The sequence below is a fragment of the Phyllobates terribilis genome, unplaced genomic scaffold (assembly GCF_046119375.1).
Source record: "Phyllobates terribilis strain yellow unplaced genomic scaffold, ASM4611937v1 Scaffold_12__6_contigs__length_324123572, whole genome shotgun sequence".
Taxonomy (NCBI): domain Eukaryota; kingdom Metazoa; phylum Chordata; class Amphibia; order Anura; family Dendrobatidae; genus Phyllobates; species Phyllobates terribilis.
Genome location: NW_027362772.1, coordinates 130035312 through 130160437, shown reverse-complemented (window position 1 = coordinate 130160437; position 125126 = coordinate 130035312). Strand labels below are relative to the sequence as shown.

General features: G+C 47.4%; 1 protein-coding gene across 4 annotated transcripts; it reads right to left on the bottom strand.

Moving 5' to 3' along the window:
* Positions 1-16393: 16393 nt before the first annotated feature.
* LOC141172268 (uncharacterized) lies at positions 16394-70443 on the bottom strand. Of its 4 annotated transcripts, none has more exons than XM_073656282.1 (6): positions 70307-70443; positions 55877-56047; positions 30002-30347; positions 28611-28747; positions 21112-22102; positions 16394-17729 (listed from the first exon to the last, which is right to left on the bottom strand). In XM_073656282.1, the coding sequence occupies exons 1-6, from the start codon at positions 70403-70405 to the stop codon at positions 16633-16635; spliced, it is 2841 nt and encodes a 946-aa protein (XP_073512383.1). In that variant the 5' UTR covers positions 70406-70443; the 3' UTR covers positions 16394-16632. The 4 variants fall into 4 exon arrangements, with proteins under 4 accessions (XP_073512383.1, XP_073512386.1, XP_073512384.1 ...); XM_073656285.1 differs by lacking the exon at positions 55877-56047 and adding an exon at positions 67813-67967 and having other exon boundaries at positions 70307-70438; XM_073656283.1 differs by lacking the exon at positions 55877-56047.
* Between the last annotated feature and the right edge of the window lie 54683 nt (positions 70444-125126).

Sequence of the window (125126 nt, the reverse complement as noted above, 5' to 3'; positions counted from 1 at the left end):
ATATGGTTTGAATTTCCCGTGCTGAGACGTGTCCAGAAGTTCGGTCCACGCGTGGTGATGATGTAGCCGCATCTCCCGGTTGTGACATAATCATCTCCGGTGGGGATGCAGCTGAGTGAGCACGGAGGGGTTTGGGCGCCCCCCTGCATCGACTCACATGCAGATGGGAATTTCTTCTGGTGCGATGGGAAGCTGGCCGGCGTGGATGGACTTGACTCGCTGGTGGGTCACTTGTGGGGCTCCTCTGTTGCCGCACCATCTGGGTTGCCTCTTGACATTTTCTCTCAGGAGGCAGAGTCCTGGAGCGCTTTGAAGGCACTGGTATTTGGGCCACTCCTGCAATCCCCTCCCTCACTCAAAGTCTGAAGCTGCCCCTGCAGCCAGCTCGGACCCTTTTCCTGGGCCAAAGTCCTGACGTTTCCAAAGAGGGAATCCATTAAACATGCACAAACCAGCGCTGACCCCAGCCCCTGGTGCTCTATATACCAAGGGGGTCAGCTACCAATTAGGTATGTACCTGACTCCCCATCCCACTGACCTGGAATCCCCCATTTACAGGTCCAGCTCCCTCACCACATGCCAAACTCCATCTTGTATAATGTCCCCTTTTACCTGAAATGTCCCCCACCTAGTAGAGTGCTATTTGCTATATGGTTCAGTATTTATTTGTATTACTCACTTATATAGTGCCATTAATTCGACAGCGCTTTACAGACATTATCTTTAGAAGTAATAGTGCTGGATAGTGGGCAGTATCCCCCAACCTTTTATAAGAAAAAAACCAAACTGTTGGCCAGAAGAGGAGGCTTCATCCTTTGAGGCAGCAGTCTGCTGTGCAGGAGGATTCAGGCTGGGGGTGGAATCTATAGTGTCCAATGAAACGGCAGCCAGAGCAAGACCCAGACTACAGCAGTGCGGCGCTCATGGCTCTGTCCTGGCTCCTCTCCTGTGTGGAGTACAATCACATGCAGGAGCAATAACATCTATGTGACTGTGCTCCCAGACACAGGAGAGCAGCTAGGAAAGGCAGCACTGCTGTCAGGATTCTCTAGAGGAAGGTACCCTCAGGAGGTTCGGGGCATCATGCTTTTGATCTTGGGCTCAGGTCGCCAATCTAACTGCCTAGCAAAGCCCCTGGCATAAGGTAACAGGACTATTTTAAAGGGAACCTGACAGCTTATGCATGCCATCCAATCCATGAAAAGCATGTATCAGGCACTGGATGTATTATCTCAGCCAGGTATGTTAACAAGCCGCCAGAGACTGAGATCACGCTGTAAACATGTTGGATGAGCAGCCACCTACTGACAGTGACTGACAGGTCTCAGCCTAAGCACATATATGGGCAGTAACAAAGTACAGCACAAGTAACCTCATAGATGAATGAATACTTCATCAGAACAGTCATTGGTACTTGACTACAAGAACCAAGCTTAGTACAGCAATCAATTATAATGTCAGGTCAGCCTCATACATTTCATGAACCTATGACTCCCAGTATGTCCTTAACCCCTTCATGACTTTTGATGTACATGTATGTCAAGTCATGCCCCTACCTTTGATGTGGGCTCTCTCATCTTTTCCCACACATGATTGGTTATTTAATCAACCATCATGTGCCTTTAACCTGTTAAATGCCACTGTCAATCTGACTGCAGCATTTAAAACAAGCTGGCACTGAGAGCATTGTTCCACTCTCTAATAGGCACGCCCATGACACGATCGCGGGGAGACAATGAAATGTCATGACAGCCAGGGTAATGGTGACTCAAAAGCGTTCATCATTGAAATTCCTGTTGACATACATGGACTGCCTGTTCCATGGCAATGCTCTAATCCTGCTGGCAATCATGGACCTATAGTTATCAAACTCCTCCTCTAAATGAGATTTTCCGATCAGATTAAGGGCGTGAGCGGTTACATTTTCGACAGCACTCACTCCTTTGGTTGTTGCCCTTTTTTGCTTTTGATTTTGTGGGTGGCCATCTTTCCACCCGACAGGCAGTGGCAGTGCTTCCAGTCACAATCCCTGACACGATGGCAGCCAGAGAGGCAGATAATTCGGGCTCGAATTCAGTGAATGTCGCCATGAAAGTCTCCGCCATTGGCTCTGTTGGGATGTTTCCTTCCATGCTGTGAAAGCAATAGAAAAAAATGCATCATTAACCAAATATATATTGCAATAATAACTAAAAACCTAAAAATAAAAAATTTGCCTCCAATGTACGACTCGTCACAATAAATTGAAGCTGATCGTAATAGGGGCATTTAGTTTTCGGGGGTGAGGCGCCGCTTTTGCCATACTGCTGGTTGAATTTTATGAAGCTGTCTCTCACTGACTGCCATCTTTTGCAGAGATCACTATCTAAAATACAATACACTGTTCATTCTTTTTATAAATTTATTTACAAAAAATTTCAATAACTTACAGACTAGAGACTGTGTATGTTAGTCTTGGCAGAGTCCCACTGGACACAAGTCCTGACATTGAGTTCCAGCAGTGGTCCTGCAGCAGTATTATTAATTATTATTATTTACATACAAAATAAATATCACTTACAGTAACAAACAATGATAGACTGGTACAGAAGGAAGAGGTCCCTGCCCTCGCGGGCTTACATTTTATAGGATGGAGGGGAAGGAGACAGTAGGTGGAGGGGGGGGGGGGTTGCAGCAGCTTCGGTGTTGATAAGGCAGCAGATCCAGTGGTGTTGAGGTAGCGTGGTCATGGCAGGTTGTAAGCTTTCTTGAAGAGATGGGTTTTCATGTTCTTTCTGAAGGATCAGAGTGTGTTGGATAGTCGGACGTGTCGGGGCACAGAATTCCAGAGGATGGGGGATATTCGGGAGAAGTCTTGGAGGCGATTGGGTAAGGCACGAATAAGTGTGGAGGAGAGAAGGAGGTCTTGGGAGGACCACAGATTACGTGATGGAAAATATCGGGAGATTAGTTCAGAGATGAGACAGGTTATGGATGGCTTTGTAGGTCAGTGTTAGTAGTTTGAATTGGACACGCTGAGGAAATGGGAACCAGTGAAGGGATTTGCAGAGGGGGGAAATGGAGGAGTAATGAGGAGAGATGAATTAGTCGGGTGGCAGAATTAAGAACGGACTGGAGAGGTGAAAGAGTGTTAGCAGGGAGGCCACAGAGGAGGATGTTGCAGTAGTCCAGGCGGGAGATGATGAGGGCATGCACGAGCATTTTAGTACTTTGAGGGTTGAGGAAAGGATGGATACTGGAAGTATTTTTGAGCTGGAAGTGACAGGAGGTGGAAAGAGCTTGGATGTGCGGTTTGAAGGACAGGGCAGAGTCAAAGGTTTCTCCGAGGCAGAGGATGTCCGGTACAGGGAAAAGCATGACGTCGTTTATTGTGATAGATCAGGTAGAGAAGATACGTGAGATAGAGGAAAGATGATGAGTTCAGTTTTGTCCACATTGAGCTTGAGGAAGCGAGAGGAGGAGGATATGGCTGATAGACACTAGGGGACTCTGGACAGCAGAGAGGTGATGTCTGGGCCAGAGAGGTAGATCTGGTTGTCGTCAGCGTATAGGTCATACTGGAAGCCATGTGAATTTGAGTTGTCCCAGACACAGGGTATAGATGGAGAAGAGTAGGGGGTCCCAGAACAGAGCCTTGAGGGACTCCAACAGAGAGGACGGGGATGAGGAGGTAGTGTGGGAGTGGGAGACGCTAAATGTGAGGTTAGAAAGGTATGAGGAGATCCAGGATAGGGCAAAGTCTTTGACTCTAAAGGAAGAGAGGATCTGTAGTAGGAGGAGGCAGTGGTCAACTGTGTCAAAGGCAGAGGACAGGTCTAGAAGGAGGCGTATAGAGAAATGTCAGTTAGCTTTGGCTGTATGTAGGGCGTTAGTAATTTTGGCCAGGGCAGTTTCAGTGGAATGATGGGGACCGAAAACCTGATTGTAGGTTGTCTAAGAGCAACTTAGATGCGAGATGGTAAGCAAGTTTAGCATGAACATGTTGCTCAAAAAGTTTGGAAGCAAATGGGAGCAGCGATATGGGGTGATAGCTTGACATAGCAGTGGGTCGAGGGATAGCTTTTTGAGGATGGGTGTGATTGTGGCATGTCTGAAAGCAGAAGGGAAGGTACCAGAGGTTAATGATAGGTTGAACAGATGGTTTAGGGCCGGGATAAGTGGGGTAGTGAGGTTGGAGAGGAGGTGGGATGGAGTCGAGTGCACAAGTGGTGAGGTGTGATTTGGAGAGGAGGCGAGTAAGATCTTCAGTGATGCTGGAGAGGGAGATTATAGGGGAGGGGCATTGGTCGGATACAAAGACTTGCCTTGATTGGTCGATCTTATTTTTGAAGTGTTTTAAAAAGACTTCAGCAGAGATGAGGGGGCAACGGAATGCAGAGGAGAGAAGTGTTGAATAACTGTTTGGGGTTGGAGGATAAGGAAGATTCGAGGGTTGTGAAGTAGGCCTATTTGGCAGAGGTGAGGGCTGATTTGAAAGTGAGTGTTGCTTGTTTGAATGCAGTGAAGTCCTCTTGCGAATGTGTTTTCTTCCTATGCTACTCCGCAACCCTGGATACTTGCACAAGCTGTTTAGTGAGATTATTGTGCCAGGGTTGTCTATTGATTTGTCGCACTCTGCAATGCCCGAGTGGGGCAACAGCATCAATGGCGGATGCGAGAGTGGCATTGTAAAAGGAAGTGGCACTGTCTGTGTCATGGAGTGAGGATATGCATGCCAGTGGTAGAATAGTCAGAATGTGTGGGTGTCTACATTTGTGAGGTTTCTGCGGGGGTGTGCTAGTTGCTGGACACGAGTGACAGGAGAGGAGGACAGGGATGGGAAAGTGAGTAGATGGTGGTCAGATAGGGGGAGAGAGGAGGCTGTGAAGTTAGATAGGCAGAAGAGACGGGTGAAGATGAGGTCTAGTGTGTGTCTGTCTGTGTGGGTGGCTAACTAGGACCACTAAGTAAGTCCAAAAGATGAAGTGAGTGACAGGAGTTTGGAGGCTGGTGACTGGTGGGAGTCAATGGGGATGTTGAAGTCGCCCATGATGGTGGAAATGTCAGCAGTGAGAAAGTGAAGAAGCCAGGTGGAGAATTTGTCAATAAAGGCAGTGACAGGGCCCGGAGGTCGATATGATGGCCACTTTGAGGTTGGAGGGAGAGTAGATGTGGACAGAGTGGAGAATAAGGGAGGGTAGAGGTGGTATTGGGTTAAAGGTGCTGTTGTTAGAGAGAAGACCCACTCCTCCACCATGTCTGTTGCCAGAGCAAGGAGTGTGGGTGAAGTGGAGGCTGCCGTAGCACAGCGCAGCAGGGGAGGCAATGTCAAAGGGTGTCAGCCATGTTTCGGTGAGGCCCAGGAAGGAGAAATTGCGGGAGGTAAAGAGGTCATGAATCGCATGGAGCTTATTGCAGACAGAGCATGCATTCCAGAGTGCTCCAGAGAAAGGAAGCAGGGGGGAGGGCATCAGGGGGATGGGTTTTGGGTGGCAGAGGTAGCGGTAGTTAATTTTTGGTTTGGAGCAATAGGATGGGGGATAAGTGGGAAGCGGTAGCTGTGGGGGTCCGGGATTGGGAGCAGAGAGGGAGAGGTGAGATAAGGCGAGTGGCCAGCTTGTTTTATGTTTTAGTAGGATAGATCTGAGGTTGAGGAGCAGGTCAGCAGATGAGGTCAGGTGGAGAGGTAAGAGGGAAGGAGAGATGATTATTTGGTTAGAGGGTGCTGGGGTTTGGGGATAGCGAAGGAGAATGAGGATTAGTGGATCAAAAACTGTAAGCATAATGAAAGTATAGTAGGTTCAAAGAAAAGCTGGTAAAATGTGATAAGCAGTGCATACTGTTCCCTTCTGGTCTATTCCTGGTATATTCCTAAAATACACTTATTGCCGATACACTTGCTGCAGATAGGTCTGATGACCGAGGTATGCATATCTGTGCACATATATACATCTATGATTAGACCAGGTGTGAGCAGAGGGGAAGAGCCAGAGAGCAGGGGTTGAGACAGAGGAGCTAATGTGGGCGTATTACTTGCTATAGCACAAGGACTGCAGACAGGCTAAAATGGATTGATAGTGAGGTGTGAACGAGGTTCAAAGGAATACAGGAAATTACAACTAGGAAAATATACTGGGGGAGACAGATACACAGGTGTGAATTCAGTGCTATTATGAAGAATGTTACAAGAATTAACAGACAGAAGCCTGTATCCTTCACATGCTGCGTCCCAAAAGGGAGGGAGATGCTCCACCTACAATGTATAATGTAATGTCATTACATACATTTTTAAACAAAAAATATATATATATTATTTACACAGATGTATAGGCATGTGTGTAGGTGCGTACACAGTTACTAGCCTATGTAGCTTTCACCGAATGAACCTACATATGCTGTAACCAAATCGCAACTAACAGGAATCAACGTGCGCCGTAATACCTGTTTATTACAATAAATGTTAAAAAAAAATAAAAAATTGCATGGGCTCCCACATAAATTTTATACTCAGCAGAGGGAAAGCAGACTGTTGAGGGCTGATGTTAATCCTCTGGGAAGTAGCCAATATCCATGGCCCCTTCCCTGGCTATTAATAACAGTCCATAGCTATTTGTTTAGCCTTTACTAGCTAATTTACAGGGGGACCCCAGAAAAAAATTGACATGGGGGTCCCCCTATAAATTAGAACCAGCAAAGGCTAGGCAGACAGTTGCAAGCTGATATTAATGACCTAGAAAGGGGCCATGGATATTTGCCCCCTCCCAGACTATAAATATCAGCTCTCAGCCTCCCCAGAAATTGCGCATCAATTAGGTGCGCCAAATCTGGCACTTGGCCTCCGCTCTTCCCACTGCCATGTAGTGGTGGTGAGTTGGGTAATAGTTTTGGGGTTCATGTCAGCCATGTATTGTCGGCTGACATAAAGCCCAGGTTATTAATGGAGCGGCATCTATAAGACTCTCCCATTACTAACCAAATAATTAAACACCCAGAACAAAAACCTTTTGACTCTTTTTTCTGATTCTAACGCTCAATCCCCGATGCCCTTGTCACCTAAAAGAAAACTAAACAACAAAAATACTCACCTGTCCAATGTGAAAAAATAATCTAGTGTCTCACGCACATCTCACATGTACAACAGTCACATTGGGAGATGTGACTGCTGTGCATGACAGCAGGCTACACACTGACAGGAACGTGATTGCTCCCAGCAATGTATAGTGCTGAACTTCCGGGAGTGAGGTCACCGGAGTTCACTCAAATGCATCGGTGCTGTAAATTAGGTCACTGGAGCTGATCAGTTGAATGAACTTCAATGACTTCAGCGCTACTATGGGAGCGAGTTACATTCCATCAGTGTATTGCCAGTGGCCGTTTAGAGCGGTCACATGTAATGTGGCCACTCTAAACATTGAGATATGCGTGGGACACTCGATATTGAACTACGGTGGATAGGTGAGGGATATGGTGGTTTTATTTTTAATTTATTACAGTTGACAACTGCTTAAGGGATTAGGTGTTAGGTGAGTATATGGCGATTTTTAATATATATTTTCTTTTTTTCAGGGGCCGAGGTATGTGTGTTTGTGTGTGTATATATGTCTATCTATCACAGTACAGACCAAAAGTTTGGACACACCTTCTCATTTAAAGATTTTTCTGTATTTTCATGACTATGAAAATTGTACATTCACACTGAAGGCATCAAAACTATGAATTAACACATGTGGAATAATATACTTAACAAAAAAGTGTGATACAACTGAAAATGTCTTATATTCTAGGTTCTTCAAAGTAGCTACCTTTAGCTTTGATGACTGCTTTGCACACTCTTGGCATTCTCTTGATGAGCTTCAAGAGGTAGTCACCGGAAATGGTCTTCCAACAATCTTGAAGGAGTTCCCAGAGATGCTTAGCACTTGTTGGCCCTTTTGCCTTCACTCTGCGGTCCAGCTCACCCCAACCATCTTGATTGGGTTCAGGTCTGGTGACTGTGGAGGCCAGGTCATCTGGCGTAGCACCCCATCACTCTCCTTCTTGGTCAAATAGCCCTTACACAGCCTGGAGGTGTGTTTGGGGTCATTGTCCTGTTGAAAAATAAATGATGTTCGAACTAAACGCAAACCGGATGGAATAGCATGCCGCTGCAAGATGCTGTGGTAGCCATGCTGGTTCAGTATGCCTTCAATTTTGAATAAATCCCCAACAGTGTCACCAGCAAAGCACCCCCACACCATCACACCTCCTCCTCCATGCTTCACGGTGGGAACCAGGCATGTAGAGTCCATCCGTTCACCTTTTCTGCGTCGCACAAAGACACGGTGGTTGGAACCAAAGATCTCAAATTTGGACTCATCAGACCAAAGCACAGATTTCCACTTGTCTAATGTCCATTCCTTGTGTTCTTTAGCCCAAACAAGTCTCTTCTGCTTGTTGCCTGTCCTTAGCAGTAGTTTCCTAGAAGCTATTTTACCATAAAGGCCTGCTGCAGAAAGTCTCCTCTTAACAGTTGTTGTAGAGATGTGTCTGCTGCTAGAACTCTGTGTGGCATTGACCTGGTCTCTAATCTGAGCTGCTGTTAACCCGTGATTTTTGAGGCTGGTGACTCGGATAAACTTATGCTCAGAAGCAGAGGTGACTCTTGGTCTTCCTTTCCTAGGGCGGTCCTCATGTGAGCCAGTTTCTTTGTAGCGCTTGATGGTTTTTGCAACTGCACTTGGGGATACTTTTAAAGTTTTCCCAATTTTTCGGACTGACTAACCTTCATTTCTTAAAGTAATGATGGCCACTCGTTTTTCTTTACTTAGCTGCTTTTTTCTTGCCATAATGCAAATTCTAACAGTCTATTCAGTAGGACTATCAGCTGTGTATCCACCAGACTTCTGCACAACACAACTGATCATCCCAACCCCATTTATAAGGCAAGAAATCCCACTTATTAAACCTGACAGGGAACACCTGTGAAGTGAAAACTATTTCTGGTGACTACCTCTTGAAGCTCATCAAGAAAATGCCAAGAGTGTGCAAAGCAGTCATCAAAGCAAAAGGTAGCTACTTTGAAGAACCTAGAATATAAGACATATTTTCAGTTGTTTCACACTTTTTTGTTAAGTATATAATTCCACGTGTGTTAATTCATAGTTTTGATGCCTTCAGTGTGAATGTACAATTTTCATAGTCATGAAAATACAGAAAAATCTTTAAATGAGGTGTGTCCAAGCTTTTGGTCTGTAGTGTGTGTGTGTGTGTGTGTGTATATATATATATAATATATATATATATATTTCATTCTACACCCCATTGTTATATGGTCTCCAATCCTTTTATGTGCTGCCCTCATCCCTATCCTGGTATGCATGGCACCCCTCATCCCTTTCACGCTGCACACATACAAAAAAACCAAAACCTTCTACTCCCTTCTTCTTCCCTGTGCTCCAGCGCTGCTGTGTCCTGTTCTGCCGAAGGCCGGGGGAGGAGTGCGGCGCCGGAGTACGCGCGTGCCCATACCGCGCTGTCTGGCGCCATTTTGCTTTAGACACACTGCAAATGTGTCTTCAGTAAAATGGCGCCAGATAGCGCTATGCGCCGATTCCAACGCTTTCACTCTGCCCCCGTTCTCCGGTCACGAGAGGCGCCGCGGCAACGCTCCTCCCGGTCAGGTAAGGATGGTGCCAGAGATCGCGGTATGCATTCTGTTATGGTTAATTTTTAATATCTAGATATCATTATTAATTTAGAAAAATCAATTTATATTTTTCTACGTCTGAAGTCTGCTTGAGTGTTTAAGACATACATTGTGAAATGTCTGACTAAGATACTGGTTTCCTGTAAACTCATTGGCAAGGTTTACTTTGGGCCAAGGGAAATGTGTTTGTTACTGATAAAATCTATTTCGGTTTTCTGTTCAGTTGTATGTAACAATGAAGTTCTGTTCTGTCTAGCTAATAAATATGGTGAGTCTTTGTTGCCACACCAGAAGACTACCTGCTGACAATGCATGTCACATGTATTCTGTCTCTCTTCCTTCATCGATGAAGTATCTTAATTTGAATCTCACTGGCAATGTGAAGACCCTTTGCTGTCTATTCCAAAGTTCTCCTTAAACCAAAGAGGGTCTCCATAACAGTTCATTGTCTTCACATACCGCGATCTCTGGCACCATACACTCCTCTTACCTCTATCGACTCCATGCGGTCTTCTGTTTGGAGCCAGGCTGCGCAGGAGTGTCGTGTTTGTGCAGTCTATAGAGACTTCAGACAGAGGGACGCCTGTAGCATTATATTATAGATAGATCGAAAGATATTTTAGACATTTTATTTACTGAACTTTAGAACAGGAGCCGGCTGGTAACTACTGCTTCCATCCATCTGCTACTGCTCATGGTAGCAGCAGCAACAGATGTAGGCTGATGGGAGTCGTAGTCTCATTAGCCCATGTCTGGCTGCAAGCACTATGGCCTAGTTGTCGCATGGGGATACATATACGCGCACACACTTACCAGGTCAATTAGTCTGGGGACGTTGATCCCCATGTGACGATACCAGTTGGGAGGGGTCGCCATACTGACAGTAGTATGAGGATACTCCATGGATGCTACAAAACAAAATGGTGACATTTCCTTTTCCATCTGCTGACATCACTTCCCATTTGCTGCATTTTTTTGTAAAAAATGCAGCAAATCCGCAATCCTTTTTATACCTGCGTTTTTGCTGTGGATTTCACTGACTCAATTGAAGTTAATGGGTGGAAAACGCTGCAGAAACACAAAAAGAATAGAGATGCTGCAAATTTTACCGCAATGATAATCCTGACAAGAAAATTCATGATCATGTCCACAGCACTTCAGGATTGTCATTGCCTCAGCTGGCACAAGAATTACCTAGCATTTTTGGCCCATTTCCAGGCGGAAAAATGCACCAAAAATGCACAGTGTGCACATAGCCGAAAATAGACATACTAACTGATTAGAAGTTTGAAGACACGTCTTAGTTTAACATGTCCTTGGAGTCAAATTATTTTCAATCTTTTCTACTGGTACAATCGTTTTGTTTGTTTTTTGACCAGGCCATTTTCATTTGTTCAAAAATGTTCTGTTGCAAGACCATTCAAAAGCCATGTCTGATTTCATTAGTTGATATTCAGTATTTTTAAATTGAAAATTACTTTTGTCAGTAAGGCTGTGTGCCCACTATGCGTTTTCTTAAGCGTTTCTGCAGCGGAAATTCAGCCGCGGAAACGCTTGGTAGAAGGTCGGCAATGGTCCCCAATGATGATCCGCATGTGCTGTGCACATGCTGCGGAAATATAATTTCTGAAAAATCCGCAGCATGTCCATTAATTTTGCGGAAACGCGGCATAATTGCCACCATTGACTTGCATTGAATCGCTTAATATCCGCATGACTACATGTACACATGTGGATATTAAGCGATTCAATGTGCGGATGTACCAGGGTCTCGGAGAAGAGGAGACTCTCATCCATAGTACCTGTAGTTAAAAAAAGAACTAAAATAAAAAAAAAATTATATTCACCTTCTGATGGCCCCCGGTGTCTTCGGCAGTGTAAAAGTACCTTCCATGACGTCATTTAATCATGTGACAGGTCTCGCAAAGGAGAAGGAGACTGGGGGCCATCGGAAGGTGAGTATAATGTTGGTTTTTTTTCACCATTTTATTCTTTTCTTTACTATTGATGATGCAGTTGCAGCATCGTAACTTGGTCACACTATATAAATCCATGCCGGTTACATGGATTTATATAGCGTGACCAAGTTGTCAAGCACTTTCCAAGTGATGCTAAAATCGCTTGGAAAAGTGCTTGATAACCCGCATGCAGAAATGCATATGAAGAACGCTTCACAAACGCTTCTACCTGGCAGAGAAACAGATGTAAAATCCGCATGCGTTTTTCCTGCCAGGGAGATGCAGAAAAAATCCGGAGCATTTCTGCATCGTGAGCACTTAGCCTAAAGTTATTTCAGCAACCAGTGGGGCTTTTTGTTAATTTATCAGAACAATATTATGACAATTGTTAACCATTGTTTTTTGGGGTTTTATTTCAATTTCTTCCCACCTGGATTTTGTTTTGCATTTGTCAGTAGGATAAAGTGATGGGTGTCATTCAAAATTACAACTCGTCCTGCAAAACACAAAATGCTAATGTGGCTATGTTGTGGAAGGTCAGAGTTTAAAAACAACCCTGCCTGTAAAGGGGAAAACAACGGTCTTAAATCTTTATCTAATGCTGTCATATAGAAAACAATGGTTCCATCCTTTCACACTTATCCTCTTCCAATAATGAGATGTAAAAAGTAATTTTTGCTTGAATGTATGAATTACAAATATCATTAGATCTTTGCAGGATTGGAAATGCCGTGGTGTTATATTGTCAAACTACACAAATTTGGATTGTTAATGAGGTATTGGAGAACTATAGTATGTGCATTGTTAGTAGAGATGAGCGGTGTTCGACTAGAACTGTTCGCCAATCTCAAATTCGAGCTGTTTTGGGCGGTGTTCGAGTTGTTCGACGAACCCGAACGATTTGCAAAAAATTCGGCTGTTCGAGGTTATGTTCGATAACTGTTCGTGCACCAAAAGCTTGTCCTGCATGTCTGGCGCTATTTAGAGCACCAATCATGCAGGGATTGTCTGCCACTCACTGTAATGCCACAGCCATGGTGGTTGTGGCATTACAGTGATTGCCCAAATCGATGGGAACAGTGCTCACAGTGAAACATGAAAAGCCGGCAATTCAGCAGCGGCATATACCGGTACCCGACAATTTAGAAAAGAAAGAATAGAGCATCACACATAGATTAGATAGATAGAAACATGTCAGTCACACATATAAGAAGCACAGTGACAGTGTTGCTTACTGTACTTGTCATTTAGTGTAAAGGATTTATCAAAAAAAATAATAGTGTTTTCATGCACCGTCTCTTTAAAAAAGCCGGCTGGCAATTCAGCATCTGTACCCGACAATTTAGAATAGAAGGAATAGAGAATCACACATAGATTAGATAGATAGAAACATGTCAGCCACATATATACGAAGCACAGTGACAGTGTTGCTTACTGTACTTGTCATTTACTGCAAAGGATTTATTAAAAAAAATAATAGTGTTTTCATGCACTGTCTCTTTAAAAAAGCCGGCCGGCAATTCAGCATCTGTACCCGACAATTTATAACAGACAGAATAGAGCTTCACACATAGATTAGATAGATAGAAACATGTCAGTCACATATATATGAAGTACAGTGACAGTGTTGGTTACTGTACTTGTCATTTAGTATTAAAATAAAGGATTTATTATTAAAAAAAATTGGCGTGGGGTTCCCCGTAATTTTAGTCTCTAGCGGAGGTTAAGCAGACAGCTGGGGCAGATGTTTGAAGCCTGGGAAGGGGGTAATACCCACGGAGCTTCCCAGGCTACTAATATCAGCCCCCAGCTAAATACCTAGCCTTTACTAGCTATTAAAATGGAGGACCCCCCCCCAAAAAATGACGTGGGGTCCCCCCTAATTTAATAGCTAGCAAAGGCTAGGCAGACAGCTGGGGGCTGATATTAATAGCCCAGGAAGGGAGCCATGAATATTGGCCCCCTCCCAGGTTAGAAACACCAGCCGTCAGCCGCCCCAGAAATGGCGCATCCATAGGATGCGCCAATTCTGGCACTTAGCCTCGCTCTTCCACGCTGCCCTGGTGCGGTGGCAGGGGGTAATAGGGTTGGGGTTGATGTCAGCTTATAATGCCAGCTGACATCAAGCCCAGGTTAGTAATGGAGAGGCGTCTATAAGACACCCCCATTACTAACCCCATAGTCAAAGTTAAAAGAAAACACAAACACCCAGAATAAAGTCCTTTAATTGAAATAAAGACACAATTCTTTATTGTTCTAAATTAAACCATACTTACCATCACGCCCATTCCAGCTGAAGCCAACGATCTCCTGCAATAAAAGAAAAATAATAAAGCAACCTCATCCTTACCTTTCCATGGTTCCCACGACAGCTTCAGCTCTGCTACATCGAGATAACAGGCTGGACCGCAGCAGAACGCTGCCATCCAGCCTGTCATCCCGCAGACACTGAGAAGCGCAGGCTTGCTTGCGCTACTCAGTGTCTGGCTGTGACGGCATCCAGATGAGCCGAGGTCATGTCCAATGAACTCGGCTCACCTCATGCACGTCACTGACAGCGTGGGAAAATTCTCACGCTGAAGCGCTGAGTGCAGGAGAATTTTCCCACGCTGTCAGTGACGTACATGAGGTGAGCCGAGTTCATTGTCGGCTCATCTGGATGCCGTCAGTCAGACACTGAGGAGCGCAAGCATGCCTGCGCTTCTCAGTGTCTGCGGGATGACAGGCTGGATGGCAGCGTTCTGCAGGTCCAGCCTGTCATCTCGATGTAGCAGAGCTGAAGCTGTCCTGGGAACCATGGAAAGGTAAGGATGAGGTTGCTTTATTATTTTTCTTTTATTGCAGGAGATCGTTGGCTTCAGCTGGAATGGGCGTGATGGTAAGTATGGTTTAATTTAGAACAATAAAGAATTGTGTCTTTATTTCAATTAAAGGACTTTATTCTGGGTGTTTGTGTTTTTTTTTTAACTTTGACTATGGGGTTAGCAATGGGGGTGTCTTATAGACGCCTCTCCATTACTAACCTGGGCTTGATGTCAGCTGGCATTATAAGCAGACATCAACCCCAACCCTATTACCCCCTGCCACCGCACCAGGGCAGCGTGGAAGAGCGAGGCTAAGTGCCAGAATTGGCGCATCCTATGGATGCGCCATTTCTGGGGCGGCTGACGGCTGGTGTTTCTAGCCTGGGAGGGGGCCAATATTCATGGCTCCCTTCCTGGGCTATTAATATCAGCCCCCAGCTGGGGTCCTCCATTTTAATAGCTAGTAAAGGCTAGGTATTCAGCTGGGGGCTGATATTAGTAGCCTGGGAAGCTCCGTGGGTATTACCCCCTTCCCAGGCTTCAAACATCTGCCCCAGCTGTCTGCTTAACCTCCGCTAGAGACTAAAATTACGGGGAACCCCACGCCAATTTTTTTTAATAATAAATCCTTTATTTTAATACTAAATGACAAGTACAGTAACCAACACTGTCACTGTACTTATTATATATGTGACTGACATGTTTCTATCTAACTAATCTATGTGTGAAGCTCTATTCTGTCTGTTATAAATTGTCGGGTACAGATGCTGAATTGCCGGCCGGCTTTTTTAAAGAGACGGTGCACGAAAACACTTATATTTTTTAATAAATCCTTTACACTAAATGACAAGTACAGTAAGCAACACTGTCACTGTACTTCATATATATGTGACTGACATGTTTCTATCTATCTAATCTATGTGTGATGCTCTATTTCTTCATGTCTAAATTGTCGGGTACCGGTGTATGCCGCTGCTGAATTGCCGGCCGGCTTTTTTAAAGAAAGCGTCTTCTGAGCAGTTTGTCAGCTTTTGGACACCTTTGAAGGTGTTTTCTATGTGTTCCTATGTGTTTTTGTTTGCCTGCCATTGGTTTTAACGGTGTTCGACGGTGTTCTAAGGTGTTCGACGAACAGTTCCTCGAACATCCCGGTGTTCGACGAACCGAACCGAACCCGAACACTACGGGGGTGGCTCAACACTAATTGTTAGTCAATATTATCTGAGCACTAAATACTGATATATTGTAAAGAGGTCAGACCAAGGCAATGGAAGATTCACCCATGGGGAATGCACCCAGTTAATTTATCAATTGTATACTATATTAGGATGTGTGCACATGACGTCTTTTAAAGTCAGGCGAAAAACAAAGGTTTTTTTTTGTTTTTTTTTCCCAAGCAGATGACAATCTAGCAATGTTTTTTTTGAGGATATTCAAATGTTTTTTTTAAGAAACCATAAAAATGTTTTTAAAGTAAAATTGATTAGAGCATTTTTCAAAGGTCATCTGAGCATCTTCCAGACATCTTTTGAGCTTTTCCCATTGTAGTTTAGAATATTAAATGCATGTGTGGCAAACGCAAGAAGATAGACACCGCTTGTCATTCTTAGAAGACTGAAGCCGTTGAAAGATGTTATGTCTGAACATATGATCAGCAAGTGGTTTCCGCATATAAATGCTTACGTTCATCCTTGAGTGTTTGCAGGCAGCATCTGCCTGAAAAGCTTGTCGTGTGGACGTACCCAAACACAATTTTTCATGAGGTTTTTCCTGAAAAGAGATGAGCTACAGTACTATGCAGCCATGCAAATAAGTTTGCCTGGATACAATTTGAAAAGGATATTATGCTCAATAAAGAACCACTGGCCCTTTCGTACATTGACTGGTGGTGGGGACCTGGGAAACCTTCAACGAGGAGATAACGTCAGAGCAGCTTTCATTTTAGTTATCCAAATCAGACAAGGTGATAAATGTGACATTGCATTTTACTTAAATTATACATTTGCTAAGAATTCCTCAGTAATAATGACACTGTGGCAGATGTTTCTTTACTTTTAAAATGAAATATACTGTACATAACACCTGAGGTCGCAAACATTCTTATTTATATTACTTTTTAATCATCGTAGCTGTGTGAAAGTACCATGTAGTGTTTTGTAACTATTGTAAGATGTTTAATATTTGATCCAGTTTTTAACCTTGGGTTTTATAGTATGCAGCAGACCTGCTTTTCACTTGTTTGCCATGTAGACATGTCTTCTTGTTCTGATGTCCTTTCAAAATTGTTTTGAGGTGTGCTTAGTTCTACAGAAACCTCCTGCTGCATGGGTGGGTTTAGCAGGGAATATACAATTCTTTCGGGATTAGAAAAGTCTTCAACCTGTGTTTTTTGCAGAATGGGCTCGTCTTGCTTGCTTTGGCTGGAATGTATATTACCAGTTTTTTGTCCATCTGATGACATTGGCACGGATTGCTCAGTGCCAGGCACATATGGATAATCTGTTTTTGTGGAGTCACTTGTAGGTGGAGAAATGGTTTCTTCATCTTTGGAGGTTTTCTCAATGGTATTTTCGGTTTGAACATTTCTTCCATTGGATGGTTCCTCTTGCTCATATCTTTTTCTGTTTGGAGAGATGCTTTTCTGTTTTGAAGCTGGCTCTTCTATTGGAACAAGGACAGGTTTGGTTTTGAATTTGCCTCTAATAGGTAATGCCGGATATTCTGACATGTAGCAATCATTTTCAGTATGGAAGGTTGCGTTCGGTTGTGAAGAGGGATCTGCTTCTTGCCCATGTGTTCCCACTACTTTCATGCAGTTGTGTGGCTGCAAACCTACATGCTCCGTGTTCTCTACCTGGAGAACCAATGATCTATGTGGTTTTGTGTCCGATGGTAATGTACTTGCATTAGCGCTAGGTACTACTTGCAGCAAATGTTCTGAACTATTTAACTTGTTGTTGTGAGATGGTGAGTTTTGCTCATTACAAGAACCAGGATTATTAGACAACTCCATTTCACTCACTTTTTGAGGGTCAGGTAACTGTTGTTCCATCACAAATGAAAAACCGGATGAGTGTAAAATGATTTGAGGTAAACTGGATTCCCGAGATGCATTTTGTGATGGGCTATTTTTGGTGGTTAGCCCAGAGACCACAATGTCATCATCACTGAGGGACGGCTGTGCAGCCTCTTGCAGTTTATCATTCTGTGTTTTTATGGAATCTGCAGAATGTTGGTTTGATGTAACTTCCTTTGGTAAGTCTCTTTTAGTAAGCAAAGAAATAGTACGTTGCGGTGCAGTATCTAAAAAAAAACTAAAAAATGTAAATTAGCGCTTCTAATTCATACTTATTAATTAATATACAGGACAAGTTCTCGAGATTCAGTGCTTTCATGAACCCATCCAATGTCTAGGTAGATATTATTGCAAATATAAACACTACATTTAAAGTCTTTTTTGATAAACTTAATGTAGAGAATAATTTCAGCACTTCCTCATACTAAGACATGGGGGAAAAAATGTTGGAGACAAATATAACACTTATCAGACCTCTAACAGGAAGTACAAAAGCAACAAAGGCGAAAAGCTGAGTTTAAGTCTCAATGGAGCCCAGAATAAAATGATCAATTTCCATACTGTCCACCTTAGAGGAGCATACTTTTTTTTTTTTTCTCTTTTAAACAATGAATCAAATGGAGTCTGTTGCCCCCAAAACTCTTAATTAAAAAACTTATTTTATGGGGTTAAGTTCCCTGTAAGAATGTTAACTGCAGTACAGATTTACCTAATTTAATTTAAAAAAATTATAGAAAATAAATTACATATGTAAATGAGGTGACTTCAGAGCACCCTGGGCATCTGGTGTGCAGCACGCGGCAGCCGAGAGGGAACCCGGCACGCATTTACTAACACTGGTTTGAATCCCAGGGCCAGCACACAGGGAGCGCTCAATTGAGTGCTACCAAATCAACATAAGGAATGGTGTATGGATTTAATTTGAGGGCCAAATGGTGCATTAAACCTCTGACCATATTATGGATGCACTGATGTCCCCCCTCATTTACAGATGGTACTGTAGAAAACATTTTAGGCAGGCATAGATCCATTGAGAATTAGAAGTGATTATTTAGATTAACAAATGAGAATCTAAATCCTATCGATATTTGTGTCAACAGAACTGGGTCAAAGCATTGATTCTTCAGGGTACACCTGAACATAGTTTTGAACTAAATCAGTAGGAAGGCTGTTCCAAACATCTTGAAGAACTCTAGTGGATGCAGACTTGTGAAAATCCTTGTTTCTTCATATGACAGACGAACTCTATGATGTCAAAATCAGGGCTGTGTGTGGCCCTATAACTTCAATGGATTAATCACACTGACTGAATGTTTGGGGTAGTTACTGGCTCCAAATTTTGCAGTATGACAAGACACCTTTGACTTTGTATGATGGAGAAGGATCGGTCTGTATTTCTCAGCATTCAGGAGATCATTAAATGGGCAACGTTGAAGACCGTAGATGCAGTCGTTGTACTGGACAAGGAAACTTAATGCAGCAAATGAAAAACACATCTTCTGACTTTGAAGGGAAATAAGCATGATGTCCAGCAGTGTCATCAGCTCAGAGCTGGCAGCAGCCAGTGCAACCCAGCTACACCAATCTACAGTTTGGAAAAGTATGGCCAGAAGTGGTCTTTATGGAAGATATATGACCAAAAACCATACTTTTTAGACATTGAAACAAGCCAAAGCGACTGAACTGTGCACAAAAAACATAGAAACTGAGCTGTAAAAAATGGAAGCGGGTGCTCTTGACTGGAGTCAAAATTATTAAAAAATTGGCTGTAAGAGAAGGCAGTTTTTTCACTGGGGGCTGGAGATCAGTACAATAATTAGAGTCTACAGGCAACAGTGAGGCATGGTGGAGGGTCTTTGCAAGTTTAGGGCTGCAATGGAGTTGTGGATTTGGTCAAAATTAATGGTGTTCTCTAATGCTGAGAAATACAGGCCAATAATTATCCATCATTCAGAATCATCAGGGAGGCATCTGGGTTGTTGTCCTGCTGTAGAATAAATTTGAAGCCAATGTCAGTCAGAACTATCTTCAAGATAAAGGAGAACAAGGAGTCCTCAAAATGATGGCATGGCTCCAAAGATCCCTGATCTCCTTATCCAGTCTGTCTGGGATTACATAAAGAGACAGAAGAATTTACACAAACAACATCTATCGAAGATATGTGGTTAGATTTCCAAAATGTTTGGAACAACCTCCCTACTTAGTGCCTTCAAAAACGGTTTACAAGCGCAAGTGTACCTAAGAGAACTGGTGATGTTTTTAAGACAAAAGGTGGTCACCCCAAATAGTGATGTGACTTTAGATTTCTCTATTGTCAATTCAGTTTGCATTCTATTATTGATTTTTTTTTTAAACACTTCTATTTTTTAAAGCATTCTTACTGTGCAGAATTTTTGCACAGTTGTGTAATAATAAAACAGTTTTTATGTCAAACTAAGTGAATTCTCTTACAGGGATAATTTTTATAGGGCCCAAGTCCCACATATGAATGAAAAAGTGGTTGAACTTGAGTTTTGGGAATAACAAGACTCCTACTATATTGTAAATGTTGTGTTTCACCCCCCCCCCCCATGAATAAATAGTACAGTTGAGGTTAATATACCTTGTCTATATCTTATAGGATAAATAAATCTAGTAACAGACGTTCACCTGAAATGGCAGTTACTTTCAAGGGAATCAGTCAGTACGATTAACACACTTAAGCCTTTATATGGGCATGTAGGCCATAGAAAGTTGAATACAATGATACCTTGATATCTGTGACTCAATTTTAATATGTAAATGAGCTGTTAAGATCTGTGGACCAGACACAGATCTCCCTGAGAATCTGCCTAGACACAGATCTCCCTGAGAATCTGCCTCCAGAAATTATTTTAAAGTAAAGGGGGCATACCAATGTGAGACATGTAGATCAGGAGAGCAGACTGTCAGTTGTTACATGTCATACACTGGTAGCGCCCCACCTTTCATTTAAAAATAGGCTCTGGAGGCAGATTCTCAGGGAGATCTATGTCCGGCCTAAAGATCTTAACAGCTCATTTAGAAAAATGTGGATTTATTTGGAATAAGACATCGGATCTGATATAATCAAGGTATCATTTTATTTCGCTTCCTGTGACCCACGTGCCAATATAAACAACTTAACAGGGTTGATCCTAGTGACCAGTTCCCTTTTAAGCTTTTATATAACTAAAAATAATTACATAAGTAGTAATGTATTATTTTAAATACTATTCTGCAACTTTGTCACTTTCCAAATTATGAACTTTTAACAATTCCAACAAAAAATATTTGTAAGCAGTTTTATCTCTGTTCATGCTCATTGGTGCATTTAAAATAGAGGTGAGCTCAATGCAGTTATCAACATTGACCTCTCATTATGGAGCCTGGTGGATCTCCTTTCCTGTTTCATCCACTTTTTTTAAACCAGTTCCTCACGCCCTGATAGCAATTTGTTTCCCTGGGAGAGGGAAATCCTTCACAGGTTCTCACCACCTTATAGCAAAGTACATTCAATAAACTCCCCTCCTAACAAGGGCTACATAGCGGATATATGGGCTGTCTCTGGGATATATAAACTTTTATAGGCTTTGAACTCAAGAGAATTACCTTGATCTCCATTGCCAGGCATGCTTGGATTCTTTTTTCCAGGAACTGGATACACAAGCATTTGTACCCCTATTCCTTCTGTTTTCACTACATCCTTCAGTTCCACCAAGAGATGTTTCAATGTAGCTGAACCCCTGAATTTGAGGGGCTGTCGAAACGTTATTAGATACAGTTTTTGTAGTTGGAAAATTGAAAGGCCGTTGTCGTGCTGATTCAGTAGCTGCTCGATGTTTTCTTTGATGACAGATCCTGGCTGTTTTGAGGGTCTAAACTCTGCTCTGGAAGGCTGGGGAACATTGGAAGGCTGGGGAACATTGGAAGGCTGGGGAACATTGGAAGGCTGAGGAACATTGGAAGGCTGAGGAACATTGGAAGGCTGAGGAACATTGGAAGGCTGAGGAACATTGGAAGGCTGAGGAACATTGGTTGAATTAACCCTGGGGTCTACTAGAAATCTTAAATTATTTGAAGGAAATTGTTGTCCACCATGATTAACCTGGTTCATTTTGAGATTACTTTTGCAGGCAGATGCATATGACACATTTGGTTTGATGCCAGGTTGGGCAACCATTGGTACACAGTTGATATAAGATGGGCTGTGCTTTAATGAAGCACCAGGAGTTGGAAGCAAACCTGTTTTTTTATTTTGCTTAGTTGAACTGACATTTTGGAAATGTGGTATATTGGTTCTTGATTTTGGAGTAAAAAATGTGGCTTTTTTTTGTTTTGCGCTAGAAACCTTTTTGGGCATTGCAGCCCCTGTTGCAGGAGCAGCATTTACTGCTGGGGCTGCAGGTACAGGCTTAGCACTCAGAGGCTTATGGTTTGCAGGAAATCCATTGCTTTTGGCAGTCTTTCCATGTGATGACCATCCAGGTTGGGGGCTGTTTGTATGCTTTACTGTAGGGCTGTGGGGTTTAGCATATTGACAGTGTTGAGATTTTAAAGTTTCTTTAGACTTTTTGCTTGCTGCAGGGTTAGTGCTCTTCACCTGTTGAGAAAAAAAAATGTTTGTTTGCACACACATGATACGAAAGACCCAACAAAGGCATAAGAAATGGTGAGAAGGTGGTCTCTTACTGTGCACCTATTGACTCTTCTGACTGAGCTGCAGGCCACAGAGCCCATACGTTTCACATAAAGTAAAATTGTAGAATTACTTTACTCCAACCTATCGTTATAAGTAAAAGAAATCAGTGCTGCAGTACTGGCACTGCATGACCCAATGGCTCCTTTCCCCCACTGTACCAATAAAAATTCACATGGGAGGAAAGGTTTTTTGAAGGCACCAAAGAAATATTTAAAACCTAACTTTCTCAGATTAAAAAAAAAAATATATATTTTAAGTAGCGTTTCTATCCCATTGGCTTGACTAAGGTCTTTTGTGACAAAACTGTTACCTTTTTTTATTCCGGCATAGCAGAAAATAAATTTTTTTTATCAGGTAGCTTAAACACTTGGACAGACTTTTTGCAATGGTCACCAAAACTAGTTTCCAGAGTGAGTTTTTTGCAAGATCATACAGGATTGTAATTATATGTCTAAGGCCACGGCCCCACTATCAGTATTTGTCTTTTCTCTCAGGAGTGGGTGATAAATGTAGAATTGGTGACTTGTTTCTATTATACCTTTTTTCTGATTGTTCCTCACCTGGTTTTGTCTCCACTCCTGAGAAAAGAGGGATTTTTGGTACTTACAGTAAAATCTTCCTTGGAGCCTTCATTGGGGGAAAAGGGTAACTATGGGTATGTACTGCTGTCGCTAGGAGGCTGACACTATGCTAGAAAAAAAGTTAGCTCCTCCTCGACTGGCACTAAGCTTGTCAGTTAGTGGAAAAGCAGTAGGAGAAGCATACAAGTAGGATATGGTAAAAAGAAACCAAGAATGTGCCTATAGACTGGCACTATCAAGGCACTTAAAAACAGACATGGGCACATAGGGAGAGTGTTGTGTCCCCCAATGAGGCTCCAAGAAAGATTAAGTTAAGTACCAAAAATCACTCTTTATCGCTTCATTGGGGGACACAGGTAACTATGGGACGTCCAAAAACGGTCCCAAAAAGGGTGGGGGAAAAATGAACTCTGCGCCTATGAGGTCAGACAATCAGCAATCGCCGCCTGCAGCACTTTTCTACCTAGTCCGGCGTCTGCTGAGGGGTAGGTATGAACTTTATAGAATTTTGTAAAGGTATGAAGAGATGACCAGGTAGCTGCTTTGCAGACCTGCGTGGTCAAAGCTTGATGTCGAACAGCCCAGGATGCTCCCACCGCCTGGGTAGAGTGGACCCTTACGTCCGGAGGGGGTAATTTGTTCTTTATCCGATAAGCTTCCAAGATCGTTGAGCGAATCCAGTGAGAGATCGTGGCGTTAGGCAGGGAGCTTTTTCGACGGCCTTCGGGGACGACGAATAGGGAGTCAGAGAGCCTGAAGGGAGCTGTCCTTGAGAGATAGCAATGCAAAGCACTGACCAAGTCCAGGCTATGCACAGCCTTTTCATTCAAGAGGATGTTTGGAAGAAGGGCAGAAGGACAGCAGGACGATGTCCTCGTTCAGGTGAAAGGTGGAGACCACCTTGGGTAAGTAGGAAGGAATTGGTCTGAGAACCACCTTGTCCTGATGGATGATGAAGAACGGGGCTTGGCAGGAAAGAGCTGCCAGCTCGGAGAATCTTCTAATTGATGTGATGGCTACTAGGAATGCGACCTTCTAGTAAAGGAAGGATTTAGTAATTTGTTGGATAGGTTCGAAGGGGGGTGCCTGAAGGGCCTCTAACAGCAGAATGAGATCTTGTAAGAACGTCTTAACTTGAGGTTTAGATGCTAGATTACATTGGAACAATATTGAGAATGCGGAAGCCTGACCTTTGAGTGTGCTGAGGGATACGCCGACACGAAGGCCTGATTGGAGAGGCCAAGATGATAGGTAGAGAAAAGGATATGGGAGCTGCTTGGCTGTCTTCACACCATCGAAAAAAGGCCTTCCAGGTATGATGATGAATACGGGATGAAGCAGGTTTTTTTTGCACTGATCATGGTCTGTATGACCTGAGGGGAGAAACCTGCTTCTTTCAACACCGCGGCTTCAACGGCAATACCATTTAAATTGAGTTACTGAGAATTCGGGGGGCAGAGCGGGCCCTGAGAGAGCAGATAGGCGCACTCTGGGAGCTTCCATGGTACGTCCGATAGTAGATTGACCCGTTCCGGATACCAGGCTCTTCTGGGCCAGTCTGGGGCCACGAGAAGAACAGGAACTCCTTCCAGCTTGATCATCTTGATAATTCTGGGGATCAGCAGGAGAGGTGGGAAAAGGTAAGGTAGGTGAAACTGAACCTACGGGATGACTAGAGCATTGCAGGCGATTGCTTGAGGATCCCGAGACCTGGCTGCGAAGTGAGGGACCTTTCAATTCACCCGTGACGCCATTAGGTTGACTTCGGGGGTGTCCCAACTTTGAAAAATCTGATCGAACACCTCTGGATGTAGAGACCACTAGCCTGAGGACAGGTTCTGTTGACTTAGGAAGTCTGCGGCCCAGTTTTCCACCCCTGGTATGTGAATTGCTGATATCACTGGCACATGGTCCAGAGGAGGGTCCATGAGACTTCTGAGAGGACGGACCAGCTTCAAGTGCTGCCCTGATGATTTATGTAGGCCACGGCCGTGGCATTGTCTGATTGGATGAGGACTGGTTGGCCAGCAAGAAGTTCCTGCCAATGGAGGAGAGAGGAAGATAGCCTGATTTCCAGCAGTTTGATAGGAAGGAATGTTTCTAGGACATTCCAGCGCCCTTGAACCATATGGTGAAGGAAGACCGCTCCCCATCCGAGAAGACTGGTGTGACTACTAGCCATCTGAAAGGGAGGAAGGATCTCCCTCGGCGGACGGAAGGAGAAAGGGTCCTCCAAGTCAATGTTGTCGGACCACAAAGTCAATGTTGTCGGACGCGAGGGGGCAGGAGGATGGGACGGTCTAGGGAGGCTGTTTTCCTGTCCCATGCTGACAGGAGGGCTAGCTGGAGTGGGCGGGTATGAAACTGGGCAAATTGGATGGCTTCCATGGCCGTGACTATCTTTCCCAGGACTCTCATGCAGAGTCGCAGAGGTAGGGATGTGTTAGGACATGGATGCCCCATCCGAGATCTGTGATCTTGTCCTCTGGGAGGAGAATTTTGGCCCGGGAGTTGTCGAACGTCATGCCTAGTAAAGTTAGACTCTGTGAGAGGGAGTTAAGTAGGACTTATCCCTGTTCACTATCCAGCCGAGACGAGAATGTGTTGAGAGTGATCAGGAGGCTCTGATGGCAGCCCCTTGATTAATAGGTCATCCAAATAGGAAATGATGACGATTCCCTTGGAACGGAGGATGGCCATGACGGTAGCCATCACCTTGGTGAACACTCTGGGAGCCAAGGCTAAGTCGAATGGAAGAGCTGTGAACTAATAATGATTGCTCAGGGTCACAAATTGAAGAAACCTCTGATTGGACTGGCAAATTGGAATGTGGAGGTAGGCATCTTGAATGTCCACTGAGGAGAGTAACTCGTCGGGTTCTATGGATGAGATCACCGAGCAGAGAGATTCCATCCTGAAGTGATTCAGTCGCAACTGGCGGTTTAGGAGCTTGAGATCCATCCTTATGGAACTACGAATAGGTTGGAATAAAAACCTTTTGAAGCGTTGTTCTGAGGGAACTGGAATGATGACCCCTGATGCCAGTAGTGAGTCGATGGCACTGAAAAACCCTGCAACGTGTGCTGGGTCTCTTGGAGAATGGGGCAAGAAAAAACTGTTGCGTGGAGACTATTTCCCTGACCCAGGCGTCGTCAAGATAAGCTAGACATGCATCGCGGAAGAGGAGACAGCCGCCCACCCCATGGGGAATCCCAGGTGGGTGTGGCAAGTCTTGCGAAGAATTTATTTGGTCGGGGTTCTGAGGTTCTGTTAGGGCGTCCCTATCTGCGCCAGGACAGGGCGTGTTTGAAAGAACTTTTCTTTCCCTTTGGGTCGGATGCCTGTCCAGTTCAGCTGGAATCCTGGGGGATGCGAAAGGGGCAAAACTGAGGGGTCTGTAAAGGGTTCAACGAACGTTTGGACTTGGGCTGAGGGAGAGAGGTGCTTTTTCCCCCAGTTACGTCAGATGAGATTATCTAGTTTTGCCCTGAAAAGGGAGACTTCTTGGATTGGGGATCAGCAATCCAGGCCTTAAGCCATAGGATCCTGCATATGGCTATGGTATTACTGCTGGCCTGAGCTGAACAATTGGCTGCATCTAGGGAAGCAGCTAAAAGATAGATACTTTCCAGAGTGGGCAATTTGGTCTGCTAGATCTGCCATATCCTCTGTGGGGGCTGAAGCATTAAAGCCCTGACGTAGGACTTTTGCCCAGGCGGAAATGGACTTGTCTATCCATGCAGAGGCAAAGAGACGGCAGAGGGAAGCCTGTGAAGCCTTGTATGCTGACTTGGCTAGGGATTCCACCTGTCTATGGTATCCTTAAGGGATGATCCATCGGACAGTGATAAGGTTGTTTTGGGGGAAAGACTAGATACTGGAGGGTCGACTGAAGGGGACTCCGACCACTTATTAACCAGTTCAGGGCTGAAGAGATAAAGGATGTCAAGCTGTCTTCTTCAGGAGAAACACTTGTCAGGGTGCTCCAAGTGTTTAAAAGGACCCCTTCAAATTCTCTATGACTGGAAAATGTCTGAGGATGCTTAGTTGTTTTTTGAAGGAGACTGTGTGGTCCGGAGGAGCGCACTCACCTTGTTTAATATTGAGGGTATGGTTGACTGATGAGGCTGTTGACCATGTCCTCCATCTTGGATCTATGGTCTGTATCAGAATCTGATTCTGAGTCAGACTCATTTATGGAGCTGGGTGATATCTCGGGGGGAAGTTGTGACTGAGGGCAGCTTGGGGGGACGTGGACGGTGATCTCGAGGAAGAAGGAAATAGTGTCCGCTTCCTGGGCCTGGACTCTGTCCTGTCGATGTGAGCACTGTGACTGGGTGCCTGCAAATCCTGCTGAGGGACGCTCGGGGAGGTGGAAGCCGCTGTTAGAGTGAGTAAATGTTCCATGACCTTGACCAGGGATTGTGAAACCTTGGTGAGTTCTGAGACTGAATGAGAAAGGGCAACTGCCCACTCCGGAGAAGGGGAGTGAGTTGTTTTCCCGGGCGGCAGCGGACTCCTGAGATGAAGACATGATGTAAGGGCTACAGGTAGAGCACAAAGACAAGGCCTGGCCTGTGGACCATTTTTTATTACAGAGGGCGCAGGTGTAGTGAATTATATTGGGAGAGAGAAGCTGTCAGGGCCTGGGCATATATATGTCTGTCTGAGTGCCTGAAGCCGGGGCCTAGATTTGTGGGTTGCGCCGCCGTGATCGTGTGGCATGGAAGGACCCTTGTGGTGCCCACGTCTGGTAACGCCGCCGCGATGGTATGGGGGCCTAGTTTGACGCCTAGTCGCTGTGTGGATGAGGTCAGGCAGGTCTGAGATTGGTGGGGGGGGAGCCACGGGACCTGAGTCTGGTCCTCTTCTACACCTCTTTGGACAGCGTCAAGAGCCCCGGAGGTAGAGGGGACCATTTACACATGTAATTATAGTAAATTTCAATGTGCATTGAAGGGGTTACTGTGGTCCATTTTAAATTACTCATGTGACCATTGCTGTATTCAAGGGAATCTGTCAGCAGGTTTCTGCCATGTAATCTGACAACATCATAATATAAGGGCTGAGACCATGATTCCAGCGATTTATCAAGTAGTTTACTGGGTGCAGCAGTTGTGAGAACATCTTTTCTCTGCTGCAGATCTAGCAGAGCTCAGAATGCTTAGCTGTGTATAACCCCTCCCACACAACTGATTGGCAGCTTTCTGTGCATAACCCCGCCCATGCCAGTGATTGGCAGCTTTCTGTGTACACTGTATTGTTAGAAAACTGCCAATCAGTAGTGGGGGCATGGTTACACAGAGCAGTTGACTACAAGGCACAAGACACCAAGTCCTGTAGTGATAATCTCCTGCTGATAATACACTAATTTTATTAAAAAACCAAAACACAGCCCAGTAAGTGACATCTCTGGAATCATGGTCTCAGACTAAATCATGTTGCCCTTAGATTTCAAAGTAAAAAAAACTTACTGACAGATTCCGTTTGAATGTTCTGACCAGAAGTTTCCTAATTTAGTGTTCGCTCCCTGTAGAGGACATCAATGACAGTTTGTTCTTGTGGCAGCAAATAGACTTCTACTGGTTGTGGATTAACTAAACCAAGAGGGGGAGAATGAGTAAATTTGTGCAATACAAATATTTTCCAAAATGCCTTCATTTTTTATTTTTTTTTTCTCCTTTTTAAGCATTTTTTTGCCAAAAATGAAGTGCACTTTCATGCCTTGTTTCAGACAGGGACAGCATTCTAGATCTGTAAGAAGTCCTATGTCAGCCATTCATGTACCAAACGCTAAACAGCTCTTGTTTCTGTGGTCTGGTGCTTACCTTTACTGGTTTCTGCTGGAAAGGTGGTGTCTGTTGTGCTTGACCAGTTTTCTTCTGTGGTCTGGTGCTTATCTTTACGGGTTTCTGCTGGAGAGGTGGTGTCTGTTGTGCTTGGCCAGTTTTCCTAACAGCAGGACCTATCGGACATGATTGAAATCATTATTTGGGTTTGTTTTCTACCACAATTTTTCATATTTTGCTTTCTGTAATAAGGCAAGACAATTGTCAGTCCTCACAAATCTGCAATGTAATTTGTAGTATGACCATCTCTGAAGACAAATAGTAAACCTCCTCATTGCAGACGCTCAATAGTATGGAGTGACCTTTTATTTGAGCACTGTCAACCTTTTATTTGCATGGCTGTGTTGCGCTCTTTATAACATATAGACATCATTGGACTATTGTATCCAAATGAATGGCACAAGTGGCCTTTTAAAATGCAGACACAAGTCACATACCATCATAAATGAGAACCAATGTGTTAGCTATATATGACCTAAAATAATGCTAGAAACAAGGTTCAAAAATACAAGATGTAAGAATATATCCCCCAGTAGTGTCCAAGGCTAAAACCGCATAATAGGAGGCTAAGGGGCAAAGGTTAGGGTTTTCTAAAAATACCACCCTATTTTTCACTAGTCCCAAATCCTGCAGTTATGCTGGAAATGAGAGCAAGTAAAGATGTGAAATCACTCTTAACAATACATACATAAGATGGTGTATTTGAGGCTTGTGGATCCCACTGCAAAATCTCCATTGAGGCTACTAACTAGTAGGGGCCTTCAAAGAGGATCTTTAACCAGTTTCAGTATATTAAACTAGCCACTTCATGAGATGGTGGCTGCAGAACTGAAAAAAACTTTTTTTTTATTCATCCTCTCCATTGTAGAGACGTTGGCTTGTAAAATTTAGGCAGCAATTTATTTTAAGCTCAAGGGGTCATTACCAGAAATGTATCTCTGGCAGTGTGTACTTCTTTCCCTACATGAGGATGACCAATTATAAGAAGGCAGTCATGCAGGGGAGAAGAGCGTACACCCTCGGTTCCTCGCTGGTCTCTTCAGCTGTTTAGATACAGCAGATCTGAGTTATGTATCATTACAAACACTTCCAGATATCATCTCATGGCAGTTAGTGTGGAGGAGGGTAAGAGCTGACAGCACTGTGAGAAGAGATCTTTGGTAGATAAGGTACTCCTTTAATAATATTTGTCTAGAAGGACAAAAGGGGACCTTTGTGCATCCCCTTGGGCTCCAGGCCCTTGATATTACTGAATTCCCTGCACTCACCATAGTTACACCTCTGATTGTGGTATCGACAGTTTTGCAAAACAAACAATTGCTTTATGGCTGGAAAAAAAATGAAAGCAGACATGTAATGGTGATGTTTACCTGGGGATGGTCCAGATGAAGGTAAAATTACAGTTGCTCGTCCGGAGACCTGCTCTTTTGCTTGAGGCAATGTGTTCACATTGGAGACCACTACATGATGCATTGAGGGTGATTTGCATCTTATCATTTGTTGTTGGTTTATAGTCTTTACCTCAACCAAATCGTTCATGTCATTTAATAACGCCCTCATTGAGGTGTAGCCATAACTTGACAATTTAAGATTATAACCGTGAACCTGACGAAAAAGTCCACCAAACTCTTCAAAAGAAACTCCTTCAGTTTTGCCATGTACAACAACAAAAATCTCTGACTTCAGAATCTCATCCATGTCTCCGTTTAGGAAACTCTGTATAGAAGAAAAGAAATTATGTAATAGTGTCATAAATGTTAAACACAGTTGAAATATTAAAGGGATCCTGTCGGCTAAACACCATTTACTTGCAGACAAAGTGATAATATGAAGGTAAATAACATTTTAAACATGTTCAGTAATAACTGGAAGCCAAGCTGCAGGGAGAAAGTGAAGTTATATTCTCCTTTTATAGCTGCTCACTATGTCATTGGGGCAGTTCAAGAAGGTGTTGCAGTCACTGCTCACTATACAGTCAGCACCTTGTAACTGTCTCCATCACACAAACTGACAGCCTGTGCTGCACACATGCACAGCAGTCTAGGTGCAGGCAGTGATTACAGTGCGCTTACTATGTAGTGACTGTAATCGCTCCCTGCACTGCCCCAATGACAGAAAATGAGCTGCTGCAGGGAGGATAGAATTTCACTTTCTCCCTGTAACTACTCTTCCAGTTAGACAGCTGAACATATTTAAAACGTTACTAAACATGCACATTACCTCTGTCTGCAGGCAAATTTTGTTTTTATAGCTTACAGGTTACCTTTAAAACAGATCGCATGAACCTTCACTATTTATTCCTGGACCATCTTGTTGTTCAGGATATGAGAAAGGAAAGAACATGGACTCTTCCGTGCTGCTGGTGAACTGATGAAAGGATCCAGCATACACAGAACTAATTATTTGCGGTTTTATTATAGACGCGTTTTGAAGTTGACTCCCTTCTTTACGATATAACCACATCCTGGACCATCTTGTTATTCAGGATATGCACAATTACTGACTACAGGGAGAAGACATAACTCTTTTGTCAATTTCCTTATGTCACTTCAACCCTACAATTTTTTGTATTTTTTTCTTTGTTTTGTTAGGATCCTAATGCTATGTGCACACTGCATCTTTTTAGACCAGAAGCATAGCTGCTGAGTTTTTTTTCCAGATGAATCCATTTAAGAAAACGAATGCCGATGTTTTCCTGAAGGCAACTTCACAGGTGACACCGGGGTCGTTCTTGCGGTGGCTCTGATGCCGGAGTGCCTCAGTATACTGTGCAGTATGGAGAGCAGGAGTTGCCCACAGAATGAGCATGTCACTTCTTTTAACCCCTTTACAAACCAAGGTAGTTTGCACGTTAATGACACGGCCAATTTTTACAATTCTAACCACTGTCACTTTATGAGGTAATTACTCTGGAACGCTTCAACGGATCCCCCTGATTCTGAGATTGTTTTTTCGTGACATATTGTACTTCATGATTGTGGTAAAATTTCTTCGATATCACTTGCGTTTATTTGTGAAAAAAAAACGGAAATTTAGCAAAAATTTAGCAATTTTGAAAATTTGAATTTTTATGCCCTTAAATCAGAGAGATATGTCACACAAAATAATTAATAAATAACATTTCCCACATGTCTACTTTATATCAGCACAATTTTGGAACCAAAATTTTTTATTTGGGAGCTATAAGGGTTAAAAGTTGACCAGCGATTTCTCATTTTTCCAACAAAATTTACAAAACCATTTTTTTAGGGACCACATTATATTTAAAGTCACTTTGAGGGGTCTTTATGATCTAAAATACCCAAAAGTGACACCATTCTAAAAACTGCACCCCTCAAGGTGCTCAAAACCACATTCAAGAACTTTATTAACCCTTCAGATGCTTCACAGGAATTTTTGGAATGTGGAAGAAAAAAATTAATTAACTTTTTTCACAAAAATGTTACTTTAGACCCAATTTTTTTTTATTTTCGCAGGGGTAACAGGAAAATATGGACCCCAAAATTTGTTGTGCAATTTCCCCTGGGCACGCAGATACCCCATATGTGGGGAAAAAACACTGTTTGGGCGCACAGCAGGGTTTGGAAGGGAAGGAGCGCCATTTGACTTTTTGAATGTAAAATTTGCTTGAATAATTAGCGGACGCCATGTTGCATTTGGGGAGCTCCTGATGTGCCTAAACAGTGGAAACCCCCCACAAGTGACACCATTTTGGAAACTAGACCCCTCAGGGAACTTATCTAGATGTGTGGTGAGCACCTTGAACCCCCAGGTGCTTCACAGAAGTTTATAACATTGAGGCGTAAAAATAACATTTTCACATTTTTCTCACAAAAATTTTTTTCAGCCCCCACTTTTGCACTTTCATAAGGGTAACAGGAGAAATTGCACCATGCAGTGTAATGCACACGCCCGGACTGACTGGCGTGTGCGTGTATATGTAGTGATTCCACTGGACCGTACCGGAGAGTGAATGCCTGGAGGGGCGTAACTAAGTATCCACCTGATCCGACCAAGGTCGCACGACTGCATACGACGCCAGTGCACCAAGGAGGGACCGAGCAGAGGGACCAGGTGCTACTCCAGGTCAGACCCCGGACACGGCTGTTGACCCACACCGGGGAATACAGGAACAGGCAGGTTAGGCTGGCACACAGACTGGTGGGTACAGGCAGACACTGCAGGTATGCAGGCAGGTGGATGCTGGCAAGCACGACTGGTATGCAAACAGGGAGGTACTGGCAGGTACGGCCGGTATGCAGGCAGGTGGATGTTGGTAAGCACGACTGGTATGCAGGCAGGGAGGTACTGGCAGGTACGACAGGTTGGAGCACAGAGTGGATAGGACCCAGTACAGACTGGGTCTCAGGAACCGAACCGCAGATGCGGTGGACAAACACAGCAGAGTGAGGCCGCTAGGAGCGGCGAGCAAGAGCAGAGCAAGACGAGGCCACCTGGAGGAGCGAGCAAAGGGTCATAGCAGAGCGAGACTGCCGGAGCAGCGGGCAAAGGGTCAGAGCAGAGCGAGACTGCCGGAGCAGCGGGCAAAGGGTCAGAGCAGAGCGAGACTGCCGGAGCAGTGAGCAAAGGGTCAGAGCAGTGCGAGACTGCCGGAGCAGCGAGCAAAGGGTCAGAGCAGAGCGAGACTGCCGGAGCAGCGAGCAAAGGGTCAGAGCAGAGCGAGACTGCCGGAGCAGCGAGCAAAGGGTCAGAGCAGAGCGAGACTGCCGGAGCAGCGAGCAAAGGGTCAGAGCAGAGCGAGACTGCCGGAGCAGCGAGCAAAGGGTCAGAGCAGAGCGAGACTGCCGGAGCAGCGAGCAAAGGGTCAGAGCAGAGCGAGACTGCCGGAGCAGCGAGCAAAGGGTCAGAGCAGAGCGAGACTGCCGGAGCAGCGAGCAAAGGGTCAGAGCAGAGCGAGACTGCCGGAGCAGCGAGCAAAGGGTCAGAGCAGAGCGAGACTGCCGGAGCAGCGAGCAAAGGGTCAGAGCAGAGCGAGACTGCCGGAGCAGCGAGCAAAGGGTCAGAGCAGAGCGAGACTGCCGGAGCAGCGAGCAAAGGGTCAGAGCAGAGCGGACAGGGCTCTGTTCACACTGAACAGACAGGAAGGGAAAGGCAGAACCAGATACCCACAGGGTACTTGCAGTGAAGTAGCGAGTGGACCACAAACTCACAAACGGAAGTACAGTGACAACGAGCAGGAGTTAGGTACGAGTTCAGACTGCAGAAAAAGGGAAGATATGGGCGTAGAGAGAAACTGGAAACAGGCTGGAAGATGGTTAGGGCAGGAACAGACACTGGGAAAGGACACAGACAACAGATCTAGGTATGCGGCCTCTAGAGGGCGGAAGGAATAGGCTAAGAGCGTGTTCACAAGGGCCTGGAATTACAGCCTCCAGGAAAGGCAGCAGGCTAGAGTACACAGACAGGACACAGTTCAGACACGGGAACTGATACCGCAAGGCAGGAAACATAGACAGGACCTGGCACATCAGTGACTAAACGCCAACTGACAGAACAAGATGCTCAGGCAAGGATTCCAGGGAGGAGCTGGGTTAAATACCAGTTGACAGACAGCAATAGGCTGAGGACGCATTAGGGGTGTGTCTGCAGCAGCTACAAGAAACAGGAAGTTCGGCGGGCGTCGCCCTAAGCAGACAGAGCAGAGCAAAGCAGACCATATGGAAAGAAGCCAAAGTGATAGTCTGGACTGGAAATCAAGTGCGCGCTCTTACACAGTGGGAGATGGACCACTATGCAAGGACGCCGCCAGGTATGTTACATGCAGTTTGTTGTGCATTTTCTCCTGAGTTAGCAGATACCCCATATGTGGGGGAAAACCACTGTTTGGGCGCGCGGCAGGGTTCGGAAGGGAAGGAGCGCCATTTGACTTTTTGATTGTAAAATTTGCTTGAATAATTAGCGGATGTGCCCCTGATGTGCCTAAACAGTGGAAACCCCCCACAAATGACACCATTTTGGAAACTAGACCCCTCAGGGAACTTATCTAGATGTGTGGTGAGCACCTTGAACCCCCAAGTCCTTTAGAGAAGTTTATAACATGGAGCCGTGAAAATAAAAAAAGCAAACTTTTTCCACAAAAATGATGTTTTAGCCCAATTTTTTTTATTTTCACAAGGGTAAGAGGAGAAAATGGACCCCAAAAACCTTTTTGCAATTTCTCCTGAGTACGCCAATACCCCATATGTGGGGAAAATACAGTGTTTGGGCGCACGGCAGAGTTCAGAAGGGAAGGAGCACTGTGTGACTTTTTGAACGCAAAATCGGCTGGAATCGAGAGCGGACGCCATGTCGCGTTAGGAGAGCCCCTGATGTGCCTAAATAGTGGAAACCCCCCACAAGTGACACCATTTTGGAAACTACACCCCTCAAGGATTTTATCAAGGGGTATAGTGAACATTTTGAACCCAGAGGTACGACACAGAATTTGATAACATTAAGTCATCATATTGAATAAGTTGTCATTAGTCTTGAGCGCAAGTGCTCACTACTTGAGTTTGCATCGGGTACTCAGGTATGCACCATGTATCACGGGTGCTCAAGTGAAATGCCGAGTCCCCGCCCGCATGCTTCACGGTTATTAGACACCCCAAAAAAAACATGCGGGGATCACTCGTGCATGGCAGGCAATCCCCGCAAGGTTTTTTTGGCCGCGAAGCATATGGGGCGGAGACTCGAGCACCCGCGATACTCAATGCATACCCGAACACCCGATGCAAACTCAAGTAGCGAGCACTTGCGTTCAACACTAGTTGCCATATCGTCAACTTTTTTTTACTTTTGAAAAAAAAAAAAACCCTAACCCTACCCTAACATTAGCACAAACCTAACCCCAACCCCAGCCCTAGCGTTTATTTTTTACGCCATTCCTAGTGCGGTGTAAGTGATTAGACAACCTTATTCTTCGGGTCAGTGCGACTACAGAGATACCAGAATCATATCGGGTTTTTATGATTGACAGCTGTCACACACTAAAAGACACATAATTTGTAAAATCTAGTTTTTGCATCGCCATATTTTGAGAGCTATAATTTTTCCATATTTTGGCCGACAGTTATGTGACGCTTGGTTTTTGCGGGATGAGTGGACGTTTTTATTGGTGCCATTTTCAGGCACGTGACATTTTTTGATCGCTTTCTATTCCAGCTTTTGGGAGGCAGAATAAACAAAAACCAACAATTCAGGAATTTTTTTTTTTTCTATTCTACTCCGCGTGTGGTAAAATTGATAAGGCAGCTTTATTCTTCGGGTCAGTACGTTTACAGCGATACCACATTTATATCGGTTTTCTATGTTTTGGCGCTTTTACACAATAAAAGCTATTTTATAGAAAAAAATATTTTTTTACATCGCTTTATTCTGAGAGCTATAACTTTTTGATTTTTCGGATGATGGAGCTGTATGGCGGCTTGTTTTTTGCGGGACAAGATGACGTTTTCAGCGATACCATTTTTATTTATATTCGTCTTTTTGATCGCGTGTTATTCCATTTTTTGTTTGGCGGTATGATAAAGCATTGTTTTTTGCTTTGTTTTTTATTTTTTTACCGTGTTCACTGAAGGAGTTAACTAGTGGGACAATTTTATAGGTCAGGTCATTCTGGACGTGGCGATACCAAATATGTGTACTCTTATTGTTTGTTTTTGTTTCATAATATTTATTGATGGGTACATTATATTTTTATATTTGGTGGATTTTTTTTAAATATTTTTACAATTTTTTTACTTTTTTTTTTTCACTTTTAGAGTTTTTTTTTACTTTTTAACTTTGTCCCACTATGGGACTTTCACTTTTTTTATTCTGATCGCCTGCATAGCATAGGGATGGAGCACCATCCCTGTGCCATGCAGGCTGTCAGCGCCGCACAGTGAGAAGATAGTTTGCTCATGTACTGAGCATGACCAAAAAATCTTCCTGCTGTCTGGTGACCCGGATGTTGTCATGACGACATCGGGTCGTCATGGCAACACCCGGGAAGCCGCAAGAGGAGCGCAATGCTGCGATCGACTTCGATCGCAGCATTGTGGGGTTTAATGTGCCGGGAGCGGTGCGGGACCGCTCCCTGCACATAGTACCGGGTGTCAGCCGTGACAATCAGCTGACACCCGGCGGCGATAGCGCCCGCACAGCCTGTGTGCGCGCGCGATCGCCATGATGTACTTATACGGGTCAGGCTCTTAAGTCCCAGGGCACAGACGCGTATTAGTACGTCATGGGCTTTAAAGGGGTTAAAACCCATTTTTATGGGGCACACTTGTGGCGCTTTTTCAGGCGGATTCCAGGCATCTGGTTTTTATGGATTCATTGCAATAATTACTATAGAAGCTGTATAGTCAATTGTGTTTTTAAATTGTTTATGTATAAAACTGATGCCATGAGGATGTCAAACAATTGGAAACATTTTCATTTGAATTCTCATCCATATGTCCATTTTTTTTTTTTTAGATGAAAAATGGACCGCTTTAGATTCCCTCATTTGTGTTGAGCCACCCCCGTAGGTGTTCGGGTTCGGTTCGTCGAACACCGGGATGTTCGTGGAACTGTTCATCGAACACCTTAGAACACTGTCGAATACCGTGGAACACCGTTAAAACCAATGGCAGGCAAACAAAAACACATAGAAAACACCTTCAAAGGTGTCCAAAAGCTGACAAACTGCTCAGAAGACACTCTCTTTAAAAAAGCCAGCTGACAATTTAGAACAGAAAGAATAGAGCATCACACATAGATTAGATATATATGTGACTGACATGTTTCTATCTAAGAAGTACAGTGATAGTGTTGATTACTGTACTTGTCATTTAGTGTTAAAATAAAGGATTTATTAAAAAAAAAAATTGGCGTGGGGTTCCCCGTAATTTTAGTCTCTAGCGGAGGTTAAGCAGACGGCTGGGGCAGATGTTTGAAGCCTGGGAAGGGGGTAATACCCACCGAGCTTCCCAGGCTACTAATATCAGCCCCCAGCTGAATACCTAGCCTTTACTAGCTATTAAAATGGGGGACCCCAAAAAAAATGACATGGGGTCCCCCCTATTTTAATAGCTAGCAAAGGCTAGGCAGACAGCTGGGGGCTGATATTATTAGCCCAGGAAGGGTGCCATGAATATTGGCCCCCTCCCAGGCTAGAAACACCAGCCGTCAGCCGCCCCAGAAATGGCGCATCCATAGGATGCGCCAATTCTGGCACTTAGCCTCGCTCTTCCCACTGCCCTGTAGCGGTGGCAGTGGGGTAATAGGGCTGGGGATGATGTCAGCTTATAATGCCAGCTGACATCAAGCCCAGGTTAGTAATGGAGAGGCGTCTATAAGGCACCCCCATTACTAACCCCATAGTCAAAGTTAAAAAAAAAAAACCACCCAGAATAAAGTCCTTTAATTGAAATAAACACACAATTCTTTAATGTTCTAAGCTGAAGCCAACAATCTCCTGCAATAAAAGTAAAATAATAAACCAACCTTATCCTTACCTTTCCATGGTTCCCAGGACGGCTCCAGCTCTGCTACATTCACATGACAGGCTGGATCGCAGCCGAAAGCTGCCATCCAGCTTGCCATGCCGCAGACACTGAGAAGCGCAGGCATGCTTGCGCTCCTCAGTGTCTGGCTGTGACGGCATCTAGATGAGCCGAGTTCATGTCCAATGAACTTCGCTCACCTCATGCACGTTACTGACAGCGTGGAAACCTTGTCCTGCGCTTGCAGTGAGCGCAGGAGAATTCTCACGCTCACCGCAAGCGGAGGAGAATTTTCCCACGCTGTCAGTGACGTGCATGAGGTGAGCCGAGTTCATTGGACATGAACTCGGCTCATATGGATGCTGTCACAGCCAGACACTGAGGAGCGCAAGCATGCCTGCGCTTCTCAGTGTCTGCGGCATGGCAACCTGGATCGCAGCTTTCGGCTGTGATCCAGCCTGTCATGTGAATGTAGCAGAGCTGGAGCCGTCCTGGGAACCATGGAAAGGCAAGGATGAGGTTGGTTTATTTTACTTTTATTGCAGAAGACATTGGCTTCAGCTGGAATGGGCGTGATGGTAAGTATGGTTTAATATAGAACATTAAAAAATTGTGTGTTTATTTCAATTAAAGGACTTTATTCTGGGAGTTGTGTTTTTTTTAAATACTTTACTAGAAATTCATGGCGGTCATGTCTAATATTGCCGTGACCCCATGAATTTCGGGCTTAGGGCCAGCTGATAATACAAAGCTGGCCCTAACCCCTTTATTACCCAGTGAGCCACCGCACCAGGGCCCTGGATGAGTTGGGTACAGCGCCAGAAGATGGCGCTTCTATGAACGCGCCATTTTCTCCGAGGTGGCTGCGGATTGCAATTTGCAGCGGGGGGGGGGGGGGGCAGAAAGCTTGGGCCTCCCTGCGCTGCAGACTCCAGCCCCCAGCTGCCTAGTTGTACCTGGCTGGACACAAAAATAGGGCGAAGCCCCACGTTTTTTTTTATTTTTTTTAATTATTTCATGAAATAATAAAGAAAAAAAGGGCTTCCCTATATTGTTGTGTCTAACCATGTCCAAATGGGGAGCTGGTGGTTTTCCTGCCTGCTGTACCTATTTTTAATAGCGCTACTTTAATATGGCATGATATGGTAAAAGTCGCTAAATATTTGCGCAATGCCGCGTTGTACCGATATTTTTTTTTTTTTTAGGTTTCAATGCGTTTTACGCCACTTTTCTGACAAAAAACAAATATGCACAATAGCGTAGAGACAAAGTGTTTATCAGTTCTAATGTAATAAGGGGGCCTAACAAGAAGAAAGTGGAGGTCTGGTAATGTAGGTGTCACGACAGACTGTTGTTGGGGCTTCTTCCCTGTCCCTAATGCTAGGGGTGCCCTAGCAATCCCTGTTCCCCAGATTAATTCTAATGGTGAAGACGCCAGGGACACATACCTTGCTGAGCTCCTGAATCCACCCTCAGTCAGTTTCCTCCCCCCTACCCAGGGAAGAGGAGAGCAGTAGTGCATGGCAATATACTTGCTAGACTAACAAGGTAATGCGTACAGGGATAAAGAAAAACAACAATCATACAAATATGCTCTCACAAACCACAGAGGGGAACACTGGTGAGTGAAGGAGGGGAAAAAAAACAAAGGAGAGGATTTGCACACAACCAAAACCAAGCAACAGTCTTTAGCTAAAGCCACCAAACACCTCCTCAAGCAGCAAAACTCCACCAACTCCTGAAAACATGCAGCATGAAGCTAACTCTGGCAATGCCTGCTTGCCAGAGCAGAGTATATATTAGAAAAGAGGAGTGGCCAACACAGAACAACTGAGAGCTAAGGCAGGTAAGCTTCTAGGAGCATTCAACTAAACAGATTAACCCTTGCACTGCTAGAAGAAACCTACACTGTTTAATATGAAGGTGAAGTGCTTCTATTAAGTGCAGGAGTAGAAGAAATCAGACAGCGAGGTCTTCTGGCACCTCTGTGTTGCGGTAAACCCGTGACAGTAGGTGAAACTTTAATGGAATATACACTTTTTATCTTTCTCCGATGTGGCTAGGGCATAGAAACAAATTATAATCCCCTTGATATAATCTGATTTGCTGCTTTTGTATGAGGGTCTTTTTACCAATGTGAACCTAGTGGGTAACTGTAGACAAATGGTCAGTAACAATTCATAGGTAATCCCATACAGGGATATTAAAGCTACAAACCTGCCCTAAGGGGGAAAGAAACTAAATAAATATTTGAGTGTGGTATGTGGCCCTAGCCTCAAGGGAGGCATTTGGTGACTACACTAAGGAAGGATGGACATCACTAAGACTACAATTAGAGTGGCTAACCGGCGAGCATTAAACGACTGCTGATCGGCTACATAGAAGCCAAGTCACGGTCATTTAACAGCCTGTTTTAACTGTCCAACCACACTCCTATGCACAATCATACTGTGCACATAGAATACTATTGTGTTGCGTCTTTATATAGGCCGACTAAATGAGAATTTCTAGGGACATTTAGTTCCCGATAATTTTCCTGTGTAAATGCACCCGAAGTTTTCAGTGAGTTTCTTCCAGACCCAACACTAACAATGGGATCATTACACTATTAAGCTTCAGTTTGTGCAAGGCTGTGAACAATTAATACCTGAGGCCATTTTTAGATTTCTCCACAGCCCTCATTCAGTAGATACTCAGTGCTCTTTCCCTTGTGCTCACCGAAATCTCTCAGAAAGCTCCTTATTAGTGTTGAGCATTCCGATACTGAAATATCGGGTATCGGCCGATATTCGCGGTATCGGAATTCCGATACTTAATTCCGATACTTTTACAATATCGAATACCGGAATCGGAAGTTCCCATAATGCCTGCGCTCTGCCGTTTCTCTGAAGGATGACAAGCTGGATGGCAGCGCTCAGCTGCGATCCAGCCTGTCATCAGAATGCCATCCCAGCGTGGGAGAATTCTCCTGATTGTTTAAAAGCCGGCGGGCGGTAAAAAGCCGCCGGCTTTTAAACAATCACACAGCCCCATACTGCTTCCCCGCAGCCTCCCACCCCGATCCTCCGCTCCCCTCGCCACCTCCCATCCCGATCGTAAGTTAGGACCGGGCGGGGAGCGCAGCACCAAGGAGCGGGGAGCGAAGGACCAGGGCGGGGAAGCCGGCAGTGAAAAGACTTCACCGCCGGCTTTCCCGTTCTGTGCTGCGCTTTCCCGCCGGTTATTTCAAATGAACAGCTGCGGTATCAGGTGATGCCGATCAGCTGTTCATTTGAAGTCGCCGCGGTGCCCTCAGAGGGTTCATGTGAGTTCATGCTTGACTGCATTGCATGAACTCACATGAACTTTCCCACGGTCGCACAGGTCAGCCTCACCTCCCAGACCCGTCATGATTGGTGTGTGTGGGTGTCTGTGCGATGTCTGCGGGTGTGTGCGGTGTCTGTGCGATGTGTGCGCGGTGCCTGTGCGAAGTGCGCGGGTGTGTGCGGTGTCTGTGTGATGTGTGCGGGTGTGCAGGCAGACATAGGCCGATGTGACACTACTACTCCCATCGGCCTATGTCTGTCCCCCGTCCACTCGTGCCAGCAGGATCAGCTTGATGGGAGCAGTAGTTCCCATCAGCCTGATCCTGCTATTTAAATTGCCCTACTGTGTCCCCAATAAATGTTAAATACATGTCATTGGTGGCCAGTGGTTGCCTACAATAAATTAGTTCATACATTACCTGTCCCCGCCGATCGCCACCTAAAATAAAGTAAAAAATAAAAAACTACACCTATACTCACCTAGACACCTAATTCCCCGAAGCCATCGATCTCCTGTAATAAAATCTAAAATAATAAACCACAACCTTATCCTTACCCCTCCGTAGTAGTCCACGAGTGTCCCACGAAGATCTCCAGTTCAGAGCAGCCACATAGAATGTGACCACTCTGAACCGCTGCCGCCGCTAGAATGACGGGGCCGTAAAGCAGCCCCGTCATTGCATAAGCGGGTTCACCGGAGTTCAGGCAGCGCTGCTCCGGTCAACTCCTTTACGGCCCTGCTGTATCGTGAGAAATTCCCACGGTACAGCAGTGCCGTAAAGGAGGTCTCCGGAGCTGCGCTGCCTGAATGCACTCCGGTGACCTCAGTCAGTGGCTCCCGCTGCCGGGAGCGGACGTGTTCCCGGCAGCGTGAGCTTACAGCAGCCATGCACAGCTGTCACCATCTCCAGATGTGACAGCTGTGCATGGGAGATCAGCGCAGGAACGTGGACAGGTAACTATTTTTTTTTAGTAAACTAAGAATTTAATAAAATTGTGTGTTTTATTTCAAATAAATTATTTTTTTCTGGGTGTAGTGTGTGTTTTTTCTTTTTAACACTTTGTAGGTTAGTAATGGGGGTGTCTTATAGACGCCCATCATTACTAACCTGGGCTTCATGGCAGCTGGCGCTGACATGAACCCCAGCCCTATTACCCCCTGCCACCGCACCAGGGCAGCGTGGAAGAGCGAGGCTAAGTGCCAGAATTGGCGCATCCTATGGATGCGCCATTTCTGGGGCGGCTGACGGCTGGTGTTTCTAGCCTGGGAGGGGGCCAATATTCATGGCACCCTTCCTGGGCTATTAATATCAGCCCCCAGCTGTCTGCCTAGCCTTTGCTAGCTATTAAAATAGGGGGGACCCCACGTCATTTTTTTGGGGGGGTTCCCCATTTTAATAGCTAGTAAAGGCTAGGTATTCAGCTGGGGGCTAATATTAGTAGTCTGGGAAGCTGCGTGGGTATTACCCCCTTCCCAGGCTTCAAACATCTTCCCCAGCCGTCTGCTTAACCTCCGCTAGAGACTAAAATTATGGGGGATCCCACGCCAATTTTTTTTTTTTAAATAAATCCTTTATTTTAACACTAAATGACATTTGAGGAGTTAATAAAGATGCAGTCCCTAAATTATTATTTATTTTTTAATTAATTTTTCCCAAAAATTTTGACGTGGGCTTTGCTATATTTTTGTATGCCAGCCAGGTACAGCATCCAGCTTCTATGAACGCGCCATTTTCCGGGGTGGCTGCGGACTGCAATTTGCAGCGGGGGGGGGGGGGGGGGGGGCAGAAAGCTTGGGTCTCCCTGCGCGGCAGATTCCAGCCCCCAGCTGCCTAGTTGTACCTGGCTGGACACAAAAATAGGGCGAAGCTCCACGTATTTTTTTTTTAAATTATTTCATGAAATTCATGAAATAATAAAGAAAAAAAGGGCTTCCCTATATTGTTGTGTCCGGCCAGGTACAAATAGGCAGCTGGTGGTTGGGGGCAGCCCGTTCCTGCCTGCTGTACCTGGCTGGACACAAATATAGTGCAAAGCCCCACGTCAATTTTTTTTTAAATTATTTCAGGAAATTCATGAAATAATTAAAAAAAAATTGATGTGGGGCTGCGTCCTATATTTGTGTCCAGCCAGGTACAGCAGGCAGGAACGGGCTGCCCCCAACCACCAGCTGCCTATTTGTACCTGGCCGGACACAACAATATAGGGAAGCCCTTTTTTTCTTAATTATTTCATGAATTTCATGAAATAATTTTAAAAAAAAATACGTGGGGCTTCGCCCTATTTTTGTGTCCAGCCAGGTACAACTAGGCAGCTGGGGGCTGGAATCTGCAGCGCAGGGAGGCCCAAGCTTTCTGGGCCCCACCCGCTGCAAATTGCAGTCCGCAGCCGCCCCGGAAAATGGCGCGTTCATAGAAGCGCCATCTTCTGGTGCTGTACCCAACTCATCCAGGGCCCTGGTGCGGTGGCTCACTGGGTAATAAAGGGGTTTAGGCCAGCTTGGCATTATCAGCTGGCCCTAAGCCCGAAATTCATGGGGTCATGCCAATATTAGACATGACCACCATGAATTTCTAGTAAAGTATTTAAAAAAAACACAACACCCAGAATAAAGTCATTTAATTGAAATAAAGACACAATTCTTTATTGTTCTAAATTAAACTATACTTACCATCACGCCCATTCCAGCTGAAGCCAACGATCTCCTGCAATAAAAGAAAAATAATAAACCAACCTCATCCTTACCTTCCCATGGATCCCACGACAGCTTCAGCTCTGCTACATCGAGATGACAGGCTGGACCGCAGCAGAACGCTGCCATCCTGCCTGTCATCCCGCGGACACTGAGAAGCGCAGGCATGCTTGCACTCCTCAGTGTCTCTCTGTGACGGCATAAAGATGAGCCGAGTTCATGTCCAATGAACTCAGCTCACCTCATGCACGTCACTGACAGCGTGGGAAAATTCTCCTGCACTCAGCACTTCAGCGTGAGAATTCTCCCACGCTGTCAGTGACGTACATGAAGTGAGCTGAGTTCATTGGACATGAGCTCACCTCATGCACGTCACTGACAGCGTGGGGAAATTCTCACGCTGAAGCGCTGAGTGCAGGAGAATTTTCCCACGCTGTCAGTGACGTGCATGAGGTGAGGTCATGTCCAATGAACTCGGCTCACCTCATGCACGTCACTGACAGCGTGGGAAAATTCTCCTGCACTCAGCGCTTCAGCGTGAGAATTCTCCCACGCTGTCAGTGACGTGCATGAGGTGAGCCGAGTTCATTGTCGGCTCATCTGGATGCCGTCACAGAGAGACACTGAGGAGCGCAAGCAAGCCTGCGCTTCTCAGTGTCTGCGGGATGACAGGCTGGATGACAGCGTTCTGCTGCGGTCCAGCCTGTCATCTCGATGTAGCAGAGCTGAAGCTGTCGTGGGAACCATGGAAAGGTAAGGATGAGGTTGCTTTATTATTTTTCTTTTATTGCAGCAGATCGTTGGCTTCAGCTGGAATGGGCGTGACGGTAAGTATAGTTTAATTTAGAACAATAAAGAATTGTGTGTTTATTTCAATTAAAAGGACTTTATTCTGGGTGTTTGTGTTTTTTTTTTAACTTTCACTATGGGGTTAGTAATGGGGGTGTCTTATAGACGCCTCTCCATTACTAACCTGGGCTTGATGTCAGCTGGCATTATAAGCTGACATCAACCCCAGCCCTATTACCCCACTGCCACCGCTACAGGGCAGTGGGAAGAGCGAGGCTAAGTGCCAGAATTGGCGCATCCTATGGATGCGCCATTTCTGGGGCGGCTGACGGCTGGTGTTTCTAGCCTGGGAGGGGGCCAATATTCATGGCTCCCTTCCTGGGCTATTAATATCAGCCCCCAGCTGTCTGCCTAGCCTTTGCTAGCTATTAAAATAGGGGGGACCCCACGTCATTTTTTGGGGGGGGGTCCCCCATTTTAATAGCTAGTAAAGGCTAGGTATTCAGCTGGGGGCTGATATTAGTAGCCTGGGAAGCTCCGTGGGTATTACCCCCTTCCCAGGCTTCAAACATCTGCCCCAGCTGTCTGCTTAACCTCCGCTAGAGACTAAAATTAAGGGGAACCCCACGCCAATTTTTTTTAAAATAAATCCTTTATTTTAACACTAAATGACAAGTACAGTAATCAACACTATCACTGTACTTATTATATATCTGACTGACATGTTTCTATCTATCTAATCTATGTATGATTCTCTATTCCTTCTATTCTAAATTGTCGGGTACAGATGCTGAATTGCCGGCCGGCTTTTTTAAAGAGACGGTGCATGAAAACACTATTATTTTTTTATATAAATCCTTTACACTAAATGACAAGTACAGTAAGCAACACTGTCACTGTGCTTCTTATATGTGTGACTGACATGTTTCTATCTATCTAATCTATGTGTGAAGCTCTATTCTTTCTGTTGTAAATTGTCGGGTACCGGTGTATGCGCTGGTCAATTGCCGGCTTTTCACATACATTCTACATTATTCTTAGTTGTTTTACTTCATGTAGAATTAACCTACAAGGAAAGAAAGGGTTTATTTTCATTCCGATATTAGTGTCCCATTGACTTGCATTGGTTTCCGGTATCGGAATCGGCGATATCCGATACTTTTTGAGTATCGGTCCGATCCAATTCGATACGATATTTCCTGATATCGGAAGGTATCGCTCAACACTACTCCTTATGTTTAACTGAGTCCTAACAATAACGTTTGTCATCTTCATGCTACGATACTGCATTTGAATATTTTATTAACTGCTGTTATATGAAAGGAATAGAATGCATTTCTTGATCCTTGTATTGTCTGCTTTAGGAAGTATCCTTCTCTCCCCCTTTTTCCTATTTGTCCCTAATTTCCCCATGCTTTTCCTAATGACTTACCCTTTTCTTTTCTGTACCCTCTTCCCCCATAATATTTGAAAAAAACTTTCAATAAAAACAGTTTGAACAAGTGTCCTGTAGAGTGGACTAATTAGGTTAGAGTTCTCTTTCCATCTTCTCTCTCCCACCTCTCTGCGTCACCTTACCAAATTACTCTGTTCTAGAGTTGGTGCAAATCAATTCGTAGCACCCAGTCCAGTTCAGTAATCTGTGGCTGTTGGATTCGAGCCCAGGAAACTGCCTTTTACCTCCGGGCATTTGTGGCTCTTCTTCTGATTAGCCGGCCTGGCATCATGGCATTGAACCAGGCTGGCTAATCAAAGGAAGAGCTGCAGTTACCAGGTGGTAGTTGGCAGTTCTCAAGTCGTTTGAATTGATTGGCACCAACTCTCACTTAGTCCATAGGCTCTGTCTCTTGCTTTAGCATAGGCTGCCTTCAACCTCATTCTCCTAACTGCTCAGGGGTTACACATACTATTGTGATTTTCGTTTCTTTGACTAACAAAATAATTACTTTGCATTCACAAAAATAGATTTTCTGACTATATGAAGAGCTACTATTTTGTTGGTAAATGAAAGAATGAGTACAATGTTCCTTCCATCTCCCAGAGGCAGCTAGAGCAGCCTCATTGACTCAACCATATAAATCAGCTTTCAGTCTCTCGACTATAACTATGATCCTATCTGAACGTAGTTGAAAAGCTAAAAGCTGCCTTTCCAATTGCACCTTGTGAGGTACGACACTGACGAGACCATACAATATCCCACCGCTGACGTCACTTTGTCAGGGATTCGCACACACAAGATCCCGATTACTCACTACATAGCTATCGGCAAGCGAGCAGTGAGCATATGGCGTACACACCTCCTAATTCCAATGCATGGAATGTGTATATGCCCCCGTACGGTCACTGCCAGCTTCACGATGGCCCAATTAGGATTATTCGCTGCCACCACCGATCAGTTTTAAAATATAATACAGGCCTGATCAGACGCCTGCTTTCTGGTAGCGTATGGCTTCGGGGAAGGAAAGATTACAGAGCACAGGAAACAGGACTATTAAATTTTATATTTAATCCAAAAGAGGCAGTGTTTAATGAAGAATATACAGTACAGACCAAAAGTTTGGACACACCTTCTCATTTAAAGATTTTTCTGTATTTTCATGACTATGAAAATTGTACATTCACACTGAAGGCATCAAAACTTTGAATTAACACATGTGGAATTATATACTTAACAAAAAAGTGTGAAAAAAACGAAAATATGTCTTATATTCTAGGTTCTTCAAAGTGGCCACCTTTTGCTTTGATGACTGCTTTGCACACTCTTGGCATTCTCTTGATGAGCTTCAAGAGGTAGTCACCGGAAATGGTTTTCACTTCACAGGTGTGCCCTGTCAGGTTTAATAAGTGGGATTTGTTGCCTTATAAATGGGGTTGGGCCCATCAGTTGTGTTGTGCAGAACTCTGGTGGATACACAGCTGATAGTCCTACTGAATAGGCTGTTAAAATTTGTATTTGGCAAGAAAAAAGCAGCTAAGTAAAGAAAAACGAGTGGCCATCATTACTTTAAGAAAAGAAGGTCAGTCAGTCCGAAAAATTGGGAAAACTTTGAAAGTGTCTGGAAGTGCAGTTGCAAAAACCATCAATCGCTACAAAGAAACTGGCTCACATGAGGACCGCCCCAGGAAAACAAGACAAAGAGTCACCTCTGCTTCTAAGGATAAGTTTATCCGAGTCACCAGCCTCAGAAATCGCAGGTTAACAGCAGCTCAGATTAGAGACCAGGTCAATGCCACACAGAGTTCTAGCAGCAGACACATCTCTTCAAAAACTATTAAAAGGAGACTTTGTGCAGCAGGCCTTCATGGTAAAATAGCTGCTAGGAAACCACTGCTAAGGACAAGCAACAAGCAGAAGAGACATGTTTGGGCTAAAGAACACAAGGAATGGACATTAGACCAGTGGAAATCTGTGCTTTGGTCTGATGAGTCCAAATTTGAGATCTTTGGTTCCAACCACCGTGTCTTTGTGCGACGCAGAAAAGGTGAACGGATGGACTCTACATGCCTGGTTCCCACCGTGAAGCATGGAGGAGGAGGTGTGATGGTGTGGGGGTGCTTTGCTGGTGACACTGTTGGGGATTTATTCAAAATTGAAGGCATACTGAACCAGCATGGCTACCACAGCATCTTGCAGCGTCATGCTATTCAATCCGGTTTGCGTTTAGTTGGACCATCATTTAATTTTCAACAGGACAATGACCCCAAACACACCTCCAGGCTGTGTAAGGGCTATTTGACCAAGAAGGAGAGTGATGGGGTGCTACGCCAGATGACCTGGCCTCCACAGTCACCAGACCTGAACCCAATCGAGATGGTTTGGGGTGAGCTGGTCCGTAGAGTGAAGGCAAAAGGGCCAACAAGTGCTAAGCATCTCTGGGAACTCCTTCAAGATTGTTGGAAGACCATTTCCGGTGATTACCTCTTGAAGCTCATCAAGAGAATGCCAAGAGTGTACAAAGCAGTCATGAAAGCAAAAGGTGGCTACTTTGAAGAACCTAGAATATAAGACATATTTTCAGTTGTTTCACACTTTTTTGTTAAGTATATAATTCCACATGTGTTAATTCATAGTTTTGATGCCTTCAGTGTGAATGTACAATTTCCATAGTCAAGAAAATACAGAAAAATCTTTAAATGAGGTGTGTCCAAACTTCTGGTCTGTACTGTACAAAGGGGACAATACAATAGAGTATACAGTTGCACAAAATAAAAGGGATTAATAAAAATACTTACTAGACAGATCAGAGACTATTCATTTTAGCTGGAGGGGAGGCACTCCAATTGATTTGGCCGTTATCAAAAGTGACCCCTGCTTATAGAGTATATACGTCCTGCCATGAGTATAGATCAATATTCAGCTGGATCTTTTATGCCAAAGAGGGGACCTGCCCACACCCTCCCCTGTGATGACCTCAAGTGGGTTGGTTTCCGCCATTAATGGTTTTATTAAAATCTCTAATTTCTGCGATAACTTCTTGCTGGATGATCGCAGATGTTCGCAAGTGACACCATATTTTTTAGTGCAAATTTATCTTTCTGTAGAGACCAGACATGACATGGCTGCTATCCGTTATTTTGGTACTTTTGCACCACAGCTCACCGACAGGGCTCACAGATCTGGAAAAATGTGTGGATTTTTCCTTAATTGACCCTGTCGCTAAAAATATGTCCCATGATTATCTGAATTATAGAAACTCCGATATTCCATATTTCATTTCAGTGCCTGCGAGACTGTGGATTGAACACGTGCAAATGGGTATGCCCTGGTGGTGAGAGAGAACTCCTTTTGAAGCTTAGGAGCTGTATCCTCTTTACCCAGGTGTCCATTTATCACCCATGTCTCTCTATTTGATATGTTAATTAGCTTGGACAATTGAGATAGTGGCTCATTTTGTACTGCTATTTGCATAGAAGCCACTTCTCTAGAGAGTAAGCTCTTGCTCTGGTGACAAATAGTATAAAGGGGGGGGGAGGGGTTTGAGGGAGAGAGAAATTCTTAATATTTTCTATGACACACCCCAAAAATACATCCAGAGACTGAAATTTAAAGGGATATAACGTATCAGATCTACATCTCTGGAGTATGTAGGTAAGATAAGAATAGTCTGGAGCCTTTAGGCTCCCATATACAGTTAGCTACACCTCCCCGATATTGATGGGACCTGCTGTATTTAACTCTCCCATCTGTTGGGGGAGAAAGAGAGGGAATTTTATATTGAAACACCTCAACCTTTTGTTGCCAGTGGATATAAGCCATGACCAGAGTTGCAAAATGTGTATAGGCACATTAATGAAGATTTTTTTCTAGTTTTCCACCCTTTAAAAGGAATCTGTCACTTGGTTTATCCTGCCTAAAATAAGAGGCATATAAAGTAGTGACTGAAATTGAGATTCCATCAGTGGGTCCCTTACTGGGAATCTTGCCATAACTGCCTTAAAATCTCACTTAATGAGCTGCAGTGGGAGTCCTGGTCTTAACAAGGGGCTCACCAAGAACACCCCTTTTAAAAACATGCCCACTGCATCTGCATGCCTGTAGATAAATCCAGCCTGGGTCAGAACCAAGCTATCTATTCCCTGTATATAGATAGATGGACTACCTGTGATGGGTACTTAAAAAAGGTGCGTTATTCGAACATTTTGGCTCCTAGTCTGGGGAAGGAGTCAGATGGACTGTGCCAAAGGTAGGGTGCTGTAACGTCTAGATAGTGAGCAGACAGTGGAGGAGTTGTTTTGCTTTACTGTTATGGTTAATTTTTTTTAATATCTAGATTCATTATTAATTTAGAAAATCAATTTATATAAACTATGCTATGTCTGAAGTTTTAGTGTAAGACTTAGATTGTGGAATGTCTGACTAAGATACTGGTTTCCTGTGAAGTCCCTGAGAAGGTTTTACGTTGGGCCAAGGGAAGTGTGTTCACTGATTGTCTATTTCGGTTTACTGTTCAGTTGTATGTAAGAAATGTAGTTCAGCTTTTTGTCTAGCTAATAAATGTGGTGAGTCTTTGTTGCCACAACAGAAGACTCTACATGCTGACAATGCATGTCGCATGTATTCTGTCTCTCTTCCTTCATCGATGAAGTATCTTAATTTGAATCTCACTGGCAATGTAAAGACCCTTTGCTGTCTATTCCAAAGTTCTCCTTAAACCAAAGAGGGTCTCCATAACAGTACATGGTGCCTGAAACCTGGGATTGTCATAACAGGACCTCCTCTGGACCCGTCAACAAGGATCTCTCTGGAAATTACTGAATATCATCCGCGGTATGTAATCTCTTGTATTACTAATAATTCCGTACTATCTAGAGGGCTCGAGGACGCATAATTGGTGGTCCTAACAAGACAATCATTTTTTTTTTTTAACCCTTGCCAGTGATTGAATTTGTTGTCTTATATGTTTTCAATGTGGTTTTTAGATGTATAATTGACGACTGAATGACGGTTGAATGATAATTGAATGAAGTAACGAGTAACCAACCTTGCCCAGCGTGTCGGGATTAGGCACCTCCGCAGTTCTTCTGTATATTTCAGGAGTCGGAGGATTGTTTTATGTGGTTTGTTTTGTCTGCGTCATAAATGTCTGGTATGATATTGTAAACTATGAGGATCCTTGAATGTGGGACTGAATGATTTTTGATTGACCAATAAGGGACTACGGTCTCTGCTTGATAAGGGATCCCGTTAGGTGTGTTCCTTCACATGTGGTGGAGAGGAAAATCGGCCCGTAAGAGGATCAGGGAAGTGTGATTGCCTATTACAGAGGAATCCTTCAAGGTAAGGTAGTACTCTGAGGGTATTGAATTCCACTGTAAATTGATAAGGGCACCCTCAAGAAAGGGGTAACTGAATGCAGGTTTTAGCCTGAATACAGCAGGGGGATTAATATCAGCAATTGTGTAGTGTGCATTGAATGATTGACGTATTGTTAAGTCGTTTTTGATTAATCAGAATCATTGTCCTCAGTGTCTGTGTTCTGTTTTGTGTAAGCTCAAGAGAGGGAAAATCATAGTAGCTGAAGTTCTTGCTTAGCCTGTATACCCAGACTGGGAAACATATAGTATAAAAAGTAACACTTAGGCTGTGTGCCCACGATGCGTTTTTCAAGCGTTTACGCTGCGGAATTTCCGCAGCATAAACGCTTGGTAGACCTTCCCCCATGGTCTCCAATGCAATTCCACACTTTCAATGCCCATGCTGCGGATTTTTCCACAGCGTTTATGCTGCGCTCAAAAATCCGCAGCATGTCCATTAATTTTGCAGAAGCGCTGCGTTTTCGCTGCCATTAACTTGCATTAGAACGCGCCAATTCCACAAGACTGCATCTGTACTTGCGTAATTGGCGCGTTCTAATGTGCGGATGGTACCCGAGTGTGGAGGACAGGAGACTCTCCTCCACACCCAGGTACCATAAAAAAAGAATAAAATAAAAAATAAAGATTATATTCACCTTCCGACGGCCCCCGGACTCCTTCTCTTCGCTTGCTGACAGATCGCGCAGGACTGAAGGACCTGCGCTGACGTCGGTCATGTGACGGCAGGTCTTTTCAGTACCGCGATCTGACGGCAGCCAGCACAGGAGCTCAGCAAGTCTCGGGGGCCATTGGAAGGTAAGTATAGTTTATTTTTTTATTTTTAACCACTCTCTCGGGTCACACTATATAAATCCATGCCGTTTGCATGGATTTATATAGTATGACCTAGTTGTCACAAGCACTTTCCAAGTGATGCTAATAGCTTGGAAAGTGCTTGTCAACCCGCATGCGGAAATGCTAGTGAATAACGCTTCATTTCTGCATGTCCCTGGCAGGAAAACTCATGTACAATCCGCATGCGTTTTTTTCAGCCAGGGAGATGCAGAAACGCTCAGGAAAAAATCCTGACAATTTCTGCATCGTGGGCACATAGCCTTATTGCAGCTATAACTGTCACGCAGTGCCTTTACAAGGTGTAGAAGGAAAACCTTTGAACTGGGAATTGTTATATGATCATGTAGAAATAATTGGAATAGTAAGTGGAGCAGTAGGCTTGGTATTCTTATTTGTTTGGTTGTGTGTAAGAATCTCCCTAGCTAACAGGGCTGGAAAAATCGGTGTTAGTACTTCCTTAAAGATCTGTCTTCCGAGGCTCAGAGGAGACTGGGATAGGATCAGATCAGTCTTTCGAGGATCAGAGGAGACTGGGACGGGATCAAATTTAGAGTCTGAAGTGAGTTCTGCGGTTGACTCTGGCATAGTGGTTGCAGTCAAGGGGATGGCAACAGTAAGGAATTGACTAACCTAAAGGGTGAGGCCCCAGTTCCAGCATGTGAGATAGTGGAGAGACTGAAAGGGAAAGAAGCAGTAGAGGGATGTGAAATAATATTGAGGAAATTTGGTATGGGAAAGTGGGGAAATCTGGAAGAGAAAGAATGGGAGAAATATATCTGCAATTGGGAAGGATGGTTGAAAGATAAAAACGAACTAGAGCAGGCTAGGATGTGGTTAGAAGTAGCAAAACTTCTCTCAATGAGTGAACATAAATCAGAGGAAACCAGGCATGTAACTGTCTATGTAATCTATGATAGTTTGAAAAACTCTCAAACCCCTGTAGTCTCTGTACCTGATGTAAATTCTGCACCCCCGCCTTATGCTGGGTCAATGGGATGGACTTGCAGACATTGTGGTCATCAGAATCCCACTGGGGTTAATTGTTGCAGGTCCTGTGGGTCTTCACACCCAGGGACAACACCCAGGGACAACACCCAGGGTGCCTCTTTTCCCTAGGAGGATCACTAGGCATGTACAGTTTCAACCCAGTGAACTTATTGCCCTCACTACACAGCTCCCAGATCCCCGAAAAAAAAACGTAACATTTAGAAAGCGCCTCCAGGGTGTTCAGGAGGCATATTGGGCCACATGGGATGATCTAGTTTTTGTCATTCTGCAGAAAGGCAGTGACCCCTTACTTATGGAAATTACTCAGATGCTGCCAGGACAGGAACCGGCCATTAAAAATACATCAGAGTCGGGGCGGGTGTTTATAGAAAGGATTCAAAACTGGGCACGGGCAGAGCAGGATAAAAAACAAGACCTGTTACAAACTGTAGTACAGGATAAGGCTCAATCAGTCATCAGACATTTTGTCCCCCGACTATGTGGCTTGTGAAGGGGTAGAGGGACGACTTACTAAATTACAAATGACTCATCCTCTCCGGTTAAATTGCATGACTCGATTTCAATTGTAACCCAGGTTTTAGTTTCCCCTGATGTGCCTTTTAATTTGTTGGGTACAGATGTGTTGCAGAAAATTGGGGCCTGCATAGAATTCACTCCAAATGGCCCCAAGATGATCACCCCCCTGGATGACGACACATTGTGTAGTCTTCTATCCCTAACAATTCCCACAATTCTAGACAATACAGACTCTAAACCTCATTCCCATCGTGTTTGGCTTGAGGATATACCCAATCAATTGTGGGCATGTAGCAAACTTGATGTGGGAAACTACCCATCCCTCCGGTGACTGTAAAACTTAAACCAGGTGCCCAACCCCCCTGTATAAAGCAGTATCTTTTAAGTGCTGCTCAGGATGCGACAATACATGAGAATGTCCAGGAGCTCTTGTTAAGAGGTCTAGTTATTCCTATAACCTCCCCATTTAACACTCCCCTGTACCCAGTCAAAAAGAAAAACCCCACCTGGACAGCCAGTAGCCTATCGTATGGTACATGATCTTAGGGCAGTTAATGCAGTAACTATAGTGGATACTCTACTTGTACCCAACCCCCATACTCTCCTGAATCAGGTCCCATCCACAGCCACCTGTTTCACAGTGATTGATCTGGCCAATGCTTTTTTTCTCTGTCGTCTTGTACCTCTTATTTTGCCTTCACCCACAGAGGTGCTCAGTATGCATGGGCAGTCCTTCCTCAGGGAGCTGCTAACTCCCCTTTCTTATTTTCCACATCCCTAAAGACTGTACTCGATAACTGATGCCCCTTTGATTCATCCACCATACTCTTACAATATGTGGATGACCTTCTCCTTTGCTGCACCACTGACCAGATATGCCACAATGAATCTCAATCTCTGCTGATATTCTTAGCAGAAAATGGGTGCAAAGCTTCAAAAGATAAACTCCAATTGTGCAAGTCCACAGTCACTTTCCTTGGGCATTGCCTGTCTCCAGGCATTAAGCATCTCAGCCCAGTAAGGATTGAGGCTATACTAAAAATACGCCTTCCAAGATCTACCAAGTCCCTTCGGGCATTCTTGGGCCTAGTCCAGTACTGCCGTCTCTGGATACGAAATGCCTCTAGTATTATTGCCCCATTGTTGCAATGCCTCAAAACTGAGCCTTTCACCATTAATTCTGAGGCTATTGATGCATTTCACACCCTCAAGCTCACTCTTTGTCTCACCAGCTCTAGGTATACCGAATTATGACAAGTTTTTTACTTTGTACTGCCACGAACAGGTTGGACATGCGTCTGGTGTCCTTACCCAAGAACATGGTGGTAGGCAGCGCCCTCTAGGGTATTACTCTGTAACCCTAGATCCAGTCATTTATGGGTTCTCCTACTTGTGTTTAGAGCTGTGGCAGCTGCTTCAGAACTTGTTAAAAAGACAGAGGACATAGTGTTAGGAAGCCCCCTCACACTTCAAGTTCCTCATGCTGTATCTGAAATACTTCAACAGGCTCAGACCCGTCACCTCTCAGCATCAAGGTTGACAAAATATGAAGTCTCACTCCTTACACCTCCTCATATAACTATCCAACGCTGTAATGTTCTAAATCCAGCTACACTACTTCCAGTGGATTTAGAAAAGGGAGGAAAGTATCAGGGTGGAGAAGGAGGGACCGTAAGCCAAGACCTGCCCCTGTTTTTCAAATTAGCAGATGAGGAAGCTCAGTTTGATATGGCACATGAACATGATTGTCAGGCATTGATGGAAGCTGAAATAAAGGGCTTGGCAAATATTACTGATGTACCACTTACTAACCCCTCTGCTGAGTATTTTGTAGATGGTTCCAGAGCTTGGGACAGTGAACAAGGACGATTCATCACCGGGTATGCAGTAGTCCACAATGGTAAGGCAGTGATACAAGAACCACTCCCCTCCAGCTGCTCTGCGCAAGAGGCAGAGTTTAAAGCACTCGCTGCAGCGTGTAATCTAGGAAAAGGTAAAGAAATTAATGTATTTTCTGACTCGCAATATGCTTATGGTGTTGCACATGACTTTGGCGCCATTTGGCAAAGCCGTAATTTCTTGACCTCTGCTGGCAAACCTATAAGGTATGCGCAAGCGGTAGAGCAACTACTCACAGCACTCGCCCTTCCCGAAGGGCAGCCATAGTTAAAGTGTCAGCACACACTCGGGAACAAACTCCCCTTGCAGTAGGGAATGCCTTGGCCGACCAGGCGGCTAAGGAAGCCGCACGATTACCTCTGACAGAGATACTGGCTATCGCAAGTGCGGGAACCCCAGGAGTCTGAGTCAGGGAGTGCAGGAAGCCCCCTTTCAAATAAGGAGACATCCCCTGCACCGGTCCCCTCGAACTACTGCAGGTCTTCCAGACCCAGGCTCCCCACACGAGCAGAATGCATGGGTCAAAGCGGGTGCCGTGCAGTCAGTGTCGGGGGTATGGCAGGTAAACAAATATGTTTGACTTCCACGCTGCCTGTTCCTCATGATGGCTGCCCTTGCACATTCTCCGGTGCATAACTCAAAGGGTGTTATGTGTGCAGTGGTGCTACAAAACTGGTGTGCCCCAGGGTTCTCGAATACGGCTGCAAAGTATGTTCAAGAATGTCTAGTTTGTGCAAAACATAACCCTGGTAGGCCTATTCGAGTCCCACGAAAATGCACACCAAAACCGGATTACCCATTTCAGAGACTGCAAGTGGACTACATACAGCTACCTAAGGTGGGTAATTATGAATACGCCCTGGTATGCATTGACCTTTTCTATGGGTGGCCAGAAGCTTGGACAGTGACTAAAGCAAACACAAAAACTACTGCTAAAAAATTGATCAGTGAAGTGGTTTGTAGATATGGGGTGCCCGAAACTATAGAAAGTGACAGAGGAACCCACTTTACTGGGAAACTAATGAAACAAATCATGGTCACTCTTGGGATAGAATAGGCTTTCCATGTTCCCTATCATCCACAGAGTAGTGGGAAGGTGGAACGCCTCAATGGTACCTTGAAACTAAAAATCCAAAAGTGCATGGAAGAAACACACTTGTCCTGGGTAGATTGTTTGCCCATAGCATTGTATTCTGTGAGGACCGCCCCAAGGGGGAGGGAGGAGCTGTCCCCTTATGAAATACTGTTTGGTAGTGTCCCTAAGGCTGAGTTCACACGATGCGTTTTTCATGCGTTTCCGCTGTGTTTTTGCAGTTGCGTAAACGCCGCGGAAAAGCATTAAAAACGCATGGTAGAAGGGCAGCAATGTTCCCCAATTGAAATCCGCATGTGCTGTGCCCATGATGCGGATTTTTCCGCAGCGTAAACGCTGCGGTCAAAAATCCACAGCATGTCAATTAATTTTGCGGAAATGCTGCTCTTTTGCCGCCATTGACTTGCATCAGACCGCATGGAATCCGCATCACTGTATATGTTGATGCGCTTTTCATGCGGTCTAATGTGCGGATGGTACCCGGGTGTGGATGAGAGGACTCTCATCCAGACCCAGGTACCATAAAAAAAAAAAAAAAAGAATAAAATAAAAAATATATATATTCTCACCTTCTGACGGCCCGCGCAGCGCTCCTGCTTGGTTCCCGGCACTTCGGGGTTGAATGAAGAAGGACCTTCGCTGACGTCAGTCATGTGACGGGTCACGTGATGCTGACGTCGGAAGGTCCTAAAGTCTTCACTGCCGGCAGCCGGGACCGAGCGAAGCAGGACACCGGGGGCCATCAGAGGGTAAAGTATATATTTTTTATTTTTTGACATTCACACACTATATAAATCCATGCCGGTTGCATGGATTTATATAGTGTAAAGTTGACAAGCACTTTCCAAGTGATGCTAAAATCACTTGGGAAGCGCTTGTCAACCCGCATGCGGAAATGAAACTGAAGACCGCTTCATTTCCGCATGTCCCTGGCAGGAAACCGCATGTACAATCTGCATGCGTTTCTTCCTGCCAGAGAGATGCGGAAACGCTCAGGAAAAAATCCTGAGCATTTCTGCATCGTGTGCACATACCCTAAGACAGGGTTGTATTTCCCACAGCACTTGCAGGCCTCCTATGGTTCTCTCACTGAATATGTTCTGGAGTTGCATAAACATTTGACTGTTACTCATAATCGTGTTCTTTCCTCTATCCCAGACCCCAATTGCCTCAGCGGCACTCACACTTTGGTACCAGGAGACTGGGTCGTGGTGAAGAGACATATGAGGAGACCAAAGGAAGTGAACCATTCCAAGTGCTGTTAACCACTGCCACTTCGGTCAACCTTTAAGGCAAGGACACTTGGATCCACGCCAGCCATTGTAAAAAGGTTTTGAACCCCAGCAGCAGCAAAGATGATGACCCTGTTTGTTTGGACTATGGTGACAGCAACTGTACCCCTTGCCCTAACTCTCCATGAAGTACTAAAAAAGAACTGGGATAACAAACTGATAAAGCATCACCAAATCTTACTCCAAGACATGAAGTCTAATGACCGTCCTAAGAACTGTTGGATATGCACCCATAGTCCAATATCCTCTAATACTATGCCTTATTTGCTATTAAGATACTATGCAAGAAAACACGCAAGGTTAAGCATCACAGGCCTGCGAAATATAATGTGTGAGGCAGTGACCGGGATCGTATACGAGGGACGTTATATATCCCCCAGAATGTGTACAGAGACCTATTAAATCCATTGGAGTGCATTGCAGTCACAAACTCGCCTGCGGCTGCAATGCAGGAATGAAGGTGAGCATTGACCTGGTCAGACTACCTGGCTAAGGCAGATTAAGTAAAACCCAGCAGGGCCTTCATTTCTTGGAGGAGGTCACAGGAGGCAGTGGGGCGGCCTCCTCCCTCCAACCCGGTTTTCCCGTGGCTCTTGCCACAGCTCCTTTAAAACCCCTGCACTAAGGATTAGTGTTGTTCTATGTTGGAACCTGCTAGGAGAACAGCAGGAAAGCTCAGCAGGATTGAGTGTGCCTGAACCCCCGCCTGGGAAGGCTCTGCACCTGTCAGGCTCTGAGCGGCCCGGCGCAGCCGTTGCCCCCGGCAACCGTTGTTTATGGACTCATGTTAACCCGGCTGCGAACAGGAGGACTTTCAGTTTACCCGTGAGTTGCTGAATAAAAGCTGTTTATGTTGAACTTGCTTGGGTCACTGCCTCAGTTACTGCACGGTGTGAACACCGCCGCCTTACAAATGCCACTTCTCCTATAAACATATATGATGAGATTTACAAGCAAGATATTTGTCGGTGAACGGGATTCGTCCACTCCAGGCTTTTATAGCATGGGGAAGTAGCTGATAAATAAATTTGTTTTGTAAAATAATAAAAAGGGAGGAATTGTTATGGTTAATTTTTTTAATATCTAGATTCATTATTAATTTAGAAAATCTATTTATATAAACTATGCTATGTCTGAAGTTTTAGTGTAAGACTTAGATTGTGGAATGTCTGACTAAGATACTGGTTTCCTGTGAAGTCCCTGAGAAGGTTTTACGTTGGGCCAAGGGTAGTGTGTTTATTACTGATAGTCTAATTTCGGTTTCCTGTTCAGTTAACAATTGTATTTCCTTTTTGTCTAGCTAATAAATATGGTGAGTCTTTGTTGCCACACAGAAGACTCTACATGCTGACAATGCATGTCGCATGTATTCTGTCTCTCTTCCTTCATCGATGAAGTACCTTTAATTTGAATCTCACTAGCCATGTGAAGACCCTTTGCTGTCTATTCCAAAGTTCTCCTTAAACCAAAGATGGTCTCCATAACACTGTCAATGAAAGAAAATAAGACTGGTTGCGGCCTGCTTTTGAACCTAAGCTGATGCTTTGGAATAAAAGATCTTTGTGCCAACCATTGCATCCAGATCACTCTTAAGCCTCGCTGCCTGATTATTTTTTATTTTTTTTGTTTAAGTCCCTTTCCTTTTTTGCCTTGTATTAGCTGCTGGTTGTTATGCAAAATTCATCAAAATGTTGCATGTGATTCATGAATGTTTGTGACCTTTTTGTGTGAAAATACATATAAAATATACACAACTCAAAAATACAGTAGGTGAAATAAGTATTGAACACTTCTCCAATTTTCAAAGTAAATATATTTCTACAGGTGCTACTGACCTGAGAAATGACACAGGAAAAAGTATTGAACATGCCTACTGAAATGTAATACACTGCTCAAAAAAATAAAGGGAACACTCAAATAACACATCCTAGATCTGAATGAATGAAATATTCTCATTGAATACTTTGTTCTGTACAAAGTTGAATGTGCTAACAAAATCACACAAAAATCGATGGAAATCAAATTTATTAACCAATGGAGGCCTGGATTTGGAGTCACCCCCAAAATTAAAGTGGAAAAACACACTACAGGCTGATCCAACTTTGATGTAATGTCCTTAAAACAAGTCAAAATGAGGCTCAGTATTGTGTGGCCTCCACATGCCTGTATGACCGCCCTACAATGCCTGGGCATGCTCCTGATGAGGTTGCGGATGGTCCCCTGTGGGATCTCCTCCAAGACCTGGACTAAAGCATCCGCCAACTCCTGGACAGTCTGCGGTGCAACGTGACGTTGGTGGATGGAGCGAGACATGATGTCCCAGATGTGCTCAAACGGATTCAGGTCTGGGGAACGGGTGGGCCAGTCCATAGCTTCAATGCCTTCATCTTGCAGGAACTGCTGACACACTCCAGGCACATGAGGTGGCTGGAGTGCATTAGGTGACTGTCCTGCATTAGGAGGAACCCAGGGCCAACAGCACCAGCATATGGTCTCACAAGGGGTCTGAGGATCTCATCTCGGTACCTAATGGCAGTCAGGCTACCCCTGGCGAGCGCATGGAGGGCTGTGCGGCCCTCCAAAGAAATGCCACCTCACACCATTACTGACCCACTGTCAAACCGGTCATGCTGAAGGATGTTGCAGGCAGCAGATCGCTCTCCATACTCTGTCACATGTGCTCAGTGTGAACCTGCTTTCATCTGTGAAGAGCACAGGGCACCAGTGGCGACTTTGCCAATCCTGGTGTTCTGTGGCATTTCTTTGGAGGGCTGCACAGACCTCCATGTGCTCGCCAGAGGTAGCCTGACTGCCATTAGGTACCGAGATGAGATCCTCAGACCCCTTGTGAGACCATATGCTGGTGCGGTTGGCCCTGGGTTCCTCCTAATGCAGGACAATGCTAGACCTCATGTGGCTGGAGTGTGTCAGCAGTTCCTGCAAGATGAAGCCATTGAAGCTATGGACTGACCCACCCGTTCCCCAGACCTGAATCCGATTGAGCACATCTGGGACATCATGTCTCGCTCCATCCACCAACGTCACGTTGTACCACAGACTGTCCAGGAGTTGGCGGATGCTTTAGTTCAGGTCTGGGAGGAGATTCCACAGGAGACCATCCGCAACCTCATCAGGAGCATGCCCAGGCGTTGTAGGGAGGTCATACAGGCACATGGAGGCCACACACAATACTGAGCCTCATTTTGACTTGTTTTAAGGACATTACATCAAAGTTGGATCAGCCTGTAGTGTGTTTTTCCACTTTAATTTTGGGGGTGACTCCAAATCCAGGCCTCCATTGGTTAATAAATTTGATTTCCATTAATGATTTTTGTGTGATTTTGTTGTCAGCACATTCAACTTTGTACAGAACAAAGTATTCAATGAGAATATTTCATTCATTCAGATCTAGGATGTGTTATTCGAGTGTTCCCTTTATTTTTTTGAGCAGTGTACTTCGTACAAAACCCTTTGGTGATGATAGCTTCAAGACACCTCCTGTCTGGAGAAACCAGCCGTGTGCATTGCTCAGGTGTGATTTTTGGCCCATTCTTCCACACAAACACTCTTCAAATCCTGAAGGTTCCGTGGGCTCCTTCTAAGAACTCTGACTGGGCCATTCTAACAGAAAATTTATGGAAGGAATTAAAGCTCAATCACCTGATCTGAATCCATCAGCTTTACTTTCTCACTGAAACCAGAGATTTATCAAGAATGTCTCGGTTCATTTATCTATTCATCCTTTCTTCATTCATTCATTTGAAAATTGCCAATGCCGTATGCTGAAAAACAGCCCCGCACCATGATTATGTTCCCACCGCCCACTGTTGGTATGGTGTTTTGGGGGTGATATGCAGTGCCTTTTGGCCTCCAAACATGGTGTGTATTATGGCATTCAAAGTTCAATTTTGGTCTCATCTGACCAGACTATATTCTCCCAGTATTTCACAGGCTTGTCTAAATACAATTAAGCAAACTTCAAATGCGCCTGAACATACTTTTTGTTCATCAATGGTGTCTTGCACCACGAAGACACCATTACTGAACAAAAAGCATGTTCAAGCTGGTGAGTGTGCATACAGGCCATGGAGGTTGAGTGTATTAATTTATAGTTTTCCCCTCCCCCATGACAGCACACCTTGAGAAAGAGGATCCGCCCCACCAAGGACAGGAAACCGTCTGAAATAAAAGGGCGGCACCTCTCCCTCGCTTCAGTTGGTTTCCTGTCCTTGATGGGGAACCTGTCTGGAAGAAAGACTTACCTGGGTCTGTACCGGTGTGGAAGAGCGAGCACTGGCCTGTGCACCGGGTTCAGTATCCCAGAAGCGCCGTCCGCAGCTTCCCCTGGGGTCTCTGCGCTGAGCGAGGCGCACGCGGTGAGGCAGGCTCTGTCCTCCCGGAGACCGCGGCGCCGTCCTCCCCCTGCAGTGGAACACTTCCGGATGTGACGCGCCTGACGTCACGGCGCAGCGCACGCTGGGAGCGGCGCGCTTGGTGATGTCAGGAGGCGGCGCCGATCCAAGATGGCGGCGCCCATCGGAGTGTTCCAGGCCGGTTTTTTTTCGACAGAGCTTCGGCCTGAGGAAGGGGGAGGGCCCACAGACCGGAGGAGGCTGGATAGCCCTATTTTTAAGGGGGGGGGGGGGGGGAGCTATCCTGGAAGCGTGGTGCGCTTCTGAAACATGGCTGATCCGGATAGCCAGGAGCAGCAGCTTACCCCCCCCCCCCCCTCAGCAACAGAAAAAGCAAAGGGATGCATCGCATACAGCCAGCCGCTCGAGTAATCGTAGTGGCAGCCGCAGGAGTAAGGCTTCAAGTGCCTCAGGACCATCCAGAATGCAATCATCAGTTTCGCGGCAGCCTCCGAATCCAGTACCCGTTTGTGACCTCCGGGGGTGAGTGAGCTTCGTGAATGTCACTGGTTAGTAACGGGAAGTCTCTTATGTGCTTCCTTTTTTTAGGAGCCTAAGAAGAGTAGTGCCAAGCAAAAGCATAGAATGTGTGCCCTTTGCCAAGCTTCTCTCTCAGTAGAGTGGCAGAAACCACTTTGCCAGAGCTGTGTGACCAAAACCATAGCTGAGAATTCCTGGGATTTCGCTGCAAATTTAAAGTCCATAGTACATGCAGAAGTTCAGGGGTTCCTTAGAGGGAAGAAAAGACCCCGTAGAGAGGTTTCCTCCATCTCTGATTCCTCCCAGTCCGAGGAGCAGTGGGATTCATCGTCCTCTTCCTCATCGGGGGGCGGTAGACCCTGCTTCCCCATTGAGAATACAGACAGACTGGTTAGGGCAGTAAGATCAACCATGGGTCTGGAGGAAGAGAGAGCATCTAAATCCCGGGAGGACATCATGTTTGCGGGCTTGGGAGAGAAAAAGAGACGCTCATTTCCGGTTAACAGTAAGATTCAGGGCCTCATTGACCGGGAGTGGAGGAGACCAGAGAGATCAGGGGCTTTACCCTCCTTCTCCAAAAGAAGGTACCCCTTCGAAGAGAAGGATGCGGAACCTTGGGATAAGATCCCCAAGGTGGACGGGACTGTGGCAAGGTCATCGAAAAGATCTTCCCTGCCCTTGGAGGACTCTGGCGTCCTAAAAGATGCCCTGGATAAAAGAGCTGACTCCTTCCTGCGCCACACGTGGGAGGCGGCGGCAGGCGGCCTAAAACCAGCGGTGGCTAGTACCTGTGTGGCGAGGTCCTTGATGGTGTGGCTCCAACAGCTGGAAGACCAGCTTAAAGATAAAAAGGTCTCCAGACAGGCAATACTTGCGGATCTACCTCTAATACAAACAGCATCGGCCTTCCTGGCCGACTCTTCAGCAGACTCAGACTGTCAGCTAGGGCAGCGGGACTATCCAAAGCAGCCAGGCGGGCCTTGTGGCTCAAAGGCTGCCCAGGTGACCTACCTTCGAAACAGAAGCTGTGCTCCCTCCCATGTGACGGTAGACACCTGTTTGGCCAAAAGTTAGAAGACCTGTTAGAAAAAGCAGGCGATAAAAACAAAGGGTTCCTGGGATTTTCGGGGGAACCAAGAAGATTTAGTTTTCGGAGGAGGAAATTTAACCAGGGTCGTCCTCTGGGAGACAAAAGGAGATGGGAAGCCAAGTCCAAAAAAGAGTCGGGCTACATGTTTGGAGGACCATCCTCGAGTTCGAAGAGATCCTCCCAATGACGCCAGGCTGGAAGTGGGTGGAAGGCTTTCCCACTTTCTTCCAGCTTGGAACGCGATAACAACAAACCCCTGGATTCTGAAAATTATCAGTGGGGGCCTGAAGATCCGGTTCAGCCAGACCCCCTGGCGGACCTTTGTGGTTACCCCCCTACGAAAGGTCCAGGAAGAACAGTTAGCCCTGGAAACAGAAGTGTTAGAGTTAGTAGGAAAGCAGGTCCTTCTCGAAGTACCAGCACCACAGAGAGGGAAGGGGTTCTATTCCCCACTATTAATGATAAAAAAAAACAAACGGGTACTTAAGGACCATCATCAACCTCAGGAGTCTGAACCAAGTAGTAGAAAACCAGACTTTCAAGATGGAGTCAGTAAGCTCGGCAGTGAAGCTCTTACATCGCAACTGCTTTATGGCTGTAATAGACTTGAAGGACGCATATTATCACGTCCCAATCCATCCGGAGTATCAGAAGTATCTGAGAGTAGCCCTGTTTATTCAAGGGAAGCTGAGGCATTTTCAGTTTGCTGCCCTACCCTTTGGCCTCTCCATTGCCCCGAGAATATTTACGAAACTAATAGCAGATGTGACAGCCTTCCTACGGATCAAGAATGTAGTGATCGTGCCATATTTAGACGACTTCTTGATAATAGGGAAAACAGAAGCCCACTGCTACAGTCAGCTCCTAGTGGTCACGGAAGTGTTGCATCAGCTGGGGTGGTTAGTAAATTTCCAAAAATCAAGACTAACCCCCTCCAGGACTCAGACCTTTCTGGGTCTAATCCTAGACTCTCGTCACCAAACCTGCTTCCTCCCAGAGGACAAAATCTGCAGGTTGATTGCATTAGTCTCGAAGGCCATTCAAGCTCCAGAGATGTCTCTGAGAGAGGCAATGTCCCTCCTGGGTTCTATGAAGGCCTGTCTCCCAGCAGTAATGTGGGCCCAGGGGCATATGAGGCGGCTTCAGTGGGAGGTCCTGTCAGCACAGAGGTCCTGCAACGGGCATTTAGAAGGCAGGCTCTCTCTCTCCCCAGAAGTAGTAGATTCCCTTTCGTGGTGGACAGTCAGGGGAAATCTGACCGCAGGCGTTCAGTGGTCCAGACCAGTAGATCGGGTAATTACGACCGACGCAAGCAGTTCCGGATGGGGGGGTCATCTGGCAGAACTCTCAATACAGGATCACTGGGCTTACCACGAGAGGGGAGCATCCTCAAACATAAAGGAGCTTTGGGCAGTAGAAAGATCCCTCAGGGGCTTCCTCCCTCACATCCAAAATCACCATGTCCAGGTCAGGTCTGACAACCGGACAGCAGTAGCCTATGTGAATCACCAGGGAGGGACAAGGTCACGGCCTCTGATGGTGGTGGCAGACAGGATCCTTTGTGTAGCAGAGCGAAACCTCCCATCCCTCAGCGCCCTTCACATAAAGGGGGTAGAAAACGTGAAAGCAGATTTTCTAAGCCGCCATACCCTAAGACAGGGGGAGTGGGGTTTAAACCCGGAGGTCTTCCATCAGATTATCCAGTTATGGGGGCAGCCAGACATAGACCTGTTCGCCACAAGGGCAAACAGGAAGGTGCAGAGATTTTGCTCCCTAAATCCGGCAGAAAATCCCCATGCCGTAGATGCCCTCCAGATTCCTTGGTGGTTCAGGAAGGCCTATGCCTTTCCGCCATTAGTGATGATTCCAGTAGTGGTGAGGAAGATCCGGGAGGAAGGCGCCAGGGTGATTTTGATAGCCCCTTTTTGGCCCAAGAGGCCTTGGTTCTCTCTGCTTCGGCTAATGTCGGTGTCAGATCCCTGGATTCTACCAGAGAGGCTGGACCTTCTCATTCAGGGACCAGTATTCCATACCCAGGCCAGGGGGTTCCATCTTTCGGCATGGAATTTGAGAGGTCACTATTGAGTAGCAAGGGGTTTTCACCAGGCTTAGTTTCTACTTTATTGGGGAGCAGAAAACCAATTACAACTAAGATTTATAGCAGAGTTTGGGGTAAATTCCTAGAGTTTATAGATATCCCGCTAAAGAGCAAACCTCCGATCAGAGGGATCCTGGAATTTCTGCAAAAGGGGTGGGACCTGGGTCTAGCTACAGGGACCCTTAAGTTTCAGCTTTGGGAGCACTCTACAATTGTAATCTGGCTGGGAATAGGTGGATCTCGAGGTTTATCAAGTCCTGTGCCAGAGCAGGACTGGTTAGGTCCATGGGTGTTCCTCCTTGGGACCTGAATTTAGTCTTGAACGCTCTTAATAGTGAACCATTCGAACCCCTACACAAGGTCTCTCCAAAAATTCTCACCCTTAAGACCATCCTCCTAGTGGCCTTAACGTCAGCCCGTAGGGTGAGTGATCTGCAGGCCCTCTCGGTTAATCCTCCTTACACACAAATCTTTGAGGATAGGGTCACCTTGCGGCTAGATCCAGCATACCTTCCCAAGGTGGTATCTAGATTTCACCGTAGTCAGGAGATTGTGCTACCCTCGTTCTGCAGCAATCCCAAGAACCCAGGGGAAGTCAGGTTCCATAGCCTAGATGTTAGGAGGTCCCTGCTACAGTACATTCACATGACTAGTCTGTGGAGGAAAGACTATTCTTTGTTCCTGGCCTTTCAAGGGTGTAGGAAAGGTCACGGGGTGTCCAAGGGTACCATTTCTAGGTGGCTCAGGGAGGCCATTTGCTTAGCCTATACTTCCACAGGGGTTCCAGCCCCGGACAATGTGAGGGCTCATTCCACCAGAGCCGTCGCAACCTCCCGGGCAGAGAGAGCAGACGTCTCGATCGAGCAGATATGTAGGGCTGCTACTTGGTCTACACCATCCACCTTCTTTAAGCACTATCGGTTGGATCTATCCTCTTCTGATCTCACCTTTGGGAGAAGGGTACTTCAGGCGGTGGTCCCTCCCTAGGGTGCTCATAAATTCTCCAAAATTCTCTCAAGGTGTGCTGTCATGGGGGAGGGGAAAACACCAAGGTTACTTACCGGTAGCCGGTTTTTCCTGAGCCCATGACAGCACCCGTAGTTTCCCCCCCCTATTTTTTCTAGGTTTCTCACACCCTGGTGTGCACTGTTTTGGGTGGTGTGTATATGTATATTGTGGTGTTGGTTATCTGCCTAACCTGTTTAGGGAGGTCCTCTCAATGCTCTGTAAACAACTTAAGCGAGGGAGAGGTGCCGCCCTTTTATTTCAGACGGTTTCCTGTCCTTGGTGGGGCGGATCCTCTCTCTCAAGGTGTGCTGTCATGGGCTCAGGAAAAACCAGCTACCGGTAAGTAACCTTGGTGTTTTCTTTGAAACAATTGTACCTGCTGATTCCAGGTCTTTCTTTAGCTCTCCACAAGTGATCCTTGGCTCTTCCTCTGTAACCAATGCCATCAGTATGTTTTGCAGCAATAAGGTTGCAAAGGTCTTGAGACAGCTCACTGGTTTTACCCATCATGGGTTGCTTCTTGTGTGGCACCTTTTTAGTGAAAAATAATATATCAGCTAGTTCAACTGATAGCCTATAAAAAGGAGTCTCATTATGAAGTGGCAGGATTGCTTTCTATTTACTGATAGATTTCAGCTGGTTTCATGATTTTCCATGGCTTTTTGCACTTTTCTTCATGTGTTCAATGCTTTTTCCCTTTGTCATTTCACATTATTACACAACTAAATTTACGGATATCTATGGCATGATTTCTTTGCCTGCGTGCAGGAGCATACAAAAATCATTGGGCCCCCCACCCGAACAAAAATATAAATAATTGTCGTGGTCACAGAAGAGCATAACTCACAACTTTCCAGCCTTTACATAGTAATTTTCCTCTCGCTGAAGTCCCAAATTCCTCTTTCATTGACAATATCAAGTATTATGCAAACAAAAATGCCCCCCAGAACACAGTATGATACCCCCATGGTGAACTCCTCCACATGCACAGTATAATGACCCTACTGTACCCCACCTCAACTCCCAAGGCAAAGTATGGTGACCCCAACACAGTATGAACCCCCAAGTGTGACCCCCACACAGCCTCCCATGCACTATAATGGGCCCACACCGCACCACACTGTGTAATAGCCCGCACTAGCCATCATACAGTATAATGGCCCCCACACAAACCTTCACCTTGTATAATTGATTGTATACAGTATAATGGCCCCTCACATATTATAATGCGCCCCCCAACTATCCTGCACACAGTATAATGTGCCCCCCCACGATCCTGCACACAGTATAATGTGCCCCCCCCCACGATCCTGCACACAGTATGATGCGCCCCCCCACGATCCTGCACACAGTATAATGCGCCCCCCCACGATCCTGCACACAGTATTATGCACCCCCCCAAGGTCCTGCACACAGTATGATGCGCCCCCCCACAATCCTACACACAGTATAATGCGCCCCCCCCACAATCCTACACAGTATAATGCGCGCCCCCCCCATGATCCTCCACACAGTATAATGCGCCCCCCCACGGTCCTCCACACAGCATAATGCACACCCTCCACACAGCATAATGCACACCCTCCACACAGCATAATGCACACCCTCCACGGTCCTCCACACAGCATAATGCACACCCTCCACGGTCCTCCACACAGCATAATGCACACCCTCCACGGTCCTCCACACAGCATAATGCACACCCTCCACGGTCCTCCACACAGCATAATGCACACTCTCCACGGTCCTCCACACAGCATAATGCACACTCTCCACGGTCCTCCACACAGCATAATGCACACCCTCCACACAGCATAATGCACACCCTCCACGGACCTCCACACAGCATAATTCACTTCTCCATACTGTATTATGCCCACCAGTCACTGATTTAAAAAAATAAACACAATAGTCCACTTTCCTGGTTCCAGCCGATACTCCAGTCTCCTCAGTCTGCGGTGTGAAGCGCTGCACATCTCAGAGCAGCGGGCGAACTGTAAGGACGTTATCGCACCTGCTGCTCTGAGACAGCAGAAGCCGAGGAAGAATGAGGGGGGTGTAAGTGTCTGCTGATGCTCCCTCCTCCATTGCTTGAACTAGGTCCCCCCTCCAGCCGTCAGCGTAAGCAATGATGATGATGATGATGATGATGGAGGAGGGAGAGTCAGCAGGCGCTGCCACCCCCCCCCCTCATTTTGTGAGGGCAGGCGGCTGGCTACTAAAGGGCGGAGGAGGTGCCCGCTGTGGTGAGGGCCTGCTACGGGCCCCTTAGGAGTGGCTACACCCAGTGCCTGTGTGGATTGGTTGTTACTGATATCTGGTGAGAATTTCATGTCAATAACACCTTTAAAACTGCATGCATCCATCGTTTACAAACAAAACCACAATGTTCACCAATCAAAATAGTGGACAACCTCTTCAAATGGTTACACTTAAGCAAAAAAAGACAGATCTTGTACTATGCTAGGAAATCTGGAGCATCTTTACGCAAAAAAAAACAAAAAAAACTTGCAACATTTTGAAAAGTTGCTATTGTTTTCCTAGAAAATTTCTGGCTCATTAAAACCACACCCACATTATAGATTGAATCCAAAACTATCTGCAGACTAAAGTGAAAATTCAAACAAAAGCCATAATGAAATTGGAGCACTAATAAAGTCTGAAATCCAAACTTTTACTGATGCAAAAAGAATTCTTAATGGCAGTGAAGGTGTCTGAATGGCCAGCAGCAGTCTCCCCCAGATACTGTAGACAGATGCTAAGGAAAGGACTTTACAGACTCAACAGAGCAAGGCAACACTGCTTAGAATTCATCCTCTTCCTATAGAGACTTGCACAGTGCAGGGTAAGAAAATATAAAAGGTACTTACACCTTGTATGTTACAAATGCTGAACCGTCCAGAGGACAGACGGGCTCTCCATAGGTCAGCGACCACCAGCTTCTGACTGACGATTTCCTTTCTCTGCATTAGGTTTCGTTTCAGCAGAATCACGTGACCCGCAGCCAATCACTGCCCGCCTCCTCATAGGCTGCCTGTGAGGCCGCCCTCAGCACGGCTCTTGTAGGCAGCTGTCTAACACTCAGGACTAAATGCCATCAGGAAATGTATTACAATATCTACTATTTTCAGAACATTGTAAATGAAGGGTTTCTTAGATTTGCTCCAGATAGAGAACAGCTAGAATAAGAATGGTATCTACATGTAATCAGTATTCTGCGGAGCTGCTCCCTTGGGGCTGGGGTCCCCTCCTCTCAGCTCTGGTACATCCTCACTGTGATCCTAAACTTCATCCTCCCTTATCCTTTCCCAGTCACCAAATGTCTCTGCACTGAGATGTGGATGGTGTCAGTCTGCGCGGCGCTGCTCACTATCACACATAATAGGATTAGATACATGGCTCAGGCTGTCACACATGATTGGCTTAGATACACCGCCTACACACGCCACTCCAAGTAGCTAAGATAATCATGTCTAATGCACTCCACGGAACATCATGGGCTTAGATACACAGCAGAGTGCATCACGCATGGTGGGCTACGATACATGGCTCAGAGAACTGTATCACACATGACAGGCTTAGATACACTGCTGCATCACATGATGGGATTAGATACATGGCTTTGCTCAGTCAAAGCCCCATTCATATGTCTAATGCAGGGATGTCTGACCGAGTTTACATTCATTGAGCTGAGCAAATGTTCAGATCCCAACAGCATGAGGATTGCTGTGCTCTGAACGCTGCGGTGACATTGGTGGTGAGCGGAGGATGGCAGAATGACATTGTACTACTACTCCCAGGCTACGGCGCTGTTAGAAGTAGTCATCACCGCTTTCCTGCTCTCACCCCTCTGAGCAGCCCTATGGCCGTGAGACCTCTTGGTAGTCTGACATTTAGTAGTACAGCAACAGGCTACCAACAACCGGCACTCACCACCCTTCTGCTCCGCTCACTGTCTCTACTCAGCATCTCCTGTCATAACTCGCCGCTCAACACTGAGTGGTGAATTGTAGGTCCGAGCACCACTCTAGGCAAAAAAAAAAAAAAAAAAGGCGCTTTGCTCCCTCCACAGTTGAGAACTGGACAGCCCAATTTCTAGAAGCTTCTGCTGTAGAGATAGACACACTATATGGGACAACTTGTTTCAGAAATTCAATGCACCGGAAAGGGGTGTACCATCCATAGCAGCAGCCCATACAGCATCTATGGGGCCCTAGAGTTGATACTATAGGTGGGCACTTTAAGGGCATCTTCCTGTGGGGATATTATACTGCTCTATACTGTATGTGTGGCGTGAAACTTGGGAGGGGGGATTCACTGTTGGGATACAATACTGTGTGTGGGTGGGAGCATCACAACCTATAATGACCATAAAAATAGAATTAGACTTACCGGTAATTCGGTTTCTAATAACCACCACGACAGCACCAAAGAAGGAGGATGTCACCCCACCCTAATAGGGACAGGAAACACAAAGAGGTTAAATAGCCCCTCCCTCATCCTCCCTCCAGTGTTTTTATAAAGGACCACACAGGTATGGATGCTTCAAATTAAATTTATTCAAATTAAATGATTGGCTAACCAAGCCTGGGAGGGAATTACCAATGCTGTCGTGGTGGTTATTAGAAACCGAATTACCGGTAAGTCTAATTCTATTTTCTCCAATAACCCCACGACAGCACCAAAGGAGGAGTACCAAAAACTCATGTTTAGGGAGGGACAATGGCCTGAAGCACTTTCTGCCCAAAGGCCAAGTCTTTAATGGACATTAAGTTTAGTTTGTAATGCTTGGTGAAGGTATGGACCGAAGACCATGTAGCTGCTCTGCATATCTGCTCGAGGGAAGCGCTAGCCTTTTCTGCCCAGGAGACGGACATGGCTCTTGTAGAGTGTGCTTTCAGTTTCTCTGGTGGTGAGAGATATTGGATCTAATATGATTCGACAATTGCTTTCTTGATCCAAGTAGCGATGGTAACCTTTGAGACCTTTTTCCCTCTGTTCTGACCAAAATGGCTGAATAAAGAGGTTCTGATCTTTTCTCCAGGCCTCTGTCCTCTGGAGGTAGTGAAGAACAACCCGTCTTACATCCATTCTTCTCTTTTATTTTTTGGGTCTTGACAGAAGGAAGGCAGAATTATCTCCTGAGACCTATGAAAGTCTAAGACTACCTTTGGTAAGAAAGATGGGTCCAATTGTAGAATAATCCTATCATCCAGAATTCTCAGATAGGGGTCATTCACTGAGAAGGCTTGGATTTCTCCTACTCTTCTAGCAATGGTAATTGCTATTAGAAATGTTGTTTTCCAAGCTAATTTATCCAGCTCTATTGAGGCCAAAGGTTCAAATGGTGGTAGTGTCAGACCTTTAAGGACAATATTAAGATCCCAGGAGGGAACGTGGTTAATTATTCTGGGACGCAGACGAGTAGCTGCTTTCATGAACATTTTTACCTATCGCTGTTCGGCAAGGCTCTGGTCGAAGTAGATACTCAGTGCCGCAATCTGAACTTTGAGGGTGCTGGGTCTAAGACCCTTCTCCAGCCCTTCTTGTAGAAAATCCAAGATCTGGGTCATGTCAGGATGCCGAAGATCTGGTATATTTGGTTTATACCATGCTAGGAAGGTCTTCCATATCTTGCTGTATATGGAGTTTGTGATTTGTTTCCTACTTTTTTGTAGGGTATGAATTACTCGGTCTGAGAGCCCTCTAGCCTTCAGGATTGTGAATTCAGAAGCCAGGCTGCTAGATGGAGGTTCTCTGGATTTGGATGGAGTATTGGACTCTGATGGAGAAGGTTTCTGATTGCTGGTAGAATGAGGGGTCCTTCTATGCTTAAATTGTTTAGTGCACAGAACCAACTTCTTTTGGGCCAAAGCGGGGCTATCAAGATTATCTTGACCTCCTCGGTCCTTACTTTCTGTAAGGTTCTGGGTAGCAATGGAATTGGGGAAAGGCGTAAGCCAGATGGAAACGCCATGGGTGAGCAAATGCATCTATCCCCAGGCATGCGTCGTCTGGATCTAGGGAGAAGTATTTTTCTGCCTTGGTCTTCTGGCGTCTTGCAAAGAGGTCCACCTCCGGACGACCCCATCGTTTGGTCAGCATGTGGAAAATGTCTGAGTCCAGCTCCCATTCTCCCGGATGGATATTCCTTCTGCTCAGAAAGTCGGCTTGGTTGTTGTCTGAGCCTTTTATGTGCAACCCTGATAAGGAATGAAGATGTCCTTCTGCCCAGAAGAATATTCTTGCCGAGATACTCTTTAGATTCTCGTACCTTGTGCTCCCTTGATGAGATAGATGAGCTACGGTAGTCATGTTGTCTGAGTAGACTTTTACGTGTTTGCCCGTAATGATTGGAGCCGATATTTTGAGCGCTTCCTCCACTGCCTTTAATTCGTGGAAGTTGGAGGATTTCTTGCTGGTTTCTTTTGTCCAGACCCCTTGGAAGGGGGTTTGAGCAACAACGGCTCCCCATCCTGTTTTGCTGGCATCTACCGTGACTGTTACCAGAGGGAACTGAAACCATGGAACCCCTATTCTTAGGTTCTTTGGGTTGAGCCACATGATAGGGATGTCTTCACATAATGAGGGATCATGATCTTCCTGTCTAATGAGTTTGGGGATCCGTCCCACTGTGCAAGAATATGAGTCTGCAAAACTCTGGTGTGAGCCTGAGCCCAGGCTACAGATTGAAGGTAGGCTGTCATGGAGCCGAGGGTTGACATGGCAGACCTTAGGGACACTCTGTTCAGGGTCCTTAGATTCAATATCTTGGATCTCAAGAGTATCTGTTTGTCCTTTGGTAGGAAGGAGGTTTGTCTGGCGGAATCTAGTAGAACCCCCAGGAACGTTTTTTCTGTGGCAGGGTCCAGGTCTGACTTTTGATGGTTATCAACCACCCTAGGGTGGTCAGGATCTGGATTGTTCTTTGCAGATCTTCCTGGAGTGATTCTACCGAGGGACTTACTAGTAAGAAGTCGTCGAGGTAGGGAATGATGTAGACTTTCTCTTTCCTGATTGAAGCCACTACTTCTGACATAATTTTGGTGAATATTCTTGGTGCTGAAGATATCCCGAACGGCAATACGTTGAATTGGAAGTGTAACGTCTGGTCCTCTTGAACCACTGCAAACCTTAGAAATTTTCGGTATGTTGGATGTATAGGGACGTGATAGTATGCGTCCTGTAAGTCTATGGTTGCCATCACATACCCCTGCCCTATTAAGGGAACTGCTGATTTGATGGACTCCATCTTGAATCTTCGGTAGACAATGTACTGGTTTAAGGGTTTCAGATTTATTATTATTCTGTATGTGCCGTTTGGTTTCTTTATCATAAACAGGCGTGAATAGTGGCCTGTGTATCTTTCTGTTTTTGGAACTGGTGAAATAGCCCCCAAGGATAGTAGGTCTTTTAGGCCAGACATCATAGCGGTTTTTAATCTTGGAGAGGTTAGATGAGTTATCCTTACTCTTTTGGGAGGATATGAGGAGAATTCGATCTTTACCCCATCTTGAATTACATTTAAGACCTACCGATTGGAGCAGATCTTTTGCCATTGGGGAAGGTATTTCATGATTCGTCCCCCCACCGCACTGGCGTCACCGCTTCTGTTGTCGTTGTCCTTTTAGGGAAAAAATATTCCTATCTTTACCCCCTTTGGGGTAGCTCCATCGACCGGACTTGCCCTTCCCCCTGTATTGGGGATTCTGTTCCCGAGGGTGGCGAAAGGGGGTCTTCTTATAGTGTCTGGGTTCAGGCAAGGATTTCTTTTTGTCAGCCGCCTTTTCCAGGAGGTCGTCAAGGACCTGGCCAAACATATATTCTCCCTTGAAGGGAATAGAACAAAGTTTTATTTTAGAGGCCACATCACCGCTCCACGATTTCAGCCATAGTGCTCGTCTTGTGGAGTTTGATAGGACTGCTGCCCTGGCGGTTACCCTCACGGATTCTGCTGAAGCGTCTGCCAGGAAGTCAGTGGCTTTCTGCAGTAAAGGTAGGGAAGCTTGTATCTCCTCTCTGGATGTGCCCATAGCCAGGTGTTCTTCAAGCTGGTTGAGCCATCTTGACATGGACCGTGCAACACATGTGGAGACTACATTTGTGTTCATAAGGACTGCTGATGTTTCCCAGGATTTCTTGAGAAGGCTGTCCATCTTACGGTCCAGAGGATCTTTTAGTTGGGAGGAATCTTCGAATGGCAATACTGTTTTTTTAGCTACTCTTGCCACTTGAATGTCGACCTTAGGTATCTCGGTCTAACATTTTGCCGTTTCTTCATCTACGGGAAACCTATTTTTCATTTCCACTGGTGTATTCAGCCGTCTTTCAGGGTTTTCCCATTCGTCCAGGATTAGATCCTGAATGTTTTTATGTATCGGGAACACCATCCTTTTCTTTGAACGGAAACCACCGAACATCTCTTCCTGGACTGATCTATTGGGCTTCTCTTCTTCTACTTCCATCGTTCTTCTTACTGCTGAGAGGAGGTCTTCCATAAATTCCATTGAAAAATATTTCTTATTTTCCGGACCTTCCTCTGCTGAACTAAGTTCACCTTCCTCTGTAGGGTCTTCTGGAAGGAATGTCTCGTCCTGGGAGTCCGAGTCTCCTCTTTCTTCCAGGGAAATTTTCCTCTATTTTGCCTTTGGAGGCGAATCAGAAGTGGATCGGGAAAAGGAGGCCAATGAAGACTGAATCTCCTGCCGGACTATCCCTTTGATTTCGTCCATAAGGGACGGCTGCTCTTCCCTCATAATCTTTTCTGTGCATTTCTGGCATAAATATTTTTTGCTAGAAGAAGACAGTTTTTTTGAACATATAGCACACTTCCGGCTAGATTTATTTCCTGGTGCAGGATCCTTGTCCCCCTAAAAAAGAGGGAGAAGGGTAATTAAATATTAATTCTAACCTGCACCTAGGAAAGGACCCCCAGTGCCAGACTTACTGGGACTGGAATCTCGCTGGGCTCCGCAGACATGGCAAAGATAGACTTCTGACATCCAATGCAGCAAACAAATGGATTAGGTCCTACCTTAGCTGTCTTCAGTCCAGGGCTGTTATATAGGCGACTGGACTCTGCGCTCCTCCCCTTCCCTGGGGAGGGGGGTGGTGTAGCTCCTCCCCCTGGGTCCAATTTGGTGAAGCAGGAACACCTGCGATCACCTGTGGGGTTATTCATTTATTTCCCCCTTTCTCTCTCTCTCTTTTTTTTTTTTTCTTTTTGAACAGACCGGAAGTGACGTCAGGGACCCATTTCCGGTGTCCCACGCAACTTTCCGGCCGCTTCCTGTTTTTTTGCATTCCAGGGTGGAACGCATCCCGGAAGTGACGTTCTCGGCGGTCCGTGTCACTTCCGGGATGCCACACGTGGCGCTCCGCTACGGAGACCGCCGAAGGCCGCTTAGAGGGGGGAGAGGAGCAGGGCTGGAGAGCTCGAGGAGGCCTCCAGCCCGACACCCACCGGACCTTACCCGCAGGCGCGGACACGGTGGGGACAGAAGTCCCGAGTCCCAGAGGAGACGGGAGCAGCATCAGGGAAGGGGGAGAAAACTGCCCGGTCCCAGCTTCCCGACTTTAACAGGTATGTCAGGTGTCTGCCGCCGGCACAGAGCACCCCGGATGACCTCTTCATCCCAATAGGGACAGGAAAAACACTGGAGGGAGGATGAGGGAGGGGCTATTTAACCTCTTTGTGTTTCCTGTTCCTATTAGGGTGGGGTCACATCCTCCTTCTTTGGTGCTGTCGTGGGGTTATTGGAGAAAAGGGTATTGCTGGTGAGAATATTAAAGGGAATGTGGCACGATGTTTAACTCTCTATTAATTGTTGATTATATAATCAATATTTTTTTTATACAAAATTAAATATACAACTTTAATAGTTTTTATAAATTTTTATTTCAGCCACTGGGGGCTCCAATTTGCATTTGGGGGGTTTGTAGCTGTCTGAGCACAACACAGCCTTATGCCCAAGGGCTGCCATAGTTTAAGTGTGGCAATGTGCCCACGGTGCAGAATTGAAGCAGAAAATTTCTGCATATCCTTGGCAGTAAAAACGCTTGCGGATTTTACACACTTTTTTAAAGAGTTTTTGCAGCGTTTTTACATGCGGATTTGACTTGCATTTTTTTTAAATGCATTGTGACCTCAAATCCGCATGCGGAAACGCACAAATAATGGACATGCTGCGGATTTTTCCGCAAGGAAAATCTGCTGCGGAAACTTCTGCAGCATGTGCACAGAACATGCGGGTTTTCATTGGGGACCATGAGGCACGGATTACCAAGCTTTTTTAAAGCGTTTATGGTGCCGAAATTCCGCATCAAAAACGCTTGAAAAACGCACGGTGGGACGGCAACATCTCATGCATTGAGGCTGCTCCTCCTACCTCTAGCTGTGACCTGGGCACGCCCCCTGGGCTGTTCAGGGCACAGCTGTGGGAGGAGATAGCGGCCATCTTTGTGAAGCCCACAGTGTATGCTGCGGGCTCTATTTTCCCGCTGACATTGCACACACTGTTTAGTATGGAGTTGGAGATGCCGGGGAGTGGAGATCCCGGGTGAGGTAAGGATCTTTGGTGGCGAGCAGCGATCACAGCCTGTCAGTATTACAGTACAGCCTGTGATCACCGCTCACCGCCGAACTGTTCAGGGCACAGCAGGGGGATGATCCATCTGCTGTGCTGTAAACGGTTCGAATAGGATGTAGAGCTGCGTGGGAGTGCAGGTAAGGCAAGTGCAAGTGTTTTTGCTTTTTTTTTTTTCTATGCATTGAATATATGAGGGCCATATGCCAGGATGCACTATATGGGGCCCATTATACTGTGGGGCACTGTACAGGCCCATTATACTGTGGGGCACTGTACGGGCCCATTATACTGTGGGGCACTGTACGGGCCCATTATACTGTGGGGCACATTAGTGTAGGTCACCTTTATGGGGCCTTTTATACAGAGGGCTCGGCGACTGATTAGCGGAATAGTTACTGACATCACCGCTCCTCAGTCGCCAGGAGGTCTCGCGGAGCGCAGAGAGATCCAGAATGGCTGCTGCTACAGCCTATGGAGCTTTGTTTTTTGAGCAAGGCTCCATAGCCTTTGGCTGTCTGATTTGGGGATTGCTGTTTGAACGCCATGGACTACGTCGGAGCTGCATAGGAACTTTGCTTTCTAATAAATTGGTGAAAGAGGGTCAGTGTCTTTATTTCTCTCATTTTATTTTTTTCAGGTTTCCATTTGTGGACTACGTCTGATTCCCAGGACTACAACGGACCTGCATGTTTTTTTCCTTTCTGGAAATTAGTTTATGAACCAGGGAAAGTGTCGGAGTGTTTTTTCAAATAAAATGTATTTTTCTGTATGTTTTTTTTCATTAGTGGGTTAGTAATGGGGGTGTCTGATAGACACCTCTCTATTACTTACCCCAGGGCTTGATGCCAGATGTGATTTTTGATCATTGACAGCTGTTATCAATCCAACTACCATTACCCAGTTTGCCACATCACAAGGGCAGTCTGGAAGAGTCGGGGAAAGCGCTAGAATTGTCGCATCTAATGTGATGTGCCAATTCTGGGGTGGCTGCGGGCTGGGATTGTAAGGCAGGGAAGGGCCCAATAACCAGGGACCTTTCTAGCCTGATAATAAGCCCCCAGCTCTCTGCTTTACCTTGGCTGGTGACCAAAAATAGGGGTGTCAGTTTTTTTATTTATAAGTGTAAACACCCTTTAGTGCCACGTAAAAGGCACTAAATGGTGCAAGATTATCTGTAGGGGGTGTTATGGAGACCCTATTTGTTTTAAGGAGAACTTTGGAATAGACAGCAAAGGGTCTTCACATTGCCAGTGAGATTCAAATTAAGATACTTAATCGATGAAGGAAGAGAGACAGAATACATGCGACATGCATTGTCAGCAGGTAGAGTCTTCTGGTGTGGCAACAAAGACTCATCATATTTATTAGCTAGACAGAACAGAACTTCATTGTTACATACAACTGACCAGAAAACCGAAGTAGACTTATTAGTAACAAACACATTTCCCTTGGCCCAACGTAAACCTTCTTGTCAAGGACTTTACAGGAAACAAGTATCTTAGTCAGACATTTCACAATGTAAATCTTAAACACTCAAGCAGACTTGAGACATAGCAAAAATATAATTTTTTTTTCTAAATTAATAATTATATCTAGATATTAAAAAAAAATAAGTCAGGAGTCAGGTAACCCACACTTTGTACTCTTTGCTATCTATGTATTTTATTCATGCGTCCTTATTTCTATGTGCTTTTTTCATCCACACTCACCGCCCCATCCCCCCTCCATCACCACTCATCCAAATCTGCCCCTCTCTCCTTCCCTCTCCTATGTACAGCTCCCATGCTCTTTTGAACTTCCTGAAAAATCTCACTCTGTCCCATCCAAAGGTACTGCACAAGAAACCATGTCACAAATCCAAAAACGATCTGCTCTTTCTCTTTTTACTGCTAATACTCATTTCAGGGGATATCTCTCCTAACCCCGGACCACCCTCCACCAACCTCAACCTCTCCCTCACCTCACATCGAAACCCTGCTAACCTAATTAACATCAGCTGTACTCCTTCATCTCCCTCCTTCAACTGCGCACTGTGGAATCCACGGTCTGTATGCAACAAGCTTCCTTTCCTGCACAATTACTTTCTGTCCAACTCGCTAAATCTGCTGGCCCTCACTGAAACCGGGATCCAGGACTCTGACACTGTCTCCCCTGCCGCTATTTCTCATGGCGGCTTGCATTTTTCCCATTCCCCGAGACCTGCGAACAGACTTGGTGGTGGAGTCGGCTTACTCCTGTCCCCACAATGCACCTTCCAGGTCATCCCCCCAGTACCATCACTCTCCTTCTCTTCTTTTGAGGTACACACCATCAGGCTCTTCCATCCCCTCTCCCTCAGAGTAGCGGTCGTATACCGTCCCCCAGGCTCACCCACCCAGTTCCTTGACCACTTTGCTGCCTGGCTGCCGCACTTCATGTCCTCAGATTTACCAACCCTTATCCTGGGAGACTTCAACATCCCCATAAACAGCCCCACCTCCTCATCCGCATCCCAGCTTCTATCTTTAACAACTTCTCTCGGCCTCTCACAGCTTTCAACCTCTGAGACACACAAAGATGGAAACACCCTTGATATGGTCTTTGTCCGGCTTAGTTCAATCCCCCACCTAAATAACTCCCCTCTTCCCTTCTCTGATCATAACATTCTCTCCTTCACGCTCACAAATCCTCGCCCGCCCCAGCACACTCCTACCTATCACACTAACCCTCATACACTTACAGACTCCCTTCACTCATCACTGTCCCCAATCTCCTCCTTTTCCTGTCCTGATCTGGCTGTAAACCACTACAATGACACTGTCAGAAGCACGCTGGACCAATTAGCGCCCCTCACCCTCAGAACCTCTAAACACAGAGTAAAACAGCCCTGGCTCACACCGCAAACCCGATTTCTCCAGCGATGCTCTAGAAGTGCCGAACGCCTATGGAGGAAAACTCGGACACCAGAAAACTTTATCCACTACAAATTTATGTTAAAAACATATAACTCTGCCCTTCACCTCGCCAAACAGACCTACTTCACCACCCTGATCTCCTCACTATCCAACAACCCAAAAAAACTCTTCGAGACCTTTCACTTCCTCCTCAGTCCTAAAGCGCAGGCCCCCACCACGGACATTTGTGCTGAGGACCTGGCCTCCTACTTCACAGAGAAAATAGACACCATCCGTCAGGAAATCAGCTCCCAGCCACAAAGTGCCGTGACTCCCATCCCCACCCACATCCCCTCTGGATCCCTCTCCACATTTGACCCAGTCACAGAAGACGAAGTCTCCAGGCTCCTCTCTTCTTCTCATCCCACCACATGCACCACTGACCCCATCCCCTCACATCTACTCCAGTCTCTTTCTTCAGTCGTCACTACTCACCTAACTAAAATCTTCAACCTCTCCCTCTCTTCTGGTATCTCCCCCCCTCCTTCAAACACTCCATCACTCCATTATTAAAAAATCCCTCTCTTGACCCTTCCTGCACAAACAACTACAGACCAGTCTCCAATCTTCCCTTCATCTCTAAACTCTTGGAGCGCCTGGTCTACTCCCGCCTTACCAGCTACCTCTCCACTCACTCTCTTCTAGACCCATCACAGTCCGGCTTCCGCCCTCTACATTCTACAGAAACTGCACTCATCAAAGTAGCCAATGACCTTCTGACAGCAAAACGTAATGGTGACCACTCTTTGCTCATTCTTCTTGACCTCTCTGCAGCCTTTGACACCATTGACCATCACCTCCTACTCTCTATGCTCCACTCAATCGGCATAAAGGACACTGCTCTCTCCTGGTTCTCCTCCTACCTATCTGACTGCTCTTTCAGTGTATCGTTCGCTGGCTCCACTTCTTCCCCTCTTCCTCTCACTATTGGGGTTCCTCAGGGTTCAGTCCTTGGCCCTCTTCTCTTCTCTCTCCAAATTCCCCAAATTGGACAGACAATCAGCAAATTTGGTTTGCAGTATCATCTTTATGCTGATGACACACAACTATACACCTCATCCCCTGACCTTACCCCCACTGTACTACAGAACACCAGTGACTTTCTGGCCGCAGTTTCTAAAATCATGTCCGCTCTCTATCTGAAACTCAACCTCTCAAAAACTGAACTTCTTCTGTTCCCGCCGTCTACTCACCTCTCCAAATCTGACATCTCTCTCTGTGTGTAGCACCACAATAATGCCGAGCAAGCAGGCGCGTTGCCTGGGCGTTGTTTGACACCAATCTCTCCTTCACCTTTCACATACAATCTCTTGCCCGCTCTTGTCGCTTGCACCTGAAGAACATCTCTAGAATCCGCCCCTTTCTCACCTTGGAAACAACAAAAACCCTCACTGTTGCCCTGATCCACTCCCGCCTTGACTACTGTAACTCTCTTAATTGGCCCCCCCTCACTCAACTTTCCCCCCTCCAGTCCATCCTTAATGCTGCAGCCAGGGTCATCTATCTGGCTAATCGTTACTCAGACGCTTCCGCTCTGTGTCAGTCACTGCACTGGCTGCCCATGAATTATAGGATCCGATTTAAATTGCTTGTTCTCACCCACAAAGCTCTCCACAGTGTGGCACCCCCCTACATCTCTTCCCTCATCTCTGTTTATCGGCCTACCCGTTTTCTACGCTCTGCAAGCGACTTTCGACTAACATCCGCACTAATCCGTACCTCCCACTCCCGGCTTCAAGACTTCTCCCGAGCTGCACCTATTCTTTGGAATGCTCTACCCCAAGATATTAGGATGAACCTCAACTTACACAGTTTTAGGCCCTCCCTAAAAACACATCTGTTTAGGGCGGTCTATCACGTTCTCTAATCAAAGTCCTTTCATATTCTTATAGCCCATTCCTTATTTCTCCAAACATAAGTCTCCACCGAACCAAAAAGCACTACAGATACTGGCTGGTGATGAGCGCATGCAGCCTTTATCTATCCCTCATCCCCTCAAGATGGCTGGACCATCCTTGTAAATAAGCCATCGTACTTTGTGTCACCCCCACCTCATTGTAGATTGTAAGCTCTTAGGAGCAGGGTCGTCATTATTTTTGCTGTAATTATTGTATTATCTTTAGCTATGTTATTTATGACTGTTGTACATGAACCTGTGAATTGTTAAGCGCTGCGGAATATGTTGGCGCTATATAAATATATTATTATTATTATTATTAACCATAACAGGGGCTTGTGAAATTATATATCTACAGGACATTTTCTATTACACCACTGCTCCCATAGAAGTGGATGGAGCAGGGTCACATCTTGCATACATTAGATACTGCATATCTAATCCCATCCTGTGTGATGCACTTTGCTGAGCCCAATATCTAATCCCATCATGTGATAAATAGAGATGAGCGGTGTTCGACTCGAACTGTTCGCCAATCTCAAATTCGAGCTGTTTTAGGAGGTGTTCGAGCCGTTCGGCGAACACGAACGTTTTGAAAAAAATTCGGCTGTTCGAGGTTATGTTCGATAACTGTAAGTGCACCAAAATCATAACTGGATTTTTTTCTCAGTAATGATGAAAATTAATGTTAATACGCAGTTTGAGTGTACAGCGGGGTGGGGGGAGGGGCAGGGGATGGATCTCTGCAGGAATAATGAAGATCTCCATTTTTTTTTCTCTTTCCCGCATTTACAGTGGGGAGGTGCAATCTGTCAGCCTATCAGCAGCGCACAGACGGAGCGAAGTGCTTTTTTCACACAAGCAAGGGCATGTGTCATTGGCAGTGTATGTCACATGTCCTTGCCCTATAAGACCCAGCCATTTTCCCCGTCGCCACCATTTTCTCACTGCTGCAGCTGCGTGTTAGACGGCACCGCTGTTGCTGTATGCGCTATACTTTAATTTCAAGCCAATTTTCGCACAAATCTACAGATAGCTTGGGAGTAGGGAATAGTTGTGATTGCAGTCCTTTTCAGGGCTAGGTTACATCAGTTCCTATCACTTTTATCAGGCAGGTCTGTGCTCTTAAATAGATAGGTTGGGAGTAAAGACTAATTGTAATTGCAGTCCTTTTCAGGGCTAAGTTACATCAGTTCCTATCACTTTTTGCCAGGCAGGTCTGTGCCAGTGCTGTGCAAGTCTTTTTCACAGCATTTGGCTACATCTAGCAAAGCAAATCCTTTTTGGCCTATTGCAGAGTGTGTTAGTCAGTGGAGTAGCCTATCTGTGTTGCAAGCTACACCACCTGTGTATAGAATAAAAATTTTTTTTACTGCACCTAGTGAAGTAAAACCTTTTGGTCATAGCATCATTATATTAGTTCATCTATACTAACCTCCACCAGGTTGCAAATTCAATATAATTTTTTTCTGCATCGAGCTCTGAAAAAATATTTAGGCTTCTAGCAGTGTGTGGGACTTGGTCTATTAGTCCATCTATACTAACCTCCACCAGGTTGCAAATGTAAAAATATTTTGTATCTGCATCTAGCTCTAAAAAAATATTTAGGCTTCTAGCAGTGTGTGGGACTTGTTCTATTAGTCCATCTATACTGACCTCCATCAGGTTGCAAATTCAATATAATTTTTTTCTGCATCTAGCTCTGAAAAAATATTTGGGCTTCTAGCAGTGTGTGGGACTTGTTCTATTAGTCCATCTATACTGACCTCCATCAGGTTGCAAATTCAATATAATTTTTTTCTGCATCTAGCTCTGAAAAAATATTTCAGCTTGTAGCAGTGTGTGGGACTTGTTCTATTAGTCCATCTATACTGACCTCCATCAGGTTGCAAATTAAATATAATTTTTTTCTGCATCTAGCTCTGAAAAAATATTTCAGCTTCTAGCATTGTGTGGGACTTGTTCTATTAGTCCATCTATACTGACCTCCATCAGGTTGCAAATTCAATATAATTTTTATCTGCATCTAACCCAGCCACTACTTTTGGCCTAATACCACAGTTTGGCCACTCAGCTCTGCTCGGTTCCCATCCATTGTTTTTTTGTGCAAGCAACTCCAGAGTTGTGAATTAGTTAACCACCAAAATGAGTGGAAAAAGGCCTGCTGCTGGTGGAAAGGGGAATAGGCATGCTGGGAAGGGGAAAAAAGGTTGTGTCCGTGGGGTAGGTGTTAAAGCAACAGTAACATCTGCAGAAGAAAGACCATCTTCCAGCCAAATTAAAATGTCTACTTCTTTTAGCGGACAATGTGATAAGATCCCTTTCTTACGGCCACGCCAATCGCTACAAATTCCATATGAGGCACAAAAACAGCAGGTGCTTCAACGGATATCAAGTGCTCCTTTAAGTGGGCTCTCCTCCTCCTCAACTTCAACATCACAAATTCTCCAGTCCTCAGAGGTGTCACCCCAATCGCACTTGCTTCCTCACAGCTTACAAGTCTCAAGCTGCCCGTCTGAGTATGGGGTAGAACAGATGATTGAGTCTGCAGAGCTGTTTACTCATACTATAGCCTGGGAATCAGAGGTCGGCTCTAGAGCTTCTGTGAATCCAGACGAGGAAATGATCTGCACTGATGCCCAGAATCTTTGAGTCGGATCCAGGACCAGACGCAGAAGGTTCTGACCATAATGTAGACCCTCGTTCCCAAACTGTAACTCCTGTTGGTGGAAACACTGAGGAAGACGATGATGAGACTCAAATACCTGATTGGAGCGACAACTTTAGTTTTTTGTCAGGGCAGGAACAGGTTGGCTCTGAGGACGACGGGTGTGATAACACACAGGGTGATGATGATGAGGTTGGAGATCCCACTTACTGTCAACCCACAGTCAGCCAAGAGATGAGGTCAGCAGAGGAGGTGGAGGAGGATGCTAGTGACGACGAGGTCAGGTAGCGCCTTCCTGGACAGAGACGTAGTACTGGAAGCACGTCAACAACTGCATCCTCAAACTCAACTCTGGCTCTCACCACAAGTCATGGTGGCTCTTCAGGTCGCATGGGTGCTAAGCCTTGCATAGCCTGGGCATGTTTTCAGATCGATTAAAGATGACCCAACTCGTGTTATCTGTAACATTTGTCAACAAAAGCTAAGTAGAGGCCAAAAAATACATAGTTTGAGTACTTCATGCATGAACCGGCACATGGACATGAAGCATAAGTTGCAGTGGGAAGCTCACTGTGCTACAATGCGGCCTAGCCGGCCGGGCCAACCACCGTCTGCCACATCTTGTGCATCCGCGGCCTCTTCATCCTCTGTGACTGGGGGGACAGCAGTCACACCTGTTTTGGGACGCAGACCTGCCACCTCATTACCCGCAACAGCCAGCGTGATTGGCAGGTCATCATTTTCTTTGGAGGTGGTAACACCAGCTGGTGTTGAGCGCTGTCCGACATCGATAGCACCACCTTTGGATCAAGGCAACCTAACATGTCCGCCTGCATCTTCCTCACAGACTGGCAGTTTGCCGGGGACACCCTTCTCAACCCCGCCTAAGCACAACAGCCAGCCCTCAGTCCCTCAGATGTGGACAAGTAAAAGACCATTTCCTCCTAGCCATGAGAAAGCTAAGAGGTTGAATTTCACCATCTGCAAGCTGTTGGCTACAGAAATGCTTCCTTTTCGCCTGGTGGACACAGAGGATTTTCGAGACCTTATGTCCGTCGCAGTGCCCCAGTACCACATGCCCAGTCGGCACTACTTCTCAAAGAAAGGTGTGCCTGCGCTCCACCAGCATTTCGCACACAACATCACCGCTTCTTTGAGAAACTCTGTGTGTAACAGGGTGCATTTCACCACAGACACTTGGACGAGTAGGCATGGACAGGGGCGTTAAATGTCGCTGACTGGGCACTGGGTAACTGTGGTGACAGCAGGACAAGGGGCTGCTGTCCAAGTCTTGCCGTCCCCACGAGTTGTGCGCCAATCCTCTTTATCTCAAAGTTACTCCACTGCTTCTGCCTCCTCAACCTCCTCTCGGTCCTCCACCTGCACCCAAAGCCTGTCTGGTCATGCCACAAGCTTTCTAACTGCGGAGAAGGGATCCTGCACACCTCCTTACTATGCTGGCAGCAGGGCTCAACGTCATCAGGCAGGTTTTACTTAGAAATGTCTGGGAAATGTGAGTCACACAGCTTAGTAGTTGTGGTCAGCTCTTGGGAACCAGTTTCATGAATGGTTATCTCCACTGGACCTGAAACCAATGCTGCAAACCTGGGTGCAGCCCTTCGCCGGGGCAATGTCACACATGTGCCTTGTATGGCTCACGTGTTGAACCTGGTTGACCAGCAATTTTTAGCCCACTATCCCAGACTAGATGGCCTTCTGCAGAGGGCACGGTCGCTGTGTGCTCACTTCCGCCGTTCGCATCCCGCAGCTCAGCGACTTACATCTCTACAGAAGTCGTTGGGCCTGCCACTTCACCGGCTAAAATGCGATGTGCCTACCCGGTGGAATTCAACTCTGCACATGTTGCAGCGACTGTGGCAGCACCGACAAGCCCTGGTGCAATACGTTCTGATGTATAGCCTGGGCCAACGAGATCCAGAGGTGGGGCAAATCATGCTGGAGGAGTGGTCTCAGATCAGGGACCTATGCACCCTTCTGCACAGTTTTGAAATGGCGACGAAGATGTTTAGTGCTGACAATGCCATTATCAGCATGACTATTCCGGTGATTTACATGCTGGAGCACATGTTAAACAGAATTCGGAGTGAGGAGGTGGAGGAAGTAGAGGAGGAGGAGTTGTATGCGGAAGGGCTAACATCTGCAAGGTCCAGACGGTCGGCAGCACCAAGGCGGCAGGCATGTGAGGGTGGGGGAGATGGTTTTACCAGGGCGCATGGTAGCAGCCAAACTAGTGAGGAAGGTGCAGGAGCCCAGAAAGAAGTGGAGGACGAACTGATGGAAGACTCATCAGATGAGGGAGACCTTGATCACATTTCTGTTGTGCGAGGTTGGGGGGAGAGGACAGAGGAAGGAAGCATGATTGTTACCTCGCCACCAACACAACAGGGACTTGGTGCTCCTGGATGCGCAAGACACATGAGTGCCTTCTTGCTGCACTACCTGCAACATGACCCTCGAATTGTGAGAATTAGAAATAATCCTGACTACTGGGTTGCCACACTGTTAGATCCCCGGTACAAAAGTAAATTTGCAGAAATTATTCCTGCCATGGAAAGGGATGCACGCATGCAGGAGTATCAGCAGAGACTGTTGCAGAATCTTACATGTGCTTTTCCTCAAAACACCAGTGGTGCACGTAGTGAATCTCACAGTTCCAACTTGACAACCGTGGGACCGTCGAGTATTCAGCACTCAAACCGTAACAGAAACACAGTATCTGCTGGTGACATCAATTTTGCTAAATCATTTCACCACTTTTTTAGCCCATGCTTTGCAAGGCCACAGGAGACAAGAAGTCTGACACATAGTCAACGCCTAGAGATGATGGTACAGGAGTATCTCCAAGTAAACATTGAAGCTATGACTGTGTCACTAGACCCTTGCTCTTTTTGGGCTTCCAATCTGGATAAATGGCCGGAGCTCGCCACTTACGCCTTGGAGATCTTGTCATGCCCTGCAGCCAGCGTTCTGTCTGAACGTGTGTTCAGCGCTGCTGGTGGTGTGCTGACAGATAAACGCACGCGGCTCTCCACTGAAAATGTAGACAGACTCACGTTCATAAAGATGAACAAATCATGGATCCGAAATGACTTTTCTACCCCTTTGTCATCCTGGGGAGAGTAAAAGCTTGATGATTTGTTAAAATCACCTCACCGAGCATTTTAAGCTTTAAAATTACTAATCATGTTTATCTGTATCTTGGCTGGAAAATAATTTGGGCTTTGTAGCAGTGTGCAGTACTGATTCTATTAGGCCATCTATACTAAGCTCCACCTGATTTAAAATTACTAATCATGTTTATCTGTATCTTGGCTGGAAAATAATTTGGGCTTTGTAGCAGTGTGCAGCACTGATTCTATTAGGCCATCTATACTAAGCTCCACCAGCTTTCAAATTATTAATAATTTTTAGCTGCATCTAGCCCGGAAAATAATTTTGGGTCTCCTAGATGCGCAAGACACATGAGTGCCTTCTTGCTGCACTACCTGCAAAATGACCCTCAGATTGTCAGAATTTGAAGTAATCCTGACTACTGGGTTGCCACACTCTTAGATCCCCCACACTCTTCGATCAACCTTTTCATTTTAATAAAGACCAAAAAAATGGTCATTTTTGAAATTATAAGCATTAGCAGGTTATTACAAACTGAAATCAAACAGTTTTCAACTCAAAACTTTATTCTAGGTGATGTTACATTTGCACATAGGACCCCTTGTTCGAAAGGAGCTTCTGAACTGTCTCGTCCTTTGAATTTGTCAGGTTTTGGATGGTTTCTGCTTCAATTGTTTTGCATGAGGACAGAATACCCTCCCAGAGCTGTTGCTTAGATGTGAACTGCCTTCCGCCATCATAGACACTCCTTTTGATGATGCTCCAGAGGTTCTGAATGGGGTTGAGGTCAGGGGAGCATGGGGGTCACACCATAAGTTTGTCCCCTTTTATGCCCATATCAGCCAGAGATGCAGATGTGTTATGTGCAGCATGAGATGGTGCATTATCATGCATGAAAATGATCTTGCTGTGGAATACACGGTTCTTCTTCTTGTACCATGGCAGGAAGTGCTGTTTGAGAAACTCCACATACATTATGGAGTTCATCTTTACCCCTTCAGGGATCCTAAAGGGGCCGACATATTCTCTCCCCATGATTCCAGCCCAAAACATTACTCCACCTCCTCCTTGTTGGCGCCGTAGCCGTGTTTGCGTGGGGTGTCCATCAACCAGCCATCCTCCACTCCATCCATCTGGACCATCGAGCGTTGCACGGCACTCATCGGTGAACAAAACAGTTTTGAAGTCAGTCTTCATGTATTGTTTGGCCCACTGGAGCCGTTTCTGCTTGTGTGCAGTGGATAGAGGAGGTCGACAGGATGGCTTACGCACAGCTGCAAACCTCTGAAGGACTCTGCATCTTGTTGTTCGGGGGACGTTGGAGGCACCAGCAGCTTCAAAAACTTGTCTGCTGCTATGACCAGGCTTTTTTGCCGCTGCTCTTTTAACCTGACGTAATTGCCTGTAGGAAAGAGTCCTCAATTTTACCTTATCAGCATGCACACGTGTGTACTGTGAATAAGCTACATACTTCTTGATTGTGCGATGATCAGGATGAAGTGTCTTGGCAATGTTGATTGTAGTCATGCCTTGACCTAAACACTCCACAATTTGTTGCTTCTCAGCAGCCGACACATCCTTTTTCTTAACCATTTTGGCAGAAAATGTAGGCTGCTTAATAATGTGGGACAGCCTTCTTAAGTGGTCTTGCCTTTCATTGTACACACCTGTCAAACTAATTAGCACAGGTGTCTACAATTGCTTGCAGTGATATAAAGAGCCCTGACACACATCACCATCAATGAGTTTAACTGACAAACAAATAAATTCTTCCCTTATCACTTTTAAACACTTTTTGCATAATAATTTGGAACACAGTTTACATGTGCTTTTCCACAAAACACCAGTGGTTCACGTAGTGAATCTTACAGTTCTAACTTGCCAACAGTGGTCTGTATGGAGTTGTTCAATAAAGGGCCCAAGATAACATAGACGGGAGAGGTCTCTATTAGTGTTGAGCGAACATGCTCGACACTGCTCGGTACTCGCCCGAGCATCACGCTACTCGGGATGTTCGGCGAGCACCGAGCATTGCCGGGTTACTCGGGCGGGAGCTCGGGTCTCCGCCCTGCATGTTTGGCGCTCTTTACAGAGCCAATGAACATGCAGGGATTGCCAGCCAGTCACTGTAATGCTGCAGCCATGTTGGTTGTGGGCATTACAGTGATTTACTGGCCGCACAGCGTCACCTTAAGTATTTAAAACCGGGCGCCGCTATCTTGGACACAGTCGCTCCGGATTAGACAGTGTAGGGACAGCGCTGCTGATTTAGGGAGAGATATAAACTGCGAAATAGTTAGTGTAGGGTCTGTAAAGGCTGCCAGAACAAACAAACAGTCCTTTTCAGGACTAATATCCATCCCAGATACCAGGCGGGCAGGCTGTATAGGAGACACAGTGGTTATACCAGCAAACGCTGCATTACAGTCCTGTGTGCTCCTGTTGCTGAAATTGCTGGACTTAGCACCAGGTGTCGGGGGCCAGGAAAAATCCTTTTTTTTCCATCTAAATCCTCCTTTTTTTTTCCTCCTTCACACTGTACAAATACCCGTCTTATTAACCTTTTGGTGTGTCCCCCACCCCCCCAAAAAAAAACGTGTCTCTGATTTTTCAGACACAAATATAACTGTTGAAAATAGTCTGGTGTAGGCTAGAGAAACAGAAGTGTTGTTTTGCACTTCCACGGTTCAAACCTCTGTATTATCCATTTTGGGCCATTTGTATCTAAAAAAAAAAAAGCAGTTTGAGTGTGTCGCTCACTGTTCAGCCGCAAATCTATATATTTAAAAAAGTCTGGTATACCCCAGTAAACAATAACTGTGGTTTTCCTCTTCCACGGTTCTAATCTACTCTTTATTACCCTTTTTCCATTGATAGTGCAAGTGTAAGCTATTTTACTTAATTTACAATGGGCAAGGCGCATGGCAAGGGACGTGGAAGTGGACGTTCTGGTGATGGTTCATGCAGAGGACAGGGCCGTGGCCAAGGTGAAAATGTGCCACAACCAACAGCCACATCTTCTCACTCCCACTTCTTGACCAAATTACTAGGGAAGCACAGAACAACACCAGTATTGAGAACTGATCAGTGTGAACAGGTTATTAATTGGATAGCAGATAATACTTCCAGTTACCTGGGCACCACCACCTCCGGTCTGTCTTCCACACGGTCAACTCTTAGTAGCCGTGAGTCTCGACCGCATACTCCTCCTCACCCTGATGCTCCTTCCTCCCACCATGCCGAGTGTCATCAGACAGCAAGTGATCCCACACTTGGACACTCTGAAGAGCTGTTCACTGGTCCATTTCCATATTTGGGCCCCTCGCCTGATACGCTTGAAGTGGTGGAAGAGGAGATCCCATGTTGCGATGCCCAAATATTTGAACAGCCACGGCCACAGGAAGTCGACGTTGGCAATCTGTCACAAGAGGTGGACGATGATGAGACACAATTGCCAGGAAGTGAGGAGGAGGATCGTGGTGCGCAAGTGGAAGAGGAGGAGGTGGTGGATGATCTAGTAACTGACCCAACGTTGAAGGAGGACATGCAGAGTGAGGCCAGCAGCACACAGGGGGAGGGAGGCAGAGTACCCCAACAGGCAGGAAGAAGCAGTGTGGTGGCCGCAGACAGAAGGCAGGCAACCGTTCCCCGTAACACCAACACGAGGGACGTTGCCAGTACAAGCGGTAGGTCTTCCAGAGTCTGGAATTTTTTTAAAGACTCTGCTGATAACCCCAAAAAGGCCATATGTTCCACCTGCCATGCCAGCATCAGCAGGGGTGACAAAACTACCAGCCTGACCACCACCAGCATGATCAGGCACATGGCAGCAAAGCACCCGACTTTGTGAGGCGAAACCCAGGGTCCACGACCAGTGTGAGCGGGTGTCACCACTGCTTCTTCCACTGTTGTGCGTGCAATAGAACCCCCTGTTGTGTGTGCAAGGCAATCCCCTGTCCATACTGCATGTAAAGATGCCCCCTCCTCTCAGTCTTCACTTGTTATGGCAGTTTCTCAAGAAACAGCATCAACGTCCACGTCCCACCGCAGCGTTCAATTGTCCAGACCTTTGAACGAAAGCGTAAATTCGCAGCTAACGCCCCACAGGCCACAGTCCTAAATTCGCACATTTCACGACTGCTTGCGTTGGAAATGCTGCCTTTAAGGCTGGTGGAGACGGAATCTTTCCGCAATCTTATGGCGGTGGCCGTCCCTCGGTACTCGGTCCCCAGCCGACACTATTTTGCCCGGTGTGCCATCCCCGCAATACACAAGCAGGTGTCCCAAAGCATCTGCCGTGCCCTCAACAACGCAGTTACTGGGACAGTCCACCTGACAACGGACACGTGGACAAGTGCTTGTGGTCAGGGACGGTACATCTCTCTGACGGCACACTGGATAACATAGTGGAAGCCGGGACCCAGTCGGACCTTGGGACGGAACACATCCTCCCCACACCGAGGATTGCGGGCCCTATGTCAGTCAGAGTTGCCCCCACAGTGTACAGCTCCTGCGCATCCTCCTCCTCCTCCTCCTCCTCCTCATGTTCAGCCTCCATCTCAGATATCACCACATCAGTTACAAGCTGGAAGCATTGCAGTACTGCCTCCCCCAAGCGGCAACAGGCTGTGCTGAAACTCATAAGCTTAGGTGATAAACCTAACACTGCTTGTGAGTTGTGGACAGCTGTGAAAGAGCAGGCAGATCTGTGGCTGAGACCGCTGAACCTACATCCCGGCATGGTCGTGTGTGACAATGGCCGTAACCTGGTGGCGGCTCTGAGGCGAGGTGAGATCACACACGTACCATGCCTGGCTCATGTGCTTAACCTCGTGGTTCAGTGGTTTCTTAAATCCTACCCCGAGTTGCCAGATCTGCTCGTGAAAGTACGCCGCCTGTCAGCTCATTTTCGCAAGTCGGCTACAGCTTCCGCCGCCCTTGCTGTGTTGCAGCAGCGTTTGCAGCTTCCGGCACACCGACTGGTGTGTGATGTCCCCACACGTTGGAACTCTACCCTCCACATGTTGCAAAGGATTTGTGAGCAGAAGAGAGCAGTTGTGGAGTACCAGCTGCAACAAGGCCGTCGATATTCAGGTCAGACTCCACACATAAGACCTCAGGAGTGGACCTGGATGTCTGACATATGTACCATCCTGACAAACTTTGAGGAGGCCACCAAGATGGTGAGTGGCGATGACGCCATCATTAGTGTCAGCATCCCACTTGTCTGTCTTTTGCAAAGCTCTCTGCAGAGAATTAAAGAGGAGGCATTGCAGCCAGAGTATGATGAGATGGATCAAGAAGCCATAGCGGGCGATTACACACAGCCCAGCCTCATCTCATCCCAACGTGCATTGGGGGACAATGAAGGAGAGGAGGAGGAGGAGGAAGAACAGGAGCTGCTATCATGCGTTGTAGACGGTAGTACCTGTACAAGTGTCATACCGTCGGTTCAGCGTGGGTGGCCTGAGGACAAGGGGGAGGAGGAAGAGGAGGAGGAGAGCATGGTCAGTCGTCATCTTGGTGAGGACACGGAAATCTTGCTCGTTACCAGTCTGGCACGCATGGCTGACTTTATGTTACGCTGCCTTAACCGTGACCCTCGCGTTGTCAAAATGTTCGGTGACAGTCATTACTGGTTGGTGACACTTGTAGACCCCCGCTACAAGGAGAACTTTCACTCTCTTATTCCTGAGGTGGAGAGGTCTACAAAAATGGGGCAGTACCAGAAGACCCTTGCTGCAGAACTCTTAAAAAAATTCCCATCTGAACACGCTAGCGGCAGAGGTCACAGTTCGTTGCCCAACCAAGGCGTACAGGCGAGAGAGATGCAACTCCAATCCAGCAGAGGCAGGGGAACACTGTCAACATTCTGGGACAGTTTTCTGACACCCGCCCAGCTTACAGGCCCTGAGGCGCGGGGTACTCTCACAAGGAGTGGAAAGTTTCAAAAGATGGTGAGGGAGTACCTTGCCGACCGTACCAGCGTCCTCCGTGATTCCTCTGTGCCTTTTAATTATTGGGTATCCAAGCTGGACACTTGGAATGAACTCGCTCTGTACGCCTTGGAGGTCCTGGCCTGCCCTGCCGCTAGCGTGTTATCGGAGCGTGTTTTTAGTGCCGCTGGGGGAATTATAACTGATAAGCGCACTCGCCTGTCAACTGACAATGCTGACAAGCTGACCCTTATCAAAATGAACAAGGGCTGGATTGGGCCAGACTTCTCATCACCACCAAATGACAGCAGAGTAACATAAAGTCAAATCCACTGTGTTATTTCTGGAGGTGTATTCACATGCACCGCTTCACACCCACACATGGGTATACGCTTCCTCGTTTCGGCTGTTTTATCTTCTTCTCCTTATCCTCAGCCTCCACCACCACTATACCACCAGGGTGCCAGCATTGCAAGTTCCTCCGTCATTATTTTTGGCATCTTTTGCTTGTAAAGCATCAGCAAATACTATGGGAGACCCACTCCCCAATAATGGGACTTATGTTTGTAATATGCTGTACTGCATGGCTCTTGTAAGGGGCATTGCAAGTTGCTCCGTCCTAATTTTTGGCAGCTTTTGCTTGCAAGGCATAAGCAAATACTATGGGACACCCTCTCCCCAATAATGGGACTTATGTTTGTAATATGCTGTACTGCATAGCTCTTGTAAGGGGCATTGCAAGTTGCTCCATCCTAATTTTTGGCAGCTTTTGCTTGCAAGGCATAAGCAAATACTATGGGAGACCCACTCCCCAATAATGGGACTTATGTTTGTAATATGCTGTACTGAATGGCTCTTGTAAGGGGCATTGCAAGTTGCTCCGTCCTAATTTTTGGCAGCTTTTGCTTGCAAGGCATAAGCAAATACTATGGGACACCCACTCCCCAATAATGGGACTTATGTTTGTAATATGCTGTACTGCATGTGACGCGCCCCCTGGGCCGTGTGTACACGTGTGTGGGATACCCGTTGCCGGGTCTCTGGGGTCTGGAGTCTCCGTGGCGGTGACCCGGTCCCGTGGCTCAGGCTGGTCAAACCAGTGGCAGTCTTTCTTAGGTTTTGAGGTTAATTGTCCGACTGCGCCACCCGTGGATTGCGGTCAGGGAGTACCACCGCTGCGAGGCAGACCGCTGAGGCTGGTGTTGTGTGCGCAGCAGAGAATGGGATAACTCCCCATGGGAGGAGTATAGCCTCAGGGCAGTGAGTGTGGATGATGGGGGTGATGGTGCACGAGCGCAGCAGGAACGACTTAGTCTTTGCAGTGCAGTTCAGGGTCTTTACTGATGATTATAAGGTAGACCCTCCCGGGAGTACTGGCTAGCATAAGAGGCCTGGTCAGTCTGTGAGCAAGCAGGAGATCCCCTGGCCAGGTAGAGTTGTAGGCCTCCCCGTCTGTCTGCACTCTTCCTAGCTATCTTGCTGTAAGCGAGTAGAAGTAGCCCACGTCCCTGAGTGTACCGTGTAGTGCTCACCTGTATGGCTGGTGACTTGGGGTCTTCTGTTAGCCTCCGCTCCATGTCGGCAGTGCTGGTCCCTTGCTTGTGACTGAGCCTCCGGGCTTCTATGGCCAGAGGACCTGAAATCCCCTGCCGGCTGGTTTCTGCTGCTGGATATATAAGTCCTCACAACCTCGGACTCCTGTGTCCGATTCCTATTGTCTTCTGCCAGGGCGAGCTCTGCTCAGCTTCCAGCCCCTGGTCTTTAGCTCCTAGCTCCTACAGAGCTCCTTGCTGTTACTTTCCCTTGCTCTCACTCTGACTCTGACTGTTCTCTGTTCTCTGACTCACTCAACCCCGCCCCAGATCCAGTTTATAAGGGCAGAATTCTCCCCTCCCAGGACTGGGGCAGGAGGATGTTGCATGTTTAAGGGATCCTGACCAGGAAACCTCCCACTTGCTCTCCGACGTAATATCTCTATTACTGTGGTGACCAGACCCCTGGGGTGCCACACATGGCTCTTGTAAGGGGCATTGCAGTTCCTCATAATTTTTGGAAAGCCTTCCATTCACTGCTTAGGCCAACAGTGCACAAGAGACCCAGTTGCTATAAATGGAAAAAAAGTTTTAGTTAACGCCCTCTGACCTCCATGTCCTTTCCAAGGGGCATTGGAGTGCCTCGAAATTTTTGGTAGGCATTGCACTCACTGTATGCCCTATAACTGTGTAGCCGAAGCGCTCCTTTTGTTACAGAAACATATCCTACAAGACATATCTGGTTGAATGGCCTGATATTAATGTGAATGGTCCCTGTTCCTCCTGCTCTTTCTCCTTTGCCACTATCTCATCCATCATTTATCACCTGAAGCTTTGTTTTAACGGGAGTCATAGTACTTGGATAGTAGCAGGAAAACATCCAGCAATCCTCGGAGGAGGTAGGATATGCGCCAAAACGCATATCCTACCTCCTCCCCGCGGCCGAGTGTCCACACACGGTCCCCAGCCGCCTGGGGGCAGCCGGGTGTCCATAAACGGTCCCCAGCCGCCCATATTTCTCCTTGGAACATCCCCCCACACACTTTTCTTAGCCCGGCCTGCTTTAGGCAGCATTGGACGAGCCCACCAGAGAACCAGACTCCTCCGGTGGGCCCTGACTTCTCCATCGGTGGAGTTGAGAGTGCCAAGGTGAGGAGCATGATGATGATGACAGAAGTTAGCATCTGCTATGTTTTCTTTTAATGCTAGTGTAAGTGTGCAGCCTGCCACCCACCCACCCCCAGACTGCAATTCCATACTGCTAGCTTGCACTTGAAATGGGGCCTTTTAGTTTGGAGGAGGCCGAAGCTGGCCACTACCTCATGGCTGCTTCGGCAGCGAGGTATCCATACTCAGTCCCCAGCCGCCCATATTTGTCCTGGTGTGCCTTATACATAAGATTAAGCGCGTATACCAAAACATTACCTGTGCCCTCCCTAGTGCATTTAGTGGGAAGGAGAGCCTATTCCGCTGTAGTGTGTGCATGCCAAACCCCTGTTCATGGTACATGCGAAGATGCCTCCCACCTTGCACCTGTCGTTGCAGACTTGCAACTATCCCCATTCAATTCCTTGTCCCAGGGCAGTGTTCAATTGTACCTCTCCCATTCCTTGCAATGCAAGCGCAAGTATGCAGCCTGCCACCCACCCACCCCCAGGCTGCAATACCATACTGCTTGCTTGCACTTTAAATTGGGCCTTTTAGGCATGTGGAGGCGGAATCTGGCCACCACGCCATGGCTGTGTCGGCGGCCTGGTATCCATACTCAGTCCCCAGCTGCCTGGTGGCCGGGTGTCCCCGCTTGCTCCCCAGCCTCCAGGTGGTGGCCGGGTGTCCATACTCGGTCCCCAGCCACCCCTATTTGTCCCGGTAACCTTACCCACACTTTTCTTAGCCTGGCCTGCTTTAGGGCAGCATTGGCCGAGCCCACCGGACTATCAGACTCCTCCGGTGGGCCCTGGCTTCTCCATTAGGGGAGTTGAGAGTGCCAAGGTGAGGAGCATGATGAGGATGATAGAAGTTAGCATCTGCTTTGTTTTGTTGTAATGCAAGCGCATGTATGTAGTAGTGGCTAGGCCTGAGGTGGTCAGCGTTTTGGCGCATATCCTACCTCCTCCGAGGATTGCTGGATGTTTTCCTGCTACTATCCAAGTTCTAGGACTCCCGTTAAAACAAAGCTTCAGGTGATAAATGATGGATGAGGTAGTGGCAAAGGAGAAAGAACAGGAGGTACAGGGACCATTCACATCAATATCAGGCCAGTCAACCAGATATGACTTGTAGGATATGTTTCTGTAACAAAAGGAGCGCTTCGGCTACACAGTTATAGGGCATACAGTGAGTGCAATGCCTACCAAAAATTTCGAGCCACTCCAATGCCCCTTGGAAATGACATGGAGGTCAGAGGGCGTTAACTAAACCTTTTTTTCCATTTATAGCAACTGGGTCTCCCGTGCACTGTTGGCCTAAGCAGTGAATGGAAGGCTTTCCAAAAATTATGAGGAACTGCAATGCCCCTTACAAGAGCCATGTGTGGCACCCCAGGGGTCTGGTCACCACAGTAATAGAGATATTACGTCGGAGAGCAAGTGGGAGGTTTCCTGGTCAGGATCCCTTAAACATGCAACATCCTCCTGCCCCAGTCCTGGGAGGGGAGAATTCTGCCCTTATAAACTGGATCTGGGGCGGGGTTGAGAGAGTCAGAGAACAGTCAGAGTCAGAGTGAGAGCAAGGGAAAGTAACAGCAAGGAGCTCTGTAGGAGCTAGGAGCTAAAGACCAGGGGCTGGAAGCTGAGCAGAGCTCGCCCTGGCAGAAGACAATAGGAACCGGACACAGGAGTCCGAAGCTGTGAGGACTTATATATCCAGCAGCAGAAACCAGCCGGCAGGGGATTTCAGGTCCTCTGGCCATAGAAGCCTGGAGGCTCAGTCACAAGCAAGGGACCAGCACCGCCGTCGTGGAGCGGAGGCTAACAGAAGGCCCCAAGTCACCAGCCATACGGGTGAGCACTACACGGTACACTCAGGGACGTGGGCTACTTCTATCCGCTTACAGCAAGGTAGCCAGGAAGAGTGCAGACAGACGGGGAGGCCTACAACTCCACCTGGCCAGGGGAACTCCTGCTTGCTCACAGACTGACCAGGCCTCTTATGCTAGCCAGTACTCCCGGGAAGGTCTACCTTATAATCATCAGTAAAGACCCTGAACTGCACTGCAAAGACTGAGTCGTTCCTGCTGCGCTCGTGCACCATCACCCCCATCATCCACACTCACTGCCCTGAGGCTATACTCCTCCCGAGGGGAGTTATCCCATTCTATGCTGTGCACACAACACCAGCCTCAGCGGTCTGCCTCGCAGCGGTGGTACTCCCTGACCGCAATCCACGGGTGGCGCAGTCGGACAATTAACCTCAAAACCTAAGAAAGACTGCCACTGGTTTGACCAGCCTGAGCCACGGGACCGGGTCACCGCCACCGAGACTACAGACTCCAGAGACCCGGCACCGGGTATCCCACACACGTGTCACACGGCCCAGGGGGCGCATCACATGCAGTACAGCATATTACAAACATAAGTCCCATTATTGGGGAGTGGGTGTCCCATAGTATTTGCTTATGCCTTGCAAGCAAAAGCTGCCAAAAATTAGGACGGAGCAACTTGCAATGCCCCTTACAAGAGCCATGCAGTACAGCATATTACAAACATAAGTCCCATTATTGGGGAGTGGGTGTCCCATAGTATTTGCTTATGCTTTCCCAGCAAAAGCTGCCAAAAATTAGGATGGAGCAACTTGCAATGGCCCTTACAAGAGCCATGCAGTACAGCATATTACAAACATAAGTCCCATTATTGGGGAGTGGGTGTCCCATGGTATTTGCTTATGTTTTTCAAGCAAAAGCTGCCAAAAGTTAGGACGGAGCAACTTGCAATGCCCCTTACAAGAGCCATGCAGTACAGCATATTACAAACATAAGTCCCATTATTGGGGAGTGGGTGTCCCATAGTATTTGCTTATGCTTTCCCAGCAAAAGCTGCCAAAAATTAGGACGGAGCAATTTGCAATGCCCCTTACAAGAGCCATGCAGTACAGCATATTACAAACATAAGTCCCATTATTGGGGAGTGGGTGTCCCATGGTATTTGCCTATGCTTTCCAAGCAAAAGCTGCCAAAAATTAGGACGGAGCAACTTGCAATGCCCCTTACAAGAGCCATGCAGTACAGCATATTACAAACATAAGTCCCATTATTGGGGAGTGGGTGTCCCATAGTATTTGCTTATGCTTTCCCAGCAAAAGCTGCCAAAAATTAGGACAGAGCAACTTGCAATGCCCCTTACAAGAGCCATGCAGTACAGCATATTACAAACATAAGTCCCATTATTGGGGAGTGGGTGTCCCATAGTATTTGCTTATGCTTTCTAAGCAAAAGCTGCCAAAAATTAGGACGGAGCAACTTGCAATGCTCCTTACAAGAGCCATGCAGTACAGCATATTACAAACATAAGTCACATTTTTGGGGAGTGGGTGTCCCATAGTATTTGCTTATGCTTTTGATGCGCCCCCTGTGCCTGTGTTGTGCAGGGGAACCCGGAACCGGGCCTGTTGTAGAATGCTGGGGGTTGTAGTCTCCGTGTGGCGGTGACCCGGTCCGTGCCCAGGGTGGTCAAACCAGTGGCAGTCTTAATGTATAGCAAATGTCCGACTACGCCACCCGTGGATTGCGGTCAGTGGGGACCGCCGCTGCGCTGCCGACCGCTGAGGCTGATTTTGTTTGCGCAGCCGAGTATGGGATAACTCCCCACGGGAGAAGTATTGCCTCAGGTCAGCTAATGTGAGAGATGATGGGAGTGATGGTGTGAGGGTCCCAGTGCTAATGGTGCTGGTGCGGCAAGGAATCACAGAGACGTGAGGTGCAGTTCAGGGTCTTTACTGATGGTACAAGGCAGACCCTCCCGGGAGTACTGGCTAGTATAAGGGGCCTGGTTAGTCTGCGAGCAAGCAGGAGTTCCCCTGGCCAGGTGGAGTTGTAGGCCTCCCCGTTTATCTGCACTCTTCCTGGCTACCTTGCTGTCAGCGGTTACAAGTAGCCCACGTCCCTGAGTATACCGTGTGGTGCTCACCCGTATGGCTGGTGACTTGGGGCCTTCTGTTAGCCTCCGCTCCTGGATGGCGGCGCTGGTCCCTTCTTTGTGACTGAGCCTCCGGGCTTCTATGGCCAGAGGACCTGGAATCCCCTGCCGGCTGGTTTCTGCTGCTGGGTATATATCAGTCCCCACAGCCTCGGACTCCTGTGTCCGGTTTTAGTAACTTCAGCCAGGGCGAGCTATATCTCTGCTCACAGCCCCTGGCCTTCAGCCGCTGCTCCTACAGAGCTCCTGATGTATCTTTTCCTGTGTCTGGAACTTTACTCCAGGCTCTGACTGCTCTGCTTGTTCTGCAGGCTCTGTCTCTGTCTGGGACTTCACTGCCTAATCCCGCCCCAGACCCAGTTTATAAGGGCAGATTCCTCCCCTCCCAGGTCTGGGTGGGCCGTGTTGCATGCTAAGGGCTCCTGACCAGAGAAACCTCCCACTTGCTCTCAGACATAATATCTCTATTACTGTGGCAACCAGACCCCTGGGGTGTCACATTCCCCCCTAGTAAATTTTAGTACTCCGGGACTAAACACATTTTTAAAACATAAATACAGGGTATAACAATAACACAATAACATATTTACAAGAAGCTTTAGTTCTTTAAAGGTCACGGCGTGTCCGCAACCGGGTGTCCATATCACCCAAGGTGAAGCTTTAAGCGAAGTAGGGGACCTGTCCAAAGCAAACCCCTTGCGTTGGCCTTGGGCGTGGCTGCAAGGGTAGACTAACTACTTTGGGCCGCAAGGAGGCCACGCCAGACAGGTTTTCTCTTCCGCGGCCGTCTTCGCAAGAGGCACCAAGGTGCAACTATCTACAAAACTGTTCCGGTTATCCAGCGTCCATAACCTGTTAGTCCATAAAAATCTGCAGGGTAACTGAGAAACATAATTAATAACAGGCAACAAACATAAACCATAAACAGTTAACAGATAAATTCACAGTGCATTAGTTTAGATTCTCCAGCGAGCGGGCATCTGACCTCTAGTGACTCTAGTGGACCTACGGAGCTCACTAACTGGTTCTGCACTACAGGGTGTAGGAGGTGTTATGGGTAAGCTGGGCAGCTGTCTGCGCACTCTTTGGCTCACTAGAGGCACGGCAGGCTCACTACTAGCAGAGGGTTGATCCTCCTGTACTGCTGGTGTGGACTCTTCTGCCTCTTGGGCCGGCTGCTCATCCAGCTCTACCGGTTCCTCTGTAGACACTTGCGGGGCTGGCTGGAGAAAGGTGAGGACGGGTACCACGACAGCGCCATTTACTTGTGTCCAAGACCGGGGGAAGTCTCCGAGTATGGTACTGATCATTTCTTCCCTTTCCTCTGCGGGTTGAGGGTTTCCTTGATCGTCTTCAGGGCTTTGCAGCTGCTCGGGACACTTCTTCAGGTGGTCTCTGGAGACAATGGCTGTGGTTTCTCCTCCATCCTTACTGATTACGCAGATTTTTGGGTTCTCATGGCTTGATGGCAGTACGGTGTACGGGTCCTTCTCCCACTGGTCGTCCAACTTATGGAGCCGCCTCTTCCTCTTCAAGACCTGCTCTCCAGGTACCAGGGGAACAGCGGGAGCATACTGGTTATAAGCCTTCTCTTGCCTTTCTCTAGCTTGAGACAGACTTCGATCGATGCTCTCCTGTACTTTCCGATACTGCTGCTGCCGTTCTGTATCCCAGTCTGCCTCTGGCGAGGTGTCCTCAGGCATCAGGACTCCCATATCCAGGTCAATAGGCAGCTTACCAGGTCTTGCTCTCATTAGGTAAGCCGGGGTACAGTTGGTGGAACCTACAGGGATGTGGTTATACAGGTCCACCAGATCGAGCAGTTTCTCAGGCCACAGACTGCGTTCTTCCAGGGGCAATGTTTTTAGCAGATCTATCACCACCTGGTTCATCTTCTCGCAGAGTCCATTGGTTTGAGGGTGATAGGGCGTTGTTCTTATCTTCTTGCAGCCAAACAGGTTGCAGAACTCCTGGAAGACCTCCGCTTCGAAGGCTGGTCCTTGGTCTGTCAACACTTGGTCCGGGTACCCGTGTGGACGGCAGAAGTGCTGCTGGAAGGCTCTAGCTGCTGTTTGAGCCGTTAAGTCCTTGACCGGGACCACCACCAGGAACCGGGAGTAATGATCTACGATTGTGAGGGCGTAGACATACCCAGATCGGCTTGGAGCCAGTTTCACATGGTCCAGGGCTACCAGTTCCAGTGGCTGTCTGGTGATGATGGGCTGCAGGGGAGTCTTCTGGCTGGCTCGGTCTTTTCTTCTCAGGTGGCACGGGCCACAGTCTCTGCACCACCTCTAAATGGCTCCTCTCATGCCTACCCAGTAGAACCGTTCACGCAACAAGAACTCCAGCTTCTTCCATCCGAAATGCCCTGCTCCGTTGTGGTATGCCTCCAGAACCATAGCCGCGTCTCGTCTTGGGACCACTACCTGCCAGGTCAACTCATGTGTTCGAGAGTTAACCATTCTCCGGCACAGCTTCTCCCTGTAGAGGAACAGCTTACTTTTCTCCTTCCACAGTTGCTTGGTCTCCTCCGGAGCATCTGGGTCAAGACGGGCATCGGCCTGGGTCAGCATTTCCTTCACCAAATGGACTGCGGGATCACTGTCTTGCGTCTCCGCCCAGTTGTAGTGGGGCAAGGGATTGAACGTCACGGAGCGCCTGTCCTTCACACGGTGGGAATACAGGGTAATCCCATGACGGTGGAACGCAGGGAGCTCAACTTCTTCCAGATCTTCTGGATCTTCCCCTACGTCCGGTAAGTTCGGCATTCTAGACAGGGCATCCGCGTTGGCATTTGAGCGTCCTGCCCGGTATTTGATGGTGAATTCAAAGTTGGACAGGCGGGCCATCCATCTCTGTTCTAGGGCACCGAGCCTTGCAGTGTCCAGGTGTGTCAACGGGTTGTTATCAGTGTACACGGTGAATTTGAAGGAGGCAAGGTAATGCTTGAAACGTTCGGTCACTGCCCACACTACTGCCAGGAACTTCAGCTTGAATGAGCTATAATTCTCAGGGTTCCTCTCCGTGGGCCGTAGCTTTCGGCTGGCGTAAGCGATTACCCGTTCTTTCCCTTGCTGGATCTGGGACAGTACGGCTCCTAGCCCGATGTTGCTTGCGTCCGTGTGGAGGATAAAGGGCTGGCTGTAGTCTGGATATGCCAGGATTTCATCCCCCGTGAGGGCCATCTTCAGCTGGCAGAAGGGCTCCTCTTCCGGCTTTTCCCACCTAAAGGGTGGCTTCTGGTTTTTGGCTTTCCGAGATTGACCTATCAGGGGGTCCTGCATAGGGGCTGCCATTTTGGTGAAACCGGGAATGAATCTTCGGTAGTAGCCTACCAACCCGAGGAACTGCCGCACTTCCTTTATGCTGGAGGGTCTTGGCCAGTCCTTAATCAAGGTGATCTTATCAGGGTCAGGAGCCATTCCGTCAGCACTCACCACGTGTCCCAGGTATTGCACCTTTGGTTTCAGGAGGTGACACTTGGAGGGTTTCACCTTTAGGCTGTAGTTTGCCAGAGCTTCGAACACTTCTGCCAGGTGTTTCAGGTGGTCCTCGTAGGTCTTGGAATAGACGATGACATCGTCCAGGTATAACTTGACCGTCTCGAAGTTCCGGTGTCCCAGACAGCATTCCATCAACCTTGGAAGGTTCCTGGTGCGTTGCAGAGCCCGAACGGCATACAGTTAAATTCGCTGAGACCCATCGGGGTGGTGAATGCGGTCTTCTCTCGGTCCGCCTCTGCTACAGGAACCTGCCAGTACCCGCTAGTGAGATCCAAAGTAGAGAAGAAGTTAGCAGATTTTAATGCAGCTAAGGACTCTTCTATCCTTGGTAACGGGTACGCATCTTTGTGTGTGATACGGTTGACCTTCCTGTAGTCTACTCACATTCTCATGGTGTTGTCTTTCTTTTTCACTAAGACTAGTGGAGCTGCCCAGGGGCTACAGCTGTCCCTGATTACCCCAGCCTCCTTCATGTCTCTAAGCATCCCCTTGGCATGTTGGTAGTGTGCCGGGGGTACGGGTCGGTATCTCTCCTTTATGGGAGGATGGTCTCCCGTGGGGATGTGGTGTTCTACCCCCTTTACTCGCCCGAAGTCTAGCGGGTGTTTACTAAACACTCTCTCGTACTCTCGAACCACCCGATAGACTCCCTGTTTCTGGTGTGAGGGAGTGGAGTCAGTACCCAAATGCAGCTGCTGACACCAGTCCTCCATTGGTTTCTTAGAGCCGTTACCTTCCTCTGGTTGAGATGGAGGCAAGGGTTCCATGGCCTGTACAGAATTCTGGTTTATGGTGAACAATTTGGCTAGCGTGGCATACCGGGGCAGGTGTACTTCTCTCTCCCTGATATTTATGATGCGAACGGGCACCCTCCCATGGCGTACATCGACCACCCCCCGTGCTGTCAAAATGGTGGGCCTACTGTCTGAGTAGACGGGTTCTACCATTGCTTGGTAGTCTCTACCTCTTAGACCAATAGCTGCCCGGCACCAAATCATCATCTCACTTTTTGGGGGCATGGAAATAGGGAACGGGTCACACATTCTCACGCTACCTATCTCACCACCAGATAGTTCCACCTGTTGCCGCTTCATCAGTGCTCGGATCTCTTTTTGGAGCACACGCTGCTGGCCGGAACTGGCGTTCTTGGCAACCTGCTGTAAAATGAGAATCACCTCTGCAAGACAATTTTCGATCACATTAGTTCCCAAGGTTATTCTAGGGTGACTCTCATGACGGTCTATGTCCACTATAATCAGTCCTTGTGCCGCCAGTTCGACTTTACCGATCTTAATGGTCACCTCTTTGAATCCCACCTGCGGCACGGGCTGACCATTGCTGGCGATGATACTCAGGTCGTCATCTGGGTAGCGGGTTATGTCCGAGTCATTCCAGTACTGTTTAAAGAGCACGTACGGGATGGTGGTCACCTGTGACCCAGTGTCTAGTAGGGCACTCATAGGAATGCCATCCAGTACCACAGGCAAGATTGGACGTCCCCCTACGTATTTATCACGCCAGTTTGATGGGCCTGATGGTCTTATGCCTGGGGGTTGGCCCTCTACCCCAGGTTGTGCCCGTTTAAATGACAGTACCTTGCCACAAGTCTGGGTTGATTGCAGCGGCGGCAGATGGGTCGTCCGTCCTCGTATCTGTCGCTGGGTCTTCCTCTGGCCGGTGGGGTCCTCCTCAGTCGGCACCACGGGACGTCCTCCGGTCCGGATGCAAGCTGGATCTTTCCTGGAGAAGAGACCTGTAAAGACTGCACAGTTCTGGTTAGCGCCGCAACGCTCTTAGTCAGCTCTTGGACCTGATGGTGCAGGTCTGTAGCCGGGTCACTGTTTAAAGCCTGCGCATCAGCTCCCACAGGCCCTGCAGACAAGGGCGCCGTCTCCTGGTGGTAAGTGATAGCAGGACGCCTGTGGGTCACAGCGCCACCTGGTGCCGGTTCTCGGAGCACCCGGATGGCTCTGTCCTTGAACTGTGCAAAGTCCAGGTCAGGGTCGTGTAAGGCCATTGCCCGCAACTGGGTTCGGTGGGCATTGCACAGTAGACCCTCAATAAATTGTTCAGTCAACAGCTTATCTTCATTTCCCACGCTGTCAGGGTCTGCCTGCTTAATGGCGCTCAGGGCCTCTTGTAGGTTTAGAGCATAGTCTCTTATACTCTCATGTGCCCGCTGTTTACACCCGTAAAATCTGAGCTTTATTTCGGCTGAGGTGCGGGTATCAAATGTGTCTTTCAGCCGGGCTAGTATTTCTCTGACAGTCCTCTTCCTCCCAGGTGGCCAGGACTTTACCTCCCTTTGGGCTGCCCCGATTAATTGGGCCACCAGGATGCTCACTTTTTGCTCTTCTGTGAGGGGGTACACCTGGAAGAGGCTAACCAGTCTTTCTCTAAAGTCATTTAGAGTATGTGACTCCCCTGAGTACTGGGGTAGCCAGGTTGCCCCCGGGATATAGGGCATGGTGAATGGCATGACTGCTGCAGCGGTTGCGCTGGCGGTGGCTGTGGCAGTGGAGCTCCCCTCGGTGTCTGACATCCTCCTTCCCCCCTAGTGGACCGTGGCCTATCTTGCGATGCTCTTCTTCAGTAGGCCGCGGCTCCGCAGTCGATCGTCGGGGTTGAGGACCTGGCGTCGCGCTCCGATGACGTCAGCGTCGCTCTTCCTCCCTTCCAGGACCTTGCGCAGCGTCGGAGCGTGGGGCGGAGCTTCGGATCTCGCGCGCTTTTGGCGTCCACGCCCCTCTTCTTCCCGTGCGGCGTCCCGAAGATGGCGTTCGAAGGCGGGAAGCAGCTGCGGATGGCGGGAAGAAGGCAGAAGACGGTGGGAAACGGTCCAAGATGGTGTCTGATGGCGGGAATCGGCTCCGGACGGCGGGAAACTTCACCACAGGTAAGTATAAAAGTCTCTTTTTCAGGCACGCAGTACCCGGTGGTTGCGGGCACGAAATCCTGCCGACTACGCCAAAGTTGACGCACCCCCTGGGCCTGTGTTGTGCAGGGGAACCCGGAACCGGGCCTGTTGTAGAATGCTGGGGGTTGTAGTCTCCGTGTGGCGGTGACCCGGTCCGTGCCCAGGGTGGTCAAACCAGTGGCAGTCTTAATGTATAGCAAATGTCCGACTACGCCACCCGTGGTTGCGGTCAGTGGGGACCGCCGCTGCGCTGCCGACCGCTGAGGCTGATGTTGTTTGCGCAGCCGAGTATGGGATAACTCCCCACGGGAGAAGTATTGCTTCAGGGCAGCTAATGTGAGAGATGATGGGAGTGATGGTGTGAGGGTCCCAGTGCTAATGGTGCTGGTGCGGCAAGGAATCACAGAGACGTGAGGTGCAGTTCAGGGTCTTTACTGATGGTACAAGGCAGACCCTCCCGGGAGTACTGGCTAGTATAAGGGGCCTGGTCAGTCTGCGAGCAAGCAGGAGTTCCCCTGGCCAGGTGGAGTTGTAGGCCTCCCCGTTTATCTGCACTCTTCCTGGCTACCTTGCTGTCAGCGGTTACAAGTAGCCCACGTCCCTGAGTACACCGTGTGGTGCTCACCCGTATGGCTGGTGACTTGGGGCCTTCTGTTAGCCTCCGCTCCTGGATGGCGGCGCTGGTCCCTTCTTTGTGACTGAGCCTCCGGGCTTCTATGGCCAGAGGACCTGGAATCCCCTGCCGGCTGGTTTCTGCTGCTGGGTATATATCAGTCCCCACAGCCTCGGACTCCTGTGTCCGGTTTTAGTAACTTCAGCCAGGGCGAGCTATATCTCTGCTCACAGCCCCTGGCCTTCAGCCGCTGCTCCTACACAGCTCCTGATGTATCTTTTCCTGTTTCTGGAACTTTACTCCAGGCTCTGACTGCTCTGCTTGTTCTGCAGGCCCTGTCTCTGTCAGGGACTTCACTGCCTAATCCCGCCCCAGACCCAGTTTATAAGGGCAGATTCCTCCCCTCCCAGGTCTGGGTGGGCCGTGTTACATGCTTAGGGCTCCTGACCAGAGAAACCTCCCACTTGTCAGACATCATATCTCTATTACTGTGGCAACCAGACCCCTGGGGTGTCACACTTTCCCAGCAAAAGCTGCCAAAAATTAGGACGGAGCAACTTGCAATGCCCCTTACAAGTGCCATGCAGTACAGCATATTACAAACATAAGTCCCATTATTGGAGAGTGGGTGTCTCATGGTATTTGCTTATGCTTTCCCAGCAAAAGCTGCCAAAAATTAGTACGGAGCAACATTCAATGCCCCTTACAAGAGCCATGCAGTACAGCATATTACAAACATAAGTCCCATTATTGGGGAGTGGGTGTCCCATGGTATTTGCTTATGCCTTGCAAGCAAAAGCTGCCAAAAATAAGGACTGAGGAACTTGCAATGCCCCTTACAAGAGCCATGCAGTACAGCATTTTACAAACATAAGTCACATTATTGGGGAGTGGGTGTACCATAGTATTTGCTTATGCTTTCCCAGCAAAAGCTGCCAAAAATTAGGATGGAGCAGCTTGCAATGCCCCTTACAAGTCCCATGCAGTACAGCATATTACAAACATAAGTCCCATTATTGGGGAGTGGGTGTCCCATGGTATTTGCTTATGCTTTCCAAGCAAAAGCTGCCAAAAATTAGGACGGAGCAACTTGCAATGCCCCTTACAAGAGCCATGCAGTACAGCATATTACAAACATAAGTCCCATTATTGGGGAGTGGGTGTCCCATGGTATTTGCTTATGCTTTCCCAGCAAAAGCTGCCAAAAATTAGGACGGAGGAACTTGCAATGCTGGCACCCTGGTGGTATAGTGGTGTTGGAGGCTGAGGATAAGGAGAAGAAGATTAAACAGCCGAAACGAGGAAGCGTATACCCATGTGTGGGTGTGAAGCGGTGCATGTGAATACACCTCCTGAAATAACACAGTGGATTTGACTTTGTTACTCTGCTGTCATTCGGTGGTGATGAGAAGTCTGGCCCAATCCAGCCCTTGTTCATTTTGATAAGGGTCAGCTTGTCAGCATTGTCAGTTGACAGGCGAGTGCGCTTATCAGTTATAATTCCCCCAGCGGCACTAAAAACACGCTCCGATAACATGCTAGCGGCAGGGCAGGCCAGGACCTCCAAGGCGTACAGAGCGAGTTCATTCCAAGTGTCCAGCTTGGATACCCAATAATTAAAAGGCAAAGAGGAATCACAGAGGATGCTGGTACGATCGGCAAGGTACTCCCTCACCATCTTTTGAAACTTTCCACTCCTTGTGAGAGTACCCCGCGCCTCAGGGCCTGTAAGCTGGGCGGGTGTCAGAAAACTGTCCCAGAATGTTGACAGTGTTCCCCTGCCTCTGCTGGATTGGAGTTGCATCTCTCTCGCCTGTACGCCTTGGTTGGGCAACGAACTGTGACCTCTGCCGCTAGCGTGTTCAGATCGGAATTTTTTTAAGAGTTCTGCAGCAAGGGTCTTCTGGTACTGCCCCATTTTTGTAGACCTCTCCACCTCAGGAATAAGAGAGTGAAAGTTCTCTTTGTAGCGGGGGTCTACAAGTGTCACCAACCAGTAATGACTGTCACCCAACATTTTGACAACGCGAGGGTCACGGTTAAGGCAGCGTAACATAAAGTCAGCCATGCTTGCCAGACTGGTAACGGGCAAGATTTCCGTGTCTTCACCAAGATGACGACTGACCAAGCTCTCCTCCTCCTCCTCCTCTTCCTCCTCCCCCCTGTCCTCAGGCCACCCACGCTGAACCGACGGTATGACACTTGTACAGGTACTACCGTCTACAACGCATGATAGCAGCTCCTGTTCTTCCTCCTCCAACTCCTCCTCCTCCTCTCCCTCATTGTCCCCCAATGCACGTTGGGATGAGATGACGCTGGGCTGTGTGTAATCGCCCGCTACGGCTTCTTGATCCATCTCATCATACTCTGGCTGCAATGCCTCCTCTTTAATTCTCTGCAGAGAGCGTTGCAAAAGACAGACAAGTGGGATGCTGACACTAATGATGGCGTCATCGCCACTCACCATCTTGGTGGCCTCCTCAAAGTTTGTCAGGATGGTACATATGTCAGACATCCAGGTCCACTCTTATGTGTGGAGTCTGACCTGAATATCGACGGCCTTGTTGCAGCTGGTACTCCACAACTGCTCTCTTCTGCTCACAAATCCTTTGCAACATGTGGAGGGTAGAGTTCCAACGTGTGGGGACATCACACACCAGTCGGTGTGCCGGAAGCTGCAAACGCTGCTGCAACACAGCAAGGGCGGCGGAAGCTGTAGCCGACTTGCGAAAATGAGCTGACAGGCGGCGTACTTTCACGAGCAGATCTGGCAACTCGGGGTACGATTTAAGAAACCGCTGAACCACGAGGTTAAGCACATGAGCCAGGCATGGTACGTGTGTGATCTCACCTCGCCTCAGAGCCGCCACCAGGTTACGGCCATTGTCTCACACGACCATGCCGGGATGTAGTTTCAGCGGTCTCAGCCACAGATCTGCCTGCTCTTTCACAGCTGTCCACAACTCACAAGCAGTGTGAGGTTTATCACCTAAGCTTATGAGTTTCAGCACAGCCTGTTGCCGCTTGGCGGAGGCAGTACTGCAATGCTTCCAGCTTGTAACTGATGTGGTGATATCTGAGATTGAGGCTGAACATGAGGAGGAGGAGGATGCGCAGGAGCTGTACACTGTGGGGACAACTCTGACTGACATAGGGCCCGCAATCCTCGGTGTGGGGAGGATGTGTTCCGTCCCAAGGTCCGACTGGGTCCCGGCTTCCACTATGTTTACCCAGTGTGCCGTCAGAGAGATGTACCGTCCCTGGCCACAAGCACTTGTCCACGTGTCCGTTGTCAGGTGGACTCTCCCAGTAACTGCGTTGTTGAGGGCACGGCAGATGCTTTGGCACACGTGCTTGTGTAGTGCGGGGATGGCACACCGGGCAAAATAGTGTCGGCTGGGGACCGAGTACCGAGGGACGGCCACCGCCATAAGATTGCGGAAGGAAGAAGCAGTGGTGACACCCGCTGACACTGGTCGTGGACCCTGGGTTTCGCCCCACAAAGACGGGGGCTTTGCTGCCATGTGCCTGATCATGCTGGTGGTGGTCAGGCTGGTAGTTTTGTCACCCCTGCTGATGCTGGCATGGCAGGTGGAACGTATGGCCTTTTTGGGGTTGTCAGCAGAGTCTTTAAAAAAATTCCAGACTCTGGAAGACCTACCGCTTGTACTGGCAACGTCCCTCGTGTTGGTGTTACGGGGAACGGTTGCCTGCCTTCTGTCTGCGGCCACCACACTGCTTCTTCCTGCCTGTTGGGGTACTCTGCCTCCCTCCCCCTGTGTGCTGCTGGCCTCACTCTGCATGTCCTCCTTCCACGTTGGGTCAGTTACTAGATCATCCACCACCTCCTCCTCTTCCACTTGCGCACCACGATCCTCCTCCTCACTTCCTGACAATTGTGTCTCGTCATAATCCACCTCTTGTGACAGATTGCCAATGTCGACTTCCTGTGGCCGTGGCTGTTCAAATATTTGGGCATCGCAACATGGGATCTCCTCTTCCACCACTTCAAGCTTATCAGGCGAGGGGCCCAAATATGGAAATGGACCAGTGAACAGCTCTTCAGAGTGTCCAAGTGTGGGATCACTTGCTGTCTGACGACACTCGGCATGGTGGGAGGAAGGAGCATCAGGGTGAGGAGGAATATGCGGTCGAGACTCACGGCTAATAAGAGTTGACCGTGTGAAAGACAGACCGGAGGTGGTGGTGCCCAGGTAACTGGAAGTATTATCGGCTATCCAATTAATAACCTGTTCACACTGATCAGTTCTCAATACTGGTGTTATTCTGTGCTTCCCTAGTAATTCGGTCAAGAAGTGGGAGCGAGAAGATGTGGCTGTTGGTTGTGGCACATTTTCACCTTGGCCACGGCCCCGTCCTCTGCACGAACCATCACCAGAGCGTCCACTTCCACGTCCCTTGCCACGCGCCTTGCCCATTGTAAATGAAGTAAAATAGCTTACACTTGCACTATCAATGGAAAAAGGGTAATAAAGAGTAGATTAGAACCGTGGAAGAGGAAAACCACAGTTATTGTTTACTGGGGTATACCACACTTTTTTAAATAGAGATATTTGCGGCTGAACAGTGAGCGACACACGCAAACTGTTTTTTTTTTAGATACAAATGGCCCAAAATGGATAATACAGAGGTTTGAACCGTGGAAGTGCAAAACAACACTTCTGTTTCTCTAGCCTACACCAGACTATTTTCAACAGTTATATTTGTGTCTGAAAAATCAGAGACACACTTTTTTTTTGGGGGGGGGGGGGGGGACACACCAAAAGGTTAATAAGACGGGTATTTGTACAGTGTGAAGGAGGGAAAAAAAAGGAGGATTTAGATGAAAAAAAAAAGGATTTTTCCTGGCCCCCGACACCTGGTGCTAAGTCCAGCAATTTCAGCAACAGGAGCACACAGGACTGTAATGCTGCGTTTGCTGGTATAACCACTGTGTCTCCTATACAGCCTGCCTGCCTGCCTGGTTTCTGGGATGGATATTAGTCCTGAAAAGGACTGTTTGTTTGTTCTGGCAGCCTTTACAGACCCTACACTAACTATTTCACAGTTTATATCTCTCCCTAAATCAGCAGCGCTGTCCCTACACTGTCTAATCCGGAGCGACTGTGTCCAAGATGGTGGCGCCCCGTTTTAAATACTCGAGGTGACGCTGTGCGGCCAGCCAATCACTGTAATGCCCACAACCAACATGGCTGCAGCATTACAGTGACTGGCTGGCAATCCCTGCATGTTCATTGGCTCTGTAAAGAGCGCCAAACATTCAGGGCGGAGACCCGTGCTCCCGCCCGAGTAACCCGGAAATGCTCGGTGCTCGCCGAACATCCCGAGTAGCGTGATGCTCGGGCGAGTACCGAGCAGTGTCGAGCATGTTCGCTCAACACTAGTGATTATTAAAGGTGATGAAAATGTTCTGACGCGCCCCCTGGGCCTTGGGACACCCGGAGCCGGACTCTTTTTGGTGTATGCTGGTGGTTGTAGTCTCCGTGGCGGCAACCCGGTTCCGTGGCTCAGGGCGGTCAAACCAGTGGCGGAACTATTTATGTGGTTTTGATGTTTAAATGTCTGACTACGCCACCCGTGGATTGCGGTCAGAGTGAACCGCCGCTTCAGGGCAGACCGCTGAGGCTGGTGTTGTGGGTGCAGCAGAGCGTAGTATAACTCCCCTTGGGAGGAGTATAGCCTCAGGGCAGTGTATGCGGAGGATGGGGGTGATGGTGCAGGGCAGCAGCAGTAACGACACGGAGTCAGTGATGCAGTCCAGGGCCTTTACTCACATTTCTTATTATCCAGACCACGTCTGCAGGTAACGGCTGCCCACGTCGTACTGTGCTCACCAGGTGAGGGGCTCAGACAACTCCCAGATAACTTTGGAGCACTTCACAGGACCCCCTTTGTGTGTCCTTTGTCTGGCCTTTCTTACCAACACTTCTGTCCGGCTGCCTCGGGCCTCCTCTTGGTAAACTTGGCGCCAGTTTCCCTGACCCTATGTGGTGCCTTCCTAGCGGGTGTAGCGAGGGGCTGCGCCACATAAAATGTCAGAGCCTCCGGTTTCTAGCTGAGGGTCGTTTCCTGCCTCCACTAGTTCGGGGACCGGTCTCCCCCTTTGGCCTGACCCCTCCACGCAGGTGGATTCGGGCGTGCGGTGGCGACTCGCCCGTCCGCACCCCTGGGATCCCTTCATTCCTCGTTCCTGGAGCCTTCTCCGCTCCTCTTCCTTCCTTCTCCCTCTTCCAGGCCTGGGCCTCTGTTACTAGGCCCGCCTCCGGAGCAGAGCTCATGCAGAGCCCCTGCTCCCTGCCACTTCTGCTTAGACTTCTCTGCACTGAACTAAGATGGTGCCCACCTTTTATACTCCCTTCTCAATGCACCCAGGAACTGCTTCCTCCCTGCTCCTGCACTACAGGGTTCCCCTTCCTCGGTGTTCCCTCCCCCCCACTCCAGCCAGGGACAGGGACTGTCGTGCCCATCTCAGGGGCATATTGGTCGCCCTGCCCCAGGGCAATGTGGTGTAATGCATGCAGGTGTCGGGGTCCTGATCCATACTCCATCCTTACCTGAGAGTGAGATATCGCACCTCTGGGTGAGGTGCAATACCTCTGTAGCAACCGAGCCCTTGGGGTGCTACAGTTCCATTTATCTTCAGCCTAGGTGACGTATTGCGATACAGGGCCGTGATTTTGGCTATAAAAGGGTCCCCTAGACCCCTACCCCAAGCTTTTTAAGAGAATAATATATGGCATGCCAGGAGACTCTATGGAATGCTTTCTCAGCATCCAACGAGAGTATCTAATTACAAATTTTTAACTGCATCTAGCCCAGGAAATACTTTGTGCCTAGTAGCAGTGTCTGCTAGCCAGTGGATTATCCCAGCTGTTAAGCAAGCTACACCACCTGTAGTTTGGACACTTCATTTTTTCAAAGGAAATGCTTCGGGACCCCGGGATACTCAGTGAAGAGCAACAGGAGGCACCCCAAGGCATAGGGGCTGGGACTGGCGGTAGTACGCCTTGCGGTGGACCGCCGAGCTCAATCCTTATAAAAGCTTTTTAACTGCAGCAGCTTTAGTGGACGCTACTGGAGCTGGAATTACGTGGCTGCTGGCATGAGACTTGCCCTCCAATAGATCCTTGTAAAAGGATTTAAAGTGTATTCATTCAAATTAGAGAGACAATTTAAATTAAAAAGCTTAGACCTGCCTCCACCACAGGGGGGCTCGCTCGACCCACCAGCGGACAGGCACCAGTATTGGGAGAGGGGGGCTGGCCGTCAGGGTCCACCGCAGCTTTGGCACAAACCCGGCGACACGGAGGTCGCACGGGCAGGAACGGACTGGCCTTGTCGGCTTCTCACTTTTTCGGTTTTAGAAGGGCATGACATGCCTATATCTGTGTCTCCCCCTCCTTTTACTCCTCCACCTCTTTTCTTTTTGCATGACTATATGTACTTGTCACTTTTCCATGTGTTAGTTGTGTCTTCTGAGCAGTTTGTCAGCTTTTGGACACCTTTGAAGGTGTTTTCTATGTGTCTCTATGTGTTTTTGTTTGCCTGCCATTGGTTTTAACGGTGTTCGAAGGTGTTCGACGAACAGTTCGGCGAACATACGGGTGTTCGACGAACCGAACCGAACTCGAACACTACTGGGGTGACTCAACCAGGGGTGGATTAAGAGTAGCAAGGGCCCCGGGCAGTTTAGAAGGTGCGGGCCCTCCCCCCCCACACACACCTGATTTATCACATGACATGTCACATGATCCCCTGTGATAGATCATGTGATAGTTCACGTGAAATTAATTTGGCACAATATTAATTATATTTTTTTTTAGGCTGTGTGCCCACTATGCATTTTTTAAGCGTTTCCGCAGTGGCAATTCCGCTGCAGAAACGCTTAAAAAACGCTTGGTAGAAGGTCTGCCATGTTCCCCAATGATAATCCGCATGTGCTGTGTACATGCTGCGGAAATTTCCGCTGCGGATTATCATTGGCGAAAAATCCGCAGCATTACCAATTATTTTGCGGAAGCGCGGCGTTTTTGCCGCCATTGACTTGCATTAGAACGCATGGAATCCGCATCCCTGCATCTGTAGATGCGGAATCCATGCATTTCAATGTGCGGATGGTACCCGGGTGTGGGGAAAGGAGACTCTCCTCCGGACCCGGGTACCATAGAACCTGTAAAAAAAGATTAAAATAAAAAATAAATATTATACTTACCTTCTGATGGCCCCCGGTGTCATTATCCGATGCGTCCTGGCTTGCCAGCAGCTCGCGATGGTCGGAAAAGGACCTGCCGTGACGTCATTTAGTCATGTGACGGGTCACGCGACCGCTGACGTCGGCAGGCCATCAGAATGTAAGTATATATTTTTTATTTTTTACCATTCTTTTACGGTCACACTATATAAATCCATGCTGTTTGTATGGATTTATATAGTGTGACCAAGTTGTCAAGCACTTTCCAAGTGATGCTAAAATCGCTTGGAAAGCGCTTGACAACCCGCATACAGAAATGCATGTGAAGAACGCTTCACATCCGCAAGTCCCTGGCAGGAAAACGCATGTACAATCCGCATGTACAATCCGCATGTACAATCCGCATGTAAAATCCGCATGCGTTTTTTCTGCCAGGGAGATGCAGAAACGCTCAAAAAAAATCCAGAACATTTCTGTATTGTGGGCACATAGCCTTAAATGAATTGTATGACTCAATATTGAGCACACGTAGCCATCTATACACAGCGGGAGGCTGCATGGTGCCATCTATACACAGCGGGAGGCTGCACGTAGCCATCTATACAAAGCGGGAGGCCGCATGACGCCATCTATACACAGCGGGAGGCCGCACGGCGCCATCTATACACAGCGGGAGGCCGCACGGCACCCCCTCCAGAGACAGCAGGAGGCCGCATGGCGCCATCTATACACAGCAGGAGGCCGCACGTAGCCATCTATACACAGCGGGAGGCTGCACGGCACCATCTATACACAGCGGGAGGCCACACGGCGCCCCCCCAGAGACAGCAGGAGGCCACACGGCGCCATCTATACACAGCAGGGGGCCGCACGGCGCCATCTATACACAGCGGGGGGGCCGCACGGCGCCATCTATACACAGCAGGGGGCCGCACGCGGTCACGCATGCAGTCACGCACACACACAAACATATACAGTCATATACATACACGCATAAACACATTTGAAACACAAAAATACATATAAACAGACATCACACAATGATATCTGCCTACACACACACACACACACACATACATACATACACACACACACACACACACACACACATACACACATACACACACACACACACACACACACAGACTCGCCATCCCCCAGCTCCATTCTTCCTGCCTGCTCTGACTTCTCCGGTGAAGCACTGCAGGCCGGGCACCCACTGCGTGACGTCACAGCTAGGAGACACGGCCGCGCACAGGGCCGTGTCTCCTAGCGGTGATGCGGCCGGGCCAGCACAGGGAAGTTAACTGCTGCAGTGCTGGCCCGGCCGATGAAGAAGTAGTGGCGGCCGCTGCTGGGGCAGCGGTCCGGGGCCCCCCCTCCCGCCACTGCTACCGGTGTGTGCCGCGGCGGCCCGCACATATAATGAGGGCAATCCGGCATTAGACACCCCGCCCGGAGCCGCGGGCCCCCTGCAGGCTCGGGGCCCCGGGCGGCAGCCCGGATTGCCCTCATTATAATCCGCCTATGGGCTCAACACTAGTGATAAACTACACTTAGCCCTGTATCTAATCCCAGCGTGTTACTCTAAGCATATCTAATCACGCACGTGATACACTCCACGTATCTAGCCCCAGCTTATCATAAAGCGAGCAGCACTAACAGAATCGGTGCTGCCAGCTGTCCTCAGTGACACTGTACTCGTCAGTCTCACTGGCAATCACTAACAAAATAGCTCCACACTGTGATCCTAAACTTCATCCTCTTTTACCCTGTTACAAACACCCAGAAAGGGGGGAAGGGAGTGACGTCACCTACATGTGTGCAGATTCAGCCTACATTTACTGCAGTGGTAATGTGAGCTAGTTGTACACCCGGTTTTAACAGCAAATGTCAGCAGCTTTTCCACCTAGTGTTTAAAAATGGAAATACCAAACCTTTTAACATTTTTCATATTTTACTTTATTAAAAACAAATATTAAAAAAATAATAAAAAAAATAAAAAATTACATTTTTTCACTTCTTGTCATTTTTTTTATGGCCTTCAAGACATAATTAATCATTACTGTGTACGGGCCACAGTATATTTCCTTCTTCTGGTTTATAAAAGTTGAGCGATATGACCCACCAAAATAGATAATGAATACATCCGTTTTTTTCTTTTGGAGAGGGGGGGTGAATTGTCGCTTTTGCTAGGTGGTCTTGTAATTTATGTATACCACTGTGCTTGGGGCGAATGACACTCGCATGCAGTTGTGTAGTGTAGGAAATTGTCTGGTCTGTTCTGCTGACCATATACAACAGGGGTACACAACATTTTTTTGGTTCAAGTGCCATATTCCCATACTGAACCAATCACAAAGGCAGCAAGTTCTTTTTAAAGGGGTAGTTGAATACATCACCAGAATCAAATTTTGAATATTTCATAAGGAGAGTTTCTGCTCCAAAATCAGTGTGCACACCCGCTAACTTAAACTGTGTTGTTTAGAGCAGAAGCTCACCAAATCTGCCTCAATATCAAACATTTAAGTTTTGACACTGTTTAAGTTTTAACATGGCCATGAAACATGTTATGGATTGCTACTGTGGCGCCCCTGAGGGTTCAGTCGCCACAGGGGTACTGCACCTCAGATAGAGGTGTGGTATCTCCTCTTCCAGGTAAGGATGGAGCATCACTCAGAACCCCACTTTACCACTCAACACAACACCACTCCTGTCCTGTAGGGGGCCTCATTGCACCAGGGTGCTGCCCCAGCCCGGGATATAGGAGATGGGGGGAACCAAAGATAGGGGGAACCATGTAGTGGGTGAGGGTGGAGGACACACTTTTAGGCTGCACTAATAGCATCATATATAACCAACAGCCATCTTTAGTTCAAGGTCTTTGATTGTGATCTTCATCAGTGATAGTGGTCTCCGTCTCTGATTGTGGTCACCCACCAGAGTTCATCTACAGGCCTCATCCGACTGAAGATACACAGTCCTCGTTCTCTGGCCTTGAGACGAGGAGCGGGTCAGAGTTAACCACTGTCTCTACCCGGTCAAGGTCCTGACCTAAGAAGGCCTTGGAGGGCAGAAGAGGAGACAAGCTCCACAGGTTAAAGGATCCCAGGGGGATACGGATGGAGCGGCATATGCCACCTGTATTTCTTACTGTGGCCTAGTCAGAGGGACTCCTGCTGCAAGAGGGGTGACCAACCCCCGATATCTGACTTTGTTACTTCACGTCTCTGTCAGAAAAGCCCGGAGGCTTAGTGGATCCCAGGAGGGATACGGACGGAGCGGCATACGCCACCTGTATTTCTCTACCTGCGTTTATCCAGTGGGACCCGGCCTTACACTACGTTCGCTCCATGCATACAGTCAGGAAAAGACTTAGTGGGAGAACTTACCAAGGAGAGGAACACACACCAGAGGGGTCTCGACAGGTGCTCCTGATCTACCTGGGAAGTGCTGAACCCCCTTCCTGGTGGCCGCGGTACGCCGTGAGGAGCAGAGGGAAGCTTTGCGGCTAAAGTTCATCTAACGTCAGTAAAGAACTGGATAACTTCACACACCGCCTCAGCCTGTTATTTCCCGCTCGGCACTGCACCCACCATCCCTTCTCACACTGCCCTGAGGCCTGCTTCGCCTGTGGGGAGCCATCCCATCCTAGCTGCCCACATCACCAGCCTCAGTGGACTGTTGCAGCGCTGGTGGCCCTCACCAGACACCACAGGTGGCGTAGTCGAAATACCACTCATCCTAAAAGAAGCCCAATATTTTTATGTGACAGCCCTGGGCACGGAACGGCTCTAGGCCAGGACTGCATCCCCTCAACATCAGCAAGAGGCCCGGCTCCGAGTACCCCATTTCCCAGGGAGGGCATCGCAACTTGGCGTAGTCGGCAGGATTGCGTGCCCGCAGCAATGGAAGAAGATAATCCCCATTGCCGTCGGGTACTGTGCGCCTTTTTCACAAAAGACTGTCGTTATACACTCCACGTGGCGCCGCTCAAGAAGAATGGACGCCATTATGTGCCAAAACAACAGCAACCAGAGTCCTCCCATCGTGGGCCTGGCACCCCAATAGCGCCACAAGTGCCGACCGCCCCCTCCAGCAGAGACTGTCCGCATAGTAGTGTCCGTCAAGACGGATGGAATGTCCCAAGGAGTGCCCGTCAGCCAGCCGCACTGAAGCCGCCCCGAAAAGAGGAGGAGAAGGAGACCACACCTTGCAGCCAAGATGGAAACAGCAAAGGAGATGTCCTCCATAGCTGGCCCTCCTGCTGCTACCTCACTTGGTATGGAGGGAATCTACCTAACCCCGGAGGAGGCCGAGTTCCTCCGCGGCGAGACGCAGGACCTGACCCGAAGAGTCGAGGAGGCCCAGCGGATGGCGGTCGCCACGTGGCGAGAGGACCTGCTGGGGAAGCTAGCGGCCCGACGCGAGATGACGTCGCGCCCCACCAGCGAAGCCCCAGCCCTGGCGGAGGAGGAATCCAAGGAAGCCGCGTGCAGCCCAGGAGCGGGTAAGAAAGAACCCCCAGCCCCGGGCGTGAAGTGCGCCGAGCTCCTCCTGGACCTCCTGCCATCACCTCTCTCCCCGGGCGCCACCGTCTGGAAACAATCCCTGGCCCCGGAACCTGAGGCCCAAGCTGACGCAACTCCCGGAGGCCTGCTACACATCCCGACTCCCGATCCGGAGAACCCTGCACTCTCCTGGGTGTACACCTGCCCCAACCCGGACTGGTCCACGCAAATGGAGCACTAGCAGCGGCCCCGTTAACGCCGTTGCCAGCACCCACCCCCCGGTTGCCTGTCCAGGAGGAGAGGAGAGTAGATGGGACAACCAGGGGGGGGGATCTCTAGTGTAACACTGGAGTCTGGACTAACTTTGAACATAGTTTGCACCTATTTAGGTGCTCCCTATTGGTTGTATGCAAAAACCACTTCTACTTCTACCTCAGACCTCAGAAGCAAAACCTGTCTGGAGTGGCTCTCCTGGAAGTCCAACTCAAGATCTCCATGCCCTGCAGCCACCCCAGGGCCTACGTTGAGGGTCTGGGACAGGTCCCTCATGCTGCTGAACTGACAATTTTCTACTGATCTGTTTACATTAGTGTTGAGCGAGAATGCTCGACACTGCTCGGTACTCGCCCGAGCATCACGCTACTCGGGATGTTCGGCGAGCACCGAGCATTTCCGGGTTACTCGGGCGGGAGCTCGGGTCTCAGCCTTGCATGTTTGGCGCTCTTTACAGAGCCAATGAACATGCAGGGATAGCTATCCAGTCACTGTAATGCCGCAGCCATGTTGTTTGTGGGCATTACAGTGATTGGCTGGCCGCACAGCGTCACCTCGAGTATTTGAAACCGGGCGCAGACATCTTGGACACAGTCGCTCCGGATTAGACAGTGTAGGTACAGCGCTGCTGAGCTAGGGAGAGATTTATTCTGCAAAATAGTTAGTGTAGGGTCTGTAAAGGCTGCCAGAACAAACAAACAGTCCTTCTCAGGACTAATATCCATCCCAGATATCAGGCAGACAGGCAGGCTGTATAGGAGACGCAGTGGGGTTATACCAGCAAACGCTGCATTACAGTCCTGTGTGCTCCTGTTTCTGAAATTGCTGGACTTAGCTCCAGGTCTCCGGGGCCAGGAAAAATCCTTTTTTTTCATCTAAATCCTTTTTTTTTCCCTCCTTCACACTGTACAAATACCCGTCTTATTAACCTATTGGTGCCCCCCCCCCCAAAAAAAGTGTGTCTCTGATTTTTCAGACACAAATATATCTGTTGAAAAGAGTCTGGTATAGGCCACAGAAACAGAAGTGTGGTTTTGCAGTTCCACGGGGAAAATCTCTCTATTATCCTGCTTTTGGCATTTTTTTGCCGTAAAAAATAAATAGTGTCTCCTGATTGTTCAGACACAAATATAACTGTTGAAAATAGTCTGGTGTAGGCCCGAGAAATACAAGTGTGGTTTTGCAGTTCCACAGTTCAAACCTCTGTATTATCCACTTTTGGGCCATTTGTATTTAAAAAAAAACAGTTTGAGTGTGTCGCTCACTGTTCCGCCGCAAATCTATATATATTTAAAAAAGTCTGGTATACATACACCAGTAAATTATAACTGTGGTTTTGCTGTTCCACGGTAAAAAATCTCTATTATTCAGCTTTTGGTATTTTTTCTCCCTGATTGTTCAGATTGTTTAAAAGAGTCGGGTGTAGGCCAGATAAATAGAACTGTGGTTTTTCTCTTCCACAGTTCTAATCTACTTTTTATTACCCTTTTTCCATTGATAGTGTGAGTGTAAGCTATTTTACTTCCTTTACAATGGGCAAGGCGCGTGGCAAGGGACGTGGAAGTGGACGTTCTCGTGATGGTGCGTGCAGAGGACGGGGCCGTGGCCAAGGTGAAAATGTGCCACAACCAACAGCCACATCATCTCGCTCCCACTTCTTGACCGAATTACTAGGGAAGCACAGAACAGCACCAGTATTGCGAACTGATCAGTGTGAACAGGTTATTAATTGGATAGCAGATAATACTTCCAGTTACCTGGGCACCACCACCTCCGGCCTGTCTTCCACACGGTCGACTCTTAGTAGCCGTGAGTCTCGACCGCATACTCCTCCTCACCCTGATGCTCCTTCCTCCCACCATGCCGAGTGTCGTCAGACAGCAAGTGATCCCACACTTGGACACTCTGAAGAGCTGTTCACTGGTCCATTTCCATATTTGGGCCCCTCGCCTGATACGCTTGAAGTGGTGGAAGAGGAGATCCCATGTTTCGATGCCCAAATATTTGAACAGCCACGGCCACAGGAAGTCGACGTTGGCAATCTGTCACAAGAGGTGGACGATGACGAGACACAATTGCCAGGAAGTGAGGAGGAAGATCGTGGTGCGCAAGTGGAAGAGGAGGAGGTGGTGGATGATCTAGTAACTGACCCAACGTGGAAGGAGGACATGCAGAGTGAGGCCAGCAGCACACAGGGGGAGGGAGGCAGAGTACCCCAAAAGGCAGGAAGAAGCAGTGTGGTGGCCGCAGACAGAAGGCAGGCAACCGTTCCCCGTAACACCAACACGAGGGACGTTGCCAGTACAAGCGGTAGGTCTTCCAGAGTCTGGAATTTTTTTAAAGACTCTGCTGATAACCCCAAAAAGGCCATATGTTCCCCCTGCCATGCCAGCATCAGCAGGGGTGACAAAACTACCAGCCTGACCACCACCAGCATGATCAGGCACATGGCAGCAAAGCACCCGACTTTGTGGGGCGAAACCCAGGGTCCACGACCAGTGTCAGCGGGTGTCACCACTGCTTCTTCCACTGTTGTGCGTGCAATAGAACCCCCTGTTGTGTGTGCAAGGCAATCCCCTATCCATACTGCATGTAAAGATGCCCCCTCCTCTCAGTCTTCACTTGTTATGGCAGTTTCTCAAGAAACAGCATCAACGTCCACGTCCCACCGCAGCGTTCAATTGTCCATATCCCAGACCTTTGAACGAAAGCGTAAATTCGCAGCTAACGCCCCACAGGCCACAGTCCTAAATTCGCACATTTCACGACTGCTTGCGTTGGAAATGCTGCCTTTAAGGCTGGTGGAGACGGAATCCTTCTGCAATCTTATGGCGGTGGCCGTCCCTCGATACTCGGTCCCCAGCCGACACTATTTTGCCCGGTGTGCCATCCCCGCACTACACAAGCAGGTGTCCCAAAGCTTCTGCCGTGCCCTCAACAACGCAGTTACTGGGAGAGTCCACCTGACAACAGACACTTGGACAAGTGCTTGTGGCCAGGGACGGTACATCTCTCTGACGGCACACTGGGTAAACATAGTGGAAGCCGGGACCCAGTCGGACCTTGGGACGGAACACATCCTCCCCACACCGAGGATTGCGGGCCCTATGTCAGTCAGAGTTGCCCCCACAGTATACTGCTCCTGCGCATCCTCCTCCTCCTCCTCCTCCTCATGTTCAGCCTCCATCTCAGATATCACCACATCAGTTACAAGCTGGAAGCATTGCAGTACTGCCTCCGCCAAGCGGCAACAGGCTGTGCTGAAACTCATAAGCTTAGGTGATAAACCTCACACTGCTTGTGAGTTGTGGACAGCTGTGAAAGAGCAGGCAGATCTGTGGCTGAGACCGCTGAACCTACATCCCGGCATAGTCTTGTGTGACAATGGCCGTAACCTGGTGGGTGGCTCTGAGACGAGGTGAGATCACACACGTACCATGCCTTGCTCATGTGCTTAACCTCGTGGTTCAGCGGTTTCTTAAATCCTACCCCGAGTTGTCAGCTCATTTTCGCAAGTCGGCTACAGCTTCCGCCGCCCTTGCTGTGTTGCAGCAGCGTTTGCAGCTTCCGGCACACCGACTGGTGTGTGATGTCCCCACACATTGGAATTATACCCTCCACATGTTGCAAAGGATTTGTGAGCAGAAGAGAGCAGTTGTGGAGTACCAGCTGCAACAAGGCCGTCGATATTCAGGTTAGACTCCACACATAAGACCTCAGGAGTGGACCTGGATGTCTGACATATGTACCATCCTGACAAACTTTGAGGAGGCCACCAAGATGGTGAGTGGTGATGACGCCATCATTAGTGCCAGCATCCCACTTGTCTGTCTTTTGCA

Bases quoted from the DNA above. Each gene is read 5' to 3' on its own strand.
- LOC141172268 (XM_073656282.1), bottom strand. From the start codon at position 70,405: ATGCAGAGAAAGGAAATCGTCAGTCAGAAGCTGGTGGTCGCTGACCTA. The intron at 56,048-70,306 runs GTAAGTACCTTT...ACCTTTTCCTAG, and splicing joins GCATTTGTAACATACAAGGT to ATTACACGCTGCAGCGAGTG. The intron at 22,103-28,610 runs GTAAGCACCAGA...TTTTCTCAACAG, and splicing joins TCCAGCAGAAACCAGTAAAG to GTGAAGAGCACTAACCCTGC.